Source organism: Protomyctophum bolini (assembly GCF_963924005.1).
Source record: "Protomyctophum bolini genome assembly, chromosome: 20".
Taxonomy (NCBI): domain Eukaryota; kingdom Metazoa; phylum Chordata; class Actinopteri; order Myctophiformes; family Myctophidae; genus Protomyctophum; species Protomyctophum bolini.
Window position 1 is genome coordinate 13,747,714 of NC_137881.1, and position 109,300 is coordinate 13,857,013.

Below are 109,300 nucleotides of genomic sequence, written 5' to 3' on the forward strand. Positions count from 1 at the left end.
CTAAACCCATTCCAAGGATTAGTTTTGCACGAAAAAACACTCCTTGGGCTAAATTAGGCCATACCCACTTGCCCAAATGTGATGACAATGGATGCAGAATCATGAAATCCCACATTCCTGCATGTCATGCTGTGTGAACCAGTGATCCAGTATGCATGTGGTTGTTTCAGCTATTTAGGTCAATATGTTTCTCAGCCAGTCAGGTGACAGTCATGAACCGGTGTCCTACAGTATGTGCCCCTCTGGTGGCCGTATCATGATCTACAGCAGTGGTGGGCAACTTAGTGGAGAGGGCCACTATATTTCCACTCACTCCAGAGGGCCATATTGCATATTACTGTCGTAGCAAAAATAGAATGTAGAATTTAAATGAAAAGGGTTGAAAACCACAGATTTATGGTCATTACATTGGAGTTGAAATAGAGGAAAACAGGCATAGGGAAGAGAACAATGCTCAACTGTTGTCACATCATTTATTTACAAACAAACAAAAAAATGTATCAGAAAATCACGACTACAACGGGGAAACCAAATATTTTAGATGTAGAAAAAACAACATAATGGAGGAAACATATTCCACATAACGGGGTTCACCTATATTAGGCATATCACAAGCATATTCTTAGGGTTTAAAATGACTAAGACAGAGCTTTATTGTCACTGGTCTAACCACCACAATCCAGATAGCTGGTGGTGTCATATTCTGCTGTGTTCTGTGTTAAAATGTGGTTACTGGCGTCCACCGGTTTGCTTTCGTGTGCAACTTCCTCTTTTGCAACACTTCCCTCGTGTGTCTCTCTGGGCACCGATCTAGAACTTAAACTCCTTGTATTTCTTGGCACCTCCTCTCGTGTCCTGAGGCTGGGCCTTCCTTTTCTTTTGCTGTGTTGTGTGGAGGAGGAGGAGGAGGAGTGAGGAGAGGCAAAGGAGGACAGTGAAGATGAGGAGGAAAGAAAAGAGAGAAGGATATGAGAGAGAGAGTGACTGAGCAAATTACGCTATTTACAATCGAGTCCAACTTCATTTATAGAGCACATTTAACCACTTGAACCCTGCTATACCGATCAGTGAAAGAAAGATAGTGGACCAACATTTTTCGTCATAGTTTTAGCAGCCGAAATTCCCTTCCGTTAGGTTAAGACGGCGAACAGGGACAAGTCCCAACAGAACGCACGAAAAAAGCAGAGAAGAAGAACCGCGATCCAGCCACGTGACCCGGAAGTGGTAATCGGCAATTCTTTTGAGTCAGGGTCATGTCGTGGCCGCAATCTAGCGATAGAACCACTCAACCATCCAGAGCCCTAAAGCCCTAATGCCACTAAAGACCGCACTCGTGCACAGAGTTTGGGGATTTCGGCTGCTTCTACGATGGAAGCAAGCGGTGGCTAGCGACGGAAGCTAAAATCCGGTGAAGATATTATTATTAAATTAATTTTGGGTTAATACTGTTGTATGAAATCTCGTGGTTGGCACAGATTCGGTTAACACTGTGCAGTGCCAATGACCACAGCAGGGCAGCTCCTGTTATTGTGTTTTAACGGTGCAGCCAGAGGGCATATCTCCCCGCTGGACTGATAAGAGGCTGTGTTAGTGTGTTGCCACCCAGTCTGACCTTCCGGCTCTAGCGCTGCTGCTGCTGTTGTTCTTAACGTTATTGCACGACCATATTTTACAGTCTCACAGTCATTAGAGTTACCACTTTTCTACTACAGCAGTAGTTTTCAACCAGTGGTCTGGGGACCACCTGTCCTTGAGGGATTTCTAGGTGGTCCCCAGCTAAATGATGAACAGTCGGTAACCAAATTAACCCTTATAGATCTTTAACTCTTGAGAGCGTAAAATGAAACCAAATAGACCCGTGTTTACCTTCTGCTTGGCAGCGTGCTCGGCCACCATGTCACTGAAGTCCTCCTTCTCCACCTGGGCCTGCTGCTCTCGGACGTGTTCCTCGTACTTCTGCGTCATGGCCATGGGGTCCAGCTCCAGCTCCTCTGGGGCCAGGGCCACCTCCACGCCCTGGGACTCCTGACCTGCTCCCGCCTTGCGGCCAGCCATGGCCTGTGTGACGGACACGTGGGGAAATGGGAACAAGGTTTAGGTACGGAGACAGCGAGAACCCATCCCCGTTATGGATTTGAAATGAATACCAACATTGTTGAATCACAGACTATATTGCTAAAAATAGGAGTTGAATGATGCCACTGGCTGTTGCCAATAGTTTTCTCACTTGCAGAAGTGGCAAGATGAGGATTCAATTAAGGGAAAGAAAGAAAAAGCTACTAAATACTTGATGGTTCCTTATTGATTAAAACTAGTCACCGGTACTTTCAAGATGTGAGGTGTAATGACCTACAAAAAGGTTTAGGTTGGGGAGGTTCTACTCATCACGTTTCCCTATAGAGAACAAACAACGTGTGAACCAATACACCATATTTTATGCTCATTTAGCATCCAGAGAGCCAGCCGAGTCCTTTTCAGCAGCACAGCCTCTGCACTACAGCCATAATGGGAATGGAAGCACGTCTAAAAATATACCCAACACAAGCACTGCTGGTGCTTTAAAGGTGTCGTGCAACGGAAATGGTGGACATTTTTATTTGTTTCAAGTTGAAACACCGGTCTGAAGTTTCTGAACCAATCAGTGTCACATCCTTTCAGGCGATGGGACGGTAGCTAGGGACGGTAGCTATGCTACACCAGTACTTATATCAAAACATGGCAATGAAATAAGGTAATGAAGTACAAAATATGATAAATGCTCATCACAAGCCAACTAAACTCAAATGGACATATTGAAATACATTAAAATATATTTGTACACAGCTGCTATAACATGACATTTCAATTCATAATATACAACAAAGACGAGCATTCAGTTTGGTTCAATATGCCCAAACTGTAAACAATTTTACGTGAGAAAATACTACGTAGATTATTTGTCAACTAAAACCGTCGTTTGAATTCCACGTATGATAACTACTACCGACTCATGTATTGAATTGTTTGAGTGTCTGCATGTCGGAATGCCATCTATTACATAACTGTGCTTGAGGGGATGGGGGGGTGTTGATAAATGATACGGTGTAGGTGTGTAGAATTGCACTGAACCATGCACACATTAGCTCTAGTATGTGAATAATGCACAGAAATAAGCAGATCTACAAGCTTGCAATGTTGACGCCTTGTGGGCTTGTAGTTCTGCTATTTTATAAATCTGTGATCACTCACTTCCCAACACACACCTATAAATAAATGGCAAAAAGTGTGTGTGTGTGGGGGGGGGGCGCACTTGGGGAAAACATTTAAAAGCCTTTATTGAGTTGGTCAGTCACCCTGGTGAAGGCTGTGTGCCGCAATGCGTAGGTAGGTGCATTCTTTTTATTCTTCCAATGCGGTAGACAATTCAATAAAAGCATTTAGAATGTTCCACATGAGTGACTTGGTTTCTTCCCCCCATTTAACTTTGTCACCCTTAAACCAAAGAGCACATCGTTTTGGGATTTTTACTCTTTGTCAAAATGAGGCGCTACTTTCCCTGTTTTCTCTACAAACATAATCATAACACATTCTCCTCTCCATCATAGATATTTAAAAAAGTAAATAGATGCCTCATTGGCAGCTGCAGTTTGTTGGAGCCATGTGTGTCGACGTGAGGGCGGAACAATTTACACTTCGCAAGGAACCTCGAAAACGTTTTGCCCCCTGTCGAAAACACCCTCCCGGAGCCGGAAGAGGCGTCTGCCTTAAATATGTCTATGGTCTCCCTTACCCCTGACATCTCGTAGATGTGTGTGGAGGCCATCATGGCTGAGCCTACGTTGCCAGTCCTTCTCTCAGGGAGCACAGTGAACAGCTGGGGTGTTTCATTCCTGTAGAACACAAACGCAACTGTCAAACAACTACAGTACCACATACTTCCTGCATATTTTAAAAAGGTCAAATGTAATCACTGAGAGTTGGTTTTCATTTAAACTAACTAATCTCCATAGCACATACAAGCACTGGATACTCAAATATATAAAATGTACTTGTCCATACACAAGCACAAGCATAAAATGTACTTACTAGCTGGCTACTTTTGTCCTAATGTCTTCTTTGTTTTTGTATGCTTATAAGACACATTTGGTGAGCTGCCAACATTTTTCCACAAGTCCAGTTCATGTTGGCTGTGGTGGGTTCAGTTTCTAATCTAATCTTGGCATGTACTCTACAAGCGTTTTAAGCCGCTATGCAACCATGATTTGAAGTTCTGTGTCTCTGACATCCGTTCCCCTACCTACATCCACCAATGTCCATGTCAAACATTGACTTATGAACAATTGCCTAATCCATCAGCAAGAAAAAAAAGGAAAACAATCACTATTGTTTAATTAATAATATTACTTTTAGTATTGTGAGATAATACCATCATGCAGGAATTTACACTTCTATTTTGGTATCAATTACGAAGACGATATGGTTTTGTACTATGTGTGCCTTCAGAGTTCAGACGCACCTCCTGCAGGAGACTTGGCTCAGATTTGAACCCACTAATCTGGCTTTAGGAACCCGTCGTGACCGCATGTCCTTGCCGAGGTCGACCCCGAGCAGGGTTCAAGCCCAGGACCTTCCGCATGGAAGGCTCTAACCGCTACGCCGGTGGGTTCCTTTTGTACCATGTGTCAATAATATGAACAGACCACTCACCCATCCATGGCTTCCTCAATCTTCTTTTTCCTCAGCTCAATCAGCTCTGGGGTCTCCATGCCGGCAGGGACGGACGAGAAGCCCCCTGGGGTGATCAGACCACTGGAACACACACACACAGACACACACACACACGATAAGATGCCATGAAGTAAGACAGGTGGAGACAAGCACACATCCAAATAAAGAGAAGAGATTCGTGTTTCCATGAAAATATTTGTTGTAGTTGCTGAACACAAAATGTGGCACCTGGCGCCAACTACTGTGGCTTTAAACAGACAACATCAAACGGCTCTATAAACCTCTATTAAAGTCGCTCTCTTGTAGCAAAAGAATAAGAGTAACTCAAATTAATTAGAGATTTTTTCAATATTAGCCTATGCCAAAAATACGGATGCCATGTTGAAAATGGTTAATCTCTTAATACTACAAAACTACCAAAAACAAAAGCCATTTGTCCTTAATAAGGAAATTACACATTTGCATGAACAATAAGGGAGAGTCTGATGGTTGCAGGGGATAGATAATCTTCTACACAAACATGTACAGTAGATATTGGATACACATGGGAAAAACATTATGTATGCACACACAGACAAACAGACACCGAAAGACCAAATAAGACGCACCTAGAAACGCACATAGAAACTTAAGTTACACAACAATAACCCATCAAAGACAGAACCACCTTTTCCAGTCTAAATGCTAATGAGAATAAATGTGCACCAATCTAAAGCGTTTGAACCTCCAATTACATGGTAAGTTATGTTAATGCGTGGCCACGGCACAGCTCGCGTCTCTGAACTCGTGATTTCAACCGAGCGCCAATTTGCCTTTTTAGCTCGTTAAATATTTGTCCACGTTTAAATAGACAAAATGAATGCTGAATATTTTACCCCGGCAGCTCACTTAACAGACTTGTGACACTTTCCAGCTGCCGTTTGGTAATAAACACAGAATAGAGGTTTGGTGGATGGACCGATTTCCCCTGAAGCCATTTCTATCGACATGTAAGGTTTCCACATTGCACTGGGTAACCATCCGCTGAGGATGTTATTTAATCATCAAATGTGGACGGAGCGCTCCCTCCAGGAAGCTGACAGAATACAACCAAAGCCTTTTGCTGTTGGTTGCCCAGCAGCTAAATTGGACATAAAGTAGCTTTCTCAATCCCACCTCGTATTTCTCATTCACACACTTTCTCTGTTCCAATATACGGTCAATAGATTCAGGCTGGTCATGGCCCCTGCTTGGTGAGCCTTAACAAATGGGGGAGAGAGATGGCGGGGGCAAAGGCCGACGTCAGGCTGGCTCAGCACTGGCCAGCCTAGGTGCCCGGATGGTTGAGCCAACTGTCAGGGCACCAATTTATCCTCTAAACAACTACAATAACTGTAATGTACTTGTGCTCCCACATCAAAGTACCTGTCGGCCGGCGTGAAGAAACCAGTTTCGTCTGGCTTCTCTTCGTCGCTCTCCTCGTCCTCCTCTTCCTCCGAAGACTCCTCGTCCGAAGGCTCCAGTTCTCCCCAGGGCGTGTGGTCCACCTCCTCCTCCTCCGCTTTGGCCTTGAGGACAAGAGGACAACGCATCACATAATCAGCACTTGACAAAATAAGGATTTCTTCTGATGCATTTACCACTAATATTAACCTTTATTTATTCAGGGAAACAAATCTTGTTTTCTGGGGGTCTTGCACAAAATATATTTTCAAATGGGGGTCTGCGACCAAAAACGTATCAATTTGGGGGTCCTTGGCACAAAATGGTTTGAGAAGCACAGTGTCTAAAGACTAAATGTCTTGAATGGTTTAAAGTGGTTACCTGGAAGTCTCCAGCGTTGGTTCCGAACACGTCTCCGTACAGAGGCTTGCCCATCTCATCTACAGGTGGCTTCCCCCAGCCTCCAGCATGGTAGCCAAACGTACAGCTCTGAACCCAGAGGACACAGAGGCACAAGATGGAGGGGAGAGAAAAGATGGGAACATTTTCATCATCATCACAGATACAAATATACTGAGTGGGATTTCCCAAAAGGCAGGATCCACTAAATGTCACTTATCGGCCTGTGCTATTCAACTAGGGCCTGAGTGAACTACAGTCGCATTTACACCAGAATGCTTTACTGCGATTAAAACAAATCCTGCTGCTGTGTATTGTCGGAAGGTTGGCAGGTGTGAAGGCTCAATCGAAGTTTGATGCGGATCATAGAACCACATTCTACTTCGCTAAAAAACTGGGGTTTCGCTTTGCTTCCAAGCACACCTGACTTCGATTCACTGCAGGTGTGAATGCAATCGCACCAAATAAGGGAAATTAAACGTGAGGAACAAACACAGTTAGAGACGGAGAGACATTTTTTTACGCAGTGCAAAGATGTCACGTTACCGTGGATAGACGTGGTCAAATGAGGATAAACGTTGGATAATTAATTTTGCACTGCTTTCTGCGCTCAGTGCGCTGTGCCTCCACGTGCCCAAAAGAACAGCGAGTGCGTGCGTACACACACACACACACCACTGTGTAGTTTATGAATTGAACACATTGATAAAGTTCCCTGCTGAGTTTACAATTGCTGCGGATGACAGCGCAGTGTGAAGGCAAACACAGCAAATTAAATATTATGCAAAATAACTCTCCCCTCACTTGTGAAAATAGCAGTCATAGACCTTACCTCTGGGATTGGGGAGTTGAGTCCAGGGATCTTGAGGTTAGGGTAGGAGGGAGGGGGGCCATATCTCTGCATAGCAATGAGCCAGGGAGGGGGCACCTTGTGGGAGTTCTGGAGAAGGAAAAGTTGACAAAATATAATTTATTAATACAATCCCTCCCGTTAAGCATAAGGTCTTGACATCGAGAAATGTGTTCAGGGCATAAAATGGACCTCTTCTCAACTTGACAAAATTGTCAGTATATTTAGTCATCATAGCTTACTTTTTCTTTTGTTTTGATTTAGTTTTAATCAGTGAAGAAAGGTAGTCGAACACTGTAGTCGACAAAATCAACACTGCCAGTTTGGAATAAAACAAACTCAAGCTCTGAAGAAATGAGGGAGTACGAGAGACAAAATCCCAACCATACTGTGTACCGGTAATGACTGAAATTGCCTTGAATATAATGCAGCTAATATTTTAGACTTTTGCCTGATCTGCAGGTCACAGCCAATATAATTATGCAGGCGTTAAGAGAAGTACAGTATAGAATCCCATCTTAATAGTTTCGCTGCTCTCTGGGGTAGCAGCCACCGCTTTACTGGAGCAGGTAATGTATGCAAATGATATGCTCAACAACTATGGTGTACCCGACTCATATTTGTTATATAAGGTTCACAGTGACAATGTCTACATTGCTACGCATACACACACCGTCTTCGCCTCCTCCCACTCACAGCAGGACAGTGAGCCGCACAGTGTGTAGGGTAATGATTTGTTCATCTCTTTATGTGCACATAAATCATTCCTTCTGCAAAAGCAGCCTGCAGTATAACTGCAGCATGACTATGTGACTATGTCTACGTGGGTGGCAGTGACCTCTGAACCCCTAATTGCTCCCGATGTGCAGGTTGGAGTTGGACTTGCCTTGCATGGTTTCCTCTGTCATCGGTGAATGTGTGTGTGTGTGTGTGTGTGTGTGTGTGTGAATGGGTGAATGTAATGCACAATCTCTGTAAAGCACTGTGGATACAAGCGTTATATAAATGCACCATTTACCACGTATATGTATGATAGCTATAAAAACACATTTCAACCTGCTGACAATGACAAACAAGCATGAATTGCATTATAATATAAAGGTAATTACATTCATACACAGGCTTCCAGACATTTCTGGATTTTCGACAGTTATTTGCTGAATCATAAGTAATGTTCCTGGGGTTATAATGGTGGGAGTCGTGGGACCAGGGAAACAAATTTCTCGATAATGTCAAGCCGTGTGTGTGTTTGTGTGTGGTTACTTACAGGTCCAACGGGCATGCCCAGAGCGATACGCAGCTCGTCAGAAAGATCGCCTGGCTTCTTTTCTTTGAGACGGGTCTCAAATTCTTTACCCTACGAACAGAGAGAGAGAGAGAGAGAGAGAGGATATTTTAAAGTTAAATAAGACCTCAAGACTGAAAATGTAACGTTTTTTAGGCCGATCAGTTGAAGAAATCATGACATTTCTGAGATCATTCATGTTTCTGGAAGATGCTTCTAAACTTCTATTGCTAGTTTAATCACTTCAAATACCCTGTCATCTTAAAATAACTAATAGCCAATCTACAAGCTCAGATTGGCTATTTTCGGAGGACTTCTATGGAATCCACGACTGAAAACAGTCGTTGCAACGGAGAGAATTTTAATCCATGTACAATAGAACCATTGTGAGTGCCACACACCGAAAACAAAGACAAAGCCATGTCGCGTACCTCGTAGTACAGATCTCCATGGATGGAGAGTTTGGGTTTCATCTGCCATTTGAAGAAGGCGTCGTGGAGTTTCTGGTAGTCGATGTCGATCTTCCCCATCTTGGGACGTACCTTCTCCCTCATTTTGGTCTTCATGGTCTTGGCGTCCTCCTGTGGAAGGAAGGGGAACGAACATGCTGTGTAGAAGTCCAGAAACACACTCTTTATTGGCTTTATTAATAACTTCCAATGGGATTCAACCCTCCCCCAATGTGGACAGTGCCAGGTGGCTCCACACTCTCCCCATTCATCGATCCTGGTCAACCGACCAACCAACCCACCTTCTCCTGCAAGGCTTCCCTCATCTCCTGGATGCCGGTTCTCTTGATGAACTCGGGCAGCTCAAAGGGAGGCTTCTCTATGCCCCTCTTGCCCTGCAGGTACTTCCTCTTGAAGCACCAGTGGCGCGGCACGGGCACCGTGTTCCTGGTGGCCTTCAGGTGGACCAGCAGCTTGGGCTCCTGGGCTGTGACGTCGTGCATCTCCACCACGTCCGGGCGAGCCACCAACTGGAACATGGAATGGAGGGAGGGGCAGGTGACATCCAGATCAAATCAAAAGTTGTATTGATTGTATTGCTTATTGTAGTGCTGCACAATTAATCAAAAAAAGATCGAGATCTAGATTCAGACACCTATGCAATCTCATTTTGTGAAGAATCGTGCAGCACTAGTTGGCTGTCCAATTCATTTTAGTTAGTCATTTGAGCAGGAATCGTGCAACACTAGATTATTGTATAAAATCTTAACGTTATTACCGTATACTAAGACGAGGCATCCCATCTGTGCCTTATGACACACTGCTGCAGTGTAATACTTTGTAATTTAGTGTATTACATTTGATAAAAAGGGCCAATACGTTACCCGGTCCACTGCATGAAAGACCCAAGCATGAAAATAAGCATAAGAAATAAGCATTTAGCAAGCAAAATAAGCACCTGTTTGAGCTCAGCCACAGTCAGTCTGTTCATCCGCCTCATTTTCTTCTTGGACATTTTGGGCAGGTCTGGTCTGTGCATGTTATCCTGTCCACACACACACACACACACACACACACACAACAGTGTTACTTGAGCAGAACAATTTCAACTGATTCACGGGCATTCATCTAAATATTAAATATGGTTCAAATAAACATTTGTTTGACATTGCAAAGTGTGGTTGTTGTTACCACATTGTAAACTCTTCGTTTATGTTCACAATATGGAAGGTCATGTAATGTCATCTAAACATAACAAAATGCATCAATACTAGGGTTGGGACCCTTTAGGATTTTAACGATTCCACTTTCCAGTTCCTTAATATAAGGATTCCCTCCTAACGGTCCGATTCCTAAACGGTCAACTTAAATTATTCCTAATGGACAGTTACAGGTCTGTAACTCGGAGTGTGCAAACACTCAAGAGTTATACCAGTCCTTGAAATTAAAATGTTTGAGAACCACCGGTATTGTAATTGTAAAGCAGATTCACATACCAGCTTTGACAGTGTGATAAACCTATTCCCGAAACGGTTCCTAACTGTAGTATTGCTGTACACAATTACAGTACCTTTCATTTTTTCTTACTCTTTACCTGTAACTGTGAAACCTTAACTGCTATGCCGCCTCTGGGCGACTGAGTTAAGATAATAAAGATACCTGACCTATCCAAATGTAATATAACCGATTCAGGTTCCTTATTGTTGGATCCAGTTCCACAACCCTAATCAATAGATAGATCATTATTGTCATTGTAACATGTAACATGAAATTAAAAGTGCCAACCAATGCCAATACGTATATGGATCACAGCGTTTCAAAAATGTTTTGTCTTTCCAGCCGCCATCTCAAACACACACACACACACACACACACACCCCTGCTCTCTCCAACATACGTCATCACTGTCATCATCGTCGCTGTCCTTCTTCTCTTCCAGGAAGCTTTTCTTCTTCAGGACTTCCGGAACCTTCTCTGGTTCCTTCTCTTTCTCCTTCTTCACATCGTCAGTTAGCTAGGGAGAGTTAAGAGAAGAAAGATCAGAAATTGTGGTGGAGGTAAAATGAAACCAAATGGACCGCTCTCAAGTTAAATTATTGTAAAACATCTGCATTACTTTATTTACAAGTAGTCTACACATTTAGATAGAATGTAGTAGAATTGTTGTTTGATCGTTTGCCTGTCTGTAGCCTACACTTCCTTATATTAACCTGACTCCGCCAGATGGGGCAGTAGAGAGTACCCTCTACTGCCCCATCTGGTGAACATCATATTGCTGTTCATATATTCAGAACGGGTCCTAATGGTATCAACATCAATACAGCAAAATATTGTTTCATTTTGGGTCTGGGAGGCTAAATGTCATCAAATGGTGGTCTGTGGCTCAAATGAATAAATAATGGACCTTGATGGTCCATTGAGGGTTGAAAACCACTGCCTCAATGGATTCAAAAGGACTCCAGGGTTAGGGTAACGCCCGTGCAGAGAAGAACTCCAACGGTGTCTTACCTTGAACGCCTCGAAGATCCTCTTGAAGAAGATGAAGTTGGGGTCGTAGATCTCGGGCTCCTCCGTCACGTACTCGATCTCCACCTCCTTGTCTTTGTCCTTCTCTGGCTCTTCCTCCTTATCCTTGTCCTTCTCGCTCTCCTTCTGCTCCGCCTGCTCCCTCTTCTCCAGGGCGCGCTGCTTCTTGTTCTTTTTCTTTCGGTTCCTACGCTTGCGGTTTTTCTACAAAAGGTGAGGACACAATAAAACAAAGCTCCTGTGAGTATTGTGAATTAATGGTCTGACAAAAAAAAGACCATTAATGGTAGGGGAAATTAGTCTTGGGCTTTCACCCCTGCTGCAGCCACACACAAAACATTAATGACAATGGGGGGGGGGGGTGATTTTTTTCTTAAAACCTACATCTTTTTTGGACATCTGTCCATCGTCATCATCGGTTTCAAATGAGACTTGGAGAGCCGCTGAACCGGCCGCCTCCACAGACATGTCACCATCATCCCCGTCCTCTTCTGATGGGAAAGCACAGCAAAGCAATATGACTTTATATGGAGCTACAGCTGCCATTGTGGCATTTTAGTAGATTTTTAGTTGACCATTAATTGTTAATAAATGTGAACGCAAATCAAAATTACTATTTCTCTTTTTGTGCTATGGCCAAAGCAGGCCATGCATTGACAGAGTATTGTATAAAAGGAAGAGTGGTCAGGGGCAGCTCTATCTAGACAGTTTAACGTAACCCATTAAGGACTGAGACTTTGTAGTCCCAAGGACCACCAGAAGAGATGTGTTATCAAATTTATTCAATTTAAACATTAAAAAGAAATAGCAGATGTACAAGCTTGTAGAGCGGCACTAAGTGACGCAATGTGAGTATGTAGATCTGCTATTTTTGAGAGCCACTGTTTTATGAAAAACATATGTTGCTGTGTACGGGTTAAAAGGAGAATGGTTGACAGCAGTGTTAATTTCTTCAGCATATTTTGATTTAGTCTCAGTCTTTTGAATAACACACATTTAGTCTTTAGTTCTATTTAGTCTTCTGAAATTATTTTTTGTTAGTCTAGTCTTAGTCGACGAAATATCAAAAACCTTAGTCGACTTAGTCTTTAGACGACAAAATTAACACTGGTTGACAGAGCTCACCTGTAGGGTCGGTCAGCTGTTCCTGTCGGATCTCCTTCAGCTGCAGAATCTTCTCCAGAGCCTGAGGAATCTTTGGCCCAGAGACACTGGCCTCCTCTCCCTGCCACGACTGGGACCAACAGTACCACAAACCAAGCAAGCACAGGAAAGACACAACTAAATACAAAATTATACAGATTACAGAACTGTAAAAAGATAAAATTAAATAACTTCAGCTTGAAATCAATACAAGCCAAATGCAGTGTGACGTCAACTCATGCCATTAGTGGTAAGTGTGGACGGACAAAGCATACCTCTCTTCCGTCCTCTCCTGGAGGCGGGGGCACCCTTGGTCTCTGATTGGGCATCATATTCACACCAGGGGGCATGGGACCCCGTGGATCCATCCCCCGCGGATCCATCCCTGCACACAGACGGTTCATACATATTATAATGGTTGGTGCATTCTGCACCACAACACAAAACACTCAGCTTTGATCTACAAAAGCATTTATCAACACATTTTTCAGCTTCAATTTGACAGTTACTTCCAATTTCACTTAAATGCTAATCGCATTTCTAACAGTGGGTCCCTGCTTCACTAGAAGTTGATTAGATGCGATGTCACAGACTGTTTTTCTATCTCCATTTCTCTCTCTCTCTGCATTCTTCCACTGCTCTTAGTGTGTGTGTGTGTGTGTGTGTGTGTGTGTGTGTGCGTCTCTGCCTATTTTCACACCCTTCATAAAGTACTTTGTGCTCTTCAACGAGATGATCAACTTCTCAGCGGAAATCATGTTGGTCTGGAAGGACACAGCCCTGCTCAAAGGGTGAATGACCATGACTATGTGAAAGACAGCTGTGAAAAACTGATCAAATTGACCCCGGTCCAAAAGCTTTTTATACGGACGCAATATTTGGCGGCAGTGTGCAAACGTGATTGACAAAACATGACGTCTACCCGAATAACCGAATTCTACAGAATACCCGAATTCTACAGAATAAATATAACAATTTAAGAGCGAGTGATTTTGCCTATGATTTCTTATGGATAACACCACAAACCCACAATCGTTTCATCGGTTCAAATACAAAGCGCTTAGAATGGTCCATTCATTCATACATTGGGAGGTGAAGCGGCGAACAGTCAAGGCCAGCGTCCTCACTTCCCACATTCACACACCAATGGTGGCGAGTCGGCGACCACTGGAGGCAGGGGGGGTTCAGGCCAGGGTCTTGCCCAAGGACACTTCGACATGTGGACAGGAGGAGCTGGGATTCGAACCGCTGACCCACAGATCATTGGACGTAGTAACAGACAGTGTACCTCTCATGGCGCCTGGAGGCATGTTGGGCATCATGAGGGGCCTGGAGCCCATGTCGCCCGGTCGGGGGCCAGGCCCGGGGCCCGGTCGGGGGCCAGGCCCGGGGCCCTGCTGCTGCTGCATCTTGGCCATCTCCTGCTGCCTCTCCTGTTCCAACAGCACCGCCGCCTGGTGGAGGGAGAGGAAAGCACAGGCATGAGAAAAGAGGACGGCAAATAGGAGATGGTCCCGACGATTGTTTTTAGCGACACAGTTGAAGAATGCTGTGTGCAGCGTTTATGCTGTGTTGTACATAGATGCTATAGCAGTGGTTTACAACCAGTGGTCCCCAGCAAAATGGAGAGTTGCTAACCAAATTGACCCTTATAGATCTTTAAAATGAAACCAAATGGACCTTTCATTTTACACTCTTCAAAGGGAAAATGTTGTTAAACATCTGCATTACTTAATTTACAAGAAGTCTGTCTGCACAATTAGAGAATTTAGAAGAATTGTTATTTTGATCAAAGTTTGCCTGTTATCTCTTCTATGGTACCAACATCAATACAGCATGGAATTGTGGACAAAATCTTATCCAATGACAACAAAATATTTTGGGTCCGAGAGGCTAAATGTCCTCAAATGGTGGTCCGTGGCTCAAATGCCAAAGAAATAATGGACCTTGCTAGGAAACTTTTTTTGAAAACCACTGTGCTATATCGATTTTAGGGGGGGGGGAAGTGTAAAGACATTTATTGGAAATGAACCTCCATAATCTGCCATCTGTCAATTTTATTATCAAAACATTGATAAAAGAATCCTCATGTTCGCACCCTTTTCTGTTGCTCCAGAAGCTCCTGTTCTTTCCTGTGTTCATCAATGACACGGGAATCCCCCTGTAACATGTACAACCACACACACATTAATACTAAGAACTCTCCATAAACAGAACATTACAAATGTACTACCTGGTTAGTATGACTTTAATCCCTGCTACCTTTATTGTGATTTTCATTCTGTAGCTCCCTTCAATGGCTTCAGTTTGGCACCAAGTGAGTGATCGAGGTTCAATATGATAGTGCCGTGTGACCAAAATAGGCTATCTACAGACCCACAGTGTCGTACCGCCATGACGATGTATAAAATAAGCAATGTTTTCAGCTCTATGGATCCGTTCGGAAATGCGCACCGGGAATGTGCTCAGTTTTTTTGCGCACTGGGCGGTGACCATCATAGAGCGCACCGAGTGGGGCTTATTTACGAACGACCAGTTCGTAAACGTAACATTGAAATGTAATTCATAACATTAGCCTGTCTGCTGTTGGTCTACTACACGTTGATGCGTGTGTAATAATAATGCTCAAAGGACCAATTTCACCGTTTGGGAGCGCTCGTCCTTGACGCATGCACACTGGACACTGGACAACCCCAACTTCTGAGTAGGGCACTCAGCACACCCGTGGCGCACCGAATAAACGTACGACAAGAGGGCACACCAGTGTAGCCTGGGTTCCAGCCTGATTCGCTGCCTTCCATGAATTTGTTTGGTCACTCATTACTCAGTCTGGAAAGGGTCCCATCTCCAAGGTTGGTGGGACATGTAAAAGGGTGAAATGGACCAGTGGCCTCCGATTGGTCTGTGGTGCGGGTTGGGGAAGAAAAAAAAAACACCCGTTTGACATATCAATGCGCACCGCGCAGCTACTGCTGTTGCCCTGCAGCGTCCCTTATCATTCAATAAACTCCCCCACACAGCTGTCAGTTTTTCTGTACTACTGAATCCGATAGTGGACTACTGAATCAAATTAATGTTTACTTTTTACCGTAGGTTTAGTCTCGAACTGGCGGTATTTTTTTCAACAGTGAGAAGCATGGATAGAGTAACGCTGGCTGATGATGTATAAGCAACAACATGGTTACATAACATAACAGGTGACATTATAAAATGCGAGTCTGCTCTCTGCTGGCCAGACCGAATAGCAGTCTGACAAAACAAATTCATTGAATGCAACGAATCAGGCTGGAACCCAGGCTAACACCAGTGCACTCAGTGCAGATTTCTGAACGCACCCAATGTCTTTTGCCCAACACATCTAACAACAATTCAATATCCAATGATGAAAACGTCAGTTGAGTCACCTGCTGCTTGGCTCGCTCCTCCTGCTGCATCATCATGGCCGCTCTCTGCTGAGCCATCTTCAGCTGGTCGTCCTGGGACATGCCGGGGGGCATGCCTGGGGGGCCGTCCATGCCCATGTGCATGCCCGGTGGAGGAGGGGGGCCCCCGGACATCATGCTCATGGCCTGGAGCATGCCCATACCAGGGGGCATGGGTGGCATTGGCATGGGAGGCATGGGGGGCCTGCCTCCCATCTGGTATAATAGAGGAAAGGAAAGTGTGACGGTATAATAATATAGGGCATGTGTCAGTCATGTGGCATCAATGGAAAATGAGTTCTGCATATAACTATGGTTCTATATGAATACCGGATGATTGATTGAATTCTTTATTAGTCAGAAATGTAAACAGTACAGAGTACAGTCAAACACTTAGTCTAAAAGGAAGAATATCACCATTCAGGTCAGGTATGACCTGAATAGATGAAGTCTGTGGTATAATTTTGTGGTATATTTTTCAGGGGTTTAAGCCCAAACCACACCAATGGGTCGCCATGCAACTCCTTGCAACCAAACGGTTGCGATAGATGCATTGCATGGCGAACCATTGGTGTGGTTTGGGCCATTGAATTGAACCAGTTGAATCACTTGGGTGCAACAGGACATATCACATTGCTGGGACGAACGCTAAAACCAGGTGCAAGTTCCGACCAGTCATTGGTCCGACAACGACAACCCACCTCAAACCCTAACCTAACCATAGCCGCAAGCACGGAGCAGCGCATGTTCGCCAACCTTAACGCATGTTCGTCAACCTTAATCCGGTCGTTTTCCGCATGTCGGACCAATGACTGGTCGGAAAAGCGTACGGACCCCACTAAAACTGTCTCGTCCCGCTTGACCCTTTGGTGTGGTTTGGGCTTTAGTCTCAGCGCTGACCAATTTCGCTGATCAAAGAATGTGCAGACAAAGAATTGGGTCTGGAGGAGATCGCTGAGCTGTTTGTAACTTTTTTGTTTCCATTTCATTTCTGACTAATAAAGTATAGCATTCAATCAATCACAGATGATATTTGCTGTGTCGTACCTGAGGGCCCATGGGTTTGTCATCTCTGGGTTTGTTGAGGAGGTTTCCAGTCTGCAGAGAGCAACCATACAGTATATACAGATTAGGGCTTTCAAACGATTAAACATTTGAATCAGATTAATCACAGCTTCAAAAAAAAAGTATTAATCATGAATAATCCCCATTCGAACTATGTCCAAAATATGCCATGTTTTTTCTGTATATGATAGAAAGCGGATATATACATTTAACATATGTATGCAGCTTGTGTTTTCCCCCCCATCCAGATAGGGTTAGATAGGGCTTCTCTTTCCATCTCGTTTGGATCTATCAGCCATCAGATACCAGAGCGATGACTAGCATTTAAAAAAACAGACGCCTCATTGGACGCTGCAGTTCGTCGGAGCCATCTCTGTCGACGGGAGGGCGGAACAATTTACACTCTGGAGGCGGAAGTGCGCCAGGGCGCACATGACACTACTCAAGTGACTACTGGCCAATCACAGTGCATCTTTTCCAGGACTTGTCAGACCCGAACAGAGCCGCGGAAGCTTGGCTCATGCTTCCGCTCATGCTTCGCAAGGAGTCCCGGGAAAATGTCGTCCCCTCTCGAGAACACACGACCCAGAACCGGAAGAGGCGTCTACCTTTATATGTATATGTAGCATCTATGATGCCTACTGCAGAGTGGATGGGATTATGGGATATATGGGGCGGGGTCATCTAACATGCATTAATTGCATTTAAAATGTTAACCTAATTAATTCACAAATTAACTAACTGTTATTTTGACAGCCATAATACGACACGAATTTTGACATCTCGCCAATATAAACCGCGTTGTGGCAACAGTGTTTGTTTACATAAGGTTTTTATTTGATTAACCACTTTAACAATTATTTTATACTTTGGCCAGTGGTTTTCAGCCACTCTCATTTAGCTTGGGACCACCTGGAACGCTCCCAAGGACCCCCCGGACCACTGGTTGAAAACCTTGGCCATTCAAAGATCATCGTTTGCCCGTTATCTCTCCTAAATTAATGGTATCACACCACATCAATACACATCAATACAGCCAATTGTGGGGTCTCCGAGAGGCTAAATCTCATCAAACGGTGGTCCGTGGCTCAAAGGCCAAATAAATAATGGGCCTTGACATGAAAAAGGCTGCAAACCACTACGTTAAAGGTTGCAGAATTAAGCATTTTGTCAGGCAACTGTGAAGTCATTTAACATTCAAAGTTGGGAACATTTACCTGGATCATATATCCTTTCAGTCTGTCAATGAGCTCCTCTCTGGGACCTGGAGAGGAGAAAATCATCACTTGAGAACACACATGGACATAATATAGAAATCTTTTGCAGCGTGCATCCTTCATGGCTGCTGCAACAGGACATTTCTGTAAGCATCTTGATTTGTATACGTCTCTAAATGTTCTGATTGAAAATGGTTGACCCTGTTGCTAAAGTAACAGTTTTTGTATTGAACTGTGCTTTAGTTTGAAATGTCCCCATGCTGCATACTGTGAAATAAAAATGTCAATCAATCAGACTACAAGCAGACCTGTAGTTAAGTTAGCCCAACATTTTAGATTCTCGTAGAGGTTTTTACGAGAATCTAAAATTTTGGGCTATAGTTAAGTAGTAAATAGGCTAAGATACCCAGGCCAGTGGGGAGACAAACGTTTTATTTTTCTTTAAAGCATGCACCTTTCACTGTTTTACAATACAGTACGAAAACATAATAAACAATAGTAATGGTTGGTAATGATAATAACTAATAACACGACTTTAATATCAACAGAGCAGGCCCAAACCCCGACCTCCACGGGAAGTGTTGACTTAGCATTAGCTTGAATGCTAATCATTCAGTCCCTCAGAAGAAGGTGCAGAATAAGTTACCCATGTTGGGCGCTCCCAGCTCCGCCAGTTTGCCCTGCAGCTCCGGGTGGCTCCATGTGTTCAACGCGGCGATAGCTGTCCCCAAATCGGACGGGAGAGAGTCGGTGGTCCCCGGCGGTCCGTCTGTCGCCATGTTGTTGCTATTGCTTTCAATGAACAAGAAGAGACACTCACTCAATACGTTGGACACGCGCGATTCAACGGGAGATTTCGGCGACGCGACGAGAACACAGAACGCCCGCAAAGCACGATGGGGAAACCGCAAGGACAATTGGGACATGTAGTGCGAACGAAATATTTTTGTATGCGTTTTTGTTTTCGTTTTTTTAATCAGTTTCAAGACAGGTCACTAAACAAACAAATTAGTAGATGGATCTCACATCACATCCACCCAAAATACTAGGCTTATGTATGAAATAAATTGACATTTTCTCTATTGTTAAAGTGTAGTTCGTTTTGTAAACGCAAATTGCATTCATACATAGTTAAAACTGTAAAGTTATTTCTGTTAAAATCGTAGTAGAAACATTCCAACATTCGGCCACATTGTGCCGCTGTTTACTCAAAGATTGCTCGATAATGCCCGTTAGTTTGATCCCCCTATTATCCAGCAGTTGAACAACACACCAATACACCAATAAACAATAACATACTAGTATGGTTAAAGAGAAACAAACCTATTTAATTATGTAAAAAAATAAATATGTATAGTAATAAATGAAGTAGCACAGAAAGTACTGGATTTCCTTTTACTAGAGAGAGTAAATTTGGGAAGAGCGCGGTTCTGATTGGACAGACGCACATCATTTGCCCTCCCGAAAATATTATTAAAGTATTAAAAGGAGGCATATCGGCTATTTTCGGTAGCGCGGCACTGTCGCACGGCGGAGCATAAACGTATAGGCAAATAGTGGCGCAGCCCAGCAGAGCAGAGCAGCAGGGCGTTTCTAAAATGATATGTTTGCTGTCTGACTGTGAGAGAGAGTATGTGAACAGAAACAGAACAGGGAGGGGAGTGGATTGTAAAAAAAGAAAAAAGAAAGAAAGAAAAAACTACTAACAGCATGGATCCAGGGCACCGGAAAAGTCCTGCAGCAAACTGAATGTACAATAATTACAACAACTTTATAAAGGCAGCAAACAACATATTATCAAGGTAGGCTCGATCATGTTATTTTACACTGTTGTTGGTAACTTTCTTTTTGTAAACATGCAGTGGAATTGGATTGGATTAATCAATGGAAAATGTAGTTATTTTTTATTTTTTTATAGCATGTTTTGTTATACTTTATAGTTTACTGTAACGCTCTCTACTCTATGTACAGTAGGCGTTACGGGGGTAGTATTGTTGCATAGCTTATAGAAGAACATGCTTGTAGCCTACAAGTAAATGGTTTCCTTTTGGTCGTTTTGGATCTCGATTGAAGTGTTTACACACTGCAGTACTAGGCTGTGTGCGGAAACAATAACTATCCATTCCGTGGTGAAATAAAGTGGAGAGTGACGACCAGCTGTTCTCGCTGATCAAACTTGCTGAGGAAACTGGACCACCAGACAGATGGACGCACGTTGTTATTAGCCTATGCATTTAATTTCACCTCAAATGATCATGCCCCGTTTGTTTCTGTCTGATTGCACCCGTCCGTCATGCATGTCATCCCCCGTAACCTATATCTCTAGAAAGCAGCGCTTTCTTGACATAGATGTTCAGCGTGATTAATGTGCAGTGCGTGCGATACTGTGTATTCATTCACCCATTGTATTTCTGCCCTAGAGCAGAGCCTGCCACTTTAGATATGTGACGACAGTTATTATTACAAGTCTTTTAAACTCCACCCTATAGTGCTCTTTTGAATGCTTCAACTATTATATAAGTTAACACAGCCTTATTTATAATTCGCTCTGCACATATATTTAAAATACAGGAAGAAGACATCCCTTTTTCCCTTCCCTCTGGTATGCCCCATGGAGTATTAAAAGGGGTATGCCCCATCTCCTCCTCCTCCACCCATCATGCATGGCTATTAGTCCTTAGTCACTGTGCATTCAAATTAGAACCAGATAGATTTCACCCTTGGAGCAGAATACTAGCCGTTTCCCGTTTCTGCCCGCGAAATATTGACATCGGTTTTGGGTGTTTTGTTGTTGAAAAAAGATCAAAGATGAGAGATGACACCAGCTGGGACTGTGCCTACTCTCTGCATGACTGTTCTCGGTTCAGTAATGAGATGGAATATAATCACACTGTTGGCTGTTTTTAATTAATGGTGTTCATATTTGCAATACTTATGCAACATTATAGACAGGACCAGATATATTTAATGTTTAATGACTGAAGTGTTTAAGATTCAAAGTAAGTGCTGTGACATTATACAGGAAACAGGTTTTTACCGGTATTCAATATTCGCACACAAAACTATACAGCTTCAACAAAACTCACTCACCCCTTGCTGGCTTGCTCCCAGCAATTAACTACTGTAATATCATCATTAAACACATGATGTGTTATTACCTAAAACAAAATAACACTGTAAGCCCCCCTCCCCTTCTCCATAATAATTAACTAAATAGCACAATTAATGACAATAAAACGAGGGATGCTACACAGCCCCTATGTACATGAGGGATCTAACTATACGCAGAGACCCACACACCCACCCCAAACTATTGGAGGTGCTGACTGCTGAGGCATATACCGCTAAGCATCCTTTAGTTTGAACATCCCCCCGAGCAAGTTGTCCCTAGAGACAGTTACATACATGCATGTAGACTCCAGTACTGCAGTTTGGTATGAGTCATGGCCACAGGACCAGGGGCAAGTGGAGGTCCTATCAGAGAGCATGATGAGCTCAGCCAAGGTGAGATTAATTCACTCTACCAGCCAGTTGCTCTTTGGGTGCAGACGGGTAGTCCTCACTTACAACCACCATCAAGAACACCAGGAACACCTGGGCCTCAAAGTTGCACCTCTGGCTCCTCAGGCACACCAAACCAGCTGAACAACTTGCAACCAGTTTCTCTACCATGGTAACAGTACGCTGGTCTGGGTCTGCCTATGCCTCAGGGCTCAGGCTCTGGCCACTTGGTAGCTACATAGCAGTTTCATGGTCTGTGACAGGACCCATCATGTCAACACCACATGTTTACGGGTGGGGTGGGTAGGGCCGTTCTGGGAGTGCAAAGGTCACACTTGTGGAGGGCACATCTTGTCGACAGTTTGTAGAACCGGGCCGAAAGTCGTTGCAGGGTTTAGGAGAACCTGAATTGCGGTACATACATAGACAAAGGTCTTCTGGAACCTCAAAAGTCTATATCAGCAAGTGTTCATCTGGACATAAAAAAAAGACTGTTTCTAATTCCTACACCACATTTTATCTTTAGAGTATCTTCACAGTGTTTATCTAAACATCGTCAAGCAGAGGCATGCCGGGAGGATTGTGTCTGGGCGTGTAGTCTACACAGCCTGTCACTTCTCATTATTCTCACTACCTGCAGTAAGCAAGCTGGGGGAGATACGGAAGCATATTTCACATGTGAGGATTATGAAATATTCATATAGTCAGATTGTGCTCGCGCTGGCCCCAACGCGCCACGCTAACAGCTGAGTCTTCAGTCTGCTCCAACATGCTTGGATGAGTCTAAAATCACAGGGAGGTCAGGTTAGGGGTTCACCCTGACACTGTAGATGTGTGGTGGTGTTGTTGGAGTATATACATTATACAGTACATGCATTTGAGTGAGTTTTATTGACAGGTATGTTTGTGCACACAAGGAATTCTCTGTGACTTTGGTGACTTACACAGCATGTATATACATACATTGTATACAATTATTTACTCAATAAGCTATAAAGTACTAAATACACAAAATAGATGGTATAGCAAGGTATGTAGATGCATTCAAATATTTTGACAAAGGCTTATAGGCCTACGTCACCCTTATTATCCATGGGAACGTGTCCAGACTATTTTGTCTATTTTTCAGATAAATAAATAGGCTAGAGAGTTATCTATGCATTTTATGGGTTCAGTTGGGTTGGGTGTAACTAATACTGCCCCCAAATTGTGCTACAGGTCTGTTCTGCTAACATTTTAATGGCAATTTTTGTTGTAAGCTAGTAGTAGTAGTAGTAGTAGTAGTAATAGTATAGTAGTGGTGGTGGTGGTGGTGACGGTAGCAGTAATACATAGTTAATGATAGCACCAGCAGCATACATGCCATAAAACTGCATACTGTCTACACTCAACTCAACTCAAATAGAGCACATTTTAAAATTATTGAAGCCAACACAACACAGCACAGCACAGCACAACACAACACAACACAACACAGTCCACACAGGCAGGCAGCACACAGCAATGATTTGTGTCTTTGTTCAGGACCCCAGGGGATCCTTTAATAAACATAAACATAAATGCAATAAAACCATTGCAATATGTTGCAGAGAGAAATGGCAGTGGTCTGAATTGCCCTGTTGCAGGTCAGCGCCGTTTTGGGATTCTGCTGCATGTAGGCTAGTTGCAACTGCAAGTTGCAACTGTCTGGTTACACTGCAAATCATTGTTGTGGACTGGGATTTAGAGTTATATTGTACACTGCGGTCTGTCTAGGTCTAGGAGCATTTTTCAGCCAGTGGGCCGGGCTCATTAAGAGTGTGGTCGGTGTGTGGGGAACCAGGCTCTTTATCTGGACCAATGAGAAATGGCCCCTTGTTTTTGATTGACAAAAGGAAGTTCAGTTTGGGACAGTGTGGTTGGGTTGGTTATAATTGAAGTTGAGCGGGGGAAGACAGCAATGTGAAGGTAAACGTCAGAAGAGATGATGACACAATAATAGAAAGGGAAATGGAAGGCGAGGTTAAAAATAAACCTGCTTGTTTGTGTCTGTCTTCTTTGTGAATATTAGAGAACGAGAGAGAAAGAGAGAAACTGAACCATAAAACAAGATGATAGAGAGAGACAAGAGCGCAAAACTACTAAGACCTTTTTTCTTAACTTTGTGTTTCTGTGCATCAAGAGACACACACACACACACACACAGCCCCGCCCCCTTCCTATACAAACCCATTGTAACTTCAAACTCAACACCCGTTCTTGTTTTCTGGTGACTGATATTGTCCTAATGCGTGAGGTGCCTGTGTTTTTTCATCAGTTTCGATAAAATGAAGTTTGAAGTTACAATAGGTTTGTATAGGAAGGGGGCGGGGTAGCTAAAATGAACTGGGGTGGTGTGAAGTGGCTCTTCAAAGCCAGCCAAACTTTGCACAGGGCTCCATCTTGCGCCACCCTTATCCCTTATTCCTAAACGTATTTGCCATTTTTTTACTATTTTGAAAAACATTTTAAAACAGTTCACTCAACTAGCTGATCTACACCATAGAGACATTGTGAGCTTGTAGATTGGCTATTTGAACTATTTTAAAAGGTTTTTTAAATAGTAAAAAAATGCAAATTACTTGTAATTATAGCCCACAGTATACAAATAATATGCAAAAACAGAAATACACACACCACACACTACACTCACACTCGTGCCAACTGTGCTATCAACACTTCCTCCTGTTCTCTTAGCCATCCCTGTGAACAGTATTACACACAGTAAAATCCTCAGTGTTAATGTAACAACAACGGAACCAAATGAACCCATGCATGGCTCTAAACAGCCCGGAGTTTACAGTGGCAGTCCTCTACTCTGGCTCTGTAGTAACAATGTAACAAGGGTCTGTGTACCGTGAGTAATCACTGTGCTATGCGTCGCTGGCACACGTCCATGGATGACTGGAAACACATAGCGGAGCAAAGGGAGGGGATCATTCACTTTACCTTTTGCTACCACTAATGTGTGTGTACTCTATGGGTGGACAGTGGAGACAATGGAATGCAGTTGGTTTGGTCTGCATGCGTCGCACCATGAAGGTTCAGAGCTGTGTGCAGTGTGCACTGTGCAGTACAACAACCTGAGTTCCTGATTCAACGTGGCTTCGATTGGGTGCAATGAACACTAAGGGCCCTTATCTTGTGCACCTCTTATCCCTAAACGTTTTTGCCATGTTTTACTCAGAGCCATCTAATAGAAGAGTTACGATATAGAGGGGGCAGAAACCGAGCACTCGAGCGCTGTTCATGCAGCCTGAACTGAGACAAGCTGGAAATGGAAATACATTGTTTTCAACGAGGGCGGCGCAAATAAGAGCTATTTTAAGTATGTGTGCAACATGACAACTGTTTTAAAGTATTGTGCAGTAACAACTAAAGTCTCTTTAATGTTTATGTTGTACTAATACTATATTTTCTGCCTACTTCCGGTCCAGGACTTGGCCCAGTTGGTTGTCCCCACGCTCAATAGAAGTCTATGTAGGAGAGCCGTCATTGGACTGGCCGTGAAGTGGACTGAAGTGAACGCAGTTTGCGTAACTCTGTCTATATCTAAGGCTCTGGTTTTACTACATTTTTAAATAGTTAAAATAGTCGATCTACAAGTTCACAACGTGTCGATGTAGATCGGCTATAGTTAGTAGATCGGCTAGTATGAAATGTTTTTCAAAATAGTAAAATATGGCTAATAAGTTTAGGCATAAGGGGTAAGGCCCTATCAGAATCGTATGTGTAATTGACCTGCATGTTAGCTTTCATGTTCTCACTGGTGTCTGTCGAACATGCTTGGCTAGTATACAGTAAGCACTGCAGTGCACACTTATGTTTTTGCACCAACATCTGTTTCTCTCTGAAGAATGGCCAGTGAAGATGTTTTTATCACCCAAGTTATTCTGTATAACTCAACGTTTTTTCTCGTTTGTTGTCTTCTTTTTATATAGGGTGTGAACGAAAAGCGCCAGACCAGGAAGCATCATTAAGGACAAGAAACCAACACTAAACCGCGATTGATGCTTATCACTACTGTGGCCGGAGGATCTGCCTCTGCTGTGAAGAAGACATCTCTCTCTCTCTGTACTTTGTACCATATCATCTTTCTGTCCCCTTCCTATCATTGTGACTGCTTCCACTGCACTCGGCTACATCAGCTAAGACAGACCCCCATCAGTATTTGACCACTTCTAATTGCCCTTCGGATGTCCCGTTCTGATTTATGATTGATTGGGCCTCGCCGGGGAAGCCATTGCCATTTTCACCTCCCACCAGTGCTTTACCTTAACACACCCACACCCCCCTCGCTCACCTCCCGCACACATCGATTAACCCACACAAACAACACAAAAGGGAAAGGCTACCATTGCTGGATATTACGATCGCTGGCGTCTTCCCGTCCAGGGGTTGCAGGATCCATCTCCCCACTTGATTGGCTCCCAGTGGAGCGACAGTGACCTTCTGTTACAGTAGTAACATCATCAACATCATCCAACCAAAAGATGGTGGAGCCAATCTACGCCACGGGCATGGCCGCCAAGCTGAGGAGCCAGTGGGACCGCGACCAGGGACTGGGCCAGAACCACAACGCCGTCAAGTTCCTGGGCCAGGACTACGAGTCCCTGAGGGCCCGGAGCCTCCAGAGCCGCGCCCTCTTCGAGGACCCCCTGTTCCCCACCTCGTCCACGTCTCTGGGCTTCAATGAGCTGGGCCCGCGCTCCTCCAAGACCCAGGGGGTTCGCTGGATGAGGCCCACGGTGAGTTCACACTAACAGAGTTAGACCCAGGGGGTTCGCTGGATGAGGCCCACGGTGAGTTCACACTAACAGAGTTAGACCCAGGGGGTTCGCTATGAGGCCCACAGTGAGTTCACACTAACAGAGTTAGACCCAGGGGGTTCGCTGGATGAGGCCCACGGTGAGTTCACACTAACAGAGTTAGACCCAGGGGGTTCGCTATGAGGCCCACAGTGAGTTCACACTAACAGAGTTAGACCCAGGGGGTTCGCTGGACGAGGCCCACGGTGAGTTCACACTAACAGAGTTAGACCCAGGGGGTTCGCTGGACGAGGCCCACGGTGAGTTCACACTAACAGAGTTAGACCCAGGGGGTTCGCTGGATGAGGCCCACAGTGAGTTCACACTAACAGAGTTAGACCCAGGGGGTTCGCTATGAGGTCCACAGTGAGTTCACACTAACAGAGTTAGACCCAGGGGGTTCGCTATGAGGCCCACAGTGAGTTCACACTAACAGAGTTAGACCCAGGGGGTTCGCTATGAGGCCCACAGTGAGTTCACACTAACAGAGTTAGACCCAGGGGGTTCGCTATGAGGCCCACAGTGATTTCACACTAACAGAGTTAGACCCAGGGGGTTCGCTATGAGGCCCACAGTGATTTCACACTAACAGAGTTAGACCCAGGGGGTTCGCTATGAGGCCCACAGTGAGTTCACACTAACAGAGTTAGACCCAGGGGGTTCGCTATGAGGCCCGCCCCACAGTGAGTTCAGAACTTCAGAGTTGTGCTTTTTGTTTGGTCAATTTGCACAGACAAAGTCATAGAAGTGGAGTGATTTAAACCAAATCATTGGTTCATTTGAGAAACAATGATTTTAAACCATAGTGGTTAAACCACTGATATTCTAGATTCGGCCTCAGGTCTTAATGCCAAGGTCACACTACTTTGTGACCTTCTTCAGGCATGAACTCCGCACAGTGTTTTGAGTGTGCTGCCGTAACGGTTGCCGTTTTGTTCTGTTATAAAAGGATGCCACAAAAACAAGCCCAGAGGGCTTGTTGCCATTGTGGTCCTCAAATTGAATTGCTGAAAGGCAGCCATCCGTGCCATCATTCTTAACAAACAACCACGGTTCTCTGGTTGACAAAGAAAGGTATCCCCAGGAAAGAGACCTGTGTGTGCCTGGCAATGTACTGTACAATACGAGCCTGAGAGAGAGACAGAGAGAGAGAGAGAGAGAGAGAGACAGAGAGACAGAGAGAGAGAGAGAGAGATGTCCCAGCCCACATACCCACTGTCTTGCTTAGCTTAGGCCTTTACATTCCCTGAGGAACATAGGCCATTGATTGAACATAGGCCATCCATCCTCGCTGGTCTTGTGCCCTCCACTACAGTTGTTACCATGACAGCGGTCAAAATATATCAGAATTAGGTCCAGTTCAACATTTTAGCTGCTGCTAAACGGTAAACACATTTCTTGCTGTCACAAGTTGTGGATACTGGCATAATGTGTAACGGATTACCCCAGCAAATTATGAGCTCAATTCAGCCATTACAGATCAAATTTTAAAACATGCCTTGACCACTGCTGGGCCTAAAGTCAGTAGTTGGTTATCTACAGCTGTGGGTTTGGTTGTGCCGAGCACAGTTCTGCAACCGTATACCGGCTGGCCAAGGGTTAAATCGCTTTACGCCAAACCAAGCGCAAATGGAAATGCAATCGAAACATTTAATACCCGTTCTTAGAACCATTCCATATTGCCCTGGGAAAAGCCCTTACAAGAGGTTAAAAGCCCCACTAGCAGCCCCCAGAGGCCGTGTTGCTCATTATACCCAGCCAGAAGTGACATTGGGTCACCAACATCAGTAGGGGCCATTGTCTGGGGACGTAATGGCGTCTGCAAGCTTCACGCATTGTTATGCATGCAGCCAATGTCATACAGAAAATCACTTGGCAATCTAGCCAGTAGTTTTAAAATATCTTGTATGGAAGTACAATATCTGACCGACATATTGCACCCCTCCATCCATTTTTGGGGGCTGAAATTGGTCAAGATGTACAGTACAGTACAGTACAGTACAGTAGAGGGATCTTAGGTTTTTGTTTTTTTGATGGTTTGGCAGTCAAAATTGAGGCTTCAGCGATTTTGGTCTTAATATTAATGGCCATGGCTTAAAGGTCTGTTTTTGCTAGTCCCATCCAGCTCATTTACAGGTGTCTGAGAGGAATGCTACACACACAGACCTACTCCGCTTAAAACCTAAAACGTATTCCGCAGGCTGGAGCAGTGCTCCAGCGTCTACAGAGCGCACTGTCTGGGAGGTGTTAGTGTCAGATTTATGCTCTTGTGCTCTTCACAGCGGAAGACTATAGGATTTCATGCGAAAGTCAAGATGCCCTCTAGCACACAATGCTCCCTAGAGCATCTTCCTCTCCTCCTCTCTGCCCTCACTGCGTTATACCACACCGTGGCGTGATAATGTGAGACTTGAACCATCTCTCTGCCCTCACTGCGTTATACCACACCGTGGCGTGATAATGTGAGACTTGAACCATTCTCATTCTCATATTCGAACACAGCTGTCCTGAAAGATTCCATATTTCTTTATTTGTCATTGTGTTTCCCTCTGCAAGCAGCATCAGAAAAAATAAATACATAAAAATCTATGTCTATCTAGAGAAGGAAAAGTGGCCGCACACGCTGATAGCCAAAGTGTCAATATTGTATTTAGGACACAGCAGATTAAGACAAGAAACCAACGTTTCGGCCGTTAAGCCTTCATCAGGGAATGGGCTACCATTTAGATACCAATATCTAAATCAATAAACCTAAAAGTAAACAAATTCATGATATAAAGCATAACCAGATAAAAAGAGCATAGAAGCTCGTATCTGAAGACAGCATGCATGGTGCCGTTATCAGTTCCGTTTTCTTTGTTGGTGGTTTCTATTTAAGTTTTATTGTGGAGGAGCGTGGCTTCTGGCTCACTGTGTTTTATTGTGGAGGAGCGTGGCTTCTGGCTCACTGTGTTTTATTGTGGAGGAGCGTGGCTTCTGGCTCACTGTGTTTTATTGTGGAGGAGCGTGGCTTCTGGCTCACTGTGTTTTATTGTGGAGGAGCGTGGCTTCTGGCTCACTGTGTTTTATTGTGGAGGAGCGTGGCTTCTGGCTCACTGTGTTTTATTGTGGAGGAGCGTGGCTTCTGGCTCACTGTGTTTTATTGTGGAGGAGCGTGGCTTCTGGCTCACTGTGTTTTATTGTGGAGGAGCGTGGCTTCTGGCTCACTGTGTTTTATTGTGGAGGAGCGTGGCTTCTGGCTCACTGTGTTTTATTGTGGAGGAGCGTGGCTTCTGGCTCACTGTGTTTTATTGTGGAGGAGCGTGGCTTCTGGCTCACTGTGTTTTATTGTGGAGGAGCGTGGCTTCTGGCTCACTGTGTTTTATTGTGGAGGAGCGTGGCTTCTGGCTCACTGTGTTTTATTGTGGAGGAGCGTGGCTTCTGGCTCACTGTGTTTTATTGTGGAGGAGCGTGGCTTCTGGCTCACTGCTCCCTCTGCGGTAATAGAGCAGAAAAAGGCATGTCAGGATCTTGAAAGGTCCTTCTCGTCATGATCATTAGCGTGACAGCAGGCTGTTGGCTCCTACTGTTACACTCTGTGGCGAGCCACGAGAGAGAGAGAGAAAAATGCAAGAGTGTGTGTGTGTGTGTGTGTGTGTGTGTGTGTGTGTGTGTGTGTGTGTGTGTGTGTGTGTGTGTGTGTGTGTGTGTATGTCAGTGACCGACAAAGAAAGAGAGAGAGAACGTGAGAGTAACGGAGTGAGAGCTGAGCTATGCATGTTTGCGAGGCACACGACTCCCAGTCTGCACTCTTAGAATCTCCCCATTTCCCATAATGCATTTCTGCCCCCCCCCCCCAACATAGCAGCTGTAATATTTACCACCATAGAGACTGTGCACATTTCTGCCTTCCCAAAAATGTGTGTGTGCGTGCGTGCGTGCGTGCATGCGTGTGTGCGTGTGTGCGTGCGCTCTTTTAAGAACATGCATGAGGGGGGGTAACACAATTTTGAGTCTGTTTGTGCACGCATGTCATAGTTTACGCATCTGCGACTGTTTATGTGTGCGAGACAGACTGAGGTGTGGAACCATTCTTTTTATAGCATCAATTGTATCTCACACTCTGCGCCGCGGCTCACTGACTGAAAGATGTTTTATAAAAGAGAGTGCTTGGAAACGAGATCCAAGGCATGCAGCAGAGCAGCGTTCAACACTGTCTCTCCAGAAAAGTCTCATTAGATAGCACTAACACTGGTTACTTTACTGTTAGGCCCATTCATTCTACGAATGCCATCTGGTGGTTCTCAAACTGTGCCAAGCAAGGACCCCCAACATCATAATATATTTGGCTGTGCGGACCCACCCATCTGAAAATGGGTGGGTGCTAGGGACCTCAAGAAGAGAAGATGTAGCTCAAATCTAAAATTACACTGGTTCCGTTCTACTTTTCCATTTTTTGTTCTGAACCAACTTTTAGGGTTCTGAACCAATTTTCAGAAACACTCTGAACCGGTTCAATATTCGGCGGTAAAAAAAGAACTGAACCAGTTCAACCCTGGTGGAAGGCGTTATAAGTGCACATCAAAATCATCCAGTCAGGGTGATAGTTGATGGTTCATTATGATTAATAGTTTTGGTTTTGGTTTCAGATTAGCTTTTATGAAGGTGTGTGTGACTGTGTGTTTGCGCAGACTTTGGTCAGAAATGCCATAAACCTACAGTACCTAACCTAACCCAACCCAGGTAGGCCGGGAGCCAGGTACACCCCACAGGATGTTTTTTGCTAAGAAAAATAAATCACTATGGATTCTTGTTATCTTATACCTTGGGCCATTACGAGTTCATACTGACCACTGGGCACACCCTCAACTCGATCACATTTGGTCTCTTCTGGAAAAATGATGTACAAATGGTCAGAAGACCCTCATAATTTGCAGGATTTATTCTCACACATAGGGGAAACTACCCGAAAAAGAGTCAGGGGTGTCCCGCCTTTCATTTCTTAAATATCACCTTCAACATACCCCAAAAGACAAAAAGAATTCTGTCCATCTGAAAACTGAAAATCCTATACAATACACTGGTGGTTGAATACCGGTACTTTACAAAGCAACCGTACCATAGATTTAATCATTAAAAGACCTGAGGCCGATAAGGAATAAATAACATAATAAAAATCGAAATCCTAACCGCTGCTGTCGGGCAGAAACCTCTTATCTCCATATTTAAACCTTTGTGCTATTTCCCGTGAGTCATTTCTTTACTTGATCATATCGTCACACGAAAGCATCAACAGTAGCAGATCCACAAGCTCGAAACGCGGCGTGAAGCACAGCGGTTTGAGCTTGTAGATGTGCTACTTTAGCTGTTTTTTTAGGGGTGCACGATTATGAAATTATGACCGATATCCGATCTCTGATTATTTGCAGGGTCATATCTGCCCATTCCGATTCTGACCAATTCCGATATTATACAATGGAAACAAGCCTATAGGCCCTAGGGGGGCATGGCCCAAAACCTGTTAATAAAGTATTCAATAAATCAATACATTGTATAGGCTTTTCACGATTTTTTGTTTTTGTGAAAACTGATTAATCGCGCATCCCTAGTTAAAAAAAAAAAAGTGGATCCTGAAAAGACAATGAGATTTCCACCCGACCGAGACAATATGCGTATACAGCTAAAATCTGAAATGACAATGGGTTAACAATAGAGTTAACAGTCATACCGAAATGACGCTGTAAATAACCGTGATAATACACAAATAAAACAACATACTCATGATAGTCTTTCTTTACAATGCATTCATGACGGTCAGCCGATGCAATTCAAGAGACATGAATGTATTTCGCAGATGCTCTGGTGTTCATTGCAGCCGTTGGCCATTGGGATTTCAGCTTCTGTTTTGAATCAGCCTTTTGTGTTGTAACCCAGCAAACCACAGAACTATTGTAGAATTGATAGTTCTTTGTGTGTTGCATCATGGTCAAGTTCCTGTGGTTAACATTCATTATGTCAACACAGGGTTCTCAGTCAGATCTGGAGTGTTCATTTAACTATATTGACAGTGTAAAAAGGAACCCATTAAGTTCTGTTTTCACGTTAAATAAAAACGTTTATGGAGCCGGGCTGCATACAAAGCTGAGGTCCAATGAAATGTGAATCATTTGTCACCACTAGACCACATTTTTAGAGGTCCATGTTGGATGCTGTCATAGACATTTGTTAAAGGAAACATCAGAACACACAAAGAATGCTATAAAGCATGCTATAACTGTGTGTGCGTGTGTGTGTGTGTGTGTGTGTGTGTGTGTGTGTGTGTGTGTGTGTGTGTGTGTGCGCGTGTGTGCGTGCGCGTCTGTGTTTTGTGCTCCACAGGAGATCTGCAGACAACCCCAGTTCATTGTGGATGGAGCAACTCGTACAGACATCTGCCAGGGAGCTCTGGGTGAGTCCTGTACTGGGAACCATACCAAATGTTACTAGTATCCAATGACTCAGCTAGTAGAGGAACAGCCAAGAGATGATGTGAAGAGAAGGAGAGGAGAAGAGGGTTGTGGAGAGAGAGATAGGAGCGCCTCAGAGGCTTGCCCGTCTTTCCTCCCAGAAGTATTTAATAGTTAAAGAATTTTTCCAACACCAAAGTTTCAACACCAAAGTAGTAGTAGTAGTAGGTCTAGTAGTAGTTGTGAATTAGCAAATTGGACATTGAATGTTTTCTGAATCCTCGAGTTGCGCTTCTGTTTTTGCCAAGTTTTTATTTTTGTTAAGCGCACGTCCGTTGTGCTTCAACTAGTAAACAGCCATCTGCCTTGACTCCTGTGTGCGCTGACTGTGCCCGCCCGCTCTCTCCCAGCCCCTCCCACCCCTCACTGGGGAAAAACGTGGCAAGCGCCACAGAGAAACACAGTGAGCCAGGCTGGAAACCTGTAATGCTGCGAATAACAATTTTTAAAAATATTATGTATTATGTTTGTATAATATACAAAAGAACAGGGCGCTGGCTGACGGAAATAATTTGTTTGATTGATTGATGTGTCGTTGTGCCATTGGAGGGCTGACAAAAGGTTGACGTCAGCTCAACTTTGTTTTGCAGCGTCACACAGCGACAAATGTCAGGTGTCGTCATGTCTCTGGCTTCCATTGAAAATGGTTTGTAGCTAAGTTGTGACTTTACTAGTGTGAACTGTGAGCACAGTATGAGATGAGAAAGAGCCGCTCAGTGAGCGTGTGCAGCAAACTGCACCTCCAAGCTGTGGCTGAGACCTGAGTCAAACAGGGTGCTGAACCATGATGAGACACACGAAGCAAGCTATATGGAGACGGACTGAGAGGGAAAGTGATTGTAGAGTTAAGTGAGAGAGAGTGAGACTGCCCTCGGCAGTAATGATTCATAGCACCTTTCTCTTCTGCTTTACATGCTTTCCCACTAACCACATGTATAATTCATGTCCCCCATTTGCACTGCCTCACATCTGTAAACAACACAACTTGGAAACGCGAGCAGCACAATGGCAGATCATGCACACACAGCAAATGCACGTGTACACGCAAAACTACACATTCACACACCCGTCACACACATACACACACACACACACACACACACACACACACACACACACACACACACACACACACACACACACACACACACACACACACACACTGTTGGCAAAGGAAGTAATCTCAGAGTGAAACACTTCTCTCTTCCTCTCAGGAGAAGAGGGTGGGGCTGTGGTACATAACGTACGATACCCCCAAACATCTCGAGCCAAGAAAGAAAAAACTTGGCAGGGCTTATTTTGTAATGCTCTTTGTTGTGCTCTCAGAGCATATTTCAACTGAGATGTCATGCCACTTTTAATGCCATGGTCTTCTTCTGTGTTAGGGCCAGTTTGAACCCATTGGTCTTTCTGGACACCTTGTGTTCATCAGGGGCTATTTTAGACAGACAAGCTGAATTATGTATAAGGACATGCAGGATTTGATTAGTAAAATTGCTTGCATAGAATGCATACATTGCACAAGTTAAACGTTGAGCGTGGAGTATGTTATATTCAGTTACAGTCATATCTATCTATAGATGCACCAAGTCTCTGTACGTGTGTACATACATGTGTACGGTACAGCTGTAATCCACATAGCCACATTTCAGTTCTATGGCTACTGCCACATTTCTAATTTGGAAGTCCAGTGCTCTAAATGGCTGCCCCTCCTGTTCCCTACAGAGTTATATTGCCTGTTTGTTGAAACAGTACTTGACCCTTCTCTTTACAGACTCTTTACTTTGTGGATTCCAGCTTTTACAAGTTTCTCTCCTGCTGGGAGTAAGTGCCCCCCCATGCATCGTATTGACTTGAAATCAATTAGAATAGACGTCACAATAATAATAATTTGACCCGCTGGCGCAGAGGAATTACTTAGAAACGGTGGGGAATATTTACTGTAGCTGAAACACAGGCGAGGGGTGTGGGCTTTTGTTGAGAAGTAATTGGGGACTCCACATAGCATGTGAGGATGTGAGGATTTTTTCTTTTTTTTTTTAGATTAGAACAGATTAGAGATTAGAACACAAACATGTCTGGTTGAGGTATGATACGGTATGTGCGCGTGACATCCTCATCATACCCGGAAGTTATGCGGGAACGCCTACTGAGTGGCAAAAAAAAAATACTTTCTGGCCTTGACAGCCCATACATCCATCCAAACAGAAAAGTCCTGTCTGATTGCATTAAAGAAACACCCCATCATGCAGAACTGAGAGATACAGAGATACAGAAAATCACCAATCCCATATATGTGCGGACTTTTAAATGACAGTGGATTTTTACATGTGTGTGTCTTTGCTTGTGCGTCGTGGTGACACAGGGGACTGCTGGCTGCTGGCGGCCATCGCCTCGTTGACCTTAAACGACACCCTCCTCCATCGGGTCGTGCCTCATGGACAGACCTTCGCCCAGGGATATGCCGGCATCTTTCACTTCCAGGTGAGCACATGTGTGTCCTCACTTCGTTCCTGTCAGAGCTACACTGCTAGCACAACAACTACTTTTTACCCGAAAGGTTAAGCAAACCAGGTGTGTCCAGGTAAACACTTTATCCATTGCGTTATCATGAAGGGCAGGGCCGGCCCCTATAGGAGTTTGGTGGCAAGATTTGTTTGTGGCCTCAAAACACTCCCAGCGCATAGCAAGTCACACACGCATGCACTGATAATGCGTAGTGTCAAGCAGCTGAACAAATTGATGTCGATGAGTCAAAGTCGTACGAATTGTCACCGCAGTGAAATTTGTTGTCCGCATTTGACCCATCTCTTAGAGTGGTGAGCCGCAGCCGTCCCGCGCTCGGGAATCATTTCATTAGTAGATTTGAGTTGACCCCCCCAATCCAACCCATTGATGCTGAGTGCCAAGCAGGGAGGCATTGGGTCCCATTTTTACAGTCTTTGGTATGACCCGGCCGAGGATCGAACCCCAACCTCCCAGTTTCAGGCGGACACTCTAACCACAAGGCCACTGTCTGGATGATGAAGGACTCTGGATCAGCTAGAAGGATGCTCTGCACATCAGCATTCCCATGCTGCGTGCACACATTCACAAGTTGATGCTGACCCATTACAAACCACAGTCTCTCCGCACAATTGTGGATTAAAACCACAATTAAACCCTATACTCTTCATTGTCCGGATTCCGCCAGGGGTCTGGTCTATACTACTGTAGGCCCCATCCATTCATGTTCGTCCCCAGAATAGGGACACCAGCCTCGCGTAGCCAGACAACTATCCCACAACCTCCGAATCCTATATAGAGTCTGGAACTACACCTGGCATCTACAGTAATCTGTTCGTCATTAACGTTCACGTTTTCTCTTTTTTTCTTTCTGCTATATACGCTTAGTTATATATTTATATTAGGATACATTTGAGTGACTGTAAATACGAAATAGAAGTGGGGGGAGGTGGGGCATCTGCTTTCCCCTTAACCCATTTAGACCGTTTGACGTACACACGTCCTAGCGCATTTTCATTGATATATATATATATATATATATATATATTTGGGGGGGTTGGTCTCTCCTTCTGCACCATACTCCTTGCCCTGGTCTGGGGATTTAAACCAACAACCTCCAGGCCTAGCTGTCCACTTTTCTTTTCTTTTTAAGTAATCTCTCCCACGGGCACTGTTCCACAGTAATCTGACCCTAACACAAAACCACTCAAAAGTTGAGTCAATAAAAGCTCACCATGTGTTACTTAAGATGGATTCGAAAAAGGAATTGAGTTTCTGCCAAACCAATTCAAACAGACTTCTGTCAATATGGTATAATTAGTACTGGTAGAACAGGTCTTCCTAAACCTAACCTCCCACGGGGCAGCACACCTAAACCTAACCTTAACGCATGTCTAACCAATGACTAGTCTAACTTAAGTATGCACCCCTCATCTCTGCCATAGCCTGTGGTATAGACTACTCCTGGACCTTATCAACTGAACTTTGCTTTGTACACAAGACCAACGCCCACACACACACACACACACACACACACACACACACACACCCTCCACATACACACACTCATCAAATCCACGCATTACGCATGCCAAAGCCTCTGATTACCGGTACACACATTAGTGCCCACACAGACTTTATGCCCTTAACCATAGACATACACTAAAGACACAAATCACAGACATTTTCCTGCAGACAATAATTACACGGCTATCCGCAAGCGCGGTCGCACACTCACACACACACACGCACGCAAACACACACACACGCACGCACGCACGCACACGCACACGCACACGCACACACACACACACACAGCTGTGACCAGCCTGTGGCAGTGACACAGATTTTGGCCAACAGTGTTCTTGTGTCTTAATGTAAAGAAGCCATTTCAAACTCATATACTGTATCTAATAGGACCTGATTAATAGGCAAACCCCAATAGAGATGTCTAGAAAATAAAAAACCTGAACAAACTATGTGGATGTAGTGTGTATTTGGGAACTTAAGTATTTCTTAAGAATGTTGCATAAAGATTTTGATTACAAAATAGTTGATTACAATATGAGCTAACCGGCACATCACAACGGCACATAAATTAGTCAATACTCTTGTTGGTGTGTGTGTGTGTGTGTGTGTGCGTGTGCGTGTGCGCAGGCAGGCGTGCCTACCCTCTCCTCCTTCCAATCTTCCTCTGATCTCAGGATGGCTTTGTTTTGTCCCAGAGCACTTGATTCCTGCCAGCTGCCCCATTTAATGAAGCGAGAGCATCAAGCCAAAAGGATGCCGATGGTAGAGAGGGGGTGGCAGTGGGGTGGAGTGGAGGGGTGGCATGGGGTAAAGACACAGGGGGGAGCGAGAGGGAGGATCAGAGGAAGGCAGGAGAGACGGGGCAGAAGAGCGTACTCACAGCAGGCACTGAAAGAAACGCTATAGTATCACTTTTGTTTTTATGTTGCACAAAAAGCAACGAGAAGCAAACTACAGCAGATTTGCATCTGGTCTTTGCAGGTCTTACCAGGTCTTTGCATCAGCCACAGGATGGAATGCTATGCTGGCAGTGCATACATTTTTAGAGCATGCTGCGTTCATGCCTACGGTCGGCAGCCATCTGGCTGACGCGCGCGCGCGCACACACACACACACACACACACACACACACACACACACACACACACACACACACACACACACACACACACACACACACACACACACACACACACACACACACACACACACACACACACACACACACACACACACACACACACACACACACACACACACACACACAGGTCATACAGGGTCAGTTGGCTCAGCCTGATTGCTCATTCAGGGGGGCTCTTGCTCAGCCTGTGAGATCAGAAGGGTATGCGCGTGACAGCATCATCATCATACCCGGGAGTTATGCGAAGTTATGGAAGTTATGCGAGTTATGGAAGTTATGGAAGTTATGGAAGTTATGGGAGTTATGGAAGTTATGGGAGTTATGGGAGTTATGCGGGAACATACTACTGAGTGAGCCTACTGACTGAGTGGCAAAAAAACTACTTTCTGATGGCCTTGACAGCCCCATACATCTGAACAGAACAGTCCTATCTGATTGCATTTAATGTCATTGAACATCGTTTAATGATTAAACAATGTTAAACAACGTTAAACTCACATTACCACTCACTTTATGCATGCGCATACCCTCTATACTGGACAACAGGATGTAAATACAGTATATGGCCATTAACCATTCTTACTGACTGTAATGTGTACAGTACACACTTACAGCATATTACACAGTGTTTTTGTGTAACTGGCTCACAGCTGCTGCGTGGTTGGTCTGTGTGTCCTGGCTTCAACACATGCACGTACAGTAGCTGTATACGCATGCACGTACACAACAGTTCCAGTATTTGCCCTATCTGCTGAAGCTGGTTATTCAGTTACAGAGACAGGAAATTGGCCAAGAGACAGCAGTATAGAGTGCTTGGCCAGAAACGCAGCAAATGTTTCCAGTTATACTGTACTGTCTGCTGTAAGTACTTTCAAAAACCTCCACTTTCATTAGTGTATGACTAAAACGCACGCACGCGCGCACACACACACACACACACACACACACACACACACACACACACACACACACACACACACACACACACACACACACACACACACACACACACACACACACACACACACACACACACACACACAGAGAGAGAGAGAGAAATAAACATAGGCCTACGCACTATGCCATTCCATGAGGAAGTAATGACCAACACATAATTGCAGGCATGGAAATTCAGCCATGCCTGGTGTTTTGTACCCATAGTGCAGTGGTTTTCAACCAGTGGTCCGGGGACCACAGGGGGTTGCAGGTGGGTTGCAGGTGATCCCCAGCTAAATGATGCCAAATCTTTAACTCTTGAGAGTGTAAAATGGGATACCAGAGAACTCGCCAGTTTACTATGTCTATAGTATATACATACTAGTAGCCCACTTGGGACCCCCTGCATGTCTGTCCATGCTGGAAGGGAAGGGAGTGTGTTGTGTTTTCTTTGTTAATTGAGGGCCTGTAAAGCCCTTTGAGACTGACAGTGATTAAGGGCTGCAGGGCTGCAACTATTGAACTGTTCTTAATGCTTATTAAGTATTCGTAGTGCTTATTCTCAATTATGCAAGTAACCGAGAAGCGTTTTTTGCGTGATATGGAGTCTATGCAGATGTCAGAACATATTTGTGATGTTAGAACAGGCCAGCTCCATATACGGAGCCTGGGCAGAGGCCTTTTGTGGCGGTTCTGACAACCGTGGGTCTGACCGACTTGACACCGCTGGCGCATGTGTGGGGGTGTGGAACGCGTGTGTCGAATTTGAAGTCGGTGGGGAGAACGAGCCTGTCACAATTATTACATAATCGACTAACCACCCCCATTTTAGCCACCCTTCACTGGTTACCTGTTAGTTATAGAATTGATTTTAAGATTTTATTTTTTACTTTTAAAGCTGTAAAAAAATGGTCCGGACATGCTGGCTCCCTATAATCCTACACGTACACTCAGGCCCTCAGACAAAGCCCTCCTTGAGACCCCCACAGCCCAGCTCATCATAAAGGGTGGCATTTGCAATTCGGGCTCCGCCCTACCTATTCATTTAAGACTTGAAAAATCTGTGTCATGCTTTAAATCCCTTCTGAAAAGTGAAAACCCGCCTTCTCTTAATTTCCTTTCGCATACATTATTACATTTTTTGATTAGTGCATGCTTTACTTTTGTGCTTGCTGTTATTCACTGATATCTTGTTGTAGCTGTGATTACGTTGTTGCTTTTTGTTGTTTTTTACCCTGTTATGTAAAGCCCTTTGTGACTATGTCTTGAAATGTGCTATATAAATAAATAAATTATCATTAATCCCATTTTTTTATATAATTGCAATAATTATTTGCAGAATCGGCATGTTAAAAAGAATCATATTTTAAAACATAAAAAAAAGAAAATAGTGGAAATAGCCGATCTACAAGCTCAAAACCTGTAGCATTGTGACGCGTTGAGTATCAAGTTATTAAATATGTCAGTCATATTGATTTTCCTTATCTGCCCAAGCTGTGCAACATTCAAAGCCTAAAAGCCAAACAGAAATGTAAAAAACTAAAAGATTACAACTATTTGTGTGGCAATTAATCGTCACTTAAAATAAAATCTACCTCCCTATTTTGCATGCCTGAGTCATTAAACGTGCCCTTCATAAACTCTGCTGCTCTGTTCTTCGTTACTGTATGAACAATATAAAAGCCCCTGGTGGTGCTGAGACCTGGATGAGTCATCCTAAAATGTAATTATGGGCCCTGCTGGCATAGGGCTTAATCCAGTTACGAAGTGGGGAAAGAGAAGAAAGACAGAAAGAAAGCAAGAGAGAGTTTGTGTGTGTGTGTGTGTGTGTGTGTGTGTGTGTGTGTGTGTGTGTGTGAGTGAGTGTGGTGGGTGGATGTGTGCATGTGCGCAAACTGCGCATGCACACATCCACCCCTTCTCCTGAGTTGCAGAGTAAACTTAGCAAGTCGTGACAAAGATTGTGGAAAACTCTCTCACAGCGGTACAGTCTCCGGTGTGGGTGTGGGTGTGGTTGTGTGTGTGTGTGTGTGTGTGTGTTTGGTGTTAAAACATGCGTGTGTGTGTACATGCGTGTCAGAACTTGAGAGCATTGTGTCTCGCGTGTGCATGCGCACAGTGATGCGTGTTCAGACTCATTAAGTGTGTGTGTGCGTGTGTGTCTGTGCAAAAAAATAGTATTAAATAGTAAAAAAGTATGAGATCCACAAAATCAAAATGCGTTGCTTCGCGTCACGTTTTGAGCTTTTGTGTATGATCAAGTATAGGGCATTCATTAATTTACGACAAAACACAAAAGTAATATAATGAAGATAATTGCCAACAATATGCCAACAATATAATACAGACGGGTACTGTATACATTCATTGCCACGCCTCAGTGTGTATGTCCGTGGCATCATGGTCTCATCTGCAGTAGGTTGGCACAATGCAGATTTAGCTCCGCAGGGCATGTCAAATTCATCCATGCATCCGGCTCTCTCCATGCCACACACATGTGCATGCACACACACACACACACACACACACACACACACACACACACACAGTGCGCACACACGCACTCTTCTGACGCCCAGCTGTGGCTCATTCATTGCCAAGTGTCCATTCCATGCATCAGCCCCCGGCCAGGCAGAGATCTTGACAGAGAAATATCACCTTCATATCACAACGGCGTAACTAAATTCCCTTCCCATTGTTATTAACTTGGAACCCCCAAGCTTTTATATCTCTGCCATTCGGATTATTATGAGCACGAGTGAATGTGACTGCACTGTGCATTATTGAACACTTTCTCTCCCCTAAAAGCCCATTAACAAACAGACTAGTTCAGGTCTGGTATTTATATTGTGCTGCATTGTGGGAGGGAGTGCTCCTGCATGTACTGCATGTCATGTATGTGGTTTGAATGAATAGGTTCTGCGTGTCCGTGCGTGCATGCGTGCGTGTGTGTGTGCGCACAGTTTGCACACGTGTATGCATGCATTGCACAGTGTCTATATGTTATGTGCTGTTGTGGAGAGGATGTGTGTGCAACTGTGCATGTTGTGTGTACATGTGTGTGCATGTATGTTGGCAGAAATGATGTAATCAGTGACCAATAGATGACCTGTCATCTGGCTTGGCTTTTTCCAAAGTATTCCCCCTTTGATTTTCCTCAGCCTAATTAGTTTGTTGTTCTGTATGTCAATTCTGCCCTCTGGTGGTGATCTACATCATGACACTTCATGGGAGCTTGTTCAGGAAAGTGAAACATTGCTGCTTATTTCCATGTGCTGCAGTTGGAGTGTACTCGGTGTATATATTCACTACTCAGCATTCCTAACACTGTTGAAACTGTGTATTCTCACCACTGCTGCAACATAACTGGAGGTCACGCAGTAACCGTGATTATATCAAATATATAAGTGAAAGTGAGGCATTTTGCTGTGGGAGGCATCCAATCTTGGGCGCAGACAGAAGTACACTCACATTTGACTAACAAGAGAATGGGCCTTTTTTTTTTAGGTTTGAGAACCGCTGCATTAAATATATCGTATTATCCTAATAATACTAACATGTGTACTGTGTACTATCGTGTGCCTTTCAGTTCTGGCAGTTCGGTGAGTGGGTGGAGGTGGTGATAGACGACAGACTTCCAGTGAAGGACGGGAAGCTGCTGTTCGTCCACTCTGCAGAGGGAGGAGAGTTCTGGAGCGCTCTGCTGGAGAAGGCCTACGCCAAGTAAGAACCAGAGCCGTTTAATAGAAGAGTCACGATATAGAGGGGGCAGAAACCAAGCGCTCTCTGCTGGAGAAGGCCTACGCCAAGTAAGAACCAGAGCCATCTAATAGAAGAGTCACGATATAGAGGGGGAAAAAACCAAGCGCTCTCTGCTGGAGAAGGCCTACGCCAAGTAAGAACCAGAGCCATCTAATAGGAGAGTCACGATATGAGGGGGCAGAAACCAAGCGCTCTCTGCTGGAGAAGGCCTACGCCAAGTAAGAACCAGAGCCATCTAATAGGAAAGTTACGACAGAGCGTCGCAGTCCCTCCCCCTTTCAGAACAACGAGTGGCCCAGGAAATGAATCCCAATGCATTTTTCCCAAAAGGTCTTTAAATAAAACATTTAAGAAATGCCTATGGGAAAAATGCATTGGGATTCATTTCCTGGGCCACTCGTTGTTCTGAAAGGGGGAGGGACTGCGACGCTCTATAGAGGGGGCAGAAACCAAGCGCTCAAGCTTTGTTCATGCAGCCCTGAACTGAGACAAGCTGGAGTTGGAAATACATCGTTTTCAACGAGGGCGGCACGAATAAGAGCTATTTTAAGAATGTGTGCAACATGACAACTGTTTTAAAGTATTGTACAGTAACAACTAAAGTCTCTTTAATGTTTTTGTTGTACTATTACAACAAAAAAATCTAAAATGAAGGGATTTAAAGCTGGGCTGTTGCCTGAGTCCAATGCATTTCTGCCTACTTCCGGTCCAGGACTTGTACCAGTCGCGAATCCCCAATCTCAATAGAAGTCTATGTAGAAGAGCCGCCATATTGGACTGGCCCCGCATGAAGTGAACACAGTTTGCGTAACTCTGTCTATATCTAAGGCTCTGGTAAGAACCATGTCACTGTCGAGTGTTGCAAAGTAGCACTTCCAGTAACAACACAAAGATGCAAAAAATATAGCACTTCCATACTAGTGAAAGCCACGCCTCCGCCGCGGTCAAAACAGTAGTCGTGTGATATGTATGGATTTTGGGGTTTTCTAGGCGTGTACGGCATTGCAATTCCATGTTATTTCGCCATATTTCTGTGTGATGGGGTTGATATGCAACAGTAACCGAGATCAAGCAATAAAGACGACAAATCTCATCTCGACAAACCCTAGAATAATGTGTATCAAATACTGAATGCACTTAACAAGGCAAGGAACTCTGAACACATGTTGGAATGTATGCATGTTTGAGCTTGAGGTTTTTTTTTTTTTACTTGTTTTACTTGTTTTACTTACTCTCTGTCAGCATGTGTAGTCATGTTCATAATATACAGTAGAGAAACAACGTTTCTACCCCTTCGGGTCTTCGTCAGGAATGAAGTATACAAAGTAGGCGTGTTTTATATAATACAACCATCACAATGGACAGGCCGCTCTGCAAATGACTAATCAACAAGTGACACACCCACCACATCTACTACTAGAGAACTAGACCATCCTAACTAAATAAATGTCAGGAACTATATTGGATATTAATGTGGCGCTAAGGCCAATTGTACAGACAATGATTTCTTAAAATAAAGAAGTCAAGGGTAGGGTCATACTATGATACAGAAAAATAAATAATTAACTGCAAACCAAAAAGAAATAAACATATTGCTAGAGACAGCTTAAAGCCTACAAATAGTTACCATAAAAACAAGATCTTCGATTTTTCAAAAATAGCAGACCTGCAAGCTTGTAGCGCCACTCGGTGGCGTGCTATGAGCTTGTAGACCTGCTATTTTTCAATAGCTAAAGCATAGCATAATGCTAACACCAAAAGGGGTTCCCGCCCCAAAATGGGTTAAAACAAATGCATGTGGACAGTCACTGTTGGCCTTTCGTGTCCGGCTGCCTACAAAATAAATGTATTGCCTATAATTCCAAGTGCTTGTCATGGTTGAATATGATTATTTTGAGGGGTCGTGGCCTGAAAAGTTTGGTCTAGCTATCCTTGAAACTGTCTCTCTCTCTCTCTCTCTCTCTCTCTCTCTCTCTCTCTCTCTCTCTCTCTCTCTCTCTCTCTCTCTCTCTCTCTCTCTCTCCATCGTGGTCTAGCTATCCTTAAAACTCTCTCTCTCTCTCTCTCTCTCCCTCCCCCTCTTGGTCTAGCTATCCTTAAAACTGACTCTCTCTCCCTCCCTCCCCAGGTTGAATGGCTGCTATGAGGCTCTGTCTGGAGGCAGTACGTGTGAGGGTTTCGAGGACTTTACGGGCGGCGTGACGGAGATGTACGAGCTGAAGAAAGCTCCCTCTGACCTCTACGGCATCATCGACAGAGCAACCGAGAGGGGATCTCTGCTGGGCTGCTCCATAGATGTCAGTATAGACCAGTTGGAACTGCTTTGTTGGCCAAATAATATATTCCACAGTATCCACACAGAGAAATCCAGTTTGTTCATTTAAATCAGTGGCAACTTGACGAGTTGCAGCCGTGCACTAGCGTAATAAAAACCCAGAAGAGATGCCTGGACTAGGCGCTTTCTTGCCACGTATGGCTGGGTACTCTGACAGCAACACTGGTCTTACACTGAGCGTGTCAGCACGCCACTGACCCTCTGCGCCACTGGTCTTAACACAGAGCGTGCCATTCTCTCTGTCTCTGCTCAGATCACCAGCACCCGAGACATGGAAGCCGTCACCTTCAAGAAGCTGGTGAAAGGACACGCCTACTCAGTGACTGCGGTGCATGAGGTGAGGCCATGGCAATGTATATTGCTTTGGTCATGTCTGGATATTAAAAGCCTACATGTAATTGAGAGGGTCACTCTCTCATGTTTGTTGGCTTGACTTCTTCTTTAGGTGGTCTACAGAGGGACGAGGACCAAGCTGGTTCGCATCAGAAACCCTTGGGGAGAGGTGGAGTGGACCGGTGCCTGGAGTGACAAGTAAGTGCATGGGTTGTGGTAGCTTGTAAACCGCTGGCCGTTGGAACATTGCCTATATCTCCCCCAGCTGTTACATTATGAGGCCTCGTCTTCGAGTATTGGTTCCCAAACGAGTACTGTAGACTACCTGTTAATTGTTTATGGGCAGCTGTTTTACCAGAGTGAGTGAGACTTGCAATGAACTACTCTCACCTAATGCAGCAGAGGTTTCCATTTTCCAATGTGTTTAACGTACTTCCAAAGTGTGTACATTGTTTAAATCACATATGCATGTTTTTCATATCGTAAATATATGAACTTTGGCTAAAAGCTTGTGTTTAATCCACATGGGTTCTTGTGTAGCGTTTTCCGGCATTATAACAACTTGTCATGGCAGCTTGGCTACAACAAAAATAAGAGTCACTTGTAATGATTAGTCAACTGTTTTATTTCTAAGTCTACTTACAGGATGTAGATAGACATTTGTAGCACCCTAATATAATGCTTTGAATGAGCCTCCTGCCTGCTTCTCGTTTACCAAGAGGCAGGGCTTGCAAAGTGCGACCAAGTAAACGTCTGTGACTGTGTGATCGTGAACATCTGACAGATGGAAGGCCGGGCGGGCTCCCATGGAGTCCCTGGGCCGGGATACGGTCGTACACCCCCCAAATGGATCCGTTAGGGTCCATTTGGTTCCATTATACACTCTCATAGTTACAGACCTGTAAGGGCCCATTTGGAGTTAAAACACACTGTACAGTGTGGAGGAGACACTGCAGTGGCTTGTGTATTAATATAAAGCACTGGTTTTCAACCAGTGGTCCTTGAGGTACGTAAAATGAAACCATTCGTTTTACACTCTCAAGAATTAAAGTCGCCACAATTAGAGAATGTAGAAGAATTGTTATTTTGATCATTGCCTGTTATCTCTCCTATGGTAGCAACATCAATGCAGCATGGAATTGTGTGCAAAGTCTCATCCAACATAAATATTCAAAGTTTTGTGTCTGAGAGGCTAAATGTCATCAAATGGCAAGTGGCTCAAATGCTGAATAAATAATGGACACTGATATAAAGGTTCTAAAACTTGACGTTTCGATATGTGAAACATCTTTCCTCAGTCATCAAAACATAGTATTTGTAGAATGTGACCCATGGCTGTTGTCCATAATCTTAGCCCATCACTGTACTGACAATGCGTGTATCATACAATAGTTCTGTTTTCTCTGCGAATGCCACAGCTCCAGGGAATGGGATGGTGTGGATAGCTCTGTGCGAGGACAACTACACAATCGAAGTGAGGATGGAGAATTTTGGTGAGTGTATATTGTGTACTGTCTATAATGGAATGTGGAAAGCAATCAGATATTAATTCGTTTCTGAGCCATGCTGTAAAGTCGATTTCACGATGGCAATGTTGACCAGTCAGTTCTGTTACCATTTTTCTTTTACCACGCATGCCGTCCCCAAGGCTAAACTCCAAGTAGCAGTTAAACTATTGCTTCATAAAAGTGTATGTTCCATATTCCTTCCATATGCAACGAAAACAGATGCAAAAGTCGACGAGAGAGACTGAGAGCTACGCACCGTCATAACATAGGCTTGACTATGTGTCATGGGAGTCCCATTATCCCATAGCCTCTCAAAGTGGACACACATTTCAAAATAAGGGTGTTTTTTTGACACATGTTGGCTTTTTTAAACTTTTCTAAATAGTACCTTGATTTTTATCCACACTCTCCTCATTTTTAAACATTTTTGAGTGCTTTACTCGGATTTCGGGAGGTGTAGTTCCAGACTCTATATAGCATTCAGAGATTGTGGAACAGTTGTCTGGCTACGCGAGACTACACTCTCTCTCTCTGTCGCTCTTCCCTTTACTGTATCTCAGGATGTCATTCAGTGACTTCCTGCGGGAGTTCAGTCGGCTGGAGATCTGCAACCTGACGGCGGACGCTCTGCAGAACAACCAGCTGAAGAAGTGGAGCTCGTCTCTCTACCAGGGAGAGTGGAGGAGAGGCAGCACGGCCGGGGGATGCAGGAACTTCCCAGGTAATACCATGCCATGCCATGCCATACCACCTTAATTTACCTCCTCGCTCTACCAGGGAGAGTGGAGGAGAGGCAGCACGGCCGGGGGATGCAGGAACTTCCCAGGTAATACCATGCCATGCCATGCCATACCACCTTAATTTACCTCCTCGCTCTACCAGGGAGAGTGGAGGAGAGGCAGCACGGCTCTCCTCCTTTGTGTGTGTGTGTGTGTGTGTGTGTGTGTGTGTCTGGCAGGCAGCCAGGGACACACATAGCTGTCTATAGGAGTGGTTGCACGACTCTACTTTTGTTGAGCAACATTCTGCTATGTTTGTTGAACAAAATGGTCATGCAACGAAGTATAGATCAGCCCTAAGTTCCAAACACACGGCTACAAATCACCCGTGGCTCCCGACATACGTTGCCTGTTACAAACCGGGTTACAAATCACCCGTCCGTGTGCGGCTATGGTTAGGTTAGTGTTTGGGTAGGGTGTCGGACTAATGACTGTCGGACACTTGGTATGTCGGAACTAACGCCTGCACCCCTCCCCTCCCCTCCCCATGCAGCAACCTTCTGGATCAACCCCCAGTTTAAGATCGCCTTGCAGCACCCGGACACAGCCGGCCAATCAGACTGCAGCTTCCTGGTGGCCCTGATGCAGAAGGACCGACGGAAGAAACGCAAGGAGGGAAAGGACATGGAGACCATCGGCTTCGCCATCTACGAGGTTATAGAGATCTGCCTGTCCCCAGGCGCACTTTTATCTCTGTAGCACATGAGTTTAAAGCAGTGGTTTTCAACCAGTGGTCCTTTAATTTACAAGAAGTCTATACAATTAGAGAATGAATGTACTGTAGAAGAATTGTTATTTTGATCAACGTTTGCCTGTTATCTCTCATCAATACAGCATGGAATTGTGGACAAAATCTTAACCAGACAACACAATATTCTGGGTCTGAGAGGCTACAGTAAATCTCATCAAATGGTGGTCTGTGGTAGCCTGGATCCAGCCCAAAGACCCCGTCCACTCTCTGGGTGGACTGCGTCTCTTGGTCTGGTGTTGCACTGTGAACCTATAATTTCTTCGGTACAAACATGTATTATCCAATGAGAATTTGTGGTGGGGGTGGGTCTAACGAACAACCAATCGGCGCCGAGGCCCGTTTTCAGTGTCATCACACAGCGCACCACACAGAGGAAGGAAGGAAAAACAACAACAATGGCTATTGGTTGAGGGAAATTCTAATCCCCTCCCCCTTGAAATCGCTCAGACAGGAGACAATGTCAGACAGTCTGATAATCAGGCTAGGTCTGTGGCTCAAATGACGAATAAATAATGGCCTTGATATGAAAAAGGTTGAAAACCACTGGTTTAAACTGTTTTCCAATTATTGAAAAGACCCTTCCAATATATAACTTTTAACACTCTCTTTCTCTCCCTCCCTCTCTTCTCTCTCTCAGGTTCCAAATGAGGTATGAGTCTCAGTACTTCTCTGCTATCTCACTTCCTACCAGGCCCTGTGTGTTAAGCTAATCAGTAGGTCGGAGGGGCTTGTAGTCGTTATCAGCTGCAAACAACGCAGGAGTCTATCCCTGTTAGTCTCATGCTATACATACATGTATCACAAGATTTAACATAAGTGCAACAATGTATGCTTGAATAGGAAAGGAGTCAAAGGACCCAAACCTCAGGGGGATTTCACCAGATTGTGCTCAGGCCAAACACCATCCAATAACCTCTTGTCCATGTTGCAGTGTGATTCCTAGCACTATCACATCTTACACTATTTTAGTACACTGCCCAGAACGGAGATGTCCGTCTTTTGAAGCTTAATACACTGCCCAGAACGGAGATGTCCGTCTTTCGAAGCTTAATTACACCCTAGTTCACTCTCTGTGAACATGGCTTACATGGCTGACATTGCTTCAATGCCACCTGTCCTCATCACCAGTATAAGGGCAGGTCGGGAGTCCACCTGAAGAGGGACTTCTTCCTCACCAACGCCTCCAGTGCCCGCTCCGAGCTCTTCATCAACCTGAGGGAGGTCAGCTCTCGCTTCCGCCTGCCGGCCGGGGAGTACATCGTCGTCCCCTCCACCTTTGAGCCCCAGAAGGAGGCTGACTTCGTCCTCAGGGTGTTCTCTGAGAAGCCCGCCAACTCTGAGTAAGTGGTGGTGGCTGTTGGTGGTAGCTGGTTTTTATTGGAGGAATGGAGAGTCAAAATCCTGGTCTCTATACTGCTTCCCCCTGGTCAGCGGTGGAGGGGAAAGGAACTGGTTGGAATAACGTGTTCCTTCCACGCGTCCAACCGGGTAAACTCCTCCCTGTCGGGTGAAAAGAAGCGGCTTGGACGCACATGCATTGAAGGAAGCATGAGGTCAGTCCGTTGCTCGAGTCCCCAGATTGGTGGAGGGAGTAGCAGTAGTATTAGATAATTGACACTGGGTGAGGGAAATCGTGGGAGGAAAAAAAAAAGGAATGGAGAGCCAACACAGTGGGAAAGAAAGGTATTGCCATTCCTCCGGCCTGAATTGTAGGAGTACAGTGGCTTTGTGTATGTTGTTAAGTGTAAAGTCAATGATAAAAAATAAACCACTCCTTTTGTGCACATTGAGAATCTTGGTGACTGTTCTCTGCAAAAGCAAATGTCAGTAGGCCTGCCCTACAGTACCTATGCAAGCCGATCTAATAGCTGGTAATGGTTAATGAGTCCTAGGCTAGAACAGTGGTTTTCAACCATTTTCACATGAAGTTCCAATATTTATTCGGCATTTGAGCCACGGTCCACCATTTGATGACATTTAGCCTCTCAGTTCCAAGACTTGAATATTTTGTTGTCGTTGGATAAGATTTTACTCACATTTTCATGCTGTATTGATGTGGTACCATTAGGAGAGATAACAGGGAAATATTGATCAAAATTCTTCGACATTCTCTTATTGTAAATTAACTAATGCAGATGTTTAACAATAATTTAACTATTGCGAGCATACAATTAAACCACTGGGGTCCATTTGGGGACCAACTGGAACCCCCTGAAGGACCACTGGTTGAGAACCACTGTCCTAGAGAACTGAACGGATGGCAAAGTCATACTGAAACAGAGACTGAAAGTGAACCTGGAAGCGTGAATATGACAGAGTATTGTGGACGCTTTCCAACCCATGCTGGTCTGGGCGGTTGCCACTAGATGGGCTGAGTGATCTGACTTCAGCTTTGTGTCCCGTAGGGAACTGGATGACGACGTCACAGCTGAACTGCCACCTGAGGTAAGACATGCAGTCTCTCACGGCAGAACACGCCTGAGACTCGTGTTTGGGATTATAGTAGCAAATTACAAAACAAACATTGTGGCTTGATTTCTACCTTAACGTAGTGAAAGCAGCAGTGAAACTCAGAAAACACACGGTTATGCCGTGTTATGAGTCTCACTACTTCAGTGCTTGGGTTACTGGAACAGCAACTGGTTTAAATACAATATAATGTTAACTGTTCATATATTATATATGACTGACTGACTGTGTGTGTGTGTGTGTGTGTGTGTGTGTGTGTGTGTGTGTGTGTGTGTGTGTGTGTGTGTGTGTGTGTGTGTGTGTGTGTGTGTGTGTGCGCGTTTCAGACTCAGATGGACGAGAGTCAAATTGACGCAGCCTTCAAGGGTCTTTTCAGACAGCTGGCAGGTCCAGTAAGTATGCTGTATGCTCACCAGGAACTGACCGCCACCGAGTCAAAAGTAATCGACAGAATTGTGAAAATAGCCGAGCTTGTGGGAACCGAATCAAACTGAATGCAACGGGTGCCTCAAGTCAACTCCTTTAGGGGGGGTCACGGCCCCAAAATCTTATCCAACGAAAACAAAATATACAAAGTTTAGGGTCTGAGAGGCTAAATCTCATCAAATAAATGATGGGCCTTGATGTGAAAAGCGTTGAAAACCCACTGTCTTATATTCTTGCCGTCTTTGTTTCTGCCACCAGGACATGGAGATCAGCGTCACAGAACTGCAGACGATACTCAACAGAATTATCAGCAAACGTTTGTGACAAACAACTATCCTCATTCATGTTTCGTTTAGGTTGTACACCTAATATATCTAATTTCGAGAAATGGCTTCATAACTAAAGTGAGTGAGGATCCAGTTTGTAAAAGTGGACCAAAATGTTTTACCCAAGTACCATACGTTTGTGTAATACCAGATGTTCCTTTTGTAATAAACTTGATCACATAAAAAAAAAATCAATACTTCCTTTCATAGTTAAGTGCTTAGTTGCTACTAAAAGTAAGTTTACACATGCTCTTTCTCTCTGATTGAAACAGATAAAGACTTGAAGACGGATGGCTTCTCCAAAGAAGCCTGCCGCAGTATGATCAACCTCATGGATGTATCCTTGTCTTGAGAGCTACAACCTTCCATGTGTAGACGAATAGCATGTGTATGGCCGTCCTGGTTGTGGCAAGTATGCCTAAGGCCGGTGCTCCACTGAGTGCGTTGCGTTTGGACGGCGTCAAAAAATGAACCGGGCGAATGGGTGACACCGTCCGGACACCCAAACGCCACCGTCGGCAGTGGAGCACCCTTCATTTATTAAAAAGAGAACATTCCCTGCGGTGACAATGGTGCGACGCTGACGGACGCCTAATGGCTGCAGTGGAGCTTCGGCGTAATTAATATACCGGTACTCACACTGCTGTGTCAAGAACTGATTTTCTATCTCAAAGCTTACGCCGGGGCTCCACCGGGCACGTCAGCGTCGCGTCTCCGTCACCGTCAGGGAATGTTCCCTTTTTAATCAATGAAGGGTGGCTCCACTGCCTACGATGCATTGTGTTGCGTGACTGCTTTAAAATTGGCCCGGTTCGTTTTTTGACGCACGAACGCACGCACGTGTCCAGTGGAGCCCCGCCATTAGCTTGAAGATTTGTTCTTTCCGGCAAGTTGTGCAATTATGTATGAACTGAGATTTAGTGCACATGCTACAGACCTCATTGATTATTAATTATTAATCCGTTTGAGTTTGACTAGCTCATGTGGTACTGGTACAGTTTATTATGAAACCTCTCACTCCTGCCTGTTGGTGTAACATGATACGGTATACCGCTCCCCAAGTGGACAGGTTAATAAAATATGTGTATATTGGTACAGTATGTATTGAGAATAGCATAAATTAATGTTTGTCTCTCAGACGTCAGGCTGATGCTTCTAAACTAAAAGGTCACACCATATTGGCTCAGAAAAAAGGGGTAAGTGTTGATTTTTACAGCAAACTGTGATTTAGTCTCTGGAATAGTTTTAATTTTGTTTTAGTCACATTTTTAGTGGACTAAATATCATCATTTTTAGTCATCATAGCTTAGTTTCCATTTAGTTTTCGTCAGTGAAAAAAGGTAGTCGACAAAATCAACACTGCTAAGTGCTAGACAACATGACCTGATTAGTTAGGTACTGTAAGGTCAGATCAGATCTAGATCGGCACATCCAGTTCCTTGACCATTGTACCCAGTCTGACGGCAGCGGGAAGCTAGGCCTGAGCGAGTTCCATGTTCTTTGGGAGAAGATCAAGCGATATCTGGTATGAAAAAACAAAATACGTCAAGCCCAGCCATATTATGGTTTGACCCTGTTTCTCTGCAGTCGCAGCAACGTCTGACATTGTTGATTTTGGCCCCCGCCGCATTCAGCGCCGGGTTCTCATTGGTTCTCGTTTGTTGTCTCCCCCCTGTTGGACTGTCTGTCCCCGTTCTTCTCTTTGCTTTGTTTATCTTCTTTCTCTATCTTCTGTCATCATGCCTAGACTGTTTTCCGGCAGTTTGACTATGACAAGTCGGGCACCATGAGTTCCTATGAGATGAGAATGGCCCTGGAAGCAGCAGGTACATTTATGTTCCTCTTTTGTTTCATTTACCCCCATAAAACAAAAGCAACTTCAGGTGTAGGACTAATTAGCCCTTCGCTAAGTCCCTCCCCAACCCGTCCTTGTCCAATAGGCATGTTAGCAGCGAGGAGACGGGGCAAGCTATCCTTCTCACCGATTGAAATGCATGTTAAATGATTTCTCCATATAAATAATGGATCATTTCAGTAGCAAGATCATCAAAAAGATCATCAAAAATCTAAATCTTGTCAACCACGCCTGCAGTAGGCCATATGCACTGGACAAATGTGCATGACATTATTTAAATGAACTAGGAATACGAGGAAATGACAGAGGAAGAAAAAAAATCGGAAACCCAGATGATGATAATATCCTTAATAATACAAACTAGTTAACAGGCTAAATAAGAAAAGTGAGGGGCGCCCGCTGTATTTATATTGGCCACATTGTGTCTCATGTCGACATGTAGTGCTCTAAACAAACATTACAAATCCCATAGACTTGGCTGCCACATCACGTAATCGTGACAAAAGACACATATTGGAGGGGCTAGAACCCATCAAAAACTAAAAGGCACAAATGGAAAATTGAATTAGGCGGGGAAGCAAGACTGAAAAGGTGGGTTTTGAGGAAGCCTTTGGAGAGGGCAAGGGTTTCCTGTTACAGGAAGGCTTGTTGAGCAATATTTCATTTCATTCCAGTTGTAGTGGGTTACAGGAAGGCTTGTTAAGCAATGTTTCCTTCCAGTTGTAGTGGGTTTATCATTGTATAACTGTCTTTTCTCTCCAGGCTTTAAGTTGACCAACCACCTGTTCCAGCTCATCATCCTGCGCTACACAGAGGCTGACCTGTCCGTTGACTTTGACAACTTTGTCACCTGCTTGGTTCGGATGGAGACCATGTTCAGTGAGTTACCGTTACTCCACTTTAAAGACCAAACCACACCAAAGGGTCGCCATGCAACTCCTTCAATTCAATTCAATTCAATTGTCAAATCACAACAAGTTGTCTCAAGCCACTTTACATATAGAGCAGAAAACCGACAGAGATCCCACCCAGAGCAAGCAATGTTGCGACAGTGGTAACGAAAAGGAAGAAAGAAACGTCAAGCAAAACCCGACTCTAGGGTGGGCGCCGGGCGGCCATCAGCATCGACCGTGTTCTTCCATCAATGTCTGATGGTTATAGAATTGCATACTATGAGTAATGAGGCTTGTTGAGTGACTGACTGTGTTCATCTCTGACCTCCCAGAGACCTACAGTAGAGTAATGAGGCTTGTTGAGTGACTGACTGTGTTCATCTCTGACCTCCCAGAGACCTACAGTAGAGTAATGAGGCTTGTTGTGAAGTGACTTTGTGTCTTTGTGTCTCGACCTCACAGAGACCTTCAAGACGATGGACACCGACGCCGATGGGGTTATATCCCTCAACTTCATCCAGGTATGTCCTCACGTGATTAACATGATTAACACTAGTTTATGTGCATTATTAGCGTCTTTGTTGGGTGGCAAACTCGTTATGTCCAAAACTTTTCAAGAAATGAAAAACATGTTCTTCTAATAGAATGGATGTAATATAGTTATTATTCAGTCACAGACCATTTGCTTCCCCCCCCCCCCCCCCCCCCCCTCTACACAAATCTGGGAGCAATCTTGTACGACAAATCTGAGCACTGTAGGCAGTAATGTACGAAAGAACATTTGAAATATGGAGAGGTTTCTGCCTACAGTAAACGCAACAATATATAATCTGTGATATGTTCTCGTATTTGCTGGCATTATTTCCAGGCAGGACTTCTTCATTACACCAACGACTAATGTGGCCTGCTTGTTGTGTCTCTCCCCACAGTGGATCTCTCTGACCATGTTTGCGTAAAGAAGTCCATGGAGTCCTGTTTACCGGATGTGGTGAATAATAACTCCTGCACTGCAATTATCTGCACCCCCCAGCCCCCCAGTCCTGCATCTTGCATCTCAGAAGTGCCTCCTTGTTCCACTCCTCCCTTTCGCTGCCAATTATCTCTGATGCGAACATGCTCTGAAAAGTGTTTACGTCGGGATACCTGTATCGACGGGAACATGTGCCATGTTTGCCTCGACTCGTTTTTACCTACTTTGCCAATATGCGGAAGGAAAGAAGCTACACCACTCGTGTATATCTTGGGACACCCACCCTCTGTGTGTCATCTGGTCAAGGTGCTGCTTAACAGGTGTGTGGTGGTCCTGAGGGGTGCAGGTGGTGCTTGAGATTTTCATTTGTGTCAGAGAAAACTAAACAGACTGTGAGAAAACACACCCCTGCTGTTTCAGCTAGCAGATTGCTATTGATATTTCTTCGTCAATACAAATACCTGTTCAAAACGGCTTGCTTTTGGTCCATTGAAACATTTCACACCATTATGACTATGTACCTGTTCCAGAGCACACAAAATATTTTTTAGACCAAGGAAACTGGCCTTAAAACATTTTCTTGTGTGTGTTCTCATTGAACCAAAAGCATTCCATTTTGACCAAAATAGTCAATAGTTAAGCAATCAACAATTGCTTGAATATGATGATATAAGATTACAAGTGACATACAGTACAGTAGGTTTGTGTTGAAAGCGGTATGGCGTCTTGTGTCAGAACACCCTGCAAGCTGTGGCATCAAACCAGCTCTACAGTCACTTATCACCTATACATAATGGTCACAGCAGCAAATAAGTACAGAAGCTAGTACCCAATTCCCTGCTAATTCCTTCCAAAAAAAAGACAACCATCTGAACCCTACTGTCCCGTTTTCTGGTGCGAGCATTGTTGTGAGCTTGTAGATCAGCTGTTTTCGGCAATGGGATTTGGTCTAGAGCAGTGGTTTTCAACCAGTGATCCTTGAGAGGGTTCCATCCAGGTGGTCCCCAGCTTAATCTTAATGGAGAGTTGGTATAACCAAATGAATGAAATGAAACCAAATGGACCCGTTTCATTTTACACTCTCAAAAGTTCAATTATTGTTAAACATAGATGCATTACCTTTTGACAAAAAGTCTACACAATTAGAGCATGTCTAAGAGGCTAAATGTCATCAATGGTGGTCAAATAAATAAATATCAAATAAATAATGACCTTGAAATGAAAATGGTTGAAAACCACTGGTCTAGCGGGGGGGAAACGGAATGGACACAGAACAGACCCTGGCGATCTCAGTGAAGTATATAGGGTTTACGTGGTTTTATAAATCACCGCTAACTTCTGCATGGTCGACAAACGGGGGAAATTGTGCCAATTTTGTTGAACATTCCTCTGGTCATAGTTAATGAATGCATTTACAGCCACCGTCATATAAACTTCATTTAGGAGCTGCCTGGCAGTTGGTGGGGATGCATGGTTAGTTTACACTCCACATACAATCATTAAGAACGTTGGTGTACACACATTGTAAGAAGAACCAAACTTGAAAGAAGTAAGGTTGCTGGCTTAAATGCTTTTGTTTTTGTTTACATCTTGTGCCAAGTTTTACTATATTGCCTCAATGTAAAAAGGTCTAAGTGAAAAGATCTAAGTGAAAGATTATACTGGGCCTGTCCTTCGTGCAGAGTCAATGGCAGGCTGCTTACATCATGATGAATGTGCCATCATAACGCATACATACAACAGTGGTTTTCAACCAGTGGTTGTAAAATGAAACCAAAATGGACCTGTGAGAGTCCATTTGGTTTCATTTTACACTCTCAAGAGTTAAATTATTGTTAAACAATCTGCAAATTACTTAATTTAACTTAAGTCTACACAATATTAGAGAATGTAGAAGAATTGTTATTTTGATCAACGTTTGCCTGTTGCCAATGGTACCAACATCAATACAGCATGGACAAATATTTTATCCAACGCCAACAAAATGTTCTTTAGTTTTGGGTCCGAGAGGTTGAATGTGGTCAAATTCTGAATAAATAATGGGCCTGGATATGAACAGGGTTGAAAACCACTGGTTATACAGCAAAGCCCATTTCTCACTGGGACTCTGTATTATCAACTGCAGTCCTACAGTAGACTACTGCTAATTATCAACTCTACCACTCTCTACTGTATCCACTTGGCTAGGTAGGGACCTAAATCCCAAATTAATGAATGCTATAGAATGAATGAACCAGGACAATCCTAAACCATCGTCATGCATGGCACTTTGTGGCAAACATGTTTTGTAAAATATATATGACTTACAACGGAACAAGTTTTAAACTTGGATTTTATATTATTGTTCTAGATAGATGTCATGGATGTGGCCCTTTTTTCATCTTGCTGTCCAAAGGGAACAAAACATATTTTTTGGGTGAAAGTATACAGTACAATTATGCAATATATGGACTTTACTATTATATACTTTGTATGCATGCTGTGTGAGCTGTTTGATGTGTTGTCAGCCTGCCTAAAATTTACTTCCTTTCAAGCAGGGGAGCAAGCAAACACTAAATTTTTTGAAGAGTTCTATTCCAACATGACATTAGTCCATCCGTAAATAATATACTACTACATTATTCAATACCTCTAAAATATTGACCAGCTCCTGTTTCACAAACAAGAGCTTAAGTTACTTATAAGCAAGTAAGTACCCCACTATGATTTAATTTCATGCTAGCAATTGAGATATTAATTGAATTTTTTTAATAATGCTGGATGTGTCATTTTGGAACAAAACCCTTGCATTTTATTTAAATACCCCCCCCCCCCCCCCATCTTTAATCTTGACTCATTTCAATCTTTTGTATGATTCCCTAACTGAACAGAAAACCACATGAATATGTATGACGCTCTCACAATGCCATTCATCTAGTTAATTGAATTTACTATATGAATTTGTCAATTTTTTTGTATACAATATAAACATGGACATGTATTATTGAGTCTGGAGGCAAGTTTATACTTAGTCAGACAATGTATCACTTTTGAACTGAGTATAAATTAGCCCTTGGGAATTCTTAATTTGTGTTACGTTGTGCTGTACTGATGAATGTAAGTCTCACCTTTTCCAAATCAAATTAAACAGTATGTGGGTCACAGTGCAATTGTTTTCAACAGCATTTCTTCCCATCCCCAAACAAACCACACCACACTCTTGTACAGTAATAAATATTAACTTTAGTATGAACATTGTACTAAAAAACAACAACAACATGTTTTACTAAATAACACCAAGAACATTACAATACCTTAAGACAACTAATGTACATCTATTAACAAAATAAAAAGTATTAAATGCGGTCTTAAAATTAATTAAGAGACTCATTAAGTTAAATCGCAGACATTTACACAATGCTGATCAAAAATATTAAGTTAGGCAATACAGAAATATTCACTTTAAAACAGTAAAAAATAAACCATAGCAGACCGTTTTCTTTTGAGCCACTGCATGAGGGAATGTACAAATGTGCCGTTTTGTCCATTAGAATAGTGGTTCTCAAAGTGGTCCTTGAGGGAGTTCCAGGGGGTCCCCAGCTAAATGATAGTTAGGAACCAAATGGACCCTTATGGGACTATACGTATGGGACACAATATGAATTGGGGTCCCAGAGATAGCAATGCCGTAAAATGGGCGTCCGTAGCTTAATGCATGTCAAACTGGGGGTCCTTGAAATGAAAACGGTTGAAAAACATTGCTAGATCCGTAGAAATGGGGGTCCGCAGGCTGATTTGGGGGTCCTTGACATGAAACAGTTTGAGAACCACTGCATTAGAACAACGGTGAAGAAGGGTTGAATTATTTGAAAGTAGTAATGAGATATAAATAAAGTGTATGTTTTTCCTCATCCAGTCTTGACACCAGGCACTGCTGTAACATCATGCCTACATGACTTGGCTTGAGCTGTGAGAAGAACTGACTGATCCTGAGTTAGTTTAGTAGACTCAATGACGACCGTGCTCATCAACATCTTTTTGACCTAAGCCTAACATTTGACCTCCATCCACTCTTCTCAGCCCGACCTCACTCCTTTTCATTGTAACTCACGGGAGCTAAGCCTGGACAAGAACCACTGCCACTGTCTAACTAACCGCAAGACACTTCCGGTTAGACGCTTAGTAGTTATTTTCAAGGCTTTTTCTCCTTGTGAAATGCAGACAAAACTGGAAACAAGGTTAGGGAAGATAATCGAGAAAATTGTTATAGTTAAATGGGATAACCATCACCAAACTCCTAACCACTAAACCTCCCAGTTAAGCCAAATTTCCTCCATAGTGTTGCGTGCAAATGGAAGAATACATTTTAAACATAGTTGTTGTTGTGTTCGAGTCTGGTAACCATGGTGGAGACCAGCCTCTCCAGTTGCTCCGCTCTCTGCTTGCCCGTCTCGATGACCTCTTCGTGGTTGGCCTTCTCCTCACTCTCGTAGTCCATCACGGCCTGGTTGGTGATTAGCGACAGAGCGAAGACACGCATGCCGCAGTGGCGTGCCACGATCACCTCGTGCACCGTGCTCATACCTGTGGTGGTAAGGATCGATGGAAATCGTTAATCTTCTCAAACAGAGGACGGACAATATAAACTAGCCAAGAAATGACTAATAAATACGGTATCGCTGCAACCGTACAGCATGAGATCAGTGCAAAGAGCATGATGCTACTAACCGACTGCGTCGGCGCCCAGTTTGTGGAGCATTCGGCACTCTGCGATGGTCTCGAACGAGGGGCCGCCCAACACACAGTACACGCCCTCCCTGAGGAAGTCTCCGTAGCCCAGCTCCTGGCCCACATCCAGAGCCAGCTGCTGGAGCTCCCTGTCATACGCATCAGACATGCAGGGGAACCGCACTCCGAACCTGCCAAGCGGAAAGATAATGAGAGAGTTGAGAGACTTCAGATGATAGACCCAAATAACAGGTTTGGTGTCCGTCTCTGCAGACGGACTGTACTCTTGCATGACCATGGGGTATATCGGGGTGGGTGTTTGCAACAATGTCAAAATATTTAGAAAGTTGTTTTCGGGGGTCAGACAACAACGCACCCGACGCTGATGTTGAGTTGTACCTACCTCTCATCGTTGGGTCCAGCTAAGGGGTTATTTCCAGCGAAGCCAGGCATGTTGAGGTGGTCTTTCATGATCATGATGTCTCCAACTTTGTAGTCCTGGTTGAGACCTCCTGCTGCATTGGTCAGTATCACGGTCTCCACACCAAGGAGCTTGAAGATCCTCATGGGTAATGTGATCTAGGAACATCAATTAAACATAAACCTTGTCACGAATGCTTCCACCTTGATTGCCTTGGATGTTATGTTTTATACAGGTAAAAAGGTGCTGTTGTATGCTGACACAACAGGATTTCTTTTTTGTACAATGTGTACTAAATTAGATTTAAAGTCACAGTCACATATCTCACTAGTTCTCTATTCTGCCCATGGGATAGAAAATAGTGCCAAATGATTTCATAACAGCCTCTGAGCCGTGCTGTATGTTATATAATGAAACCCTGAAACCCGGTCATATTATGCAACAATTGGCTAACTTCCACAAGAAGGGGAGCATACTAGCCAAATCACATGTGAACTGGGTAAAGCATGTTTGCTGTGTCAGTTATAGATTTGTGCCTCGTTGACTATTAAAAAATGGCGGATATTCAAGCACGTCACTTTGTGCCACGCTCCACCTACAAGCGTGTGTATATCTGCTATACTTGAGGGGCGCTAGCCCCTCCTATATACAGCTTTAATGTTTGTGTTGTGTTAAACATTAAAAATGCCTTTGACAATGAATGGAGAATTTTCGTCATATGTGTCTGAGCAATAAGGGACCACCATTCTTGATGATGATGTACGATGATTAGAGCACCCCTCACTTCACACGGGTGATTTTTGAAAATAAAATATATATCTTGAAAGTCATTGTTGATATATAAATCACGGTGATTTATATATCGACAATGACCACCCAGCCATGCATTATCCCTTACTTAGTAATGGAGACAAATAAACCTACCTTCTGAATAGGGTAGCCTTCGTACAGGTGGAAACGGCCCTGCATGCAGACACACGGCCTCCCCTTCAAGGTCCCAAACACCAAACGTCCTGCGTGGCCATGAACTGCATTGGGGGAAAGGTTGTTTTTTAATAAAAATGACAATACCACCAGTCAGTGTCAAACAATAACTGATAGACAAATTAACTAGCAATGGCTATAATATGTGAAGAAAGTGTTAATCAGTCATCAATATTATTCTGCAGTACTGTATCCAATTCCCTGCCTCCCCCCCGAATGTACCCATGTTTTCATCCATCTCTCCACTGCCTAGGCCCTCTCAAAGAGTAAAGCCTAAACTATACTTAGAATTATTTTAGATATATAATTATACAACGTTTCAGTCGTACTGTAGGTCAACGTATAAATGATCCACAGCAGCAGCTCTCACCCTGCTGCGTGTGCCATAACAGTAACTCACCTGTGCTCTGAGGGAAGTTGGGGATGTCCTTGTAATTGAAGACCACCTGGTCCTTCAGCATGTCTGCCAAGCCTCCCATGCCCGAGCCACACACGATGCCCACCATTGGCCGCACATCGGTCTGGGCCATTAGCCAGTCAGCGGTGGCTTTGCAGTCCTCGTAGCTAAAGCTGTGTATACACAACAGAGCAGGTTAGGGTAGGGTGACCGGTGGGGTGGTGACCTACTACGGTATATACGGAATAATCTATATAGTCACATCCAACCTTGAAAATGCACTATAGTCTAATAATCTCTCACTCATGTCATGCCCTTCCTTTTTTCTCTCTGCATGGTCTATATAATGTTGCTGTCCCTGTGTCCCTTTCATGACAATGTTGATAGTGTATTCTTCTACTGATACTGAATATATATCCAGATTATCTATCTATCCATCTATCCAACTATCTATATGTTATAGAGATAGCTAGGGAAAGTAATATTGAAGAGGTGTGTTTAGAGGGCAGTTAAAGGTTTGGAGGGTGGAGGCATCTCTGAGCATTCTCTGACCAGCATCTCTGACCACCACAGTGATCAGCCTCGGTAAACCAGCACAGCTCACAAATCACATCAAATGATATTATGGATTGCATGGCTAGATCGTTAAGAAAATAATGTATACTATACTGTATCAAGCTTAAAAAAGATAGTACAATGATTAGCATGTGATATGATCATTCTCATGTGATATATGATCATTCTCCAGTCAGTCAGTGGGTCTTTTTTAGAATTCTGGGAAAGCAGGTTGTGTCAACACATTCCTGCAGAAGTGGAGAATTCGGGGTGGTCTCTAGCCTGGTGTATCTCAAGCCTGGGTACGAATTCGTATCCTTTTTTTTTTGGTAAATCAGTTAAGTTAAACTAGAGATGGAGACTATAGTACTAGTAGTCTCCATCTCTAATTTAACTTAACTGATTTACAACAACAAAAAAGTTTAACTAAATTCAAATTAAAGGCTACACGTACCAGCCACCGCATGACCATGCAGCAGCTATGGCCTCAGATTCACAGTCGTAAAAGCAACACGTGCTGCCTCCTGGGCTTAGTTGCCAGTCATTCCTGTGTTGCCGTATAGGGGCATAATATTTAATTACCACTGAATGTGCTACAGCGCAACAGGCTGCAAGCGGCCGGGGGTCTTGCCGCAATCACTGCCAGTTGGGCAGTGCGTGTCCTATTCTGCCTCGTTTTGTGTGAAGCGATCTGCGACCCATTTGAAACAACTATACATGCAATATAATGATATTTAGATGACTCACCTGCTCTTGTTTGCTTCGGGAAACATCCTTGATTGTAGCGTGTCTTGTCTGACTGTTCCTCTAAAATAAATATAAATCGCAAAAAATATGTGTGACTGCACACTATGAAATAAATATTAGTGTTCCAAGACGGCAAAACGTTTAACAAGAAGAAAATGTGCCGTTATGAAGAATGCAAATATTAAAAAGTTAAATAAATAAAACGCGCTGTCTTCTGGTGTGCTCTTCTGTGGAGAACCGTTACTCTTGTCTTCTGTGTGAATTGAATGAAGCGTGCAGTCACCGGCTCTACTTATAGAACCCGACACGCCCCCTGCCCCGCCCCCTTCCAGGCTGAGACAGCGTGTGAGTGAGTGTGACGCAATCCTCCTTCCACAGTAGGCTACACAGCACACTACACACGCCTTCAACATAACAAATACATACACCGTCGTCCACCATGCAATAACAAAACACACATGAGACATAACACACCGTCACCGCATGTTCCCTGAATCTCAGCATATGGAAATTAGTTGAACCTGTGTTAATGGTTAATGCACAGCACGTGCTGGCCTTGTTATGAACAAAAATAGATTGTAGCACAAGCATGCCTTTGTTTGGGGTACCGAACAGGTGTTGTTGTCATTCTGCATGGATAGTACCAAGGTCTTCTGACTGCCCTGTGTGATACCACCATGGTTCAACTTCAAACCTTAAGGAATCCTAAATTAAATTATAGCTATAGGCCTTGTAATGATTTAAAAGGGCGACCATTTCTAAAGCATCTAGAAGTCTACATTATAATCCCTTAAGGGTGAAGATCCATTGCGAGTTGCGTGGAACACATGCTAACACATCAGTGATAGGTTACCATGCATTCTAAAGTTTATTACACACACAGAGTAATACAGTAGGACAGTAGATCTATGACGTCCGTAGATTATGGAAACTATGATAAGAACAGAATATGAGCAGGACCACGCTTGCATCTCATATCATATCGTACGTATGTAGTCCCTCTACCGACTACAGTAGTAGACAATCATCATGTCATGGTTATCAATGTGCTATATGCAGCTAAATCACAACAGGCCTATTTGGCCAATGGCCACAATATTAAAGGAGCCCCAATAAAACAATTTGAAAGTAGACATTTTAAATTTGAAGTGAAACACTGTTAAAGCAAACATTTAAATCTGCTAATGTGTGGCTATCTGTAGGCCTACTGTTGACTAATGCTATAGTGCATTAATGCATAATCAATTTAAAAATCACACCCGTGTGAAGTGAGGGGCGCCCACTGTATCAGCCACATGGTGTTTTATGACATAATTTAGTGCCCTAAACAAGCATTAAAGTCCATAGCCTTGGCTGGCAAACGATTTCATCATAAGTGCTCTAAAGAAACATTGTAACATCCTCAAAATCCATATAGACTTGTCTGGCAAATTATCTACGTCTACATCATCCGAAGTGCTCTAGTCTAAACAAACATTAAAAAATCCCATAGACTTGGCTGCCATAGCCTATATGATGTAATCTTCAAAAGCCATGCATTGGAGGGGCAAAAAAAAGGGAAAAGAATAACCAAACAGAAAGCTCAGTTAACCGGAAGCTGAAGCAGTCAAACCAGAAGTAGGCCTACATCTACACGACATCTTCAGGTCTGGAGCTTCCTGTGGCCCTGCACTTCATGCACTTCCTGTTAAACAAGACGGCTAAACCTGAGTTGTTCGGACCATCGCAGATGTCAGCTTTAACACGTGTGCAACTCTTTCCTGGCAGGCATGCAGAATTCGAGCAACACAGACCTTATCAGTTGTGACTAATAAATTACTTGATAATATCTACACTATGGCTACCATATGATGTGCTGTTCCGTTTCAATGGCACGTGCCTGTGTCGGGAACACTCCCCCCCATGTTTTGAACATCACGTGTACAGTATGTTGTTAGTTGATGTTTTTCTATTGGGAAGTGATAATTGAGACAATGCCACGGACAAGATAAAGAGGCTCAGAAATCTGTGGTTTCAAATTAATTTGCATTCTATTCATTGATGAATTGTAACACATTGCTCATCCAAAGTAGCTGCCGAGAGGCTAGTGTTGGATATAGAGAACTATATATGCAATGTTGCCTCAACGTTGCTGGGTTAATCACATAAGAACTTCTTGTTACCAGCAAACTTTGTTGATTGTTGTAGGCATTGCATTCCTCCAGAATGTGATATTTTGAGCTCTGGTAGCCAGTTAGTGGTTATAGCGTCAAGACACGGGAATGTAGCCAACATTTTAGAGATACTGAGGTCATTAATCCCAGCCCCAGTGTTTAAAGACACATATATTTAAAGCATTTTGAGGGCAACACTGCAACAGTAGTTTTTTTCGGGACATTTTAGGTTATTGACCAAAGCAGCAGTGTTGATTTTGTCGACCAATACCCTTTTTTTTACTGACAAAAACTAAATGGAAACTAAATGAAAAGCGTAAATGTAAATAGTGACAATTTTGTCAACGAATAAAAAGTTAAATGTTAGGAAGGGACTAGTCACACTAGTGGACAAGAGATCCAGTTTACCAGTAAGTAAAAGACACGTCAAGTCATTTTACACTTGGTAAAAATAGCAGATCTACAAGCTCACAATGCGTCGCAGCACATTTTCAGTAAGTGTCAAAGCATCAAGGCCCACCAAAATAAAAAAATAAAAATCCTATGATATTTAGTTGACTAAAGTACTAGACTAACACTAAGACATTCCAGGTGAATAAAATGTGACCACAACTAAATGAAAACTATTCAAAAGACTATGACTAAAACTAAAATCTAAATTAGAAAACAACACTGCAAAGCAGAAAACACTTTATAGCACAGTGGTTCTCAACCTGTGGCTCGGGGTCCCCACATGAGTTCAGTGACACTTTTGAGGACTTGTAAGACCTTTTTTAATACCTCAAAATGCTTGTCATTAAGTTCTGCACATAGTCTGGTCACTAAAAACTGCAAACCCCCATGATAAAATAAAGAGGACATGACCTTGGTGAGCTATACAGACATATATAGATCTCAAGGTTCATTCAGCATTAATAATAATAATAATAATACATTTTATTTATAAGGTGCCTTTCAGGGCACTCAATGTCGCCGTACAACAAGATAAAAACAGTTAATAAAAAACTCAGTTAAAAGCACTAGCAAAAAATATATAGTACAGCTTGCAGCACAAAACACAGAGGTCAGCCATAAGCCTGCCTAAACAACTGGGTTTTGAAATGATGATTGAGTCCATGTTTCTAATGTCAGGGGGGAGGGAGTTCCAGAAGTGAGTGGCAGAGCGGCTGAAGGCTCTTGACCCCATGGTGGACAGACGGGTTTGGGAGGACTTTCAGAGTGACGGAGGAGGCAGACCTAAGAGACCGGTTGGGAATATTGACGTGAATAAGGTCGGACATGGGGGGCGAGGTTATGGATGGCCTTGAATGTATGGAGGAGGATCTTATAGTATTTGATGGCGGAGCCAGTGGAGTTGTTGTGAAACAGAGGTGATGTGACTAATGACAGGGGTTCTGGTGATGATACGTGCTGCAGCGTTCTGGACTAGTTGGAGCTTATGGAGGAGTTTGTGTTGGAGACCAAAAAGAAGGGAATTGCAATAATCCAAGCGGGAGGTGACGAGAGAGTGAACCAGGATTGCGGCACTGTGGGGACTCTGGGGAGTGAGTGAGGGGCGGAGGCGGTTGATATTTCTTAGGTGGAAGTAGGCAGACCGGATGGTGGTGTTGTTGTGGGTGTGGAATGAAAGAGTGCTGTCGTCGAGGACGACTTTTAACCTGAGGGGAGGGGGAAACCGAGGAGTTGTCTATGGTGAGGGTGAAACTGGGTTGCTTGATAAGTGTGGATTTAGAACAAATGAGGACTACCTCGGTTTTATCACTGTTGAGTTTGAGGAAGTTTGAAGTGAACCTTGAAGTGAACCAGGATTTGATTTCCTGTAAACAGGTGCAGAGGGAAGAGGGTGGGAAGGTGGATGAGGGTTTGGAGGAGACATAGAGCTGGGTAAATTTGATTTGAGGGACAGGTTGTTCTGACAAGGTATCAAGGGCAGCTTAAACACAGACCCATGGTCCCAGTGGACATTCTAGAATCGTTTTTACACCCATTTTTACACTCTCAAAGTTAAATCAACACTCAGGAATTGACAGTGTATGCTATTTGTTTGTGATGTTGACATGATGTTTGGGTCGGTCCTGCTCAAATAAGAGGTGGCCTGAGTTCTTTGAAAAGTTCTTATCAGGTAAGATAACACTGTTCAGCAAAACAAGGAAAATACAGCGGCCTCTGCTGTTTGTTTTCATGTGAATTTGCCTCTCGGGGCGCTGCCCAAAAGAATACGGATAACAGGATGTTGTCCTTCAGCCAACTCTGTAAACGACACAGAGACACCTCGCGGACAATATCGCTACAATAGACAGTTTGTTAATTCTTGGACCACAATTCTTATATAAAACCTGTGGATTTGCGCCCTCTACCGATATTGGCATCAGAATTCGGTGCTCTATAGTGCATCCAAGATGCTTTACATAAGATGCATTACATTCACCCATTCACCCACACTCACATTCATACACCGATTTGGGCGGAAACCATGCAAGGCAACCTGCTCATCAGGAGCAATCAGGGGTTCAGAATCTTGCTCAAGGACAAGGACACTTCCACACTCACTCTGGGGGAGCCCGGAATCGTACAGGGAACCTTGCGGTCCCATTCGGCCGCTCAACAAGGCACCACAGCCTTCATGGGCCTTCAGCCTAGCTCAGGGACACTTCAACACTTACACTGGGCAAGACAGGGGCAAACCTGCGACCTTCGGATTCCCACCTGACCTCTCCATCTACCCACTAAACTATGCTGCACCAACAAAATAATAAATCCTGAAAATCCTAAACATAATTATTCTGAGCTGGATGTGACCTAATTATTACATAAACCAAAAAAAGTCAACAATTGCAGCAAATAAAATCCATAGATTACATAATATTACACAATTGTACACACTGGCCTACTGTATTTACAGTATGGCCACCCTGACTGACCTGTCAAAGTCTAATGTTGGGATGTTGCAAGTCATTATGCATCAAAACATCCGTCCACAACAACACTGATGAGGTCTATTCTGACGCTGTTGGACCTTGGGTTGATGTATATACTACAAACAAAAACACACGCACGCACGCACACACACACACACACACACACACACACACACACACACACACACACACACACACACACACACACACACACACACACACACACACACACACACACACACACACACACACACACACACACACACACACACACACACACACACACACACACACACACACACACGTTCATTTCAAGATGGCAATTTCATAAATGCCATTATAAAATACAATTACATACATATAATTAATAATCATACAACTTTTTTCTACCACCCTAAAGCTTGAGTCATATGGTATTTAGTTGCACACTGGTTTTGAGCACCAACACGAACTGATGTTCAATGTGTCAAATGCCTAACCTCACCCTAACCTTTTACCTGCAGGTGCAATAATAAACTACAGGTGCTATTGTTGTTGTTGCAGCACACATGCACACACTCATTCAAACCTTTATTTATTCTCGAGAGACATTGAGTGACATTTGCAGTGTAGTCGAGATACAGTACAACATTTTCACACTTTTACTGTACAGAAAGAGAGACAGACAGGGGATTATGTAACTGATCAACTCAGACTGTCACCTTACTGCTGCAACTGGAGAATACATGGGAAAAGAGCCACATGACTACGCACGCACACCCACACCCACACACACACACAGTCACACACACACACACACACACACACACACACACACACACACACACACACACACACACACACACACACACACACACACACACACACACACACACACACACACACACACACACACACACACACACACCCACACCCCCACACACACACACACACACACACACACACACACACACACACACACACACACACACACACACACACACACACACACACACACACACACACACACACACACACACACCTCTCAACAATATTTTTTTCTTTCAGGGGGCTGGTACCGTATCTTTCCTTGCTCATATCTCTGGTTGTTATTGGTAGAGTTGCAGAGGTCTGATTAACGTCTACAAAATATTCCCACCCACCTATCTTCTCCTTTCACAATTTGACCAATGAGAACTCACAGCACACGCCTCTAGCTCGTCCAATGTCTGACCACTGCGTGATACTGTATGTGTCAAGGTAACATGTTTGTCAATAAGAAATCAATATACCTGACCTGAGTTGGTTACATCAGAGTCTGATAAGAAAGAATAGATCAAACATGCTTAGATAGGAATCCAACTGGCGCAAATGTACTTCAATGCATCATCTGCCTGTTTGACTCAATACAAATGCAATACAAATACAAAGTCATATACAAATAACTACGAATTCCATTTTCCTCTCTCTATTTCCCATTCCAAGTGTGTTTGTCTTATAGTATGTAACGCCAGTGCTGCTGTTTTCAGCAATGGGATAATACTTTTTCGGATGAGATGATCTTGTTGAGCTGGTCATTGTGAAAGTAGCTCTCAAGTAAAGTGTGGGCACCCCTGCTATAGAGTGTATGTTCAGTAACAGGGGTCTCCCTGTCTCTCCAACTTTTTAGAAAACATTTTCAGGTCGAGATACCAATTCCAATCAGGAGAGATAATTCACAAAGGATAAACAAGTGAAATTGGATGTGATGACACAAACCAAATGGGTACTTTCTCCTTAATTGGCTGAAAGTTGGCCACCCGTCTGAGAATGTGTTATTCGTGGATCAAAGAGCTGGAGAGACAGTTACTATCGCAATATTTAACAAAGAACGTGACCACTTACCCTACCTAAGAATAATTATATGATGCTTTCTTTGTCCTGTAACCAGCATTGTAGTCTTTTCTCCTACCTGGATCTAAAGCTGTAGAATCAGCTCAGTCAGGATTGCAGACTCAGGGTATGTTAACACCATATGAAGAGAAAACGCTGTCTAGAGCACCTTTTCTGCTGAAAATGAGAAAAATAAATAAACAAAAAACGAAACGAAAGAAAGAAAGAAAAGGAGAAAAAAAGAAAGAAGAATAGCCCTTACAATGCCTGGAGGTGTGTTGGTTGGTTCACTGTCTTTGTTCAGAAAACAAATGGAGCACGGAAGTCCTGACGTCACTCGTTCATCCCCTGGGCCACGGAGGTGTTTCTCTGTGGACATATAGGGAATACAACGTATCAATCAAGTGATTTTGTACAATGTTGAAAAGGCAATGAAAACATTGTTTGCCAATTTCCATTTCATTTATACATGGTACCACAAAATGGGAACGTTTGACATGTACTGTACGTGTACCGCCCCGGTCAAACTTACAGGGATAGAGCTCAGCTGTACTGTATGTAGGATCCATTTTATGCTCTCAGATTTAAATTCACACTCAAGATTTTCTGTGGCAATTACAATTTAGGCATTTAGCAGACGCTCTTAATCCAGAGCGATTTACAGTAAGCAAGAACAAAAACATGGTAATACATCAAATACATAAAAATAGTCATCAAGAATCAAGCTAAGAACCAGTGGAATATAGTGGTATATAATGAATCAATGCGTATACTAATACTATACACTATAGAGCGTCGCAGTCCCGCTCCCTACCAGGGCCCAGGAAATGATTCTCCGTTCATTTTCCTCATAGACTTTTCAGAAAGTACAGTATTTATTTAAAGACGATTACGCCGCAGACAAAGCCAACCCTCCAACTCTTGTCGTGACAAATCATGACAATAAACACAATGTTTTGGGCCAAACAAAGAATTAGAAAGTAGAAAAAAAACGGCAGGTTACAACACTTTTGTTGTTGTTTTTCTTCTTTGTAATTTGGTCCAAAATATTGTGTTTATTGTCATGATTTGTCACGACTGGAGTTGGCTTTGTCCGCGGCGTAACCGTCTTTAAATAAATACTTTTTGAAACGTCTATGGGAAAAATGCATTGGGATTAATTTCCTGGGCCTGGCGTCGTCATGACAGTGCTATGTCTACACTCTACATAAAATGCTAAATTATATAAATGAGCCTTTGCATATGCCTGTGAGGTCCTCAAGTCTAGGGCAAGACAGTGCTATGGCCAGTGCTATGGGCTAAGAGTCTGAAGAGGTTGGTTTTAGACTACGGCGGAAGATTGGGCTGAGTCTGCGTCAGTTTGGGACGTGCTGAGCATTATTGTCCCGGCGTTTTTAGTGAATGTACTTCCAGCTTTCCTGCGTTAGCTGATCTGAGCGCGGTAGGGTTTGTATGGTCAGACTTGCAAGATGTGGGGGTGTACATACATTTGGTTGCTTTGAAGGCCAACATCTGTGCGAGAAAGCGACCGGGAGCCAATGGAAGGAGCGGAGAAGGGGGGAGACATGTGAGAATTTTGGCTGGTTGAAGACCAAGCGAGCTGCGGCATTCTGGATGAATTGGAGAGGCTTTGTGCTTATGGCCTACCGGCGCATGCCGCTAGACTAGGCAGAGTTAAAATAGTCACGTTTTGTAATGTCTGGATAAGGAGCTGGGCTGACTCCTGGGTGAGGAAGGGTCTAATTTGTCAAATGTTATAGAGTGTAATCCTACAGGATCGAGTGATCACACAACCTACACAGGATCGCTGTAATGTGTGTTTTGAATAAGAGCCGACTGTCCAGGTCAACACCAAGGTTCTTGGCTGTCTGAACCGAAGTTACCAAGGCGTTGTCTATGGAAATGGTTAGCTCCTGCATGCATGGGGCAGGATGTAGCTGGGAAGAAGAGAAGCTCAGTCTTGTCTGGGTTCAGCTTGAGGTCGTGAGAAGACATCCACTGTGAGATGTCAGCCAAGCACATTGTCAAGTGACCATACTGTAGACCTATATTAGACACAGACATGAGAGCTTGATAGCATACTGTATGTACAGTATCTACCATAATAAATGCTGATCTAGGTTACAGCGATGTTCATTTAAGATAAAAGTCACTTCCACAAGCCCAGCATATCATAATTGAACAGCTCTATGGCAAACATGTTCTTTGCTCAGCTTTCATTCCGTGTATCACAGCAAAGTCCTGCAAGTGTTAGACAAAATTCACCCTCTCGAGTCTCCACTCACAGGTCAATTTTTACACTCTCCGACTTAAACCAATGCTGAGATTATTATTTGTTTGTATACAAACATTGGTTAAGCATGTACTTATGACCCCATCAGACACAGCTGGGTGTGTGTTATGTACTGTACTGTACATGCCCTGCACATACTTCATTGGAGCCCGTTACATAAAAGCACAACAGAGCCTCAGTTCCTGTTGAACCCGTTAACACCTGCATGGGGCCGATTCTATACAAATGCCTTCTAAATCAGTAGTTCAAAAACTTTTTTTCGTGTCAAGGACCCCCAAATAGATATATGTTTATATATATATATATATATATATATATATATATATATATATATATATATATCTCTGTTGACGGGGAGAAACCACCTACACCGTAACTCCAAAAATAAAGACATTTCTGGAAAATAAGATTTCATTTTTTTTAAACCATGCACCACCCCAGTCAAGGATTATGAAGAATGTGCTTGTTTCTCCTGCCATTTGAGCACCAAAAAAAAGGAAAAATGGTTTCTTGTATCACTTGCTGTATTGGCATCACATGGATTTTGATCGCAATAAGTGTGTGTTCATTGTGAACCTATACTGTACTGTATATCTATAGGCCACAAAAACTGTGTTCTTGTGCGGTGCTTATGTACCAATGCCATATTATGTTAATTAATTATTAATGCCTCAAGCAGCGGTGACGAAGCATGCAGCAACATCGATAACGTTGTTATTCTTTTCTTGCACACTGAAAATAAAATAAACAACTGTCTGAAGAGTGGCTCCAGCACCGTTTGAGGCATTTGATGCATGCATGATGCTCGCTAAGGCCTGGCTCACACCTTCACAACAGATTGATGTATAGCTGATGCATGACACTTGTTTACTGATGCAAGCTCGCAATTCATTTCCAATGGGAGTCACATGGTTTGACACAACATTTTTGTTGTATGAGGGGGAGGGGGGCAGTCGAAACACAGCCGGAAGCCGTACAACAAAAATGTTGTGTCAAACCATGTGACTCCCATTGGAAATGCATTAGGGCAAGATGTAAACAAACCCTTTGTTTACATCTAGCATCCAACAATGTTGTATGCTAGATGGAAAGGTGTGAGTGAGGCCTAAGGCCTTCATGCATGTGGTGGTGAATTGGCATGTATTGCTGTAATGTGGCCGTGCACTGCATCAGTGCTGCACAGAGGGCTGCCAAAAAGCGGTTCCTTTATAGCGCGTAAATCATCTGTGATTTCTGACAACGAGCTGGGTATCATCTGATGTAAGTCACATGGTGGATCACATGACCAGGTACATTTAGATCGGGTGATTCAATCGGACGCGTAACGACATAATCTAATGGCAGGGCCCGATCGCTTGGGCTGAATTCTTGCAGCCCCGTCAACTTTAAAGGCCAAATCACTCTGTGAGAGTGTTTGTCTGCCTTCTAATTTACAACAACCGTTCAATTTAAGTCACTTTCTTTCTTTTCTTCTTTTTACAAATCAAACCCTTCTCCTAATTGCCCTCCCCTTCCTCGGTTATATTGTCAAGTTAAGTTAATGAGAGCAGAGGTTAATCAACTCAGTCAACAAGTTCATGAGAAAACTCTTTACCACTTCATGCAATGTCTCATGGTCAAACACAGAAAAAGTCAAAGCCCCACTAAAAACCAAACATCTGATCAGATCTGATGATATGTCTGATCTGATAATCTGTCTGATCTGTCTGATCTGATGTGTGCCGCAAAGCTGCACGCAGACTGAAGGGGACTAATTAACAAGAGACCATTGCCAAATAAAAAACACAAATTCGGCCACTTGGGCCACTTGCCCAATTGTGCCCAAATGAGATGACCTCATCATATTTGGCACATTTGTGATGCTGTCTTTAGCCCAATGAGTGATTTTGTGCAAAACTAATGCTTGGAATGGATTCAGAACCATGAAAAGCCCATAGTTTGACACATCACATGCTACTTAAAGCATAATGAAATTTTGAACATTTTGCCTTATATACTGTAGGTTGTTAATCGTGGCCATATGGATTTGGCCGCTGTGACGACCCCGAAGGTCACCGGCTCGGGTTTTCCCAGCTAAATCATTAGAGCATGACCTGGCCTACATCTGTGCAAAATGTGTCGCTTTTAGAAGAATTAGCGCGAAATATCCCTATGAGGGAGAGCTCTCCGTTTGCCTGTTCAGCCTGAGTAAATCAGAGCACAAAAAAATCACACCGGTGTGAAGTGAGGGGCGCTAATATATTAAAGTCTAACTCATGTTGATATGGTGATGTAATGGTGATGTAAAACAAACGGTGCAAACACAAACATTAAACGCCATTAACAATAAAGAGACAATATGACGTAAATGACACATTATGACGTAAATTTTCCCTTCATTGTCAATGCGTTTACAAAACAAACATTGTACTAAAGACAAACATTAAACCTGTGTATATAGGAGGGAAAAACTACAATAAGTGAGCAGAAAGCTAAAATCAAAGCAGGCCTCTCCATCAGTGGTGGAACATTATAAAAGTTTCAATACTACAATGCATAAATAAAAAGTACAAGTCTAGTATTCAGAATTTACTTGACCATTAGTTGTTGTCTTTGCGCACACACACACACACACACACACACACACACACACACACACACACACACACACACACACACACACACACACACTGCATTTATAAATAGATAATAACAGCTTAAGATGAGGAAGAAGCCCACTTGCTCCTCAGACTCCTCTTCTCTGGAGGCAGTGAATGCTCATGGTCGTTTTATCTGCAATTTGAGATGGATTTTTCAAAGCACGGTTTGATGCTATCTTAGGTCACATGTGAAGGGAAACAATGACGAAACTGTGTTCTCTACACAGTACGTGGTGTGAACAGCTGTGACAGAAAGGAGAGGTGGCCTAATTGTGATCCACGTGCTTTAGTTTAATGATGCCAAAGCATTTCTGGGGAAGTTTACTCTTGCAACATATCGAATGTCAAGAAAATGGAATGGAAGCATTTGCAGGGCCATAACTTCCTTTATTGTGATATTTATCCTTGTAAAGAATAACATTAAAAAGAATGTATCCAAAAATGTTGGTTCTCAATCCCCTTGGCTGAGAAACTCGGTCAAGGGGTCGAGATTTCAAGATTTCAGGGTATACAGTAAATCAAATGAAATAACACAATATATGTGACACACCCATGGAACATACCAAAGATGATAATATGTTTACATATAAATGTCATATGACCACCATATACAAAATAGTGGTAGCATTAAAAAAAAGAAATTGTATAGTCCTACTGTACACTAACAGGGAAGTGACACCGACAGTTAAACACAGCATATCCTGAATCAAGTTTTGAAACAAAACAAACAAGACAAACATACGACAAAACAACATGGCGTGGTCAACTGGTCATCCCTCAAAAACATTACTTTGCTACTAATAGATATGCACCATGTCGATCCCCTTGACCAAATGTGGAGTGTTTAAAAGGTGGCTTCAATGCTATCATTTTAGTCAGTCAGTCGAGGCGAGAGCCTTGTGGGAGACGTTAGCCATGCAACTCTGCATGGCTGGCGTGATTGCTGTATGCTGTATGCTGTACTCCGTTTGAATAAACATCATGGAATCTCAGTTCGTCTGCTGCGTGCACATTTCTCCTCTGTATGGTATATTATATACATCAGGACGTAGCAGTGCAACCACACATAGTTCCTCATAATAAATATACTGAACAACCCAGCTGCGTCGGAGATCACGTCTAGCATGCTCAGATTGCAGGTTTAAACTCATTCAATCTGGAATAGCTTGGAACTGTAAGTTAAATTTGCCAGTGCGACCCAATGTGTCCTCAATTGGATACCGAGGCTCTCAAGGTACGAGAACCGAACATTTGGCATGAAAATGGAAGCGAGAGCACATTCGGTACGTATACAAGCCTTCCTTCGCTGGCTCCCTGTAAGTTAACGATCGATTCAAAGCTTTGTTTGCCTACAAATCATTAAGTGGGGTTGCCTCCAGCCTATCTCTCTGAGCTTTTACAAGCACTTGATGATCATGGTCATCATCAAGGTCACCCAGGCCAGGTTCGATGACCAATTGCTTCCGGCAATGGACCCATAAGGTCAAGGTGAAGCCTGTGCTTTTGGAGTTCATAAACTCTTGGAACGAGTTGCCTCTGCATGCAATATAAGACTGGCACCTCCCAGTCCCTGCACTACCTAAACCCCATCTTTAGTCCCAAAACCATCTTTAGTCCCAAATCCATTTTCTGACCAAACATCTTACGCAAAAAAAGAGTAAGTGTGGGCTTTAAAATAGAAACAAAACTTTCTCTTTCTTTCTTTCTTTCTTTCCAAATCAAACCCTGCTGCAGTCCTGCCCTTGCCTTCCTTGTACTAAGTTAATCTAATGAGAACAGAGGTTATCATGAACTCAGTTCACAAGTTAATGAGAAAACCACTGTTTTCCACTTTCCACCTTGTTTGCATGGGGTTTATCGCCCAAGGATAGATAGACAAATTTCAAAACAATCTAAAAACAGTTACATATTGTGGGGGTCTGTATGCTCACCAAGGTTTTAAAACGACTCAAGGGTACCAATGTGGTCAGTTTCAATGGCAGGTCATTCCATGTATTAGGGCCACAGAAGCCAAAAGCAGATCTACCAAGTTCAGAGCTAAGTTTGGTACCTTGAATTTGGGGAGTGGTAGGGCTCAAAGACCCACTTCAGAAAAGATGAGATCTATTTAGGACAATCTCCAAGCATGGCTTTATACAAGAACAGGTGCCAATGCAGTTCTCGTCTCTCTGTCAGGGAGGACCATCCAACCTTGTTATATATATATATATATACAAATAAGATAAATATAAGATACAATGGTGAGTACCATAGCTATCACCTGTAATAAATCTGATCGATGAGTGATAAACAGAGTCTAGGGATTTAAGAGTGGATGCTGCTGCATGTCTATAGATTATGTCTCCATAATCCAAACATATCCAAACATACACATAGGACAGACAGACAGACAGACAGACAGACAGACAGACAGACGCCATACAAAGGCATTAAACCTTTCTCATTGATAAAAGTTATTTCCCTCCCCCATTTATGACGATCATGCTGACTAAACTCACGCAACAGCTTATGAACCATCAACCATGGCGTTGACTCACAATGCAACGTTGCAAGGAGGGGAGCCTGCCCTGGCTGGCTTATTCAAGACACAAGATTCATCATCTCAAGCAAACGACAGTGATTAAGATATTATTGTAAATGAGATTCCCATGCTCCCATCAGTCAACTGAGGCCAATACGGAAGCAGTATCTTCAGCTGAAAGGAGAGAACGTGGCAATAGTCCGGCAGCCGGGGGTGTGGAGTGGGATCTTTTTTTTTGTTGCCCTAAAATATTGTCTATCTAATTTAACATTTGTGGAGTTGGTCACCTGACCAAAAGCGGTTGACAGAAACTGGTCGACATGTTCTGTTGCCCCAACACGGGCAGAAACAAGGCCTTTTAACCAGGCTACTTACACACACTACAACTCGCTTACAATTCGCAAACCTGGCAACACTGTTCCGTGTTCTCATAGGCCCTCCAGGCCCGCCCCCACAGCTACTTTTCAGTCTCACAATCGGCCATCTTGCTTTTTACTTCGATGCGCGAGTGGACATTTAATGCAAATACATTAATTATAGCTCCAGCAAGCAAACACAAACACCTCAACTCCATCTCATTGTGAATAAGAATTCCGAGGGGAAAAATAATTTTTGGAACGCCACTTTCACCCAGTATGAAGCTAAATGTGGAAGCCGTGTGTGTCACACCAACACTGGTGACCCAGAGAATCCTGTGCCGATTCTCAGGCATCTGGCCTGAGGCACTGCCTGCGAGTTGGCTCTGCGTGCGCTTTTTCCAACTCTCACTGATTTATCCAGCTCACACGTCAATCACAGTCAGCAGCTCTCAGCCTGCACACACACGCACGTCTGTCTTGCGCACACGCGCACACACACACACATACACACACACACACACACACACACACAGAGACACAGAATAGGCATGCAGGCTAAGGCGAGTGGCAATTTAATGCAAATAAATTATTTATAGGTCCAGCAAGCAAATCATGATGGTCTTTAGGTCACAATCACATTCCGATTTGAGGGGTTGTGTTTTGTATGACATTTTGGCCAGTAGTTTTATATCTATCTCAGCTTTTGCCTGATAGCACACATGCTAACAGTGCTGACCACAACGTTAGCAGCATTTGATGACAGCTTGCCATAGCAACGTACAGTGTGCGCAGACCTAACGTGAGCTTCTGGGACAGAAACTTGCGTTTTCATGACAGCAGCAGCTGCTGCACCCTGTGATAGATACTGTGCTAAAGATGCTAAAGCAACACAAAACAACATCCACACGCAAAACAAACCAGGGACCAGGGTTGCCACATATCGTGGATGTGAGAGTGAAACAAGCAACCAGGTCTATAAAAATGTTAATAGGCCAGTTCAAAGTAGGTAAATCAGAAATGGTCCGGAAATTAGTCTTAAAATAATCAATTATAGTGTTGACTGTCACACTTTGTTGTCTAATGTTGTTTCAGAGCAGTGGAACTCAAACATTTCCATGTCAAGGACTACCAATAGATAAACAAGTCCAAAGTAGCTTATAATGATCAGACTTGGCAACACTGTCTCTAGGTTGAACGTTCGACTTTACAAGCTCACACATATGAAATATGTTTTTTTGAATCTTCAAACTGAGACATATTTGATGATAATACTGTTAGCACAGTCATCATACTCCAAGAGCATACAAATGGAACCAAATGGACCCTGATTTTCCCAGAGAGCAAATGGTATCAAATGGGGGTCTGTGGCCTAATGCATTTCAAACTGGGGCTTCTTGCTATTATATTCTCTGCATATCTTATCAACTTGGGGTGAATATTTCACCACAATACTTTACTGAATATTTCACAAGAATATAACACAAGAGTCAAATGTACGGTCAAATGTAATCACAATATAGGCTACAGATGTACATATTTATGACACAGTAAAATGTCGAAAATTAGTGCTATCCCCCCCCCCCACACACACACACACACACGACAGGCAAGGCTGTTGTTTGCATCGTTAGCAGGCAGCAGCTACCTTGCCACTGCTCTCTGTGACTGTAGTTGTTTCACCATGTTTGCGTATTTATGAGAAATAAAAAACACTTTCTGTTATTGCAACGACACTGGGATGAGCCCGGCGAAGCCGGGCGAAATTCTAGTAATATATATTCATGAATCCACTTGCTGACCGGATGTCGGTATTAAGCTTTTTTTTTTTTTAATTCGAGACGTTCCAAGGCCAGTGAGTCGATGTGTTTCCTCCAGCCTTGGTCTGCCCCGGAGTCTCCTCCCAGTGGGACGTGCCTCGAGGACCTCCCTAGAGAGACGCCCGAGAGGCATCCTGACCAAATGCCTGAACCACCTAAGCTGGCTCCTTTCCAGGCGAAGAAGCAGCGACTCTACTCTGAGTCTCTCTCGTGTGACTGAACTTCTCACCCTATCTCTAAGGGAGATGCGAGCCACCCGTCGAATAAAACTAATTTCGACCACTTGAAAATTGTGTTTATTGTCATGATTTGTCAGGCGCCGAGTTGGCTTTGTCCGAGGCTTAAAGGGCTTTAAATAAATATGTTTTGAAACGTCTATGGGGAAAATTAATGGTAAATTATCTTCCGGTGCCCTCGAAGGGGGTGGGACTGCGACGCTTTATGTGGATCGCATGCTACCTTAGCAGTTGCATAAAATGACATAATAATATTAACAGACCAGTATGTACGGCAATTAGTTCATGGCCAATGTGTTTACTGTTGTGCTAAATACCGTGTCTGAGTGTGATGGCCATTGTTAGCCTGACAGTATTCAAGAAGTGGCATGCGTTCCCAAAATGTCTAGTAATCTTTCAACTAAGTGAGAATCTTCTAGTGCAAGCGCATTGTGGCATTACATAAGCTGCAGTAGTCTTAACTCGATACCACGAAAACCGAGCCAAAGATGCAGGATCTGTTAACGAACGCTCTTAAGACATAAAAGCCAAAGGTCACGTTTTAATTGATGATACATTGATAACACTGAAATGTCACACGTGGAATTCAGATTAGGTTGAGAGAGGTTCAATGCTGTGAAGTTGCTGAAACAGCATGACACTTGTTTGAAGTGAATGCACACTTTCACATACCGGATGGACACACACACATGCATGCACACGAATGCACACACATGGCATGCATTGATTACATAAGACTCGGGTCAAATATTTGCAAAGGATTCCGTTTTTGTTTTCACATGGTAGTGGCAATTACTAGCACAGGTGACAGGTACGCTAGTCCAGTTATTCACAGGAAAACTATACACATAAAGTAAATGAACCACTTGAACCCCAGGCACCCTGTTTTGGTGAAGGAACATTCACCAATACATAGCCAATGTGAGCTTGTACATCTGCAATGTTTTGACAAAGAGATATAGTGCAGACAGAAAAAAGTGGTACATTTGCATGCAGTTGTAACTCAGGTCAGTTTGACTAAAGCGGTGGTCCTTGAGGGGGTTCCAGGTGGTCCCCAAATGATGGAGTTGGTAACCAAATGGATCCTTACAGATTTTTAACTCTTGAGTGTAAGAGTTAAAGTTAAACTAAATAGACCGTCACTGGGTACATTTGGTTTCATTTTACGCTCTCAAGAGTAAAATTATTGTTAAAAATGACAAGAAGTCTACATAATAGAGAATGTAGAAGAATGTTTTGATCAACGTTTGCCTGTTACCTCAATGGTACAAACATCAATACAGCATGGAATTGTGGACAAAATCTCATCTCAACGACAACAAAATATTCTTTAGTTTTGTGTCTGCAAGGATAAATGTCATCAGATGGTGGTCCGTGGCTCAAATGCTGAATAAATAATGAACCTTGATATTAAAAAGGTTGAAAACCACTGGAATAGAGGGTTTAAGTGGTTAACTGCAAACACTGCTGGAGCCGTGATGCATGTCTGGTTAACATGTCAACAATAGGCTACTGTACAGAAAGAGAAACAGACAAGGGATTATGTAACTGATCAACTCAGACTGTCACCTTACTGCTGCAACTGGAGAATACATGGGAAAAGAGCCACATGACTACTCACGCACGCACACACGCACGCACGCACACACACATACAGTACTTCAAGGAGTCGATCTGTGCTTATTCATTGAATTACAGTGTGTGTGTGTGTGTGTGTGTGTGTGTGTGTGTGTGTGCGTTTGTGTGTTTGTGTGAGGATGCACCGATGTGTGTCAGTGTGTGCGTACGTGTGTGTGCGCGTACGTGTGTGGGTGCATGCATGTATGCATGATCCACACACACACACACACACACACACACACACACACACACACACACACACACGTGTGTATGTATGTGCATCTCTGCATCTGTGTACAAGGCTAACATGCACTATTTGTGCAGGTCAGGGTTAACTAATGGTTGACTGGTGTTTGCATTGTGGTGTATTGCCAAGGCTGTGTACTTGGCAACATTTATGGGAATGACCTGAGCAGGATGTGAATGACCCAGGGATATAGAGCCCACTGAATAATTAGTACATTAGAAAAATTAGCACAAGTAATTATTGATTGATTGATTGATTGATTGAAATATATATATATATATTATTTTGTTATGTTTTTTTTTGTTGCGGCTTCCGCCTTTATTTTATATTTTTTATAGAGGGAGAGACAGTAGGCTGACAGGAAATGGGGAGAAAGATGGGGGAGTGACATGCAGTAAAGGCCGCCGGGATTGGGAGTCGAACCCGTGCCAGACTGGATTACCAGCCAAGGTGCCTGGACCGCTGAGCCACGGCCCAGGACGAAATAGTTTGCAGAATTACATTACTTTACAGGATTCAGATTTTACAGGGGCCAGTTTCAAATTGCAGCCGTCCGTAGGTTTGAGAGTGGTTTTGAAGGAGTCAAGGGATTTGCATGTCTTAATGACTGTTGGTAGGGCGTTCCACATTTCGGTGGCATAGGAGCGAAAATAATTTAGTCCCTTGTTTGTGCCGAAACTGGGTTGCACATGGTTTGTTGCACTTCCTCTGGTGTTCATGGGTATCTTGGTGGTGTATCGAATCTTGTGGACAAGACCCATTGCAAGATGCTGTACTCTGTCATCGACCCTAAGCCATTCAAGCCTGTCAAAGTGGGCAGGGGGAGGTGGGTTCGGGGGGTGAGGCCAACCAGTTTGTTTTAGGAAGTCTGGAGCCTTGTTTTAAGGGCCTTTGAGGTGCACGCATAGTCAAATAAACCTTGTACGAGGGCTCCTGTTAGGAATCTTGTTCTTTGGTTGACTTTTTTGATTACTTTGGTGGCCATTTTGTCACTGGAAAGATTAGCCTCCAAGATGGAACCTATAGGTATAGGTCATTTCCCAGGTGTAGAGATAGTTTGTTATCAGCGAGCCAGGTGCAGATTCTATACCGAGTTCATGCCTGACAAGTTCTTTGTCAGGCATGTACAGCATGCCCAAATATGGATTATATATACAGATCATGTCAGAACAATTATTGTGACGTCAGAACAGGCCAGCTCCATATATGGAGATATAGGGGTAATCAGGTCCAGAGCCCGCGGAGAGGCTTTTGGTGCTGGTTCTGGACAACCGGCTATCCGACGGACTCGACACCAGGCACTGCACTCCCTGTGGGGGTGTGGAGAACGGTTGGGGAGAACGTGGAGACACACTCTTGGTTGCATGCTGAAAACAGCAGATCTGCAAGCTCACCACGCGTCACGCTGCGACGCGTGGTGAGCTTGCACTAGCTTGAACTAGACTATAATAACGGTAAAACATTCCAGGTGACTAAAATGTGACTAAAAGCAAATTAAAACTATTCAAGAGACTATGACTAAAACTAAAATTGCTGTCAAAATCAACACTGGTGGGACACTGTCCTGCACAGTGACCCGCTGGTAGACAGGTCCTTTCAATCAGGTCCTTCTGTCACATTTGGCAGAACAACATGTTTGAACTTCAGTTATGACCTGATGTCCCAGTGAGTCTGGATGGATGCCATATGGGCTGTGGAATTATTTGTTCTTATGTAATATATATACTGTGTGTGTGTGTGTGTGTATATATATATATGTATATATAGTATATAGACATACAGTACATACACAATACAGACAGGGACACTGACGCGCACGCAAGCACGCGCGCACACACACACACACACACACACACACACACACACACACACACACACACACACACACACACACACACACACACACACACACACACACACACACACACACACACACACACACACACACACACACACACACACACACAGTTGCACTCATGCCAACCAATAATGTTCATTGAGAGCTGAAGAAAGTAACAACTACAGTAACTGATGTGATTTAGATGCGGTGAAATCTAATTGACAGGACAGGAGTTTTTCAAAGGCCAGCTGGGCGCGTCACCTCACTGTGGCTTCTTGGATCTCTCACGGTCGGGGTCAAAGCATGCACGCCCTCCAGCCCTTATTCTCTTCAAGGCAAGGTAATGCAACGTCACACCACAGTAATCATACACTCTTCCCACTTCCCAGGCTCATGTGCAGGCCCGGATTAGGCCCGCAGCTTGCAGGGCCCTGTGCGAGACTATTTCAAATAGGTGCAGCTGTTGCTTCCGTCGAACAATGTAACGCAACACAGGAACCCCAGCTATAGTGTTTGTGGTCGTCCAACAGTTTATTTTAACCACTCGGTGGGAGGAGACTCAGAAATAGCAGATCCAGCGTCAGGGCCTTATAACTCTATGGGAGCAGCGGCGATAGTGCTGGTGGTGCGCTGAACGCACACGCGTTCATTCACTGAACGCAAAAAGTGTCATTCTTGAATCTTGATTGTGTTACGCGACCGCGAATCACATGCACGCGTGTGAATTGCGCGTGCATGGGGCATTTTGATTTGGTATAGCTCCAGGGCCCTCGCAGGATTGATTCGGCACTGCTCATGTGGCACTAGCATGAGTCAAATATTATACTTTTTATAGATATATTATAGATTTTATGATTACTGAAGTAGAAGTCCTGTACTCAAAATGTACTTAAAGTGCTGAAAATAAAAGTACTGATTGTGCAGAATGATCACATTTCACAAACATTTAAAATAGCCAATCTACAAGCTCACAATGTGGCGCATCATGAGATTCGCGTCACATTGTGAGCTTGTAGATCGGCTATTTTCAAATGGCCGAAATGTATACATAGCGTTGAATGTTTTGTAATAATAATAATCCAAATATACAAAGTAATTAGTAACTTAAGCTTTCAAATATTATTGTAGTGGAGTAAAAAGTACAATATTTATCTCTCATATGTAGTGGAGTAGAAGTAAAAGTATTGAAAATTGGCTATACTCCGGTACTTGAGTAAATGTACTTCTGTTACACCGCTAAATTTCTCGGGACCCAAACTTACAAAAATAGATCCACAAGTTCACTATGCGTTGCGATGTGACACATTGTATGTACGGTAGATCAGTAAAAAAAAAGGAAAACAGGCAAGGTAAAGAAAACAACAGAACATTTATTAAACAACGTAACCCAAAATGTGTCCCAACCCTATGTTTGGGAAACACTTGGCTATAGGCAGCTAGATCCATTATTTATTGGGCATTTGAATCACGGACCACCATTTGATGACATTTATAAGGGCTGTATTTTGCGTTTGTGTCTTAAGTGCCAGGTCTTATTACCTAACTTGAGTAAACTAAAGACCTGGAGGAGTGGTCAATGCTCTTTGGCCACTCAGAATAGCCAAATGGCATTGATCACGCCTCCAGGTCTTTAGTTTACTCAAGTTAAGTAATAAGACCTGGTACTTAAGACACGCAAAATACAGCCCTAGCCTCTGAGACCCAAGAATAGTTTGTCCACATCTCCATGCTGTATTGATGTTGGTACCATTAGGAGAGATAACAGGCAAAACGTTGATCGAAATAACAATTATTTCACATTCTCTAATTGTGTAGACAGACTTCTTGTAAATTAGGTAATGCAGGTGTTTAACAATAATTTAACTCTTGAGAGCTTAAAATGAAACCAAATGGACATTTGTGGTCCCTGCCGTGGACCACTGGTTGAGAACCACTGAGCTAGAGAATGGAAACAGGGCTTTGAGGTATAGTAACTCAAGGGGCATCCTCGTGTAAAGATTCAAAGAGCAGATCAGATAGTGTTTATTGTGTGAGGTAGGCCAAGACCTCGTGAAGATGGAAATTAGATGAGCTATTTGAAGGAGTCTGCGCGTGACGCACGCTATTAGGAGAAACTAAACTGCAGGAAGATGGACTGTGTGTGTGTCTTTGTGGTGTGTGTGTGTGTGTGTGTGTGTGTGTGTGTGTGTGTGTGTGTGTGTGTGTCTTTGTGGTGTGTGTGTGTGTGTGTGTGTGTGTGTGTGTGTGTGTGTGTGTGTGTGTGTGTGTGTGTGTGTGGGCTGGGAGTACAAGTCCTGTACTCCCAGCTTGTTAAAGGGAAACGGGCCCGGGAGGTCAAAAGAAGAGGTACAAGGACAACATTAAAACAAACCTAAAGAAGTGCCACATTGACCTCAAAGCTTGGGAAGACAAGGCAACAGACAGGACGACCTGGAGAAACCTTGTCCGTGAGGGTGCTGCAAAATATGATAATGACCTCCGCCATGCTGCACAGGACAAGCGCAGACTCAGAAAGGAGAGAGCATCCAATAAACCATCCAATAAACCGGTCCAACCCAAACCCACCACTACATTCCCCTGTCACACTGCAACAGAGTAATCGGGTCCAGAATCGGCCTCGATCACCACCTGACAACACCTGTGTGTGTGTGTGTGTGTGTGTGTGTGTGTGTGTGTGTGTGTGTGTGTGTGTGTGTGTGTGTGTGTGTAAATATGGCGAAGACGCTGTTACCTGTACCCCTGAAGGGTGTGTGGGTATTTATTTGTTCGGGATTTGCTGACTGCATTCTGTGCGGCACCTTGTAAATATTTGTGTCCTTGTATTTGTATCTCTTATGTGGACATAAATAAATGATTAAAATGTGTGTGTGTGTGTGTGCACACACGCGTAAAGATGTATGAAAGCATCAGTGAGATTGGAGGAATGCTTTCAACGACTAAAAATGTTCGTCGCCAAAATACATTTTAGTCGACTATAAATGAACTGCAGATTTAGTCATCTTATGACATTTGGTCGACTAAAACTAAAACATTCCAGGTGACTAAAACTAAAGTTTCATTCCAAAGACTAGACTGAACTAAAATAGCTCTCACGTCACGGATCAAACGGGATCAGGGCATTTGCTAAAAACAACCATCCGGCCACTCAGGATAAAATAAAATAAAAGGAATAGCCTTCATTTAATTAAAAGGCAACTGCCAACACGTTTTGACCTTGGGAGGTCTCTCAAAACATGTTGGCAGTTGCCATTAATTAAAGGCTATTCCTCTGGGTGTTATTTTTACTCTTGGGTTCCCGCATCGTCATTTCAAATGACATTTTAAGATGTAGACTTATGTGTAGGGAATTAGGCCAATTAAGCCAGATAACTGCTAATCAATTAAGCAGTGAATTCTGTTTTAATTGCCCTGGGAAGACGTACTGTCTGTTACTAGAGCTGTGTCTTGTGTTGCTAATTATCATCATCAGTGACCTTGGATTTTCTGGAGGGGAAAAAAATACCTTGGAGCAAGGAGCTTTGCCTTCATCAAGCACCATCTACTGGCAGAAATTGGAATTACGTTAACTTATTGTGGCACTTAGATGGTGGCCAGTAAAGGTTCCATTTCTGGAGTCTTTCTTTCCACATTCCACAATAAAACATACAGAACAAAGCAGAACCCAGATCTAGGTTTAATTTGAGATTGTGTGTGTGTGTGTGTGTGTGTGTGTGTGTGTGTGTGTGTGTGTGTGTGTGTGTGTGTGTGTGTGTGTGTAGCCTTTTTGTTTGTTCAGTAAATAACAGGAGTCTCCCTTATATCTCCGACTCTTTAGTAAACAGAAATTACATTTGCAGGTGCCGATGTTATGTTATAGGCTAGAAGTATAGTCTCTCTAGACAGACTGCTGTTCTTCCTTTGTTTTGCCAATGGGTACCCATATTGGGCTGTGGAACAGACACTGTAATGGTTAACATCAGAACATTGAGCTATATTTAACACCTATTTTAACAAAACAAAATATCACTCACACCAAATGTCATATATTTGGCACTGAGACGAGCTTGCCTGCAGGCCCGGATTTACCATTGGTCTAGGTTCTTTTAATTTTATGATGAAATTGTAAAGTAGGCCTATTGCAAGCCAATTAAAGTGAGATTTGTGTTTAGCTATTGTATATTATGGTTAAAACATTGAGAGCTTCTCCTCTGCTGTCTGCTGTGTTGTGGGGTAGCTGTGGAAAGCCTGATCCAGTCTAAAGCCTGCCATGCACAGTGACTAGTCTCTGTCTGTCTGTCTCTCCTTTGGGAGGCTGGGTACCTCAATTTTAATCAAAATTAAACCCCCACTTTTTTTCTTCATCCCACCGCATGGCCAAGGGGGCCCCTATACTACTGTAAATCCGGCACTGCTTGCCTAACAAACTTGTCAACAACAACTTGACCGACTCAGTGTGTTGGTGTGGCACTGGAACTGCTCGTATGTTTGAGTGACGACCAATAGATGGCAGTAGAGGTCAACATCAGTGTCCAATTCGTCCTCAGTTTCATCAGTGTCCAGTTTGTTCTGTTAGCAAGAAGAAATGATCTGTGATATAGTATATTGTGATGGGTGCTGCACTACTGTAGAACTGTGAACTACATTTAAAACAATACAAGGCACAAGTTTACAGTCACAGTAATGTACAGCACGCCATAGCAGCATGTGCATTTACTGTACTGTATTTGGGAAGTTACATATTTGACACTAAAGGTTAACAAATAGTTTCAAGTGAAGATAAACAGGAAAGGGAGGGAGAGAGAGAAGGGGAGAGACACGCAGCAAAGGTCGTCATGAACGGGACTCGAACACGCAACACGCTGTCAGGCCATAGCCTATATGTGGCATGAACGTGGACCACTCGGCCAGCGGGCGCCCCAACAAAGTGCTTATCTTATTGCTCCCCAAAACACTGGTAGGCTATGTTTACACAGTGGTTCCTTTTATTATATTATGTTTATGTGTCTGTGCTGCACTTTGGCAGCATATCCTGTGTTACTTGAATCCTGTATTATTTGAAGGCAATACTGTTAATAATAATAAGTTACTTTAGTTACAAATCTGTATCGCCCCTAAAAGAACAAAGGAAGAAAACACTGCTACATTACATAGAAGGATGTGTATGTTTTTTATGTTTTGTTTCCATGTAAGGTACTGTTTGCTTGTTTTGGTTTTATGTGGGGACTGCAGGAGAAGAGAATTAACATTTTTGCTAAATCTGGTGTATTTACATAGCATTTATGTAATGTCCATTAATATGCATCGTATTACCTGTGAGTGGGGAGTGTTGGATGATGAATGAATATTAACATCCTAATACATCCTAATACTGGGGGGTTAAATCGTGACAGGCAATTCCTGCTGTCAAAATAGGACCCCCTGCAGTCAAAAAAACACTTTGTTTGAAATAGACACTCATGCTTTCCAAGGTGTGATTTGGGGTCCTAAGGATGAATACAAAATGAATATCAACATCTTAAAACCAAAATGTTGAATTGTGGGTTTTAGCTCACATGCCCCTTTGATGTAAATCAAAAGGGGGGGGTACATGTAGATGTGTTTATTTATTGCATGGGAGAATGTGTGTTTGTGTATGTACAATACATGAAATGAAATGCATCGTGTGTATTCAATTCGTCCATGTGTTTTAGAATCAGCGGATCCTCCAGACTAACTAACAGGCCTTGCCTTGTTCTCTTCTCTTTAGTACATGCTGGTCAGGTTTGTGTGCATGTGTGCGTGTGTGCGTGTGTGCGTGTGTGTGTGTGTGTGTGTGTGTGTGTGTGTGTGTGCATGCGTGCGTGCGTACTACGTTTTTGTGCACACTTGCAAGAGACACAGAGGTCCCCTTCCGGCGGACCCCACCCCCCTCCCCCCCCGAAGAAAAGAAAGGAAAAGAAAAAGAGAGTAGAAACAAATCGCTTAAGGGTGTGACGGAGAGCGCAACCTGCAACCTGCAACGGCAGAGAAGACAGAGAGACAAGACAGAGAGAGAGAGAGAGAGAGAGAGAGAAAAGAAGTACAGAAGTACAGGAAGAAAGAGAGATCAGGAAGGTGGGGGGTTGTTCGTTCACACCATGTGACGGGAAACCTGCCAGAGAGAGAGAGAGAGGGATCACAAAGAGGTAGCTAGATAGAAGAGGGGGCGGATCGAGGGTCGGAGATGAAGGAGAAAAAGAGAATCCTTCCGAACCACTTTCTGTGCCAAGAAGTGCACTGACCCATGCACGTGTTATTTTATTCTATTCCAGGCAGCCTGCTCTATCCGTCTACCATCCGCCCCGGCCTTCGGCCGCTGTACTGCTGCCACTCGCTCTTTGTCTAATACCAGATTTGTTGTATGCCACTATTGCGTGCCTAAAATACAAGATCTGCAAGCTCACAGTGCCTTTCAGGTGTGTGGCACCTATTATAGCCTGGGCAGCATTCCTTTTCAGGTTTGTGATCCGGTCGGGAGCGTGCACCTGTCATGTTAGTCATTGTTTCGTATAGTCATCAGGCCGGAACCCACAATCTGGAACTTCCTTTCCCTCAAACCGGAAGAATAATATCTTCCCAATAAAAGCATGACTCGCACGCCGCATCATTTGGGAAGGTCTTTTATTGGGAAGGTATTATTCTTCCGGTTTGAGGGAAAGGATGTTCTGGTTTAGAGGGTTTCTGGCCTCTGCCATTGACACATTTCCAGTGGTGGAAAAAGTACTCAAATGTTTTACTTAAGTAAAAGTATAAATACTGCACGAAGTACTACAAGAAGTCCTGTATTAAAATGCACTTGAGTAAAAGTACGTTTTTCTAATAATATTTTACAATTCTGTTCTATCTACAAAGTAACTTGTAACTAAACTTTTCAAATAGTTTTAGTGGGGTATGTTTTCATCTGTTGGGCATATACCACAGTAAGCCTCTGGAATTGCCTGCTTAAAATGCCACGACGTTCCCTGGTCACCATGGGAATGACGCAAGTCGTGATGACGCTCGACGTATCCAAACGTAACCCCATAATGTGTCTAAATTATATCACTGCTTAACACGTCAGAAGAACATCATCTGGAACCATGCCTTTCCGACGCTTGTATAAGATCTCTTCTCATGGAATAAACCCAAATAATATTATAACAAGAAGTTTCCTCCTTGATTATTGACGTAACTAATTTATATACTGTCAGATAGATATAGGCCCGGGACTTTAATACAAGGTTAAATTAAGCTATCACAGGTTGCAGTACGTCATTTCAGATGTTACTGCATGGGACACGTTTCCCATGCCTCAGAGTCAGACATAACCAAAAAACCAAACTTTCTTGGAAGTGAGTTAAGTAGCCGCTTTCACTACTGTCATTCATGTGAGTATTTTTCGATTAATCTGGAAGCCCCATACGGTCAATATACAATATACATTTCCTCTATTGCTGCTTCTGTAACGAGGATCTGTTTTCTTTTTTACGGTACTGGGTTTTTAACCATGTGCCCAACCCCCATGAAACCTGCAAAACAAGTGGATCGCTCTGTCTGCCCTCTAACCCTTTGACCAGTCCCAACTTGGGTCACCCTACTAGGAGGATCCCCCTGCTGGCATAGCTCTATAGGTGTCCCTGAACGCACGCAGGCAGGCCAGATAGTTATTAAAGCAAATATGGGCCTAAAAAAATGTTTTTGTCTTAGGAGTTCTACGTAAAGTAGTAGGGGAGAAAGCTGGAAAAGTCTGCTCTAGGATCAACATAATACTTTAAAAGTTGTGTATTATGACTCTGTACATGTAAATGTCAAGAAAAATAGAACCATAATAAAACGGTGTGATAGACTATTCTACTGTGCAATACTATCACTGACTGGCCCTGGCCGGCTTAGCGGTCCGGGCACCTTGGCTCGTGGTCCTGTATGACGGTACTGTGTCGTGGGTTCGAGTCCTGATCCTGACGAACTTTGCTGTGTGTCTTCCCCCCCATCTCACTCCCCTTTCCTGTCTACCTACTGTACATCTATCAATAAAGGCCAAAAAAGCCAAACATAAAATATATATAATACTATCACTGACTATCCCTCACACTGTCAATACTATTACTACACTACCACAGTGCCACACTATAGCCATTATGGTAGATTTCACTAGCATTGTTGTCTCAGCCGACCTCTGCGACACACTGTTTCGCTAAAACTCTGTCCAATCCAGAATCAGGAGAATGCTTGCACATCTACAGTATCTTTGATGTCTGTAATTATTCTTTCATCGTGTCCTATATCGTGTCGATATATCAAATCAGATATACATTCAAGCTCAATTCATTCCAGTTTGTTATGTGATGTCACTAGACAGTCACAGTTGAGACAAGACCAAATACTGTAGACATGATACGGTTCTGCTTATGTCTAACCTCATAGGCTTCCCACTACTTTTCATATAGCCTAAATGTGTGTAATATGTACATATCCTAGAGTTTTCTTTGGCCTGTTTCTCTCCGATGTTTTTCTCCTTTTTCCTCACTCTCTCTGCCCCCTTTTTCTTATCTGAAAAGAATGTAGGAGCTTAAACTAATTCCACCCACTTATTTACACCTGTAAACCTTGGCGCAGTTGGCGGTGGCAATAAAATTAATTCCGATTGTGGTTTGTGAATGAATTTATCTTTTTATCATGCCTTTCTCTCTCTCTTCACTGCTCTCTGTCTCTCTCTCTCTCCCCATGTATCTCTCTCCCTTTCCTTTCTACGCACCCACTTCTTGGAAAGAAAAAAATCGGGGGGGGGGGGGGGGGAATGCCTGCCTCCTCCTCGGACGTCCGCCCAGGAAACCGTGGCTGACCCCCACCAAGGGCCATCCTCACGCTGTGAGTAAACACACATAAACGGGCTGACACCTCTGAGGGGGCCCCAAGCCTGGCCCCGGATATGGGACACCCCACACAGCAGGACCGCTAGTGATGCAGCCCCTTGTTATGCATGTCGCAATGCTGGTATAGTGTTGTTTATAATACCTCATTCAATATGAGGGAACAGCTATTGTAATATAGCATAGTCTCATATTATATAGCCAGACAACTATTCCACAATCTTCGAATGCTATATATATATATATAGAGTCTGGAACTACAGTACGGAACTACAGGATCGGATCGGTGTCCGTATGTCCCTTGTCTGTTTGGAGTAGGAACCGCTGCAATACCACTGGGTGGCCTATACCTTGAGTGGCGCTGTTGAGCTTCACACTGGCTGGGTTGAGGTAGGAGACGGGGAGGTGGTGCGTTGCGGTCGCGCATAATTGTATACCAAAGCACGTAAGACAGTTCACTGGCCTCGAGTGTATAGCCTAAGCCATATACTGTTGTTATATCACTATATCATTGCCATTGACCATATAATTGATCCTGGTGACGCTCGTTATAGATTCACGGTCGGGAAAACTTGGGATTCCCTTCTTGCATACCAGTGGGACATGTCCCGCATACCAGCACAGGTACACGTACCAGTGAGACATGTCCCGCATACCAGCACAGGTACACGTACCAGTGAGACATGTCCCGCATACCAGCACAGGTACACGTACCAGTGAATCATGTCCCGCATACCAGCACAGGTACATGTACCATACCAGCACAGGTACACGTACCAGTGAGACATGTCCCGCATACCAGCACAGGTACACGTACCAGTGAGACATGTCCCGCCTGCCAGCACAGGTACACGTACCAGTGAGACATGTCCCGCATACCAGCACAGGTACACGTACCAGTGAGACATGTCCCGCCTGCCAGCACAGGTACACGTACCAGTGAGACATGTCCCGCCTGCCAGCACAGGTACACGTACCAGTGAGACATGTCCCGCCTGCCAGCACAGGTACACGTACCAGTGAGACATGTCCCGCATACCAGCACAGGTACACGTACCAGTGAGACATGTCCCGCCTGCCAGCACAGGTACACGTACCAGTGGTTGGGAACCTCTGGCCTAGAATGTATTTCCCGAGGTATAGGCCTACTGGTGTGCCTTATACTGCAAAAGGTTTATCATATCAATTATTTTTTTAAATGTAATATCAGTATGCTACTTTGTGCGAATTAATGTCCTCATTAATGTGAAATTCGATGACCCCCCCCCCTGCAGGGCCCCACACACACACACACACACACACACACACACACAGACAGTTTTGATCTGGCATCTATATTTTGGTCATAATTAGGCTACATAATATATAGGTAAATATTTAAAATGTCCTTTATAATTTGAAAAGGTTTAAAATCTACACGCTCACAGTGCATCAATTTGTACATGGGACATGTTTTTGCTATTTTTGAAACAGGGCTTCAGACAGTCATTAAAAGTTGTAATTGACATTAATAAAAGTCTGACATTTGCTTAGCCTATAATATACTTATACCATCATATAATTTAAGGTGAGAAAATTACAGACTTGATACAAATACATCCCACACATGCACGTGTGGACTCCGGGGGGTTGGTTGGGGGTGGCATGCAGGTCTTGAGGGGAGGCGAGATTGATGCGCGTGTGAATCCATCCTGGCAGCTCAATATCGCGCAGCGCACATGAGTTCATTGTGCCGCGCGCCTCAGACGCGTCTGCCCCCCCCCCCCAACACCGAGCCGCTTATCAAAGCATGCGGTAAATCTGACTCCCCAGTCCCGACAAAACAAACCCCACATGGGGAGGAGGGGGGCATGTGTCAGGTTTCCCCTTTAACTTTTGAAGGAAATAGAAAAAAACAACTGGCATAGACCAAATAGACAGTTAGGCAGAACTATATTATATAGTGGGCTTAAAAGTTGAAAAGTTGAGAGACATTCCACCACGCGTGGTAACGGACCGCCCGGTATAAATGGAATTGTTGTTTTGCGTTTGTTTTTATTGAATTATTATTCAGGGGCCTGTCATGTGCAGTGCAGTCAGTCCAACAACCTCAGCATGAACATGTGTAAAAGCCCCACGTTTCTCTCGTCGCAGGCGGACATCATGGCACTACCTCACAGGGATGTTAATTGCCGACATTATTCATTCAGTCGCGGCAAAGGCCAACTTGTTTTAAGCCGACGCAAAATCTGCGAGCGGCCAAGTTAAAAAGGCGCACAATAAATAAAGGCCCTTATTGTTTGAGTGCGATTTGTAAATACCTCTGTGTGTTACAGTGAAATAACTTCCAGGCTTGTATCTTATAACCATCAAAAATTTACATGACAAAGTTGACAAAGGGCTGAACAGTTGAGGAGCCACACAACAAGGGTCCCATTTATAGTGTGTACAGTCAGAGAGAGAGAGAGAGAGAGAGAGAGAGAGAGAGAGAGATGTCGCACACACAGAAAGAAATGGTGGGTGGGAGGAGGGAGGGAGGCTGGGAGGAGAGTTGAATTAATGAATTAAAATGTCCTCAAACAACAGTGACCGACTGAATACTTTTTGCCGGTTTATATAGAGGGGGAGAGAGAGACGGTATGGCCTTGCTTCATGCGCACATGAGGCGAGGAGGATGAACAACTTGAACAAGAATAACTTCTTCTCCCCCCGAAGGAAGAACTGCACACAGACTACAGAGGGACTCAACAAGTGGAGAAGAGATGCTGTGAACCTGTCATCTGCTTACATAACGGCCCACTAACGGTCATCCCGAACCGGTACCGTATACCGCCAGTGTCACTAAAACGTTTAGCACCGGACTTTCACGTCACTGAGACTCTGCGCGTCTTTTTTTGGCCTAGATCGATTTTTATAGCCTATTAAAGCTTGTTTTCTTTTTCCTTTGTAATGATTTTTTGCAGTGTTAGATTTTTCTTTTAGAACAGTTATAGTAGGCTAAAATGACAACGAATGAGCGTAGGCCTGTTGATGATAACGCATGCAAAACGTCTCGCCAACAGCGCGCGCTTCATCATGGCAGAGTTGGCAACAAGTGCGCAAATCTCCGCACCGTGAGGTCTGTTTGTTAATTTAAAAAAAGAACGCAGAACTTTAGGCAACAACTGCTAGGCAACAATTGTTTTGTGTTTATGTATTCATCTGGACCGTAAAACCAACAGACCTCGAAGTATCAGAATTCAGAACTGCATGCACTGCGTGAACGCCACACAACAACAAGGTCAACAAATAAGGTAAGAGAGACGCGGCACGATTTATTATTCAAGGCCTCATAGTTTCAGGTCTGAACTCTGTTTAATGTGTAATGGGATTAACAGCCTCAACAAACGCAGTCTTTGATTGAGTTTTTTTTTTTTACTATTCTCAAAATCCCAAACAGCACTGACTAATCTTTCAGTTGATTTCTAAGCCCAATATGACAGATTGGATTGGAATTTGGAAGACTAAAAACAAGTGTGATGATGGACATGTTAGGTCTCTTAGTAGCCTACCACAGGCCCTTACACCTGCAGAAGTACAGTAGGATATAGGCATGCACACGTTCTCTCAACCATGTCCACAATGCAAGAGACTAAGAGATTGCAATGCAATAGGATCAGAGAATTGACAGTGGTTCCCAACATTTTTGCTCGAGACAGACATTCCCCCGGACCTAAACTAGTGACAATAGTAGATCTACAAGCTCAAGAAAGACATGCATACCATGATGTGTTGTGACTCTGTTGATCAGCTATTTTCACTATTTTTTATTTTGTAAATTATTATGGAATTTCTTCGATTTTGTATTTATGTATGCAATTCTTTTGAAAAAAAGGGACATTTTTGAAAATCTTTTAAAATAACAATAGCTAAAAGAAAAATGTATAGGAAACAAACAAAAAAGTGCATACTGTAACTTTGTAAGCTCCCAGTCAAGCCTTTATATATAGATTAACATTGACACAGAGTCTTCATCTGAATGAATATGAAAATTATTGACAAAAATTGGCCCGTGACCCAAAGATGTTTGTTTGGGAACCAGTGCAATAGTAGGTAGGGGTAATGAAAGGTAGGCCTATATATATTAGCCAACCTGCTACCTATGGAAAGACCTGACATCACACAATGTGTATCATTATGACCAGTGATGGTGCCTCATGGTGACCAGTGATGGTGCCTCATGGTGACCTGACCAGTGATGGTGCCTCATGGTGACCAGTGATGGTGCCTCATGGTGACCAGTGATGGTGCCTCATGGTGACCAGTGATGGTGCCTCATGGTGACCAGTGATGGTGCCTCATGGTGACCAGTGATGGTGCCTCATGGTGACCAGTGATGGTGCCTCATGGTGACCAGTGATGGTGCCTCATGGTGACCAGTGATGGTGCCTCATGGTGACCAGTGATGGTGCCTCATGGTGACCAGTGATGGTGCCTCATGGTGACCAGTGATGGTGCCTCATGGTGACCAGTGATGGTGCATCATTATGACCAGTGATGGTGCATCATTATGACCAGTGATGGTGCCTCATGGTGACCAGTGATGGTGCCTCATGGTGACCAGTGATGGTGCCTCATGGTGACCAGTGATGGTGCATCATTATGACCAGTGATGGTGCCTCATGGTGACCAGTGATGGTGCCTCATGGTGACCAGTGATGGTGCCTCATGGTGACCAGTGATGGTGCCTCATGGTGACCAGTGATGGTGCCTCATGGTGACCAGTGATGGTGCATCATTATGACCAGTGATGGTGCCTCATGGTGACCAGTGATGGTGCCTCATGGTGACCAGTGATGGTGCCTCATGGTGACCAGTGATGGTGCCTCATGGTGACCAGTGATGGTGCATCATTATGACCAGTGATGGTGCCTCATGGTGACCAGTGATGGTGCCTCATGGTGACCAGTGATGGTGCCTCATGGTGACCAGTGATGGTGCATCATTATGACCAGTGATGGTGCATCATTATGACCAGTGATGGTGCATCATTATGACCAGTGATGGTGCATCATTATGACCAGTGATGGTGCATCATTATGACCAGTGATGGTGCATCATTATGACCAGTGATGGTGCATCATTATGACCAGTGATGGTGCATTATTATGACCAGTGATGGTGCATCATTATGACCAGTGATGGTGCATCATTATGACCAGTGATGGTGCCTCATGGTGCTGCTGCTGAAGCAACAAGACCATCACATCCCAGATAAAAAAGTTAAAGCAACGACATGCACTATATTCACTACAGCTTAGCAATGAAGTGCTCTCTTTAACATTGATTCTCAAACTTTTTCATGTCAAGAAGGATCCCTAAATCGTCTGATTAAAATAATTTGGTATGCACACAGCAACAATAACGGTCAGACTCCTAGAAGAGAGATATGCAGACCTTTGAACCACTTGAACCCTACCATGATGACCGTCGTGAGCTTTAGGGACTATATCTTGGGCCACCCCTCATCCCTACATTTATTAGCCTTTTTCTTTTTTACTATTTTGAAAAACCTTTTGAAAATAATTAAAATAGCCGATAGTTAAAAGCTCACAACGTGCTGACGCAGATTGACTAGTTGAACTATTTTAAAAGGTTTTTCAAAATAGTAAAAATGGCAAATACGTTTAGGGAAAAGGATAGGGCCCAATGTCTGTTATTTATCTGTTGTGTAAAGAGAGATTTGGTGTAGAGGGGAAAAAAGAGCAGACTAAGTAAGTAGGGAGGGTTTAAGAAGCCGAAATATTTTACCTGCAATAAACAACCATGTTTTGCTGTTGAGTGAAGGGCAGTGTGCAGGATTCTCCTTTGCTTCTATAAATACATGATATGAACCCTATAGCATCCCTATTCTGTCATGTCCTAATCTCAAAACAAGTGAATATTCGATGAAAATAGGAGAACATTCTGAACATTCTAAGAGATTTGGCTTGGAGGGTAAAAAATAAGGAGGGGACATAGCCCTAGGGGGACCCCATCAACGAAGTATAGGGCTTAAGTGGTTAAGTGGTCTTGACATACTGTAACTTATTTGATTTGATCTTTCAAAAATAGCAGACCTACAAGCTCAAAGCATGTAGATCTGCTATTTTTCAATTGCTAAAGCATAACATAATGCTAACACCAAAAGGGGTTACCGCCCAAAATGGGTTAAAACAATCAGGAGAACTCCCGCTGACATTCAATTCATTGATTATAGTTCCGCTGATCTAATTGAGAGGCATTTGGAGACGGATGACGCAATCAGGCCAGAGATTCAAATCATTGATTTCAAACACGTATGAAAAGAGTTTCAGGAGAGCCTATTAGATCCATTTCATCAAGCCATTACCATAAATTACATATAAGTTAGCAGTGGTTCTCAACATGAGGTCCAGGGGCACACATGGGTCCTTGAAAGGGTTCAATGGGTTCCCCAGTTGAACCCTTTGACCGCCAGGATTAATTCATACATTCTATGTAATTCACGCCAGGATTTCCCACATTCAACCCTTATTTTGAAGAGCCAAAACCCACAACCGGATGTTACAAATGTTACTACTGTGTGTGTTGTCGCATCCACTCCCGGTCCTGCGATCGGCGGCAAGAAAGCCTCATCGAGACCATCACAGCGTCGGCTAATGGGCCGTGGAATAAAGCTTGTTTTGACCAGACACGCAATCTGGGACAAGGAATTGGAGATAAAGGCGATTGAAAGAAACAGATAGTCTGCATGGATGCGTGCGCAATACAAGATGGTGCAGGTGCACTCCCGCGTTGTTGACAACATCAGCCAGCAACCCAATGCCTACGTCACATCCGTAACATTGAACGGCCCCGTCGCCGGTTCTGACCACCGGGCTACCGTGCGTGCCGCCTCGTCCCGTTTACAGTCCTGTTCCCGTCCACTAAAATGAGTTTTCCGTCATACCGTCTATTATCTATAGTTAGGAACCAAATGGATCCTGTGGCTGTAACTCTGAGAGTGTCCACGGTCCAATGCAGGTGTTCTCAAAGTGATGACCCCAAGGCTCTATATACACAGCTATTTTCAAAAACAATTGACATTCTTTGAAAATCATTATTCAGATGGGGGTCCACTCCATGGCGAAATACACGTTAATTTAGGGGTCCACGACATGAAGAAGTTTGAGAACCACAGAGTTATAGGGACCAAATGAACACATAAGGGTCTGTAACTCAAGAGAGACACATCCCGTGACTTCATTAAATGACACATAATTTATACTGACAGCCACAGCCATAAAATACGTGATTACCATAGATGAAGTGTGATGGGTTCATTTGGGTCCATTTTTTACACTCTCAGTAGTATTGCAGTAGACTGGAAGGAAGGGGTGATGGAGTTCAGTGGAGTACAGCACAGCAGTAACAGTTGTAATAGCAGGGACAGACTCATGCTATCTTTATCAGCAGTGGTACAATGTTTTTGTCGTTTCGTTTTGCCTGGGACGTAGGTGCTCCTATTATTATTATTATTATTATTATTATTAATAATAATAATAATATATTCTTGTAGGCCTGTGATTGTTGTGTCGTGTGATTGGTGTCAGGGGGGGGACGACAATCTACGTGTAAAGTTGTAAAGTCTTAGGGCTTTAGAAATGTGAAAACAACAGTTGTAATAGCAATCGTTTTATTGATAGTTTTATGGATGTCAAATGATGCATTTACACACCATTGTAGCACTATTTCGTCAGAACTCCCAGACAGTATTTCGGCGGCGTTACTTAGTCCAGTCTTTCTTTCAGTTTTTGGCCAGGTGTTTGCATTTGGTGCCTGCATCATGCCCGAATTAGGTGCTCTGGTCTGCAGCCCCTACAACCTGTGCATTAAGACGGGCCTTATTATCTATTATCATAAAAAAAAACAGCAAGGAAAACAAAGGACACTGTTTTGACTGCATGGCGCTTAATTATCTGTAGAAGTTGGAACATACTGTAGTCACAGTTGGTCACCTAAAATGCACTCTGTTTCTAACAAAGACTACACACTTTCTCATTGAGAAAAGTTTCCTTCTCACTCACTCACTCACTCTCTCTCTCTCTCTCTCTCTCTCTCTCTCTCTCTCTCTCTCTCTCTCTCATTCACAACAGTAGTGGAGTAGTGGCTTGATTTACAGTATGGTATAAAAGAAGGGACAGTTCATTTAGTCGCTGCCAAGTTGGGAGAACATGCTAAACGTCACAGACAGTTATAAATCACCTTCCATGGTGCTAACAGCTGGTGCTGATTGTCTCATGTAGGTCATCACAGTAACTCTTCTGACTGCTACACACTGGCTGAGATACGAGGATGACTGCCAGACACCTGGTTACCACGGCTCCCTACACACCAACTTCCAAATGATTGTGAATGTTGTAAAAGCCCAGGGTGGTGTTGAACACAACATGAAACGTTTTATGCGATTTGTTTTGGTCCAGAATCTGTGGTGGGGCTTTGTTTTGTTCTACCCAGTCTCACCGAAATACAGTGAAATAGCATGGAATTGCAATATGAGTGTTCTTCAGTACTGTAGTACCACCTGGTATGGATGTTTGTCTGCAGCCCTAAAGTCACAACTGCTGCAACAACTGAACATTTGTTCAAAGATTGTTGGACAACAACTTCAGAAATTGTATACATCCACATATGATAACAGCATCCTAAGGTTAGCAAGGAATATCACCTCTAATACTAAGCATGTGTTGTATAGAGAATATAGGTTGCTACCTTCAGGAAGGAGATATGGTGTACCAGCATACAACAAGGTCAGACTAAAGAGGTCCTTTGTCTACCAGTCAACCTTGAGGCTCAATCAGGAGATGTAGTAGCCACAGGATAATCTAAGCGGTGGATATTGCTCATGTCTTTATGTATGTAAATTGTCTTGTTCTCTGTGTTTTGTATATGTTCTGCATACCTGGCTGCTTGTGTCGCAAGACAAATTTCAGTGTGAACTGACAATAAAGTAATATATCATATCATATCATATCATATCATATCATATCAATTCCGTACATACACGGCTATAAAACCCCAAAATCCTCCCCATGGACAATGACTGAGGGATGCCGTCTCTACCGAACTTGAGTAACGGGAGACACCAACGAGCTGCCGAGTCGAGCGTTGTGAAGTTCGGTAGAGCTGACTCGGACAGGATAGTAAATAATGTCGAACCCGAACTCACCCAGCCCGACCGAGCCACGGTGAAATAGCACTTCCGTACTAGTGATAGCCACGCCTCCGTTGCTAGTAGTCCGTAGTCGTGTAATATGCATGGATTTTTAGGCACATACTGTATGTACGAAATTGCAATTCTGTGCTATTTCTCCATATTTTTGTGAGATCTGTCTGTATTTCAGACAGATTGTTAGCTTGTATACGGTAGATGTGCCATTTTCATCACATGACACCGGTGTACAACAGACTATAAGCATTTAGGCCTTTGAAGAATTTACACCTAATATAATGATATGCCCAAAATGGACGTGTGTATGCGCGTGCGTGCGCGCAAGAGAGACCATACACAACCAGAGACACATGTGAAAGATATACATATCTATACATGAACTAAAGACTTCCCACCGGGTCTATCTAATCCCTGATAAGACATTGCGAATAACAAGAGGTACAGCAGGTAAATGACATTAATGTCATGGCTGAATGGAAAGCCAGGAAAGCTAAGGAACCGTTGTTTGGTTTCAAACTGGTTTAGAGTGTAATACACTACACTGGTTTTAATTTGAACCTTATATAGCTCACTTAAACCGTTTCAGCGGTTTGCAGCTTTAGCAGATGTCATCCAGTGTGTGTTTGTTGTGTGGAGGTTCTGTCCTTTCAGTGAAGCGCTGTGGGCACTGAGTGGGTTTGTTTTGGGTCTGTGGTGGGGTCCCTTTCAACAACACAGTGCTGTGTGAGTCTTTTGGTGTCGTTGTGGTGGCTGCTGTGGTGGGCACTGTAGTGCATTTTGTGGACAGAGGGCACATGCATTGAGGTTTGTGTTGGTTGGGTCTGTGTGGGGTCCTTTCAGCGGACTGTGCAGGGTGCTAGAGGGTTCTTTGTAGAGGCGGACAGTGGATTTGGGGCGACGGTGTACAGGCTAACCCTCCTCTGGAATACTAATGACCACGCTTTTGTCAGCAATCTGTTTCCTTTCCTCTACCTTTATTCCACACAGCCTGCTTTTACTCCTCTCCTCTTTTCTCAACTTTTCTCCTCTCTTAAAGGGCCATTTCACCCCTTTTGCAACCAGATCTTATTTTAATGATGTTTGGGAGACAAGAAACACTTTCCCAGGGATTTCTTTGTGTGTGTAATACGTGTTTTTAGATATTTTAGTATTTCAAAGTGCCAGTGATGTCATGGACACTGGCCTCACTTCCTTCCTGGACTGCATGTTGTCTCAGTAAGACAGCCCTCTACCTCTCCACACGGTGGGGTGAGTGCAGCAAAGCATTATGGTGATTGTAGTAATCTAGCAGTGAGACCAGTGTCCATGACATCACAGACACTTTGAAATACTAAAATATTAAAAAAAAAACACAAATTTCCCACATAAAAATCCCAGGAAAGTGTTTCTTGTCTCCCAAACATAATTAAAATAAGATCTGGTTGCAAGAGGGGTGAAGAGGCCCTTTAACTCATTTTCACTTTTCTCTTTGTTACTCTCCTCTCCCCTCTTTCGTTCTTTCACTCTCGCTTTCTCTCTCTCCCTCCTTTTTTTCTATTTTGTTCATTTTTACCCCTTCTCTGTCTTTTGCTCATTCTAAGTTCTCTGCCTCATTGCGGTCTCCCCCCAGCCGCCTCTGACTGTCTTGTGCGGTGCCCCCCCCCCCTCTCTCTTTATCCCTTCCACACTCAATTCTATACGACCAATTATTATTCCCCTCCTCTAACCCCCCCCCCCCCACACACACACACACACACACACACACACACACAAGGTCAAGCATTACATACTCACACATGATCAAACAGGCTTGCACGCACACGTGCGTGCGTGCACACACACACACACACACACACACACACACACACACACACACACACACACACACACACACACACACACACACACACACAGTGTGACACTGACGTGCACTCCTCTCCCTCTTTAACTCTCTCTGTGTCCTGCTCTCTCTCTCCTTCACTCTAACCCCGTCGTATTTTTCAATGGTGGCTTTTGTCTCTTCCGTCTCCTCCTACACAAAGGATTCTTGTACACACGGGACAGAGGGCTGGAGAGGGACGACGTGACGGATACACAGAAAGAAAGAAAGACAGAGAGAGAGAGAGAGAGGAAAAGACACCAACCTTGACGTGCGCTGCAAAAGTCTAGAGTGATCGTTTGAACGCCAAGAGTGCGTGTGAGAGTGACGGCACGCTTCCCCATCCCCAGTGTCTTTTTGTGACGCATTAATGAACAAACAAGCCAATAGTGACATAGTCAGTGCTTGCTCATGGGCACACCTACACCTTACGCGCACGCACACATATATTATTATTATTATTATAAACCATGCCCACTGATACTGTAGTGTATGTGCAGACTTGCCATAAATAAATACTATAACAAACAGCTTAAATGTCTCAAAGTTAACACCAATTGTTCCCTTCATCTTAATGCAAATAACAGTTCAAATAAATCCCCTAATACTAATTGTGGTATAGTTTCTGCTGTCTGCCAAGACCATAATATAGTCACCATGTAACTATATACAGTAAATGTCCTCCTCGCCAACATGCTTTGATCTGTGCCAAAACATGACATAATTTCCATTCACTTTTCTTCCTGATTCCTGAGACCCCGGAGCCTTTCCGCTGATTGTTTGTGACGTCTCCCTGACAACCAATAAAACCCAGTAGGGTTTTATACAGGCACATGCAGACAGAGGGGGGGTTGGGGAGTGGCACATCAATATTATATATTTACATGTGTTACATGTTTACATTGTAATGAGAAGATATTGCTACATTTACTGTCCAATTACATGGCCCACGTTATCATGGAACATCTTGCTCCATTAGCATAAGAAATCCAAATGTAGATCCACTACAGTTCTGGTGTGAAATGGCACTAGTAGGTACGGACCCCACAGAAAGACCGGGGTGCGCACGCTTATCCGACAAACCATAGGACCGAAATGCGACGATCGGATAAAGGTTGGCGAACATGCGTTAAGGCGAACATGCGCTGCTCCGTGCTTGCGGAGCAGTGCATGGTTAGGTTAGGGTTTGAGCTATAGGTTGTCGAGTCGGACCAATAGTATGTCGGAACTAAAGCCTGTACCCAAAAGCTTTTCCTCACAGAGTACCAGGATCAGCCTTTAGACTTTAGAGCCTTTAGAGCGTCACACTCTAAGCTCTACCAGGTGTTTCACTACAGCAGTGTTTTTCAACCAATGGCCCTTCAGGGGGTTCCAGGTATGGTCCCCAGCTAATTAAATGATGGAGAGTCGGTAACCAAATGGACCATTATAGATCTTTAACTCTTAAAATGAAACCAAATGGACCTGTACGGGTCCATTTGGTATCAATTTATGCTCTCAAGAGTTACATTATTGTTAAACACCTGCATTACTGTATTTACAACAAGTCTACACAATTAGAGAATGTAGAATAATTGTTATTTTGATCAACGTTTGCCAACAGCATGGAATTGTGGACAAAAAACTAAATATTCTTTCGTTTTTGGGTCCGAGAGGCTAAATCCCATCAAATGGTGGTCCGTGGATCAAATGCAGAATAAATAATAGACCTGGCTTTGATATTAAAAAGGTTGAAAACCACTGCACTGCAGTATGGAACACCTGGTCTTTTTCAGACTTTGGTTTGGTTCCGCTTCTCAGAGGAAGTAACCATGCTTCGGTCTGTTGATATGCTAAACGTTACTTTTAAGATAAGAAATAACTTTAGAAAAAACATCAACAACAACAACAACACAACCAGGTGCTCACAGGAGAAACAATAGTTAAAAGCGGTTAAAAGCATCAGAAGTACTTCTGGATCAAACTGGATAAAACATGAAAGTATTGAGTGGCCCGGATCTTTTACCTAACTTTAACTTTAGGAGCGCAGCCCAAACTATTTCTGCTCGTGTACAGCTACTTCCTCTGGAAACCCTTAATTGATCAAAGCAAACTAGTCCCAGCCTATAGCATCAACGTACTGTACACATTTCACCCAGTTACTTTAGTCAGGGCTGGACTGGGAAAAAAATTCGGCCCGGTCATTTTCGTGTGAATTTGGCCCAGACCGGCCCACCACAACCAGACCGGCCCACCACAACCAGACCGGCCCACCACAACCAGACCGGCCCACCACAACCAGACCGGCCCACCACAACCAGACCGGCCCACCACAACCAGACCGGCCCACCACAACCAGACCGGCCCACCACAACCAGACCGGCCCACCACAACCAGACCGGCCCAGCACAACCAGACCGGCCCACCACAACCAGACTGGCCCACCACAACCAGACCGGCCCACCCACCACAACCAGACCGGCCCACCACAACCAGACCGGCCCACCACAACCAGACCGGCCCACCACAACCAGACCGGCCCACCACAACCAGACTGGCCCACCACAACCAGACCGGCCCACCACAACCCGCGCGCAGATAGCAGAAACTCTACCGCCCACTCCGTCGAGGCACACACAAACAAACAAGCCCTAATACCACCACTTTTACAGAACAACATAAATGATACAAACCAACAGACAACTACACAACCCTTTGTAGAGGGTTTATTTGTCACTCACTGATACAGGTACAGTGAAATTATCATGATGGCACTGGCAGAATGGCAGCACGCCCGGACCTTTCCTGGTGGCCTGCCGCCTATTGGCCTGCCCCCTACGGTCGCGGCCCACCGGGAATATGCCCGGTACGTCCTGTGGCCAGTCCAGCCCTGACTTTAGTTACTTTCCACCCAGTGGAGGAAAGTAACTAAGTACTCAAGTAGAGTATTTTCATTTTCCGCTAGTATATATAATCCACTACATTTACATGTACTTTATACTCCTCTACATTTATTTGATACCTTCAGTTAATTGCTGAATGAGATTAGCAATATAAAATGTTCACATTATCTAACATTAGGATGTATTATTATACATAATAATTTTTCATGTTGAACATGATTTTGGTGCCCATGTTTATACTGTAGTTCCAGCAAGACCTTCTCCTCCCGTTGATGTCAATCACCTGCCAACCGTTGTCTGCTTCTGACAGAATTCTCCGTCATTTTAATGTACTTTGAAACTGTCTCGCTGAAAATTTACTTTTAACGCTGACCCGGTTGCTAGGCAACGCCTTCGTCACCCCAGCACGACGATTTTTGCGCACAGCCCCATAGAGCTACATTCAAAGTAGGATCTTCTTTGGCTCTTGATGGTGTCATCAAGATGTGATTCACCATGTTAATATTTATTTCTAGGAAACACAGAATTGGGGGATTTTTACAGCTCAGTCTAAGGTATATTAATGACATAGGAAAATGTTGAAAATGAGTGGAACAAGGTGACATTCTGTACGATGATCATCGGGTTAAAAATATAAACAGAGAACACACTCCAACATTATGTTTGTTATGTCTTCAACTTCATTACTGCACACAATAACTGGTATGTATTGACTGAGAGGCCCCGGACTCTATACATCCAATACATGAGCATATTGTCTTTACTGTATGTGTAGGCAGGGACCGCATGGGGTTCAGAGTTCAGCTGTGTATGTGCACGGCCAATCACACGCGCTTCCCCCTTGACCCCGCCTCCTCTGCCCCCCCCCCCCCGCCCTCCTTTCACCTCTTAGTATTCCGAGCACAGTCATCCACACAGATCTCTATTCATTCACATAGTGTGAGCTCTAGCACAGAGTGAGAGAGAGAGAGAGGAGGGAGGAGAGGAGAGGAGAGAGTGTGTGTGGAGGCACAGAGAGACAGAGTTGGATGAGAGAAAATATTTAGGAAAGGGAGTGAGAGAGGGAAAGAGTAAGGATGTGGGTAGACAGAGAGTGTAATTTGGTAAGTGAGTGAGTGAGAGGAGGAGAGAGAGAGAGAGAGAGAGAGAGAGAGAAGCAGAGGCTCTGTGAATGAGAGAGAGAGAGCGAGAGGTCAGAGCGTAGCAGAACGCCTTAGCTTTCTGGCTTTTGTTTTAGTCAGCTATATTTCTTCCTATATTGGCTCCGGAAAGCAGAGGCAGGTTCAGACAAAAGGGCCATTTAACCAACGCATGAGTGGGGGGGGGGTATATATACATAATACACTTATGTATATACCGACATGTTTGGTATCATCTGTTGCTAAATAATGTCTCATCTGCACAAGATAATTATTCTAGTCTGCCAGCTCTTTTACCTGCTACAATATTCCTCCCCTTATATTACTGTAGGCTACACTGGAAGAATTTCTGTCTCATGTGATTGCTATTCATGCACAAGAGACACGATTCTATACCTCCTACTATTTTAACTGCCTGGTGTTGCTACTGTATGTTTAAACTGTAAACATGCACTTTATAATGTATCACCATTGCTCGGAATTTATTTACATTTTTCTTCCTTGTTTCTTTCCTTTCTTTCTTTCTCTATTCGAACCCCGACTTGAAACTGCAAATGTTGTCAGCTTATATGACAATGGATTTCACTCACTCAAAACAACTAAAGTTGAATCTCAAGTTGCGGATGCACAGAGGATAGCCCTGCAGTGACAATAGGTGTACATGGCATTCAGGGGATATTTAGTAAAGACACTCTTGACTTTGTGCATCGCAAACCACTTGACACACTGTGGTAAAGTGACCTTGTACTGTGTTTGCGTGCAGTCAGCAATTATTCTTCAAATTGTTTCTATATAGACACACTGTTGAGCTGTTCAGGGTACAACGGCTCTTACTAGCAGATCAGGATGAACGAAAAATAATATGATTTGCTATATATATCTGCTATAATGGTCAAAGAAGTGGTTACACAGATGCTTTCCCGGTTTTAAAGGGTTCAGACAGTGGTACATCATGGTACATTGGTCATGGAAAGGAGACAGCAGAGGCTGCTCCCAGAAGCTTCCATTCAAAACTGAAAGCCCTCCTTTGATTTTTTTTTGGATCATGAAAAAGGGACTCTAGTGAGTGAACCCCACATCTCAAATTCAGCTGCCGTGCTCTCTGTGTGTGTGTGTGTGTGTGTGTGTGTGTGTGTGTGTGTGTGTGTGTAATGCATAAGACACGCGAGTGAGCAGACAGCGCTGCACTCTTAATGTGAAAGAGCAGCTGTGACGCCCCGGCTGAAAGAGTGTCCTTTATTTTGAAAGGGCCAGCTGCTATACC

The 109,300-nt window shown here is 43.6% G+C and overlaps 4 protein-coding genes across 4 annotated transcripts in view; 2 read left to right on the forward strand and 2 right to left on the reverse strand.

Annotated features, from left to right (window-relative positions):
- Positions 1–459: 459 nt before the first annotated feature.
- Positions 460–19,318, reverse strand: sf3b2 (splicing factor 3b, subunit 2). The gene is made up of 22 exons (XM_080792111.1): positions 19,132–19,318; positions 18,486–18,532; positions 17,251–17,301; positions 16,186–16,419; positions 14,880–14,942; positions 14,070–14,235; positions 13,057–13,166; positions 12,764–12,872; positions 12,023–12,129; positions 11,621–11,842; positions 11,010–11,126; positions 10,071–10,157; positions 9,415–9,642; positions 9,095–9,244; positions 8,646–8,735; positions 7,361–7,468; positions 6,511–6,618; positions 6,112–6,254; positions 4,687–4,788; positions 3,770–3,869; positions 1,867–2,058; positions 460–882 (listed from the first exon to the last, which is right to left on the reverse strand). Exons 1-22 carry the CDS (start codon positions 19,262–19,264, stop codon positions 811–813), a joined length of 2,739 nt encoding a protein of 912 aa, XP_080648237.1. The 5' UTR covers positions 19,265–19,318; the 3' UTR covers positions 460–810.
- A 719-nt stretch (positions 19,319–20,037) lies between these two features.
- Positions 20,038–55,868, forward strand: capn1 (calpain 1). Its single transcript, XM_080791730.1, has 21 exons — positions 20,038–20,287; positions 25,946–26,752; positions 33,170–33,239; positions 35,663–35,781; positions 42,999–43,132; positions 45,300–45,468; positions 45,760–45,843; positions 45,952–46,037; positions 47,258–47,332; positions 47,908–48,068; positions 48,620–48,821; positions 50,017–50,217; positions 51,283–51,322; positions 51,673–51,738; positions 52,031–52,088; positions 52,371–52,435; positions 53,555–53,623; positions 53,846–53,924; positions 54,716–54,832; positions 55,309–55,367; positions 55,776–55,868. Exons 2-21 carry the CDS (start codon positions 26,498–26,500, stop codon positions 55,800–55,802), a joined length of 2,136 nt encoding a protein of 711 aa, XP_080647856.1. The 5' UTR covers positions 20,038–20,287; positions 25,946–26,497; the 3' UTR covers positions 55,803–55,868.
- A 3,227-nt stretch (positions 55,869–59,095) lies between these two features.
- pnp5a (purine nucleoside phosphorylase 5a) lies at positions 59,096–63,864 on the reverse strand. The gene is made up of 6 exons (XM_080792526.1): positions 63,628–63,864; positions 62,329–62,498; positions 61,869–61,972; positions 60,927–61,102; positions 60,524–60,714; positions 59,096–60,379 (listed from the first exon to the last, which is right to left on the reverse strand). The coding sequence occupies exons 1-6, from the start codon at positions 63,651–63,653 to the stop codon at positions 60,162–60,164; spliced, it is 885 nt and encodes a 294-aa protein (XP_080648652.1). The 5' UTR covers positions 63,654–63,864; the 3' UTR covers positions 59,096–60,161.
- A 31,730-nt stretch (positions 63,865–95,594) lies between these two features.
- The window catches only part of kcnj10a (potassium inwardly rectifying channel subfamily J member 10a), a 29,845-nt gene continuing 16,139 nt past the window's right edge, over positions 95,595–109,300 (forward strand). The window contains exon 1 of the mRNA XM_080792027.1: positions 95,595–96,239. The gene's annotated coding sequence lies outside the window, so the exon portion shown is untranslated. The remainder of the gene's footprint in view (positions 96,240–109,300) is intronic.

Excerpts from the sequence above, each read along its gene's own strand:
- sf3b2 (XM_080792111.1), bottom strand. The coding sequence starts at position 19,264 with ATGGCGACAGACGGACCGCCGGGGACCACCGACTCTCTCCCGTCCGAT. Across the intron at positions 18,533-19,131 it reads GCTGGGAGCGCCCAACATGG|GTCCCAGAGAGGAGCTCATT; the intron begins GTAACTTATTCT and ends TCTCCTCTCCAG. Across the intron at positions 6,255-6,510 it reads CCAACGCTGGAGACTTCCAG|GCCAAAGCGGAGGAGGAGGA; the intron begins GTAACCACTTTA and ends CTTGTCCTCAAG.
- capn1 (XM_080791730.1), top strand. The coding sequence starts at position 26,498 with ATGGTGGAGCCAATCTACGCCACGGGCATGGCCGCCAAGCTGAGGAGC. Across the intron at positions 35,782-42,998 it reads CCGGCATCTTTCACTTCCAG|TTCTGGCAGTTCGGTGAGTG; the intron begins GTGAGCACATGT and ends TGTGCCTTTCAG. Across the intron at positions 45,469-45,759 it reads TGCTGGGCTGCTCCATAGAT|ATCACCAGCACCCGAGACAT; the intron begins GTCAGTATAGAC and ends GTCTCTGCTCAG.
- pnp5a (XM_080792526.1), bottom strand. The coding sequence starts at position 63,653 with ATGTTTCCCGAAGCAAACAAGAGCAG. Across the intron at positions 61,103-61,868 it reads AAGGCTACCCTATTCAGAAG|ATCACATTACCCATGAGGAT; the intron begins GTAGGTTTATTT and ends TGATGTTCCTAG. Across the intron at positions 60,715-60,926 it reads GCTGGACCCAACGATGAGAG|GTTCGGAGTGCGGTTCCCCT; the intron begins GTAGGTACAACT and ends TCCGCTTGGCAG.